The sequence below is a fragment of the Cervus canadensis genome, chromosome 9 (assembly GCF_019320065.1).
Source record: "Cervus canadensis isolate Bull #8, Minnesota chromosome 9, ASM1932006v1, whole genome shotgun sequence".
Lineage (NCBI taxonomy): Eukaryota > Metazoa > Chordata > Mammalia > Artiodactyla > Cervidae > Cervus > Cervus canadensis.
The window spans coordinates 79147546-79291724 of record NC_057394.1 but is presented as its reverse complement, the minus strand read 5'-3'; the positions used below and the strand labels follow the sequence as shown (position 1 = coordinate 79291724).

Below are 144179 nucleotides of genomic sequence, written 5' to 3'. Positions count from 1 at the left end.
GGGCTCGTCTGGGATCTCCTTCTCTTCTTCCTCTTCAGAATGATCTTGGTTCCCCGTGGGTCGGTGGGGTCCTTCTGGGTGGTCCACTCGGCGTCCTCCAGGTCAGCGTGGTATGCTTCTTTGCTGTGGTGTGATGGATCAAGGGACAATACCTGCAACTTTAACTGCAGTAGGGGTAGTTAGAATAACATAAGGGCCCTTTCACCAAAGGGCTAGCAAATCATGTTTCTAATCTTTGACCCATACTTGGTCACCAAATGTAAACTCATGAATCTGTTCCCCAAGGGGGAACGGCACCCTTTCTTGTACAAACTTAGTTACCCGATTTATTACCTTACCCAGTTCCATCTGCTGTGAAATCCTATCCCCCCTTACCTGAGGCAAATTTGTTGACACCTGTTTTATTATGGGAGGAGGCCTCCCATACACAATTTCCTGCGGAGAATAGCCTTGGGACTGTGGGGTCATCCTGAGTCTGAGCAGAGCCATTGGAAGCAAGTCCACTCAGGAGCAGTCAGTCTCTCTGATCCACTTGGAGAGTCCCTTTAAGTGTCCAGTTGGTTCATTCCACCATCTCAGAACTCTGGGCCTATATGCAGTGTGCAGTTTAAAGTTTTGCTTACTTGTTATACTAAATCAGCTACAAAAGCCGGGCCATTGCCTGATTCAGTGCTGATAGGAAATCTAAATCTAGGAACCATTTCCCTAATCAGGCACCGGGATACTTCTGATTTTTTTTCAGTCCAGGTAGGAAAAGCTTTTACCCATCTCAAGAATGCACATACCATGACCAGCAGGTAACGGTAGTGTCGGTGAGGTTTCATTTCAGTGAAGTCCACTCCCAGGTGTTCAAGGGGCAGTGTGCCTTTCAGTTGAATACCCAGAGGTTTTTGTCTGAATATCCAAGAGGCAGCATTAACCTGTGAGCAGTCAGCATGGCCTAGGTGGGTCGCTTGGTGTGTCTGGCTTACCAGAGTGTGTGCCAGCTCCTCCGGTACCAATAATTTGCCACTTGGCAATTCCCACCCTCTCTTTTCAGTCTTGATGGCCCCTTCCACTTTGGAATACCCCAGAGCTGTTGTCCCTGTTTTATCAGACGAGTGCCATCAGTATATAGGACCCAATTAGAGTCTGGAACCTTGAGTCCTTCTTTAAAACAAACCCCAGATACCTTACCTCCTCTTTGTAGATCTGTGCCTTCTTTTTCGACACCCGGTAACCTGCTTTCATCAACAGCTGGAGCAGTGCATTTGTCCCTTTCCAGCAGTGCATTTGTCCCTTTTTCCTTGGTCTCAGGCAGCCAGCAGCAGGTCATCCCCCTATTGTAGGAGCTGACATCCATACTCTTCCGGATGGAATGAGTCCAGATCAGAAGCCAGGGCTTCCCCAAAGATGGCTGGGAAGCTTTTAAACCCTTGTGGGGGAGTCCAGATGAGCTGTTGTTTGGTGCTCCCCACTGGATCTTCCCATTTAAAGGCAAAGATGGGCTGTGACGCTGGGGCGAGGCGTATGCAGAAGGCATCCTTGAGATCTAGGCAAGTGTAAACTTTAGTCCTCGGTGGGAGGAGGCTAAGCAAGGTATAGGGGTTTGGAACAGTGGCGTGTAAAGTCACAGTAGCCTGGTTGACTAGCCTGAGATCTTGTACAGGCCTACAGTCCTGTCCTCCTTCCCTTTTGACTGGCAGGATTGGTGTATTCCAAGCTGACTGGCACTCTACTAGAATGCCTGCTTGTTTCAATCTATTGATGTAGGGCAATATGCCGGTTCAGGCCTCCATCCATAGCGGGTACTGGCACTCTCTAACCGGGATGGTGCCTGGTTTGAGTTCCATTATCACTGGGGCGTGATGTTTAGCCAGCCTTGGGGGAGGGGGTGTTGTCTTCCACCCAGACCTCAGGGAATAATTGAGTTAACTCCCTCATGCTCTTCTGGCCCACCCGGTTCTGCCTTCAGAGGCTCATGCAACCTCCACTCATCTTGGGTTGGCACTGAGAGAGAGGGCAAATAAGTCATAGAGTCCGTCCAGAAGGTGGGCCTCTCCTCAGGGGAGAAAGTCACTTGTGCTCCTAGTTTGGAGAGCAAGTCTCTTCCCAACAGGGGTACTGGGCACTCAGGAATGTAGAGGAATTCATGAATCACTTGGTGCCCTCCCCGCATCTGACATTTTCTGGGCTGGCAAAACGATTTAGTCATCTCTTCTCCGGATACCCCAGTTACAGCGGTAGTCTTTTTGGACAGTGGTGCCACAGGTTTTGTTACTACCGACAGTTCTGCTCCTGTATCCACCATGAAGTCAATGTTTTGGTCCCCCACTTTTACGGTTACCATGGGCTCTCAGAGACCTGATATCTCTGAGCCCTGGCAGCCCTAGTTAATTTCCAGGTCAGCAAGCCCCACAACTGCGGGAGCTTCCTCTTCCTTCTTTGCCTTAGGGCATTCATTCTTCTAGTGGCCAAAAGCTCGGCGCCAGGCACACTGGTTTGGCTGTAACGGGCCCAGGGCCTCCCTTGGGACCGGCTGAAGGACTGTCCTGTCCCTGGGGCAGATGAGGTTTTCTGGAGGGCCCGAGATAGACTTTCCCAGAGCAGCAGCTTGCACTATAAGTCTCTTGTCTGTTCTCTTTCGTTCCCTCCAGCTCTCTGGCAGAGCGCGGTCTCTGCTTAATTCTGACGTCTCCCTCCCCCTCTTGTCAGTACTCACCGGGAGAGGCGGGTATAGCTTGGGCGGTTCGGGTGGAGCCGGATCCTGGAAGTGTTGGCCAGAGGCTTCTGTCACCGGGATCGGAGCCTGCCCAAACGGCAGCTCTACGAACTCCGGGAAAGCTGGCGGAGGAGCAGCAGCTGTTGCAGAAACTTCACCTGGCCCTGGATCGGGCATTAAGGCGGCCTCCGGTCCTGGTGGAGCACTGGGAGGCAGGCGTGTCATTATCCAGCATGGGGGAGGGGTCAGGTCATCCCCGTCCAAATCCTGTAGAATTTCCTTTTTTATCATCAGTCAATTTTTGTGCCCTTAATATTTTTCCCTTTCCCTTCTGGATACAGAACCTTGTCCAAGTAGGAGGGTCTCAAGCTAACCCTAGCCATGAGTCAATAGATGGATATTGATCCAGGTGTCCTGGCTCTCCTGTGACTTTAAGTTCACGGTGTTCTCTGGTGGCCATCCTGCTCCCATAGGGGGCCATTCGACCTCACAGAGTATGTGGAGGCAGTTAGGCTTCATCTTCACCCCATAGTCTCCTCCTAATCCCTTCTTTAAATTTTTAATCATGCACTCCAATACAGTTGCCTTAGATTCACTTCCCCCCATCTTGCTTACCTTCTCAGACCTTTTTCTACTTTTTCTTTTCGTTCTGTCTACGAAGTTCTCAGTACCCTATGTACTTCTGATATTTCCACTCAGTGACACTTAAATTGCCATTTTGCCTCTTTCCTAATTGGGGTGAGAAGAGCCTTACCTGCCATATCCCAGAGGGAGAAGGGGGATCAGTGTGTCTTCACCTGCTGGTCAGCACAGCTGAACCAGAACATCACATGGTCCGAGACTGTTTTTCCCTTAAAGTCCATTCTGCCTTGGTGGGCTTGATCAGGTGTGGATGAAAACACAGATGGGTTAAATATCTCATGTCCCAGGCCATCTCCGGAAAAGCCAATTTATACTCACTTCTGTTTCCCCCTCCTTCTAGCCTAACAATTCCCGGGGGGCGGGGGGTGTGTGTGTCAAGAATTTCACAGCAGACAGGACACCTCCTGGGGGAGGGCAGAATACGAGCATACAAGGACCAATTTCCTATCTTAAAAATCTCCTGGCGATCGCTTGGTAATAATTTTCCCCAAGACGGCGTGGACACACCTCCTAAATGTCCTTCACAAATTTCCTTCCTAAACCCTAGCACGCTCGTCGACCTGTGTACCAAGCAATCGCCACCTGCCTATTCCAGGCTCCTGTGGGTCCCCGCTCCTTCTAGTCCCTCCCAGGGGGGTGATCAGGCCCCCTCTTCCACCCTACTGGGTGGGCTCCTCCTCACCTGAGCGCTCAGTTCCCTGCTGCCGTCCACTACTTGCCAAAACGAAGAAACCGGGCTTTGAAAGGCTGAATTCTTCCAGAGGGGCGAGGCGCCTTCCCCCCTCTAGGAGATTCAAGCCACAAAGCCTCGGGGTGGCCTCAAATGAGACCTGTCTCCTCAAAGCGAGGAGTTTCCCGGCCAATGCACCAAATGTTTTAGCCACGCTTTCCGGGAAACAGACTCACTCAGAAGGACAATGCAGATAGTGGAGTGCAGTTTATTACACCGGCGGGCCCAAGGCAGAGTCTCCTCTTAGCCAAGGACCCCGTCCAGCATTTGTGAAAATCTTTTATACCCCATGCCTACGTGTCTAAACCCACCACTTGCCCCATGTGTACGTGTCTTAAACAGTCAATAGTCAATAAGCCCGCAGTTACATTCCAACCAGTTAATAATCGATAAGCCTGTGATTACATCTTGACAGATACGAAAAAAGTTTATGACCTGTCCGGAGACAGGTGTGATTACGGTATGCTTCCTCTTAGGCAATGAGTAGCCTGGATGTGATCTTCAGGATTCCTCTGTCTGGAGGGGGTCTTATCCTTCCATTGTCGTCCTCACAGGCACTAAGCAGAGAGTTCAGAGTCCACTGGAGAGGCAGTCGAGCACAGCCAGCACGGACAGGCCTGAGATGGAGTTCAGGCCCTATGAATTCCTTCTTCAGAACAAGGCGGGTACCACCAGGAAGGACTCTTGAGTCAGAATGATTGGCTAAATACAACCCAGAAACTAATCCCATCACCATAAAACCTGAGACTTCGAGCCACATGGCAGAGCTGTTCTCCTGGGTTTCCTTACTCTACTGCTCTCCACCCGGGCACCCTTGCCCAATAAAATCTCTTGCTTTGTCAGCACATGTGTCTCCTCGGACAATTCATTTCTGAGTGTTAGACAAGAGCCCAGTTTTGGGCTCTGGAAGGGATTCCCCTTCCTGCAACAGGATCACTCTCCCTAAAATTTCAAAAAGCATAGAGCTTAGGCTCTTAAGGTTATAGCAGTGATAAAACTTTCATAGTCATTTCTAAAAAACAACACTTCATAGTTTTCTCTCTCTAGTGGTTCTCTAATATATTTGCAGAAGGAAGGCAATGGAAAACCAAGAATAAAAATAGCTGAGCTCTCCACAATTGGGCTTCCTGCCTACTTTCTCTGTTCAAAGAAAAGAGGAGACACCATCTTGCAATAGAGGCTTCATAGACAACAGGGCTTCTCCAGTGACTCCCATTACCCCACCACCAAACAGCCAGAAGAATGTCCACAAGCTGATCACACCCTGCTCTTTAAACCAGGACCGTAAAATTCTTCATTACCCCCTCTTCCTCTTGGGACAAAAAGTTTTGAAGGAATTAGCCCACCACTGCGGCCCCCTTTGCCTGGCGAAGCAATTAAGCTATTCTTTTCTACTTCACCCCAAACTCTGTCTCTGAGATTCAGTTAGGTACCTGGGTACAGAGGCTGAATTGCAGCTACAATAGGCAGGACAAAACTCCACTGGAGACAATTGGAGGGCATGGCAACCGAATTCAGTATTCCTGCCTGGAGAATGCCCTAAACAGAGGAGCTTGATGGGCTACAGTCCACAGGGTCGCAAAGAGTTGGACACGACTGAAGTGACTTAGCACGCTTGCCTGTAATGCGTAACAGACTTTATTTTCTTGGGCTCCAGAATGACTGCGAAAGGTGACTGAAGCCATGAATTAAAAGACGCTTGCTTCTTGGAAGGAAAGCTATGACAGACCTAGATAGCATATTCAAAAGCAGAGACATCACTTTGCTGACAAAGGTCCATATAGTCAAAGCTATGGCTTTTCCAGTCATCATATATGGATGTGAGAGCTGAACCATAAAGAAGGCTGAGCACCAAATAATTGATGCTTTTGAATCGAGTGCTGGAGGAGACTCAAGAGTCTCTTGGACTGCAAGGAGATCAAACCAGTCAATCCTAAAAGAAATCAACCCTAAATATTCATTAGAGGGACTGATGCTGAAGTTGAAGCTCCATCATTTTGGTCACCTGATGAAGAGTTGACTCACTGAAAAAGACCCTATGCTGGGAAAGATGGAGGGCAGGAGGAAAAAGTGGTGGCTGAGGATGAGATGGTTGGATGGCATCACTGACTCAGTGGACACAGGTTTGAGCAACCTGTAGGAGATAGAGAAGGACAGGGAAGTCTAGTGAGCTACAATCCATGGGGTCCCAGAGTCAGACAAGATTTAGCAACTAAATATCACACCAGCATGTAATCTTAGAAGACCTACTCTATCCTAACAAGTACAAAACCAAACACTCTGAAAAATCAAGCACTCTTCTTAAATCTGAAAGAGAAGTGAGAACTCAGGGAAACTGCCAACCTCCCCAAAGTGGAAAGATACACAAGCAGACACAGAGAATCACAACTCACAAGAGCAGAACCCCCTTGCCACCCTAGATTTCCTTGGGAACCAGTGCTGGGGTGGAAAAGCACAGAACATCCCAGCCATGACAAGACATGGGAGAAGAGGGAGTCAGGTAGAAGATGAAAATGGAAAATATCCCGAGGGCCATACTCCACTTGGTACCAGTCCAGCCGGGAGAAAATTACTGCTGAACTTGACCAGTGCCCCCAACCCTCCCTGACTCTGCACACCAGTCAGAGGAGTGAATAATGGTGTATCTTCAGAACCCTTTCTAAGTAGGCTGCTCCCATAGATAAAGGAAAAGACCACACGAAAGCATCTTCTCCATTCTGCCTCCCAGAGCAGCCACCCCTGGATGGAGTAACTGACCAGAGAGGTCAGGGCCATCGGTCCCCATCGCTTTGCCTGATCTTGTCTCCTCTGCAGCAACCTCAGTTGGAACTAAGAAACACAGCAGTGGCCTTGACCTCTGAAAACACCTGAAGCCTCTGTTTCTATTCTTCCCTCCTTAGCTGGGCTCCCTTCATGCTCAGACCTCAGCCATTGCACCCTAGCAGGTTAGACACTCTGCCTCAATATAGTTCATGACATGGGAACTTGATCTAGACCAACATGTGATCTCCAGCCAGTAGGGTTTTGGCCAGATCCCAAGAGAGAAAGAAACTCCTATTCTAAGCTAAGGCTAATTGTTCCCATATTATTTTGCACTTCCCTGTGACATCAGCTGAGTGCATGCTTGAGGCAGGATAAGACAGAGTTAGAGAGACTATTAAAACAAAGCAGGCATCTGCCATTTACAAGAAAGGTGAAAGCCAAGGTTCTGCAGAGCAGAAAGGTGGGGGATTGGTCATCAGGCTATTTTCTGGTTCTGAGAAGGGTGAACCCTAGTGATGCTGCTCCCTGAGAAATTTGTTGTTGTTCATTGGCTAAGTCAGCTCTTTGCGACCAGCATGCCAGGCTTCCTTGTCCTCCACTATCTCCCAAAGTTTGCTCAAACTCAAGTCCATTGAGTCGATGATGCCATCCAACCATCTCATCCTCTGTCACCCCCTTCTCCTCCTGCCTTCAATCTTTCCCAGCATCAGGGTCTTTTCTAGTGAACTGGCTCTTCACATCAGGTGGCTAAAGTATTGGAGCTTCAGCTTCAGTATCAGTCCTGTTAATGAATATTCAGGGTTGATTTCCTTTAGGATTTACAGGCTTGATCTCCCTGCTGTTCAAGATATTCTCAAGAGTCTTCAGCACCACAGTTTGAAACCATCAGTTCTTTGGCACTTAGCATTCTTTATGGTCCAACTCTCACATCTGTACATGAATACTGGAAAAACCATAGCTTTGACTATACGGACCTTGGTGGCAAAAGGAGAAATTAATGCTTTCTTTTCTTCATGCTCACAGTTGAGCTTTGTGAAAAGTCAACTGATGTCAACGCTTTTCTGTTAGAGGTAAATTTGCAAATTCCCAGGAAAAATATTTGAGGATGTTAAAATCTTTGGGAAATATACAAAAAGAGTGAAGGAAGGGTGAGCCAAAAATGCCACCCACTCCTAAGAGTTTTTAAACAAGATTCAGGAAGAGATTTCAATGTACAGTGTTTAAAACATATGGTTCTTATTTGAAACATAATTAGAAATGTATCTTAGTATATAAGGCATTTTAAAAGCCAAGAGGAAGGACATTTCTGGGTAACCAAATGTCTTGGATGATGTCAGAATCATGGCATGAAGAGGAATACCAAAGACACTTTGGCAATATTTTGAGAGATTTGCTTTTTCATGTTGTTTCACTTTTTTAAATGAAAAGTTGTTTACAAATGAAACGAGAAGGAAGAGAATGAGATCTTATCAAACGCAATTTGGAATCAAGGGATTCCTAAACCTAGGCAGTATAAAGAAAGAAGTTTGTTGATGAGGTAGGGTTTCCAAATGCTATTCTGTGTATGTTTACATGTAGGTTTCATCACACACATGAGAAGAGTTTCACTAACAAGAGTTCTCAGTAAGGAACTGAGAAGAGTTAAGAGGAGTTCTCAGACTGCTGGCTTGGGTACCAGCTTAGATCCTGTGTGCAACACCTCTTCCAGGAAGCTGACACTGGGTGAGCATGTACTACACACCAAACCCTGGTCTACTTGGTTTGTACATATTAAATAATTTCATTCTCACCACCCTGAAACAATAGGCACTGTTCTTAAATTCATTTTTCAGGTAAGGAAGTCATCATTTCAGGTGGAGCAATTTGCTCTGGGGTGAACTTAAGTGATGGAGTCTGACTTTTTGTGGCCGGCCAGGCTGCTCTGGTCAGGGGATTCTCCAGGCAAGAATAATAGAGTGAGTTGCCATTTCCATCTCTAGGGGACCTTACTAACCCAGGTATAAAACCCAGGTCTCCTGAATTGGCAGGCAGATTCTGTGCGGTCTCAGGCACACATGTGTTGGGGACACACTTATTTCTGTTCTTCACATTTCCCTGGAAGGGAGGGCCTTCCCCCTCCACCCTCCAGGGAGGCGATGAAGGAAGAGGCCGGTTTGACATTTCTCCATCCCCCTACCCATTTCTGGGAAGGAAGGGCTTGAGGTGGTTTTCCTGATTGTCAATGATTTGGAAGGAGAAACCTGGTTACCAAGCAGCGGTTTCCCAAGCCAGCCTCTCCTCCTAGAGAGGGCAAGGTCTGCATTGTTCCAAGGAACAATCTGACTCAGTCACTGCCCTCCTGCAAGCCCGAGTGGCCTCTGGGCTCCTGGGGATCCTGGGCCCATGCCTGGTCTCTGCCGCAGCTGGGCTAGTGGGCACTGGCAGCAACATCTGGGGGGGATGAAGGGTCTGTCTCCCTGGATGGTCATCAAGTAGAACTTAGTTTGTATTGAGGGATCTGCACTGAAACACAGGACCAGGCATCAGTGCCAACATCCTCACACCCGCAAAGGTTGCCAAAGGCCAGGAATTTTGCGTGTAGCATGGGAGTACCTGGAAAGGTAAACCAGGAGGCTGGGGAACCCGGAGAAGGGGTTCCCAACCTAGACTGGGGGAAGGGTGCATACCGAGCTGAATTCTGAAGGACCACAGGCATTTTAGACTTTGAACAGCGGGGTGGAGGTGGTAGGACAGGACAGAGAGGGATGAGAGCCAATGCAGAGGCAGGAGAGGATGGAAAACCATCCAGAATGACCAGAGCACAGATCATTCACAGCAGTGAGGTTGGGAGTGAGCCTGGAAGAGGAGGCAGGGACAGAGTGGTGCAAAGCCTGGAACAACTGGAAGCGCCTTGTGTATTTCACCCTGAAGGCAGTGAGGAGGCATACGGAGGGTTTTAAGAGGGAAGTGGAATGATCACCACGACATTTTGATAAGATTGCTCCAGCAAGAGTGTGGCTTGTGGCTCCCAGCAGAGGACCTCCTGGGAAGTTAGAACAATGCCCTGGTCAAAAAGGATGAGATCTGGAAAGGAGGGAGATGGCTGTGAGGATGCAGAAGGCAGAGATCAAAGAGGTGCCCGTGGGTCATCATGACTGATCCTCGATGGAGATCTGGGGGAAAGGAGACTTAGAGACTGAGGGTATGCAGGTACAATCCTCAAGACAGGGAATCCAAGAAGATCAGGAAGAGGATGGAAGTCAACTGTAACCAGGTGCGTTTTAGAAAGTGCAAGTGTTGGGTGCTCAGTCGTGTCAGACTCTTTGCAACCCCATGGGCTCTAGCCTGCCAGGCTCCACTGTCCCTGGGGTTGTGCAGGCAAGAATACTGGAGTGGTTTGCCATGTCCTTCTCCAGGGGACCTTACTGACCCAGAGATCAAAGCCAGGTCTCCTGCATTGGTGGGCGGATTCTTTACGGTCTGGGCCACAGGTGTGTTGGGGACACACTTATTTGTGTTCTTCACATTTTACCGGAAGGGAGGGCCTTCCCCCTCCACTTTCCAGGGAGGAGATTAAGGAAGAGGCGGGTGTGACGTTTCTCCATCCCCCTACCCATTCCTGGGAAGGAGTGGCTTGAGGGGGTTTACTGGATTGTCGGTGATTTGCAAGGAGAAACCTGGTTGCCAAGCAGCGGGTTTCCCAGGCCAGGCTCTCCCCCCAGAGAGGGCAAGGTCTGCATTGTTCCAAGAAGCAATCTGACTCAGTCACTACCCTCCTGCAAGCCCGAGTGGCCTCTGGGCTCCTGGGGATCCTGGGCCCATGCCTGATCTCTGCCGCAGCTGAGCTTGTGGGCACTGGCAGCAACACCTGGGGGCGATGAAGGGCCTGTCTCCCTGGATGGTCATCAAGTAGAACTTAGTTTGTATTGGGGGATCTGCACTGAAACACAGGACCAGGCATCAGTGCCAACATCCTCACACCTGCAAACGTTGCCAAAGGCCAGGAATTTTGCGTGTAGCATGGGAGTACCTGGAAAGGTAAACCAGGAGGCTGGGGAACCCGGAGAAGGGGTTCCCAACCTAGACTGGGGGAAGGGTGCATACCGAGCTGAATTCTGAAGGACCACAGGAATCTTAGACTTTGAATAGCGGGGTGGAGGTGGTAGGACAGGACAGAGAGGGATGAGAGCCAATCAGAGGCAGGAGAGGATGGAAAACCATCCAGAATGACCAGAGCACAGAGCATTCACAGCAGAGAGGCAGGGAGTGAGCCTGGAAGAGGAGGCAGGGACAGAGTGGTGCAAAGCCTGGAAGGGCTGGAAGTGCTTTGTTTATTTCACCCTGAAGGCAGTGAGGAGGTTTGCAGAGGGTTTTAAACAGGAAGTGAATGATCACTTTGACATTTTGACAAGATTGCTCCAGCTAGAGGGTGGTGAGCTGCTCCCAGCAGGTCCTAGAACAATGCCTGGGCCAAAAAGGATGAGGTCTGGAAAGGAGGGAGAAGGCTGTGAGGATGCAGAAGGCAGAGATCAAAGAGGTGCCCGTGGGTCATCATGACTGTTTGGCTATGGAGATCTGGGGGAAAGGACACTTAGAGACTAGGATATGCAGGTACAATCCTCAAGACGGGGAATCCAAGGAGATCAGGAAGAGGACGGCAGTCAACTGCAACCAGGTGCGTTCTGGAAAGTTCAAGTGTTGGGTGTTCAGTCCTGTCAGTTTCTTTGCAACCCCATGGGCTGTAGGATGCCAGGCTCCTCTGCCCATGGGGTTGTCCAGGCAAAAATAGTGCAGTGGGTTGCCATTTCTTTCTCCGGGCCTTACTGACCCAGGGATCAAAGCCAGGTCTCTTGCATTGGCGGGCACATTCTTTACCCTCTGGGCCACAGGTGTGTTGGGGACACACTTATGTCTGTTCTTCACATTTTCCCAGAAGGGAGGGCCTTCCCCCTCTACTTTCCAGGGAGGAGATGAAAGAAGAGGTCCGTTTGACGTCTCTCCATCCCCCTACCCATTCCTGGGAAGGAGTGGCTTGAGGGGGTTTACTGGATTGTCGGTGATTTGCAAGGAGAAACCTGGTTGCCAAGCAGCGGGTTTCCCAGGCCAGGCTCTCCCCCCAGAGAGGGCAAGGTCTGCATTGTTCCAAGAAGCAATCTGACTCAGTCACTGCCCTCCTGGAAGCTCGAGTGGCCTCTAGGCTCTTGGGGAGCCTGGGCCCATGCCTGGTCTCTGCCGCAGCTGAGCTTGTGGGCACTGGCAGCAACACCTGGGGGCGATGAAGGGCCTGTCTCCCTGGATGGTCATCAAGTAGAACTTAGTTTGTATTGAGGGATCTGCACTGAAACACAGGACCAGGCATCAGTGCCAACATCCTCACACCCACAAGTGTTGCCAAAGGCCAGGAATCTTGCGTGTAAAACCTGAGTCCTGGAAAGGTAAACCAGGAGGCTGGGGAACCCGGAGAAGGGGTTCCCAACCTAGACTGGGGGAAGGGTGCATACCGAGCTGAATTCTGAAGGACCACAGGAATCTTAGACTTTGAATAGCGGGGTGGAGGTGGTAGGACAGGACAGAGAGGGATGAGAGCCAATCAGAGGCAGGAGAGGATGGAAAACCATCCAGAATGACCAGAGCACAGAGCATTCACAGCAGAGAGGTAGGGAGTGAGCCTGGAAGAGGAGGCAGGGACAGAGTGGTGCAAAGCCTGGAAGGCCTGGAAGCGCCTTGTGTGTTTCACCCTGAAGGCAGTAAGGAACCTTGGGGAGGGTTTTAAGCAGGAAGTGGAATGTTCACTTTGACATTTTCACAAGATTGCTCCAGCTAGTTGTGTCGAGCTGCTCCCAGCAGAGGACCTCCTGGGAGGCTAGAACAATGCCCTGGCCAAAAAGGAGGAGGTCTGGAAAGGAGGGAGAAGGCTGTGAGGATGCAGAAGGCAGAGATCAAAGAGGTGCCCGTGGGTCATCATGACTGATCCGCGATGGAGATCTGGGGGAAAGGAGACTTAAAGACTGAGGGTATGATCCTCAAGATGGGAAATCCAAGAAGATAAGGAAGAGGATGGCAGTCAACTGCAACCAGGTGCGTTCTAGAAGGTGTGCAAGTGTTGGGTGCTCAGTCGTGTCAGACTCTTTGCAACCCCATGGGCTCTAGCCTGCCAGGCTCCACTGTCCCTGGGGTTGTGCAGGCAAGAACAATGGAGTGGGTTGCCATGTCCTTCTCCAGGGGACCTTACTGACCCAGGGATCAAAGCCAGGTCTCCTGCATTGGCGGGCACATTCTTTGCGGTCTGGGCCACAGATGTGTTGGGGACACACTTATGTCTGTTCTTCACATTTTCCCAGAAGGGAGGGCCTTCCCCCTCCACTTTCCAGGGAGGAGTGAAGGAAGAGGCCCGTTTGACGTCTCTCCATCCCCCAACTCCTTGCTGGGAAGGAGGGGCTTGAGGTGGTTTACCGGTTGTTGGATTGTCAGTGATTTGCAAGGAGAAACCTGGTTGCCAAGCAGCGGGTTTCCCAGGCCAGGCTCTCCCCCCAGAGAGGGCAAGGTCTGCATTGTTCCAAGAAGCAACCTGACTCAGTCACTGCCCTCCTGCAAGCCCGAGTGGCCTCTGGGCTCCTGGGGATCCTGGGCCCATGCCTGGTCTCTGCCGCAGCTGAGCTTGTGGGCACTGGCAGCAACACCTGGGGGCGATGAAGGGCCTGTCTCCCTGGATGGTCATCAAGTAGAACTTAGTTTGTATTGGGGGATCTGCACTGAAACACAGGACCAGGCATCAGTGCCAACATCCTTACATCCACAAGGGTTGCCAAAGGCCAGGAATTTTGCGTGTAGCATGGGAGTACCTGGAAAGGTAAACCAGGAGGCTGGGGAACCCGGAGAAGGGGTTCCCAACCTAGACTGGGGGAAGGGTGCATACCGAGCTGAATTCTGAAGGACCACAGGCATTTTAGACTTTGAACAGCGGGGTGGAGGTGGTAGGACAGGACAGAGAGGGATGAGAGCCAATCAGAGGCAGGAGAGGATGGAAAACCATCCAGAATGACCAGAGCACAGAGCATTCACAGCAGAGAGGCAGGGAGTGAGCATGGGAGGGACAGGGACAGGGACAGAGTGGTGCAAAGCCTGGAAGGCCTGGAAGCGCTTTGTATATTTCACCCTGAAGGCAGTGAGGACACTTGCGGAGGGTTTTAAGCAGGAAGTGGAATGATCACTTTGACATTTTGACAAGATTGCTCCAGCTAGAGGGTGGTGTGCTGCTCCCAGCAGAGGACCTGCTGGGAGTTTAGAACAATGCCTGGGCCAAAAAGGATGAGGTCTGGAAAGGAGGGAGATGGCTGTGATGATCCAGAAGGCAGAGATCAAAGAGGTGCCCGTGGGTCATCATGACTGTTTGGCTATGGAGATCTGGGGGAAAGGAGACTTAGAGACTGAGGGTATGCAGGTACAATCCTCAAGACGGGGAATCCAAGGAGATCAGGAAGAGGATGGCAGTCAACTACAGCCAGGTGCATTCTAGACAGTGCAAGTTTTGGGTGCTCAGTCGTGTTAGACTCTTTGCAACCCCATCGACTGTAGCCTGCCAGGTCCTCTGTCCATGGGTTTCTCTTGGCAAGAATACTGAGTGGGTTGCCATTCCCTACTCCACAGGATCTTCCTGACCCTGGGATCGAACCTGTGCCTTCTGCGTTGCTGGCAGATTCTTTACTATCTGATCCACTAGGGAAGCCCAGGTTGGTTCTAAACTAAGGTGCCCAGGATTGGAGCTGGGAGCCATGCTCTGTATTTTGCGTCTCCCGTGGGTCAGCGCACTGAACGCAATTCTGCCAGTGTGCCCCCATACTCTCCCACAACTGCCCTCGACACCTGTGAGACTGTGGGGGCTATCCTTTCTTCTGGCCTGGAACCCATCTTCTTCTGCTTACTCTGGGCATTGGTTAGTTCCTCCCTTCGGCTCCAGGTGTGGTTCTGGTCCCCAGGAGACACCAGAGGGCCCCCCCACCCCCAATGGCACTTAGAGTCCCTGGGCCTTAGGGAGCAGGCCTCCTTCCTGCCACCTCTGCAGTAACTGGTTCCACCGGTTTTCCAGAGCATTTTTCCTTCCTCTGTGCCAGTTGAAAGCTTTCTTGATCAAATCACTTGGCCTCAGGGCAAATACAAACTCGTCCTTTCTTTCCTCCTTCAAACCACCCCATCCTAGCCAAGAAGCCACCATCCTGCTATCTTAAACCATGCTCCCAGCTGATTGCTTTCTCCCTCTCTCTCTCTCCCTCTCCCCCCCCCTCCCTCTCCCTCTCTTCCTCTCCCCCTCTCTCCCTCTCCTCTCTCTCTCTCTCCTCTCCCTCTTCCTCCCTCCCGCGCTCTCCCGTCTCTCCCACTTCTTCTCCTCTCGTCTCTCTCCCCTCCTCCTCTCTCTCGCCTGCTCTCTCTCCTCTCCTCCTCTCCCAATTGTCTCTCCTCTCCCCTCTCCTCTCTCCCTCTCTCCCTCTCTCTCTCTCCCTCTCTCCTCTTCTCGTCTCTCCCTTCTCTCTCGCCTCTCTCTCTCCCTCTCTCTCTCCCTCTCTCTCTCTCCCTCTCTCTCTCTCTCTCTCTCTCTCTCTCTCTCTCTCTCTCTCTCTCTCTCTCGTGTGGACCTGTCTAGAGTCAACTCTGCCTGGGGCTGGCAGATTTCCATTAAACATCTTAGTGGATCTTCTCTAGTCAGAGGTCTGCTCTGATGGAAGGCACACATTCAAACAGGAATTTAAGGTGAGTAGGGCTGACCTGGGGCTTCCCTCGTGGCTCAGACAGTAAAGAATCTGCCTGCAAATGCAGGAGACCCAGGTTCAGTCCCCAGGTCAGGAAGATCCCCTGGAGAAGGGAATGGCTACCCACTCCAGTATTTTTGCCTGAAGAATCCAATGGACAGAGGAGCCTGGTGGGCTACAGTCCACAGGGTCACAAAGAGTCAGACACAACTTAGCAATTAAGCACACAGGACTAACGTGGGGTCAGCAGGAGGGCTTGGGCTTTCACCAACGTGGAGTTAGAGCAACACCAACAATCTCCCCAGCGCCTCGGCCCAGACCCAGCTTTGACCGAGGAAGAGTCGTCTGGTCTGTCCATTCCCCTCTCTACCTTCTGGGACTGGGTTGAGCTTGGGAGAAGATGGATGGATTCTGGGTTCATCTGAAGATCACAGAAGCAGCTAATTTTAGTAGACAATAGAGAAGTTAAGTTCAGGACTGAACTAAGTCTTGAATTTCCCTCTGAACCGTGCAGCTCAGGGGACCTGCCTTCCAAATGTGGTTGATTGACTTCAGCGGGGCCAGCCTGGAGGACGTCACAGCCTCAGGACTGTCTCCTGGGCGTCTGGCTACCCAGCTCAGTCTTCTCTAACCTCGTACGTTTCCATTCAGGAGGCTTCATTTTGGGGTCACAGAGGAGCCTGGCGGGCTACAGTCCATAGGGTCACAAAGAGTTGGACACAATGGAATCACTTAGCACACACACGCATGGCTCAGTTACAGACAGAGTTACACATCAAATGGAGTTGTTACACAAAAGCTGTCACACACAACCCAGGTGAAGGCAAGTGGTCCTACTGCCAAAATGCAAAAACATCACTCCATCCTCACTACTGCTCTGATGAGGCTGGCCAGCCAAGTCGTGGGAGCTGCCCCAGAGTAATAACTTTCAACTTCAATCCCTCTTTTCTTTCGCCCACTCTGGGTGTGTGACGTCATGGGAAAGTGAAAGTGAAAGTCACTCAGTCATGTCCGACTCTTTCTGACCCCATGGACTATATATAGCCCACCTCACTCCTCTGTCCGTGTCATGGAGGGGTTCCAGATTGGGAACCAGGACATTTCCTGGGTCCCTGTTTTGTTTTTTGTTTTTTTAATAATAATTTTAAGTACTCACAACTTGGTAGATATATCTGAGCTATCCTCTTTTCCAGATTTTGCCTTTTTTTTTTCCTGAACCAAACCAATCTAGTGAAAAAAAGTCCTTTTTGGTTGAATTATATCCCATGTTGAAAAAGCTGAAATAATAATACCCCCCCCCCCAAAAAAAAATTTAAAAAAATAAACTTTCCCAACCAGGTAAAATGTATTAGATTTCTCAAAATGCTTTAGATAACATGCATAAAAATGATGTGTGTGAAGGAATGCAATACATACAACTCATAGAAAACAATGGAACAAAAAAATGCAGATTTGAAGTAGATACTTTTTGCTTTGAGAGAGCCTTTTAAACTAAATGCTTATATCATATCACTTCTGTTTTCTGTTGCTCTGTGCCAAACCACACCTGGGTCCTTGTTCTTATTCTGTCCCTTACCATAGGGTCCCTCTGGCAGGCCGCTTAACTTGTTTGGGCTTCAGTTTCCTCATCTAAAAATATTAGCTTAAAAAAAGAGATCAAAGGAGATTAAATGAACAAACACACATGGAAACCCTAGCATTCAGTACAAAGCAGTCAAACTAGAATTTTCTGTAAAGTTTGCTTCAAAGTACTGGTCGTCTTTCATATACTAATTTAAATGTTTCCTCTTGATTAACGAGTTTGAGCAAACTCTGGGAGATGGTGAAGGCCAGGGAAGCCTGGTCTGCTGGGGTCACAAAGAGTCGGACCCAACTCAGCAACTGAACATCAACAACAACAACAGGCGTTCATCAACAGGCAGCTCTCAACATCATCGTGGTGTGAAGGGGGGGAGGTCATTTTGTTGAATGGATTTGTTTGCGCTTTTATCCCTCTGGTATTTTCTGTGACCCCCCATTCCGATCAGACAATAGTAAGAGGCTCTGTTCTCACTGTCCTTGGACTCAAGGGGTTAAAGCAGAAATATAGAGAGAAAAAAGAAAACCACACTCAGCTTTTGGATTTCAAAATAGATCTTGAGTCTCATAGCAGAGATAAAAGTTTTTTGAGTTTCAAAAGAGCAAGGTTTTGAAGGATTTAGGGCATATGGCATTTGTGCCATAAATGACACAGGTGAATGAATGATCAGATAAGAATGGGTTTTTGCACTCCACAGGAGTCATCCAGGCCAATCAGGGAGGGTAAGGGAGAAGTCATCATGGGGCGGAGAGGGGGCAGATGAAAGAATCGCTAGGAATGTCAGGGGACTGTAGACACAGATATGCTGCCATATCAAGGATATCAGGTTTAGGGCGAGGCTCGCTCATGTTTCCCTGCTCAGCTGGGAAAGAATCCGCCTGCAATGCAGGAGACCCTGGTTCAGTTCCTGGGTTGGGAAGATCCCCTGGAGAAGGGAAAGGCTACCCCCTCCAGAATTCTTGGGCTTTCCCTGCGACTCAGCTGGTGAAGAATCTGCCTGCAATGCAGGAGACCCTGGTTCGATCCCTGGGTTGGGAAGATCCCCTGGAGAAGGGAAAGGCTACCCACTCTAGTATTCTGGCCTGGAGAATTCCATGGACTGTATAGTCCATGGGTTTGTAAACAGTAGGACACAACTGAGCAACTTTCACTTCACTTCTTCTCTCATGCTGATGGCATGAGATACAATTCAGGTAAAAATAAATAAATAAACAAATAAAAAACAATTCAGGTAAAACTGGCAGCCTGGCCAACATGCCTGGAGAAGGCTTCAGATAGTCACACCAAGGGTCCTCCTCTGTCCCCAGTGTGTAGCATCCAAATATTTGCCATCTCTCCTTCCTGGAGGTGTGAGGAGATAACTGAAAGAGTCAGTAAACCTGCAGGTGAGGGCTAAGCATGACCCATATGGACCAACAGAGACCAGAAGAAATATGATCATCTCGGTGGAAGCCAGCCTTGGGGGATGACAGCAACCAGGGACCTGGAAGAGGAGGGAGCATCTTGGCAGATGCCAGGATGGGGAGATGAAGATCGCCAGGGTCTGATTCCATGAGGTTGTGGCGTTGGCACCCTAGCACTCAGACCTAATCCCAGGTCCATGGGCAGGTGGGGGGAAACTGAATCAGTCAAGGAAATCCTGATTCAGTTTACTCTGGAATGATGATGTTTTTGCCACCCACAAAATAGGGGTTCAAAAAACAAAAGTAAATTCAGTCTAAAAAACTTAAGTTATACATACAGATTTTGTATCTCTGAGTTTTGTGAATCAAAACTCCCATTCAATGATCAGGTAACGCTCTTGAGACTCCTCATGATCTTAAGAAAATTGAAGGTTAGATGAGCTTAAATGAGCCCTAAGGCTAGTGCTTATTTAACTTCTATGCAGAGCACATCATGAGAAATGCTGGGGAGGATGAAGCACAAGGTGGAATCAAGATAGCCGGGAGAAATATCAATAACCTCAGATACACAGATGACACCACCCTATGGCAGAAGCAGAAGAGGAAATAAAGAGCCTTTTAGTTCCTCTTTAGTGAAATAAGAGAGTGAAAAAGCTGGCTTAAAACTCAGCATTCAAAAAACAAAGATCATGGTATCTGGTCCCATCACTTCAAGGCAAATAAATGGAGAAACAGTGACAGACTTTACTTTCTTGAGCTCCAAAATCATTGCAAATGGTGACCGCAGCCATGAAATTAAAAGACGCTTGCTCCTTGGAAGAAAAGCTATGACCAACCTAGACAGGGTATTAAAAACCAGAGACATTACTTTGCTGACAAAGGTCCATATAATCAAAGCTATGGTTTTTCCAGTAGTCATGTATGAATGTGAGAGTTGGACCATAAAAAAGGCTGAGTGCTGAAGAATTGATGCTTTTGAGCTATGGTGTTGGAGAAGACTCTTGAGAGTCCCTTGGACTGAACGGTGATCAAACCAGTCAATCCTAAAGGAAATCAGTTCTGAATATTCATTGCAAGGAATGATAATGAAGCTGAAGCTCCAATACTTTGGCCACCTGGTGTGAAGAGCCAACTCATTTGAAAAGACCCTGATACTGGGAAAGATTGAAGGCAGGAGGAGAAGGGGACGACAGAGGATGAGATGGTTGGATGGCATCACCAATTCAATGGACATGAGTTCAAGCAAGCTCTGGGAGATGGTGAAGGACAGGGAAGCCTGGCATGCTGCAGTCCATGGGGTTGCAAAGAGTTAGACACAACTGAGCGACCAAACAGCAATGAGGCTAGTGTTGGAACAGCCACTGGGTTCCCCTGGCCAGGTCCCCAAGGCCAGAGTCAGGGTTCAGCTTTCCCGGTATCCGCTCCTCCCAGACTCCCTCTTACCCCACTCTCCACACACATACTCTCAGTCTCCTATTCTCATCTCACATTAAGGGTCTAAACAGAAAATTGAGAGAGAACCATATGAGATGGAAAAAAGCCCAGGACCTGAGAACAGGGAGGGGAGAGGGATGAAAATATAAAAAACGAAAAGAAAGAGCGATAACATTTAAACTCCACATGAACACCCCTTCAATGATTGTAAGGCAGTGATTACCTTTTCCCAAGAGGACTCATTCCCCTCCTGGTGAAAAGGTTGGAAATCTAAAATAATGAAATCTAAAATACTAATAATGATCAATACCTTGATTGAGTAATGACTGCTCTGCACTATGCACACACACATATGTATATGTTCAAGAGAAATGTGGATAAACATGTGGATTATAAAGTTCAACAATTACAAAGTAAAGATTCTTAATGTCTTAAGAGACAATGTCAACCAAAGAAAAATATTCTTGGGGGTAAAGAGGTATTTCCTCATGGGTGCGTGCACACACACACACACACAGAAAATATGTGTATATTTTGTAGTGTGTATTAAAGTAATTCACTTGCTTGGATAATCTGAAAGTAAATACACACATACTAATATGCATACATGTCATATTGTGTATTGGGCTTCCCAGGTGGCGCTAATGGTAAAGAATCTGCCTGCCAGTGCAAGAGACATAAGAGATGCAGGTTCAATCCCCAGTTAGGAAGATCCCCTGGAGGAGGGCACAGCTACCCACTCCAGTATTCTTGCCTGGAGATCCCATGGACAGAGGAGTCTGGTGGGCTATAGTCCATAGGGCCACAAAGAGTCTAAGTGACTGAAGTGACTTAGCACACACACATTGTATATTAAAGTCATTTACTTGTTTGGATAATTTGAAAGTAACCCCGTGACACTCCCTGAGATAAAATGCAAAATCCGAGCTGAGAACGAGTGGAAATCTGGAACCATTTCTTTTTGGGGTCTTCAGCACAGTAAATTCTACTGCTTTCTAAAGATAATGATGGTTTTCTAAAGATAGCCCCCTCCCCAGCAGACGCTAGAACCTCTGACTCTGTTCCTCCTGGTCAGTGCCCGCCGGTGTACCTGCGTCACGATGCCCCACGGGGTTGCCAGCTCCTCTTCTTTCTCTCTGTGTCCCTCCCTGACCCTGCACGGGGAGACCTTGGATGTTGGAAGGGCTCTATAAATGCTGCTTGGTTGGTCGACTGCCAGCTGGGCCCAGCCATTTCCTTCAAAACCAAGAGGATGACTTGTCTTGGCAGCTTATACCTTGAGGATAAAAGACAAGCCAGAGACTGATTTAAAATGTAGGTCCAACTGTCAGAGCCCATCGAGGTGGGGCAGAATGTGCTGGACTAGGCCCTAGGGTCCAACCTCGTGGTCAGACAGCCATGAGGGCCCCCCACCCCACTCCCCGCCTTGATTCCTTGATTTGTGAAGGCCTGGCCGTGTCCTCCTTTGAGAAGAGAACAGAGCCACTGCTGAGGGTGTGAAAGTCAGATGCGATTTTTCAATCTAATCAGTCACCAGTTTCCTGTGCTCCTCTCTCTGTCTCCTTCTTACTTTTTCTCTGTGTCTCTTTCTGTCTCTCTTTCTCTGTCTGTCTCTTGCAATCTACCTTGAGTTCATTTGGGGCAGGTAAAAAGGAAGAAAAGGTTTGGCACTTCCTATGAGAATACAGTTATTTTATTCCAAAGAGGAGCAGTGCTTGTTTTTATTTATTTATGGCTGCACTGGGTCTTAGTTGAGGCAAGCGGGATCATTTTTGCTACAAGCGGGATCTTCCCTTGTGGCACACAGGCTTTCTCTCTAGTGGAGACACACTGGCTTAGCTGCCCTGTGGCACGTGGAATCTTAGTTCCCCAACCAGGGTTGGAACTCGCGCTCCGTGCACTGGGAGCTCAGAGCCTTAACCACTGGAATGCCAGGGAAGTCCTTGGAATTCTTAAAAATGAGCTCATTCCAACCTAGACTGAAGATCGAGTCTATCATTAACACGGACATCCTTTACTCCCAGAAGGTCCTTGATATGGTGTAACACTTTAAGTGGCGTCTTTCTTAAGCATGTTTTCGCAGATTAAATGTTGCCTCGGGACATGCTTGAATGGTGACCACTGAGGGGTTCCTCTTTCCTGGCTCACCAGACAGGTGGGGAGCTCACCCTTTGAGAGTCAGGGGGGCTTTGTTCTGCCCCTGCACAGACAAAACCCTCAGGACCCCCACCCAAGACTGACTGTGTAGTTTGGGGGACCTGGTGCAAAATAAACACGACAGGCTCCTGTTTCCAAATTGCAAGGAGATGACAGTAGAGCATGGAACCCAGTGCAGGCCCTTGGAAGTGCAGGACTTGGGGTAAATGAATTTGCCTGCCTATGAAGCCAGCCGTGCCCCCACCCAGATAGAGACGCAGCTTGGAGAGGCACTGGCCACGCTCTCCTCCTCACCCCGCACCCTCAGCTCTGCAGTGCTTCTGTTCTTTCCTGGGCTCTGGCTCCATTCTCCTTGTCCTGTGTATCAGTGCATCTTCTCCTGTTTGAGCAACGTCCTTCTTTTAGCCCCTCTCTCTCAGGCTCCCTTTCTTTCTAACTCCAGCATTTTCATCCTTCTAGATGTGGCCTAGCCACTCTCTAGATGCAAATCCAAGGCAGTTCTAGCCTCAATTACATATGTGTCTTTCAAATCTCCCCCATTACCCAACAATCCTGCTCCTGGGCATATACCCTAAGCCATAATTCAAAAAGACACATGTATGCCAATGTTCACTGCAGTACTATTTACAAATACCCAGAACATGGAAGCAACCTAAAGGCTCCTCACCAGAGGAATGGAAAAGCAGATGTGCCACATACATACAGTGGAATATTACTCAGCCATAAAAAGGAATGAAATTGGGTCATTTGTAGAGACTGTTGTACAGAGTGACATTAAATCAGAAAGAAAAAAACACACATCATATATTAACACATGTTTTGGACTGTTGTACAGAGTGAAGTCAGAAAGATAAAAACATTGTATATTAACACATGTATTTGGAATCTAGAAAAATGGTACAGATGATCTCATTTGCAAAACAGAAATGCAGACACAGATGTAGAGGACAGATATATGGACACCAAAGGGTGGCGGGAAGGGGTAGTGGAAGGAATTGGGAGAGCTATTGATATGAGGTGTGATATAGATAACTGATGAGAACTTACTGTATAGCAAGGGAACTCTACTCAGGCTCTGCAGTGACCTAAATGGGAAGGAAATCTAAACAATATATGTAGAGCTGATTCACTTTGCTATTCAGCAGAAACTAAGACAACATTGTAAAGTAACTATATTCCAATAAAAATTAATTCTAAAAGACTTCTGTTATGACTAGGTCTTCCTCTCTTTGGTGCCAAACCAAATTTAATGACCAAGTCCCAGTGTGTCATGCACGTGTGGGGAGGTGGGAGGGGCAAATCTGGGCCTCGTTGCAGGGCCGAGAGAGAATCCAAGAATGAAAGGATGCTCCAATGTGATCCTGGACCCACACAATGAAGGGAACCACAGGGACGAAGGTGCCCTCATGGGCCCGGGAACAAGGGTTCCCCCACGGCATCGTGCACACCAGGGCCGTGAACTTCCTCTGACACATGTGCTAAAGGAAGAGGAAGTGTTGGGCGCATCTCCCGGATTGCCTTTGTGGAAATTGCTTTTTGGTGATTCTCGTCTGGCCACATGACTCACAAAAGCGTCTCTATTCATCGCCCGTTTCTTCAGAGCACTCCACGACGTGACTCACGCCTCTATTTACTAGGTTTGATTGGGAAGGTTGGGTGAAATCCTTTCCCCTGGGAACAGGAAGTTTTTGGTGTTTCTTCTACAGATTAAACCCCGCGGGGGACACGGCAGTACATGCCCCGTTGCCCGGCCTGCTTCCTACCAGGGATGCTGCGTCCTGTCCAGGCGGCACAGGCATGGATTTGGGGGAGGCAGAGTGGCTCTCAAAGCACAGGCAGCACGGGCATGCTCTCAACGATCCGAATGCATGGGAGATGAGGCCCGACAAAATATTTCCTGTTTGGAACATTTAGAAGACAGGCTGAGAGTAAGGAAGGGCGGCAGGGAGCCTAAGGACTTCCTAGGTGGCGCAGTGGAAAAGAACCCGCCTGCCAGGGCAGGAGATGCAGGGTCAACCCCAAGATGGGGAAGATGCCCTGGAGGAGGAAATGGGATTCTTGGTTAGAGATTCTTGCTTAGAGAATCCCATGGACAGAGGAGCCTGGCGGGCCACAGTCCATGAGGTCGCAAAGAGTCGGACACGACTGGGCATCTGAGCACAGCACAGCCTCTACCATATGGGCCTTAAGCAAGGGGTGAAAATAATCATGTTAACCGAGAATAAACGGGAAACATTCTGCCATCCCCAATAGTGCACCCTGAGGGGACTCAGGATAGAAAAGAACAGGATACTGACCTGAGAGAGAAAATGATCAAAGGAATGATTTCCATGAGCCTTTGCAGAAGGCTCTGTGACTGAGTTTTGGGAATTGAAATCCTTGATCTTGCCGACAGAAGATACTCAGGAGCCTGCAGTCGATGCAAACTCAGTGAGACTCGGGGAGGCTGAGGGAGTCGGAGGCACCACTAGGACCTCTGCCTGTGACAAAAGTGCAGGGCAGGAATTCACCAGCCACACACTTCAGACCCAGAAATCCTTTAATTTTCTTTATTTTCACACAGACCCAGAGTTCCTTCAATTTTACTTGCAGAATGGGCTTCACTGGAGCTCAGCTGGTAAAGAACCCGCCTGCAATGTGGGAGACCTGGGTTCAATCCCTGGGTTGGGAAGATCCCCTGGAGAAGGGAAAGGCTACCCACTCCAGTATTCTGGCCTGGAGAATCCCATAGACTGTATAGTCCATGGGGTCGCAAAGAGACGGACACGACTGAGCAACTTTCACTCACTCACAGAACACCAATTCAAAGACAAAGTTCTTGAGGACGTCCAGACAGTCACTGCGGAGCATTAAAACTCAACCCTCCGAGTACATAACTGTGCATCCGTCCTGAGCACACCGTCTGTGATTTCAGCTGTGCCTCTTCCTTCCCCTCCTTAAAATCCTTCGGGGGCTCCCATCATTTCTTTAGGGGAAAAAAAAGGAAAAACATCCAAGTGCTTTCACCTAGCTTTTACCCACAGGCCTTCAGACACACCATTCTCACTGAATAGAGCACATTCACCCCCTCCTCATGTCCCTTGGCTTAACTAGCCTCATCAGTGGGGTCTTGGTTACCCTTTCTGCCAAAAACTTTCCACGACTCACTTGGTTTTTTATTTGTTTTTTGTTCTTAATTATGTTTTTGGCTGTGTCATATGCCATGTGGGATGCTAGTTCCCCAACCAGGGATTGAACCCACGCCCCCTGTATTGGAAGCATGAAGTCTTAGTCCCTGGATGCCAGGGAAGTCCCTCATGAGGCTTAGTCTCTGGAAGCCAGGGAAGTCCCTCATGAGGCTCTTGTTTGAGCACCTTATTTATCTGACCCCATGACACCAAGATCAAACAGAGAAGGAATCTCACACAGAAAGGTCAGCCACACGACCCCACCCAGAATGAGGGCTGCAGTGAGCACACAGCCTGGGAGCTGGATCATCAGCCATCCCCCCTAATGGGTGGCCTGCACTTTGTGGGGCCCGGGTAACCTGTCCCTCTCCTGAGGCTGCACTGATCACAAGGGGTGTGACTGCCTATGGGCCCACATTTCTGCTACTCACTGCCTGTGTGCCCACTGTGGCGGCTGGGATTTACCCTCATCACCTAACACGATGCTTGCTACATGCTAAGTGCTCAGGAAATATTTACTGACAATATCAATGAATGAATGGGTTGACATCAATCAGTGAATGGACAGAGTTGCATGCTTTATTCGCAGCATTCTAAGACTGCAGAGCCTGCATCTTAATACCAGTGTTTCCCCTGATAATGCAACCAATCTCCAAAGGAGAGGATCTTAACTGGAGGTCTGCCGGAATTCCGAGATATCCATGGATTAGGTTGGGTGGAAGGACTACGAAGTCCCAAAATTGAATGCAAGATTGTATGGGTATGTGTAGTTTGGGGAGGGACATGATTAATAGTTTTCATCAGAAACTCAAGAGGCATCCCAAATCCCCAGGGTTAACAAATCTTTGCCCTGAAACAACAGTCTGTGAAGGGAAAGCATCTTCAGCATGATTTGGAAACTTTATTACAAATGCACATTCTCAGGTCCCTCCCCCCCCCCCCCCCCCCCCCCCCCCGGCCGGCCACAAAGCTGCTAAGTCGGAAACTCTGGGCAAGGAGCCCAGCGTGTATGTTGGGAAGGTTTCTTGGACATTCGGTGCACATTCAAGGTCAAGAACCACTCAATAACTAGACATAGTATGGTGTATTTCCATATCCATAGAGGCAAAAAATAAAAATCAGGGAGAGCCGAGATATAAACTCTCACATTTATAGTCAAATGATTTTGGACAAGGTGTCAAGACCATTTCACGGTGAAAGGACATCTTTTCAACAAATGGTGCTGGGAGAACTGGATGTCCATATACGAAAGAACGAAATTGAAGCCTTCTCTAACTCAATATATAAAGTTAACTCAAAGTGAAAAAACAATAACTCAAGATGAATTAAGGACCTAAAACTCTTAGAGGAAAACAGGTCAAAAGCTTCTTGGACTTTCCTGGTGGCAATCCCCCTGCCAACTCAGGGGACACAGGTTTGATCCCTAATCTGGGAAGACCCACATGCCTCAGGGCAACTAAGCCTGAGTGCCCCAACTACCAGCCTGCACTTGGGAGCCCGGGAGCCAAAATTACTGAAGACCATGTACCCTAAAGCCGGTGCTCCACAACAGGAGAAGCCACCATGATGAGAAGCCTGTGAACCACAACTAGAGAAAGCCTGGTCGCATCAACAAAGACAAAGATGCGGTGCAGCCAAAAATAATTAAAAAAAAAATCTACTAGACAATGGATTTTGGCAATGATTTCTTGGTGATGACACCAAAGACCCAGGTAACAAAAGTGTCAAAGTGACTGACCCCTAGTGAGAACCCAGGACACCAAGACTGCTGTGAGCTTCCCTGGTTAATGACAAACTGTTACACATACTGTGAGCAGGACTGGGACACCACAGGCTCGGCCCCTCTCCACGGAGCCTCGTGGTTGGGCGTGTGGGCCTGATTTTCATGTTACCCCCAGGTCAGCTTGTCAGCAACTACTATCCCATAAAATTAATTCCTTTTCAGTATATGACTACTCATCAAAGGCATCTGCTTTACTCTAAGAGGTTTTTATACGGTCTCAAATTAATAAGTCTTTTTTTTTTTTTTTGATGGCTTCACCCTCAAGATGCAAGAGAACGGGAGAAAGGTCAAGAGGCCACTCATTACAGAGAGCAAGATAAGAAGCAGGATGTGCAAACTGAGAGTCCCATGGAGCCCGGAAAATACAGGGACAGACCCTCTGTGATCAGACAGAGTCATCAGCTGGGGCTGGAAAAACGGACTCACAAGTTGACATCGCTTTGATAATGGGAAGAACGCATTTGACCTAAGAGCAGGGGAGAAACGTCCCCAGGGGACTTTGAAGTCCTGTCTCTTTCCGGGGCTGAAATGAGCTGGAATTTCTCCAGCAACTCAAAGGGATGGGCAGACAGCAAGCGGATGGGAGATTAAAATGCGGAGGATGGAGCTGTTTGAAGTCCAGACTTCACATTTGATGATGCTGGGTAATCGTTCAATTTCTCAGAGGCTAAATTTGCTTATCTTGAACAGGAGAATGACAGAATCACCTTCTCCAGTTGTTAGGATGAGGACGTGAGGAGACATAGGAAGAGACAGGGGGTAAAATAAGAATGCCTTAAAAACTATTAATACTTCTCTTTCACCCCAGCATTGACTCACATGGATTCCAACTCGTTTTGTATTTCCAGGTCTCTAGCAAGTGTGTCTGGTGCGACACTCACTGAATTTTGCTAGGAAAAAAAAGTACCTCTCCTTGGCCTGAAGTTGTCCTCTCCTTGGAATCCTCTGGATCTAAAACATCAGAAATGTTTATGTGTCCACTCCCCTCTCTGTACCATCCTGGGACGTCCTGGGTCTTGTTTTCTCTCCCACTTTCCCGTCAGCGGTTCAGATGTTCTCTCAATATTTGTGTTTGCAAAGCTTCATCCCTGGGCCTGAGCTCCCTCCAAAGGTTCCATGGCCCAGATCCAAACAGCCTGCAAGCGTGTCCCCTCACCTCACCCAACACTCCATGCTTGTTTTGCCAGCAAATATGCCCAGAATGCTGCTAAGTGCCAAAGCCTGTGCTGGGACTGGGGTTTTCAACTAAATTAGAAACAGTTCAACCCTTGAGGAGCTCCTGTGCTGGGGGGAGCCGTATTATAGAAGGATGGAGGTACATCCCAGTGTCCGGGAGATGCAGTTGGCCAGGCGCTGCCTGAGGACAGAGGAGGAGCCATCCAGACCCAAGGAAACACGCGTGGCCCAAGCTGCGAGAGCCTGGCCACATCAGAGGGCCTGCCTGAGCGGGGGCTCCATTGGGAATCCTTGTGGGGCACTGTCCACTCTGCAGACAGAAAGGGGAGCCCAAGTGGAAAGTACAGAGCCTTCGTCAGGGCCCTGCTGCCAAGGCTCCAGCCTCACCAATGCCCTGCACTCAGCTCAGTGGATGTGGGAAGCACAACGCGGACTCCTGGCACCGAAAGACCTCCCAGGCTCGCTTGGGAAAAGATAGGAAGCATGTTGTCTGGGCTGATTCTCTGCAAGGATTCTCAGTTAAGAGAACATCAGTGTGGACTTCTCAGTGGCTGAGATGGTAAAGAATCCACCTGCCAATGCAGGAGACTCATGTTTAATCCCTGGGTCAGGAAGATCCCCTGGAGGAGGGCAAGGCAGCCCATTCTAGTATTCTTGCCTGGAGAATCCCTGTGGACAGAGGAGCCTGGTGGGCTACAGCCCATGGGGTCACAAAGAGTGACTAACACTTTCACTTCACTTCGGCATGGACTCAGTGTGGATTCCTAACCCTAACCTAACTCAATATATAAAATTAACTCAAAGTGAAAAAACAATAACTCTAGATGAATTAAGGACCTAAAACTCTTAGAGGAAATCAGGTCAAAACCCTAACCCTGGGCTCAGATTGTCCACCAGGCAATCGGTAGGAATGGGACACTGAGACTCAGCAACATCGAAGAAACCAAGTCACGGGGGAGAATTCCTAAAAGGATGAACGGAGTGGACATGTGAATAAACAGCTGTAACACAGGGGCAGCGTCACTCAGAAACCGCCACGCACATGGCCACTTGGCAACGGGAGGTGGTGAGGAAGACACAACCTGGGGCAGACCTGGCGGGCTCAGTCCCAGCTCGCAGGTGTCGAAGCAGGGAGGCCGGGGCCTTGGCGTCCTGCTCCGTCACCTGGGGCTGCAGGATGATTTGTATAGACTTGATGCATGGAAGGTGAAGTGCCTGGTGCATATCAAAGATTCAATAAAGGGTCCCCTTGATGGTTTTTATTCCCGAGAGCGGAGCTCAGAGAGTCCTGCTGTCTCCCTGGTCTTCTCGTTCTGCATCGGGTTCCCAGACAAGTCCCGGGTCAGCCCTCCCATCTGTGCTCCTGTCCTGTCCGGTCGTCTCATGGGCATTCCTCCAGCTTCCCCTGCGAGGCCCAGCCTCCGTGGCACTGGGCCTCCTCTGCTCACCTCCTCACAGCCCACTGCTTGGGACCTGCCTCCACGTCCGCAGAGCTGGTCCTCCCCAGCCCAGCTGACGGGGCCTCTCCCTTTGCTGTCATTTAGATTCTGCTTGCCACCGCGGTGTCCCGGCCCCAACTCCGTCCTGACTCAGGCACAGGACTGAGGCTCCCAGTCAGTCGGCAACCAGCAGACAGCCTGGCCTCTGAAGGGCTCACTCTGTGCTAAATTTCACTATGAAACCCTGCTCATGTTAAATGTGTTCAGAAATGAATGGAAGTACTTTTTCCTTACACAGTTCCTTATACTAACCCACCAAGAGCAGGGTGAGTAAAGGTTTGTTGCTGTTGTTGTTCAGTTGGTAAGTTGCGTTCGACTCTTTGCGACCCCATGGACTACAGCACGCCAGGCTTCCCTGTCCATCACCAACTCCCAGAGTTTACTCAAACTCATGTCCATTGAGTCGGCAATGCCATCCAACCATCTCATCCTCTGTCGTCCCCTTCTCCTCCTGCCTTCAATCTTTCCTAGCATCAGGGTCTTTTCCAATGAGTCAGCTCTTTGCATTAAGTGAAGTGAAGTGAAGTCACTCAGTCGTGTCCGACTCTTTGCGACCCCATGGACTGTAGCCTACCATGCTCCTCCGTCCATGGGATTTTCCAGGCAAGAGTACTGGAGTGGGTTGCCATTTCCTTCTCCAAAGGATCTTCCCGACCCAGGGGTCGAACCCGGGTCTCCCGCGTTGTAGGCAGACGCTTTACCGTCTGAGCCATAAGGAATAGATCCTTTGCATTAGGAGGCCCAAGTATTGGAGTTTCAACTTGAGCATCAGTACTTCCAATGAATATTCAGGATAGATTTCCTTTAGGATTGACTGGTTTGATCTCCTTGCAGTCCAAGGGACTCTCAAGAGTCTTCTCTAGCACTCGGATTTGAAAGCATCAATTCTTTTGTGCTCAGCCTTCTTTATAATCCAATTCTCTCATCCATACATGACTACTGGAAAAACCATAGCCTGACTATACAGATATTTGTTGGGAAAGTGATGTCTTTGCTTTTGCTTTATAATAAAGGTTACCTGAGCCAGTTTCCCATGGACCGTATCCTCAAACAGCATGCGTTCAGCACCTGAGTGTCTGTGTCACCCTTGAAAGCAGGCCACCAAAACCACATCTTGTGGTCTCTCATTTTCTGGAATTTACAATATAAAACAGAACCTGATGCCACATTCCAGGACAATCACAAGTCAAATCCCAACACTGTAAACTCTGAGAGATCATAAAACACATCATAACAAAGATTACTTCTAATATGACAGTCTGGTTGGCTAGGGTTTCAAAATCTCTTGGTTTGTCAAGATAGGCACTCTTATAATTTCATTTTCCTTGTGGCATTAACAGCCAACCCTGTAAACACTGAGTACACTGTTGGCAGGGATGAGGGGTGGAATTGTTAGAAGTGCCATGGGGAGGAAAACATACTAGAGATTAAGGGAAAATGGACAGAGGAAATGAGGGCAGAATAGGCAAAATGGGGCATCAGATGGGGTTTTGAGCCCGAGTTTCTTCTTCCTCTTAGTATTTCTTTCCCCCAGTTTGGACAGACGCTAAAGATGAGAGAGTCTGCTGAGAAATACAGAAAGCAGGGCAGGCTGGCTGAGGAAACATTTGTGGACTATTCCTGAGGTGGTAGTGACTTAGTTGTTAAGTCATGTCTGACTCTTTGTGACCCCGTGAACTGTAGCCTACCATGCTCCTCCATCCATGGGATTTTCCAAGCAAGAGTACTGGAGTGGGTTGCCACTTCCTTCTCTAAGGGATCTTCCCAACCCAGGGATTGAACCTGAGTTTTTACCAACTGAGCCACCAGGGAAGCCCATATCAGGTCATTCTTATTCTAAAGAACCTGAAAAAGCTAGGACCTGCTTATTTAAAGGATGAATAAGGGGAAAGGGTTGTCTTTTCCTGCCAAATTTCTGCTAATCAAAATTTCAACTAATGATCGGCACACAGTAGTTTCTCAATAAAAGACTTTTGACTTCACTGATGTTCTGTGTGCTGGCTGGTGGCTTCAGTTTGATTCCTGCCATGGGACATGGTGTTTTGTACATTTGAGGGCAAGGTTAGTTTCACTTTCAAGATTGTTCTGAAATCTTCAGCTCCATGGGATCTGAACAACCTTGCTGTTTCTTCTAAAGAAAAAAAATTTTTTTTTAATATTTATTTTAAAAAAATTTATTTATTTGGCTGCGCTGGGTCTTAGTTGCAGCACAGGGGATCTTTCATCTTCACTGTGGCATGCAAGATCTTCAGTTGTGGCATACAAGATCAAGTTCCCTGACTAGAGATTGAACCCAGTCCCCTCTGCATTGGGAACACGGAGTCTTAGCCGCTGGACTGCTAGGGAAGTGAAGTCCCTGAAGAGCTTTGTGATGGAGGGACTCCATCAGGTCCCTGTGTCTCTCTTCCAGACGTCCAGCAATGTGTCTGCTAAAAGAGAAATTTGAGCAGACAAAGCATAGCTCATTTTACCTTAAAAAAAAAAAAAAAAGGCCACTATGCTCCAGGGCACAAGTGACAGATGATAAAACAGCAAATACCAATGAAGTGTTGGAATTGGGTTTTCGTTGGGCCATGGATGGAAACACATTTACACCTAATAAACAGGGGCTGATGGGCTGGATTCTATAGGAAATGACAAGTAAGAGGAGGGGACGGATGGTGGAGGGTGAGTACTATGTGTTTTTAAATGACTCTTGTGATTGAGGAAAGATCGTTTAATGACAAGTCTGGCGTTCTGGAGCTCTGGTCCTGCTCTGCAGACGCACCCGGGCAAATCTGACAACAAGCCTAAAATAGCTGGCTGCGGTAGGCGTGTTAACAGCATAGGAGGACAGGGAATTATGCAGGCATGCCGCCATGCTTGGCACGTATTAGACCTCAGCCTCATCACAGCACACGTTCTTAATAAAACATTCATGTCGAGCATTCGTGTCGCCTGCTTATGTAGCACTGACGACTCTTGCTCCACGTCTCCTGAAGGGAACCACGTTTAGCCTGAGATGCTGCCCCCAAGGTGTTCTCATGCAGCTGAAAAGGCCACAGTCCCTCAGCACACAGGGTCCCACCTTGCCGATGCCACCAGGTTTTTTGCCCTGGAAAGTTCCCCGCTGAGCGCCCAGGGGCTCCCTGAGACGCTGGTGAGAGCTCGGGGAGCTGGGGACATCAGAATCCTACCAGTAAGCTTCTCTCCTGGGCCGGGGCAGCCATTTCCTTGAGTTCCTCTGCCTGGCACCTTCTAACTCATCTCTTTCCCCTCTTCTGTGACACTCTAGACACAGAGCAGAACCAGAAAATACGAATACAAGGTTACAAAGGAAGCAAGTCAGGGAGAGGTTTGGGACTTTAGCGCTGGGCTGGGTGGGGGAGGTCAAGGTCATTTGGTCCAGAAGAGGGATGGCTCGGGGGGACTCAAAACGGGGCAGCGGGAGGACTGTCCACAGCGAGGGGATGAGAGAGAGGTTTATATCCTGGGAGGAGTTAGACTGGGCCAAGAAAAGGTTTACCTGTCTTGCCGGAGGTTTTGACGAAAGATGGGCAAAGGGTTTCAGCAATCATGCTACACAGGGAGGCTGTCTCACCCGGGTGAGGATGTTCATGTCTGTTGTATTTATTGGAGAAGCATTTTGCCAAAAATCAGCATTTGGAGACGGAAGGTGATGTCCTCTCCTATCCCGACACACACACACACACAACCGGAACATCCCTCACCAGGAACCTCTCTCCATAGATCTGGCCACTATTGCACACTGGCCTTATGAAGACCCAAAGGAAGATGGCTTTATGGAAAACAGTAGATAAAATAGTTAAGAAAAAATTTTGAAATAAAATTCTACTGCATGTTATTTCATTATTATCCCTTCATTCCTTGGGATCTTTAAGAGTTACTATCTTAAATTTTAAATATCTTGGGTCAGTGGCAGAGGGTAGTCCATAAGCCTGTCAGTAAGTAAACAGAGCCTGTTGTTTTAGAGATTGTCCTGGGAATCTTTTTAAAAGATATTAATTAATTTTTTCTGGTTGTGCTGGGTCTTTGTTGCTGCACCCGGGCTTTCTCTAGTTGCGGACAGTGGGGCTCCTCTTTGTTGCAGGATTCTCATCGCTGTGGCCTCTCTTGTGGAGCCCAGGCTCTGGGCCTGTGGGCTTCAGTACCTGCAGAGCAAGGGCTTAGTAGTTGTGGCTTAGTTGCCCTGTGGCATGTGGGGTCTTACTGGGGGAAGGATGGAACCTGTGTCTCCTGCATTTGCTGGAAGATTCTTAGCTACTTGGACCACCAGCAAAGCCCTGTTCCAGGAAACTTTAGTTATGAATTATTTTGACGCCTCAGATGCCCTGGCCCGGCCTGGTGTTGTCCAGGGAGCCAGGCCTCCTAGACTGGGACTTAAGTGTCACCAAGGTAAACATTCCCTTCTGGCTGGCTGAGTTTCTGGGACATAAGCCTAACTAGAGATTTATATGGCCTCAGGCCCAAAATGAAAATTAGAAGGCAAGCAATAGATGGAGGAAATTTTTGCAATTTGTGACAAAGGTTAATTGCCTTAACACATTTTTCACCGGAGAAGTATCAATGCGATTTTAGACAGTAATATAATTAACATCATCATGTGAAGTTGTTAGAGCTTAAAATTGATCAAGGATTCATTATGCAACTTATGATTGCTGCTATCATTCACATTTTGCTCCATTAGGCTTTTGTTCCAACCTTGTATACATTATAAATGCAAGTTTATTACCATAAAATTTTCAAAAATAATGCATCACAAAATTTTGAGTGAAGAAGAATTTTTCGGTTAATTTTATGCAGATAATTTCTCTGATTGTCCAAGTTTAAAAAAGAAAAAAATACACACACATACTAGTGTCTCAGAAAACATTAGTCCTTCAGAAGATACTTGATTCAGATGATGTAAATATTAGACCAACAAAAAAGACAAAAAACCTTAGTGATTGATTCTGATATAGAAAGAGAAAATGAAGCACAGTGCTGGAGAAGACTTCACAGATGTATCAGGAATACCTGTTGGATACAATAACCTGCAGAGTGTTAGTAAAATAACAGAATTTTTAGCTGGCCAAAATAAAAATCTCTGACCACAGGAGCTAGTTTCTGCAAAGATCTCCCAGGTCAAAAAAATAACTCTTGTAGATCAATAAAAGATGAACACCACAGTAGAAAATCAGTAAAAACAATGAACTCCGCCCTCCTAGCACACACACAGATGGGGCAACAATTCATCAGGGAAGAAATATAACATGATAAAAAGCAAAGGAAACCAGTTTAAACTCACCAGTAACTAAATAAATGCAAACTAAAGCAACAATGGGATACGTTTTCACTGATCAAATGAGCAAGCATTTTGTTTTATTTTATTAATGATAAATTTGGTATTGGAAACTGTTCAGAATAAATGGATCTCTTTTATACTATTTGTAGAAATGTAAATTGCACAGTCTTTCTGGAGGGAAATTTGAGATATTTATCAATGGTCCTTTAACCCAGAATTTCTCAATATGCGTACCACAGGGAATTGGTTAAATAAACTATCATATATCCACATGTCACCATGAAAAATGATGCTATAAAAGAAACATTTAAGTGTCATTGATTTTAAAAAAAGCAGATTACAAATTGACCTGCCCAGTACAAATATAATTTTTAATTAAAAAAACATATATAGGCCTGAAGAATCATATTTTTGGGATATAAAATTATTAAGTTTGAAATGTATTTTGCTTCCATGAATGAGACTACTGAAAAGTCTAACAATTTCCTCAACAATAATTAGTTCTACAAATATTTATTAAAATCTTCCTCTGAGCTAGGCATTACCCTAGATGAGAGATACAGAAGACAAAATTCTAGTCTTTATGTCCCTTTTGGCAGGGAACAGAAATGATAAGTAAAATATACTTATGAAATCATCATTCAATAAGAGAGTGATCATTTCAAAAAGAAGACAGAATAGTTGACTGTGACAGAGACTGTCAACAGATCAGGGGACAGCATTAGATATGATGAAATTGTATTTGAGTTGAGAGCAGACTCAAGAGAAGGCTTGAGCCGGGGGAGAAGCATTCCAGCCTGGAGGCAGAGCACATGCAAAGGCCCTGGGGTGGGAACAATTCTGGAATGACTGAGGAGCAGAAGTCGATTATCAGTTCAGTGGTGAGAGTCTGAGTATAAAAGTGAGCAAAAGGGTGCTAAGGAATGAGGCCAGAGACTCAGGTGGGGGCCAAATTCCATATACTCTTAGGTTAGGTAAGGAGTTAAATGTTATTCTCAGGCAATGGGAAGTCATTGGAGGACTTTGTTGATAATTTGATAAAATGTATTTTTTAATGATAAATATAAAATTTAAACTTTTGGTTATACATTGTGGATAAATTAACTTTACACATAAAATTTCATTTAATAAAATAATTCTATGGCATAGGATTGTTTACTTTCCTTATAGACAGTGAATGACTCATCCACAGCCAGGTGGCTAGTAGGTGGCATGAGAAGAATGAGAAACTGGGTAAATTGCTAGAAATGAAAATAAAAAACAGTCTTGTAAAATAGATAAGTCACAGAGATGTAACATGTAGCATAGGGAACGTAGTAATATTGTAATAACTCTGCAAGGTGACAATTTTGAAATGTATATAAATATTGAATCATGCCAGTCAATCCTAAAGGAAATCAATCCTGAATATTCACTGGAAGGACTGAAGCTGAAGCTCCAATACTGTGGCCACCTGATGTGAAGAGCCAACTCATTAGAAAGACCCTGATGCTGGGAAAGATTGAAGGCAGGAGGAAAAGAGGACAACAGGAGATGAGATGGTTAGATGGCATCAACGACTCAATGGACATGATTTTGAGCAAGTTCCAGGAGATAATGAAGGACAGGGAAGCCTGGCATGCTGCAGTCCACAGGGCCACAAAGAGTCGGACACGACTGAGTAACCGAACAACAATGATGTACCAAAAAAGAATACATTTGAATCAGTTCTAATGAGGTAGATGAAACTGGAGCCTATTATACAGAGTGAAGTAAGCCAGAAAGAAAAACACCAATACAGTATACTAACGCATATATATGGAATTTAGAAAGATGGTAACGATAACCCTGTATGCGAGACAGCAAAAGAGACACAGATGTATAGAACAGTCTTTTGGACTCTGTGGGAGAGGGCGAGGGCGGGATGATATGGAAGAATGGCATTGAAACATGTAAATTATACATCAAACGAATCGACAGTCCAGGCTCGATGCATGGAGACAGGGTGCTCAGGGCTGGTACACTGGGATGACCCAGAGGGATGGGATGGGGAGGGAGGTGGGAGGGGGGTTCAGGATGGGAAACACATGTACACCCATGGCGGATTCAAGTCAACGTATGGCAAAACCAATACAATATTGTAAAGTAAAATAAAGAAATAAAAAAAAAAAAAAAACAACCAATGATGTACCAAGATGATACTGTGTGGAAATGATCCTTCAATAAAAAGGGAAAAACCAGTCTGCAACACTGAATGTTAGTCATTTGGCATGGTGGTGAACATTCATATGTTAGTATTCCCATATGAGCACAATGAATGAACAAATGCACTCTCCTCTCACACCTCCCCCTACAACAGGCTCTTAAGGAAGGAACCAAGGGGCTCAGCCTGTGCCTCCCAGGGGATTGCACCAGGACTACAAAACCTGAGACTCTGGTTGCAGCAACTGGCTCCTGTTCTTCAGATCGTCAAGCCTTTGAAAGACTGGCCCAAGTGAGCTGTATGCAGCCTCTCTTCTGGAAGGGCCACCCAGCCCCGCCTTCCTGGGCACCAGTTGTAGGAGGACTGGGCACGTATTCCAAACCAGAGGGACTGCCTCAAGCCGGGCCATCAGGCCCCAGCAATGCATCCCGTTCTGAGTCAGGATGGGGAGACACTTTCATCTTGGACTTGGACCTGCTCTTTGATCGCTCGGCCTTTGTGAAGGGAGAGGTAGAGCCCTCTCGGTTGAGCCTTTTACAGCCTCTGCGGACGCCAGCCTGCATCTCTCTGCTCCCTAAGGGTGTCCAAGGAGCCACTGGCCTGTGCTTCTCTGCATGGGGCAATGGACTCTGACTCCTCTCCCAGTCCTTCCTTGGCTTTCCCTGTCTCACTGTTGCAGCAGCTGTAAGCGGAGAGCATCCTGTTTATCCAGTGGTCTCTGCTTTATCCCTGGATTCCCAAAATGCTGCTCTAGATTAGCTGGATGTCTCCTCTTCTAGGTCTTGCCAGCCTGTACTCACATGTCCTCCTTGCAGCCTAGCTGGTCTTCTGTAGGACCCTTCACACATATCTCTCTCTGGAATCTGAGTTCCGCCTTTTAAAAGAAGAAAATGTGATGTCTAGAGTAGTTGAATTCATAGAGACAGAAAGTTGAATGCTGGTTGCCAGGGGCTGGTGCAGAGGGAGGTGGAGGGCTGTTATTTAATGAGCATGAGGTTCAGTTTTGCAAGATGAAAACATTTTGGAGATTGGCTGCACACCAGTGTGAATGTACTTAACACTCCTAAACTGTACACTTTAAGATGGTTAGGATGGCAAGTTTTATTTTTTTTAAACCACAATTTTAAAAAGTGAGAGACAACTGGAGGAGGAGGAGGAGGGCTTCCCTGGTGGCTTAGACAATAAAGAATCTGCCCACAATGCGGGAGACCTGGACTCAGTCCCTGGGTTGGGAAGATCCCCTAGAGAAGGGAACACCTACCCACTCCAGTATTCTGACCTGGAGAATGCCATGGATAGAGGAGCCTGGAGGGCTACAGTCCATGGGGTTGCAAAGAGTCGGACATAACTGAGTGAGTGACTTTCACTCCACTCCTGAGGAGGAATATACCATTACCTATGAAATAGTCTTGCCAGAAAATCAAATCAATTTTAATCCAATCAATCCTCTGGATTTAACTCCCAGTTTACAGAAAACACAGGAATGGAGGAATATATTAAACAACGTCACATGGTGGCAATCAGCAAAATCCAGACTGTGGGAAACTCTACAGGAAAAACAACAGTTTCTTCAATAAATAAATTACAGAGAAAGAAAAAGTAGTAGGAGGAGGAAACCACAGATTAAAAGAGTCTTAAAAGACAAAAACCAACTGCAATGCATGGAGTTATTCAGATGTCAATTCACATAAACCATAAAAATGTATGAGACAATCAGGGAATGTTTGCAAATGTTCAAGAATTTAGTGGTTATTTTGAAGCCCTTATCTTCTGGAGATAAATACTAAAATGTTTTTGGGTGACAGAGTATAATAGCTGGGGCTTGCTTCAAGATAATTGGGGGGGGGTGTGGGAGGGTATAGAAGAAATAAGGTTGGCTACAAGTTTATAGCTCTTGAAGCTGGTTGACAGGAGATAGTACTCTGTTCTATTCTGTTCTACCTTTATATCTGACATTTTCCACACACACACACACACACACCCCTTTGGACTTCCCTTGCAGTCCAGTGGTTAAGATTCTCTGCTTCCATTGAGAGGGCAGAGGTTCAGTCTCTGGTTGGGGAACTAAGATTCCACATGCTTCATGGTATGGCCAAAAAAATAATAAATCAAAAAAAAATAGTAACCTTATAGTCTACTCAAAGTGTTCCTCCTCGCCCCTCAGCTGTACAGCGCAGGGGATGGCACATGGTCTGGAAACTCTCCCTTCTCTCTCCCTCTCCCCTGCACCTAGTTTGCTGGGTCCAGGCAGGGGTGGAGCATGCTGGGCGGGGCAGCCCCCTCCCTGTCCACACAGCCTGGCCATTTGTGTGGCAGGGGCCGCCCGCCAGGCCTCCTGAAACACGTCCGTGGGTTCTCCAGATGAGCCTTTAGCTGGTCCTTCCCTAGCAGGCAGGTCAGGTTCCAGCTTGAGCTTCCCTAGCAGGCAGGTCAGGTTCCAGCTTGAGCGTATCTTCTCCCCAGGCACAGTCTCCACCACAGCAACCCTGGGTGAGATCCCTGAAGAAAGCTTATGTTCAGACAGCTACTGAGCTGCCTACAAATGGAGTAAACACAGCTACCCAAGTGGCACACCTGCCCCTGGCTATCTCTCCTGTTCTTTTCTCTATATCCAGATGGCATCAGACAACATCTGGGAAACCTGTAGACAGAAGACAAAATGGCGGCTGGGATGAGGTTGGGCATATCCACTCTTTGGCATTGATTACCTTGACGTTCCTCTCCTTCGTTTTCTTGAACGAATGAACACGTGATAAAAAGCTCTGTGTAAGATATGGCCAAATTGAGTCTGTGATTAAGTTTCATCAGCCCAAGGATACCAAGTAGGGAGAGTCTAGATTTCATGTGATGTGTAAAACTGACAACTGGAATAAACTTGATTATTTTTTTAATGACTATATTCTATGAAAGAATCTCTAATTATTAAATATTTTAACGTGGGAGGCATATTTTACAGATATGAATGGCTGTAATAGCACCCAAGAGCATGAAGTTAGTATCAGATCATCAGTTCAGTTCAGTTCAGTCGCTCAGTCATGTCCGACTCTTTGCGACCCCATGAACCGCAGCACGCCAGGCTTCCCTGTCCATCACCAACTCCCAGAGTCCACCCAAACCCATGTCCATCAAGTCGGTGATGCCATCCAACCATCTCATCCTCTGTTGTCCCAATCTCCTCCTGCCCTCAATCTTTCCCAGAATCAGGGTCTTTTCAAATGAGTCAACTCTTCGCATGAGGTGGCCAAAGTTTTGGAGTTTCAGCTTCAGCATCAGTCCTTCCAGTGAACACCCAGGACTGATCTCCTTTAGGATGGACTGGTTGGATCTCCTTGCAGTCCAAGGGACTCTCAAGAGTCTTCTCCAACACCACAGTTCAAAAGCATCAATTTTTCGGCGCTCAGCTTTCTTCACAGTCCAACTCTCACATCCATACATGACCACTGGAAAAACCATAGCCTTGACTAGACGGACCTTTATTGACAAAGTAATATCTCTGCTTTTTAATATGCTGTCTTGGTTGGTCATAACTTTCCTTCTAAGGAGTAAGTGTCTTTTAATTTCATGACTGCAGTCACCATTTGCAGTGATTTTGGAGCCCCAAAAAATAAAGCCAGCCACTGTTTCCACTGTTTCCCCATCCATTTGCTATGAAGTGATGGGACTGGATGCCATGATCTTAGTTTTCTGAATGTTGAGTTTTAAGTCAGCTTTTTCACTCTCCTCTTTCACTTTCATCAAGGGGCTCTTTAAGTTCTTCACTTTCTGCCATAAGGGTGGTGTCATCTGCATATCTGAGGTTATTGATATTTCTCCCTGCAGTCTTGATTCCAGCTTGTGCTTCTTCCAGCCCAGCGTTTCTCATGATGTACTCTGCATATAAGTTAAATAAGCAAGGTGACAATATACAGCCTTGACATACTTCTTTGAAGCCAGTCTGTTGTTCCATATCCAGTACTAACTATTGCTTCTTGACCTGCATACAGGTTTCTCAAGAGGCAGGACAGGTGGTCTGGTATTCCCATCTCTTTAAGAATTTTGCACAGTTTATTGTGATCCACACAGTCAAAGGTTTTGGCATAGTCAATCATCAGAGCAATACTTAAATACATTTCTTACTATTAAAGCATCTTTCCTAGCACAAAACAAGTGCACATGGAAGAGTCAAAAAAACCTAAAAACCAGCAAAGAAGATAACAGCCAATACCACTGGTTAGCATAGGTACAAGGCTTCCCTGGTGGCTCAGAAGGTAAAGAATCTATCTGTAATGTAGGAGACCCAGGTTCAATCCCTGGGTTCGGAAGATCCCCTGGAGAAGGAAATGGCAACCCACTCCAGTATTCTTGCCTGGAGAATCCCCATGGACAGAGGAGCGCAGTGGGCTACAGTCCATGGGCTCTCAAAGAGTTGGACATGACTGAGTGACTGACACTTTCACTTTCAAAGGTAAGTACTTTGTAGATGTTATCATACGTAATCCCCACAACAGTCTCATAGGCTCTGCATCATTGTCTCCACAGAGAGGCAACCAGAGCCCAGAGAAGTTACCTTAGTAAATGAAGGAACCAGGATTCAACTCCAGCTCTATTTGACTCTAAAAGTTGAGTTCTTAATCTCCATTTGCAACTTATAATAAAACACTAAAAGTATTTGTCAGGTTAGGAGAATGTATATGCCTATGGTATATATATGCATGTATATATATGATAAAGATAGATATTAGCATAGATGTAGATTATATATATTAATATTCAAGCTAAAATTTATTGCCCTTCTAAGATACAGGATTGGTGAAAAGCTTAGTCTACAAGTTACTCTTAACATGCTTTTAAAAAAAGTTTTATAGGAATATAGTTGACCACTAAGTCCTTACATATTTAACACTGCTTCTGTTTTATCCAAGGAGCTGCTTTCCAAAAATACGTGAATCCCAGCTGAACTGAAGAGTATTTGGGAAACATCACAATGTTGTTTATATAAGTCTACTGGAGATCCCTGTGGGATATGCTTTTATGGAATTTGAAGCAAAAGAACAAGCAGCAAATTATTTAGGTAAGCCTAGATCCTAAAAAGAAAAAAAAAAACACACAAAAAATTAGCCAGTGTTATAAATAGTAACAAGTTTTTGGGAACCATGTTAGTTTCTTAACAAAACACCTGAGGAAGCAGGGAGAAGAGCTGGTAAATTCCCTTAGGCAGTGACAAGAAGCCCATTCCTGTCCTAAGAGCAGCTGGTGAGTTATTTACTTAATGTTTAAGTAGACGTTGTTGTTGTTTAGTCACTAAGTCATGTCTGATTGTTTGCAACCCCATGGACTGTAGCCTGTCAGGCTCCTCTGTCCATGGGATTTCTCAGGCAAGAATACTGGAGTGGGTTGCCATTTCTTTCTCCAGTGAAATGAGATGGATGGGAGCTCTGTTACAGAAGAAAAGAGGAAAAGAAAAGTTCTATGTCAGAGCCAAAGAATCCAATACGGAAGCAGCCAGAGCTTTGTAAAACAGGCCCCTGGGGCTCCGACCTGGAGATGGCTGAACCTCAGAAAGAATCTCCAAAAGAAAACGGGACAAAGCTGAAGTACCCAGGTTCTCTGAAGTCAGGACAGGGGAAGAGAAAGAGAAACAGCTCTGAAGATGCAAAATGTATCTTCAGGTCAAAAGCAAAGAAAAGGCTCAGGAAAAAAAAAACACCAAAAACCAAAATAAACTTAAAATGAAGCTTTAGAAGCTTCCAAAGAAAACACAGGTATGGCTACTTTAAAGTTGGGATTAGAAAAATAAGGCTATATTTCATCCATTACTGAGCAACAAAAATCTTAACTGGATTTTTAATTTCTCAAGATTTAGAAGTCTCTACAAAATAGGAAGAGGGATACTGGAGGTATGAAAGGCGGATTTCTCTCAAAAGTAAAAAAGAAGCGTAAGAAGAAAAAAAGAAAGAAGGACTTCCCTGATGGTTCAGGGGCTATGACTCCAGGCTCCCAGTGCAGGGGGCCTGGGTTCTATCCCTGGGCAGGGAACTAGATCCCACACAAGCTGTAGCTAAGAGTTTAAGTGCTACAACTAAACAATCCAGCATGTCACAACTAAGACCCAGCACAGCCAAACAAATTAATAAATAAGTATTTTTTAAAACAGAGGAAGATAAAAGAGGGGTAGAGGTTGTACCATTAAGATCACGATCAAAATACATCTACTGTACAAATTCTATTGTTGGCAATTGACATACCCTCCAAGGTGAGACCATGTTTTAATAACTATGACTGTACTTCAAGAGTTCAGATGACTTAGATGAAACTTGTTGCAGGTAAAGAAGATGAAACTATAGGAAGTTGAGACGTATTTGAAAGTCAAATTTTTAATATCTAGGTAATGTTATGATTCTGAAGACCATTTGCACATATGTATATGCATCTCCTGACACTGTAAAAGAATGTAGAGACAGGTGGAAGGAAAAGCAGTGCCACGCTGTGTTGCTCAATCCCCAGTGACTCAACACTATTTATTGAGAGCATAGCATGTACCAAGAAGTACAGTAGGATTTAGGGGAATTCCCAAGGGAATCTTCACAAGCCATATTTATATCCAGGATTTGCTTGAAGAAAATTTAGAAGTCCCTATGGACACATTGTTCAGCTAAGTGACTTAACTCCCTATAATTTCTAAAATATTTAAAAATAAATATCTGTTGCATAAAAACCAAACAAAAGATTTGTTACTTTCATTTGTTAGAGGGAACATACATTTCACGATGCTAGACATGTTTCACACAAGATGTAAAATTCGATTATTCATTCACTTTTCATTTCAAATATCTTTTATGTAAAAGGCAAATTATATTTCACCTTTTAGGAAAGAAAATAGACTTGGTATCTAAGACAAATACATTTAAATATTTTATATAATCAAAATATGATGGAGATTAATTCAGACCTTTTATCTCTTTTCTAGATAAAACTAGTGTTAGTCACTAAGTTGTGTCCAACTCTTTGAGACCCCATGGACTGCAGCCCGCCAGGCTCCTCTGTCCATAGGATTCTCCAGGCAAGAATACTGGAGTGGGTTGCCATGCCTTCCTCCAGGGGATCTTCCTGACCCAGGGATCAAACCCAAGTCTCTGGTATTGCAGGCAAATCCTTTACTGTCTAATAGGTAATTGTGTTATTACCTACCGCTGCATTGCAAATGATCCCAAGTTCAGTGACTTAAAACAGCAAAGAACATTTATTATCTCATACTTGTCGTCGGTCAGGAATTTGGGAAAGGCTTCACTGGTGATTCTTACTCAGGGTCTCCTATCTCTCAAATCTATTTGCTATTTTAAAGTGAAAATGAGCTGAAACATGCAAGTGATCATTAAATTTTACATGCAGCATAAATTTAGGCCTTTAAGAATTTGAAAATCCAAAGGTGAAACCATCAGGAGAGGTCAAAAGAGTTATTACTGCTCCCCCTCGATGTCCTCATGCCCGTCACCTCTCCACCTTCCCAAGAGATGCTTGAGAGGCAAGTGGAGGCAGGAGGAAGAGACATAATGGATGACAGAAATAGCCTCACCAGAAATAAAATACACTCCATCCTGACAGTGCTTTCAGTTGCTAAAACTCAGGAAGCAGAAGTCCTTGCATTGTGGCCTTAACAGAATCTTTCCTAAAACCCTTCCCACACACCTGGACTCTCCCTGGGTCCACTGCTATAGGCTGCAAAACAACATGTCAAGCCCAGTGGTGTGCAGAGATAGGACTCTTTAAAGGCTTCTTAGTCCATACATAGTACCCTGTGTCTTTCCCCAGAGCAATCCATTCTTGTGATCATATAGAAAAGAATTGAGCCCTAATTATGTTCTTATGATCCATATGACTTCTCTCCATGAAAATAGTTTGAACCATCATACAGAAAAAAAGTGCAATGTCTATATATGCTTCATTACACCTGCTATCTTTCTCTTACCTATATGAAACTATAACACTCATCATCAGAAGGGTGTATATTTGAAATTAATTTTCTAGATATAAGAGATGGATTTTCACTGCCACCCTCTCTCTCTCCCCTGTGATCAGCATACACATTTAAAGGGAGGTCTGAGGCTATGTATTCTAAGCAAGAAAGGCAAGTAATAACACCTGCTCTAGATGCTTAGGGCAGCCACAAGGACCAAGAAATTCAAACAGACATGAACCACCCACTGCAACAAGAGAGTAGCCCCTGCTTGCCACAACTAGAGAAAGCCCATGCGCAGTAACAAAGACACAGTGCAGCCAAAAATAAACTAATTTAAAAAAGAAAACAGACATGGGTTTGCATATTGATTCCAGAACTTATGGTTTGATTTTATTTTTTTAGTTTTTTAAACATTAATTAATTAATTTTAATTGGAGGCTAATTACTTTACAATATTGTAGTAGTTTTTGCCATACATTGACATGAATCCGCACTGGGTGTATGGTTTGATTTTAGATGTACGGTTTAGCCTCTCTGCATGCACATGTGCATGCTCAGTTGTGTCCAACTCTTTGCAACCCCATGGACTGTAGCCTGCCAGGCTCCTCTGTTCATGGGATTCTCCAGGCAAGAATATTGGAGAGTTGCTATTTCCTCCCCATTCCAGGGGATCTTCTGAACACAGGGATTGAACCTGTGTCTCTGGCGTCTCCTGCATTGGCAGGTAGATTCTTTACACTGTGCTTCCTGGGAAGCCCTTGGCTTCTCTGAGCCTCAACTAAAGAATGAGGACAATGATATATTTCCTATTGGGTTCAGGTGAAAATCCCTAAGATGCTATGTTTAAAGTACCAAACACAGGGCAGGGGACATAAAAATAAATGTAGGTTTCACTCAACTTTCCTTTTCCTTCCTTTAGTTAACTTGGGAGCTAAAGGCATCACTTGAGTTCTAATGTTTTGTGAATTTGACCCGAACCCAAACCAAGTATCTTTGATCTGAATCAAGTATTATTGACCTGAGAGCAGAACATGATTATTAACAGTTGTAAACAAGGATGAAAAGATCTCTAGTAAATCTTCCAATGTCAGACAGAACTCACTGGTTCAGACTAACAGCTACGACTGGGCCAACCAGCCCAAGACAATAACAAATGTGTTAATTAGTGAAATGGGATTAATAAGGAAATGGTGCAAGAGTTTTTGGTGTGATTGTGTGCATGACAAGTCCACACAAGATGGGTTTTGGAGGGGGTGGGGTGGCGTAGGAAGTCACCTCCTTGGTCCGGCTGATTGGGAAAGGCTTTGGGAGAGAAGTCTGATTTGGTGATTATTTGAATAGTGGTAGGTGGGGGGTTTCAAGCGAGACACAAAGGGGTGTTTCAGGTTAAGGGTGTGTCCTGAGAAAGAGTTCAAAGGACAGAGAGGATCTTGCTGTAGTGGGAAGGAGACACCCAACCACAGCCAACATTAGTCAAAATCAATCACTGACCCATAAAAAGAGATGGGTGGCATCCATGGGTGAGGCTCCTGGAGAGTTGGTAGCAGTGTCAGCCTTTACAGAGGCACAAAAATGTCTCCAAGAGCACTGGTTCAGTTTAGTGCCCCAACTTAGAGTGAATGGCAGGGAACCTGGAACCATTCCAAAGTCAAAGAGGTTGGGACTCATAATGTGGACAGCAGATGGCTTAGGAGAGACCTGAATTCTCTTCATTCTTTAAACAACTCCCTTCGGAGCAGTGTGACTGCCTCTTCTCCATTCCCATTAATGGAAAAGTCACAGAAAGGTTTTGAGTTTCAGCAGAAGAATACAATCGAGATAAGGGAAAAGCTGTGATTCACAGGATTAAGACAAAAGGACAGTTTGATCAGAGGGCTATAAAATTTAACTCCCAGGAGTTCTCTCTGAAGTGGCGAAATCTTCATGCTACATTTGTTCGCAATTCCTCAGTTTATGACATTCTATCAATGGACATTTTCGAGAGCCAAGTTCAAAAAGGCAGAATGTAATCTTAGCACGCCCAGTGCCCAAGGCTCTGCCTTCACATAAGCTTCAGACCTCCTCTAGCTCATGTTTTAGGAAATCAGCTTCCACTCTCCTCATTCGCAGGTCCCACTGCTGCTCCATCATTTTTGCTCCCTACTTCCGCTTACAGAGACCTTCGCCTTTCTTCAATCAGGCAACTTCCCTCCAGTGGGCTCACAGACTTGAGCATGAGCCTCCAGAGAGGAGAGGCATTCCTCTATCAAGGAATGTGGAAGAAGGAGGGTAGAAGTGAAGGGTTCTGAGCAGAAGTTAGAAGTAAACACACAGGCACACACAGTTCTTAAAACTGATGGTACGGCAGAGACTGCTGTGTGTGTGTTCACCAAAGTCTGTCTCCTTTTCCTCCCAGCAAACAATAAGTCTGATTTCTCAGTTTCCCTTGCAGCCCCTTGGGTGATGTGGCTGAGTTTTAGGGAATGACAAGTGGGCAGGAGTGATGTGTGCCACTTCCAGGCCTAGCCCTTTAAAAATTCCCATGAGCTCCTCCGACCTAGAAAAGGATTAAGAGGTCACAGGGGCACAGAGGCATAAGGTGGAAAGAGCCTGGGTCCTGAGTGACTATGTGGATGCCTCCTCCCCAACCAACTCATACTGGCTGTGATGAAAGAAAGAAGGAAACATTTATTGTGCTGGGCCACTGAGATGCAGGGGGATGCTGGTTACACTGTGTGGTCCACCCTGACTAACATACATGGAGATTAGAGAGTGGCTTCTCTTTAGGTTATAGATACACTAGTGTACATGTTACAGAAGATCACCTGTGGGAGGGCCTGGCCATGGTGCTGAGCTATGGGTCCAGAAAGGATTGAAAATAAACAGATGTTTAAAGGAATTGGGGTAACAATGAGTGAAAATGTAGGATGATACCTAAAAATCTATTCCATGCCAAGAGGGTTCAACACAGAAAGAATATTATTTTCAACAAATGGTGCTAGGACATTCGCATGCAAAAGAATGAAGATGGACCTGTCTGTTATATTGCACACAAAAATTGACTCCAAATGTATCAGAGATCTAAGTGTAAGAGCTAAAACTATAAAACTCTTAGAAGGGAACATAGGAGTAATACTTTATGGAGCTGAGTTAGGCAAAACTTCTTAGTAATAACATCAAAAGTGCAACAACAAAACAAAAAATAAATTGGACTTCATCAAAATTTTAAAACTTGTCACTCAAAAGGACATCAAGAAAGCAAAAATACAACACACATGATAGGAGAAAATACTTGCAAATCACATATCCCATGAATCCAGAAATCTTATAATTCAATAGTAAAAAGAACTTTATTTAAAATGGGCAAAAAGTATGATTGGAAATTTCTCCAAAGAAGATACACAAATGGCAGGTGAGCAACAAAAGATGCTCAAAATCATTAGTCATTAGGGAAATGCAAATCAAAACCACAATAAGATACCATTTCACATCCACTAGGATAGCTGAAATAAAAAAGACAGTGAATAATAGCAAACGAAGCAACAAAGGATTAATCTCAAAAATATACAAGCAACTCCTGCAGCTCAATTCCAGAAAAATAAATGACCCAATCAAAAAATGGGCCAAAGAACTAAACAGACATTTCTCCAAAGAAGACATACAGATGGCTAACAAACACATGAAAAGATGCTCAACATCACTCATTATCAGAGAAATGCAAATCAAAACTGCAATGAGGTACCATTACATGCCAGTCAGGATGGCTGCTATCCAAAAGTCTACAAGCAATAAATGCTGGAGAGGGTGTGGAGAAAAGGGAACCCTCTTACACTTTTGGTGGGAATGCAATCTAGTATAGCCACTATGGAGAACAATGTGGAGATTTCTTTAAAAACTGGAAACAGAACTGCCATATGACCCAGCAATCCCACTTCTGGGCATATACACCGAGGAAACCAGATCTGAAAGAGACAAGTGCACCCCAATGTTCATCACAGCACTGTTTATAATTGCTAGGACATGGAAGCAACCTAGATGTCCATCAGCAGACGAATGGATAAGGAAGCTGTGGTACATATACACCATGGAATATTACTCAGCCATTAAAAAGAATTCATTTGAATCAGTTCTAATGAGATGGATGAAACTGGAGCCCATTATACAGAGTGAAGTAAGCCAGAAAGATAAAGACCAATACAGTATACTAACGCATATATATGGAATTTAGAAAGACGGTAACGATAACCCTACATGCAAAACAGGAAAAGAGACACAGATGTACAGAACAGACTTTTGGACTCTGTGGGAGAAGGCGAGGATGGGATGTTTAGAGAGAACAGCATCGAAACATGTATATTATCAAGGATGAAACAGATCACCAGCCCAGGTTGGATGCATGAGACAAGTGCTCGGGGCTGGTGCACTGCGAAGACCCAGAGGGATCGGGTGGAGAGGGAGGCGGGAGGAGGGATCGGGATGGGGAATACATGTAAATCATGGCTGATTCATGTCAATGTATGGCAAAAACCACTACAATATTGTAAAGTGATTAGCCTCCAACTAAAAAAATAAATGGAAAAAAAAAACTTAAAAAAAAAAAAAAAAGACAGTGATGTGTTAGGGAGGATGTGGAGAAAGTGGAATGCTCATACACTGCTACTGAGAATGTAAAACAGTACAGCCTCTTTGGAAAACAGATTGACAGTTTCTCAAATTGTTATATGTACAGTTATCCAACAACTGAGCAATTCCAATTCTAGGCATGTGTACACCCAAGACAAAGGAACGCTTTTGTCCGCAAAACATTTTGTACATGAATGTTCATAGCAGCACTAAGAGCTAAAAAGTGGAAACAGCCCAAATACCATCAACTGAAGAAAGGATAAATGTATATCCACACAATGAAATATTACCCAGCAATAAAAAGGGCTGAAGTACTGATACATGGTACTACTTAGATAAACCTTGAAAACACTGTTATGGACAAAAAGCCAGTCTCAAAAGCCCACCTATTGTATAATGTCATTTATTTGAAATGCCCAGATAAATCTATAGAGGAAGAAAGGGAATTAATTGATGGCTTCTTTTAGCTAGGATGGGAAAGAGAAGACTAGGGGGAAGTGGGACTGGCTTTAATGGGCACAGAGGGTGATCAAGATGTTCAAAAATTGATTATGGTAATGGCTGCACAACTCTGATATGCTATTAAAAAAAAAAAACCATTGACCTGCACACTTGAAATGGGTGAATTGTATGGAATTTAACTTATATCTCCATAAAGTTGCTTGTTTTGTCTCTTGTTTGTCAAAACAAATAGAACCTTTTTTTTAAAGAAATTATAGTTGACTTACAATAATTAATTTCAGGTGTACAATATAATGATTCTGTATTTGTATAGCTTATACTCCATTAAAAGTTATTACAAAGTAATGGCTGTAATTCTCTGTGCTGTGCAGTAGATTCTGCTGTTTATCTAGTTTATCCACAGCAGTTTTTATCTCTTAATCCCATACCCCATCCTGCCCCTCCCACCTCCCTCTCCCCATTGGTAACCACTAGCTTGTTTTCTATATCTGTGAGTCTGTTTTTGTTTTGCTATATATATCATTTGCTTTATTTTTAGATTCCACAAAAACAGACACATAGATCAATGAAACAAACTAGAGAGACCAGAAATAAACTCACACAAATACAGTCAATAGTCAATTAATCTCCAACAAAGGAGGCAAGAATTCGCAATGGAGACAAGACAGTCTCTTCAATAAGTGGTGCTGGGAAAACTGGACAGCTATGTGTAAAAGAATGAGATTAGATCATTTCCTCACACCATATACAAAAATAAACTCAAAATGGATTAAAGACATAAATGTAAGGCTTGAAGCCATAAAACTCCTAGAAAAGGACATAAGCAGAACACTGTTTGACACAAATTGTAGTAATAGTTTTTTGGATCTGTCTCCTAAGGCAAAAGAAATAAAAGCAAAAATAAACAAATGGACTGAATTAAACTTAAAAGCTTTTACACAGCTAAGGAAACCATGAAAAAAAAACAAGAAAGATAGCCATGGGAATGGGAGAAAACATTTGCAAATGAAATGACCAATATGGGGTTAACATCTAAAATAAACAGCTCCTACAGAAACTCAACAATGAAAAACCAAACAACCCAATCAAAAAATGGGCAGAAGACCTGAACAGACATTTGTCCAAAGAAGACATACAGACGGCCAACGGGTGCATGAAAAGAGGCTCAGCATTGCTAATCATCAGAGAAATGAAAATCAAAATGACAGATATCACCTTACTCCTGTCAGCATGGCTATCGTCACAAATAACAAACATTGGTGAAGATGCGAAGAAAAAGGAACCCTTCTATACTGTTGGTGGGAATGTAAATTGGTGCCGTCACTATGGAAAACAGTATGGAGGTTCCTCAGGAAACTAAAAACAGAACTACCAGATGATCAAGCAATTCCACTACTGGGTTTATATCCAAGAAAATGAAAACACTAATTTGAAAAGATACATGCACCCCAATGTTCACAGCAGCATTATTTTATTTACAACAACCAAGATATGGAAGCAACTCAAGTGTCCATCAACATACAACTGATAAAGAATATTCAGTGTGTGTATATATACACACACACACATACACACAATGGAATATTACTCAGCCATTAAAAGAATGAAATTCTGCCATTTGGACCAATGTGGATGGACCTAGAGAATATTATGCTTTGTGAAAGAGTCAGAGAAAGACAACCAGTATATGATATTACTTATATATGGAATCTGAAAAATAATACAAACAAATGTGTATAACAAAACACAAACAAACTCATGGATAAATAAAAACAAATAGCACCTTTAAAGAGAGTGTGTGGCTGTTCACTGGCCTCCTAGGAAGGCAGGGGTGAGGGTTCCCTGTTCCCTTTTCCTGATGAGCTAGGATTTGTCCTGGACTCCTAAGCAGTACCTTCTCTGTGCTTCCACAGCTCTTGGTTTATTTTTCTATTACTGCACCCAATCAGCAAATATTTCTTGAGCACTCAGTATGTGCTAGGCAACTGGGGATATAATCATAAAATGAGCAACTCAGTCCCTGTCTTTAGGAACCTTCAAGTCCAGTGAGAGAACGCCTCACCTTATATTAGTACCTTACACACATCTGTGTCTGTTTCATGAAGAGCCCAAACAGCCCAGCCTTCCAGACCCTGTAGGTGCTCAATACAATTTGCTAAATGAATGATACAGGTCAGTAGAGACAGACCTGGGCCATGTCTCTGAAAGCTCCCAGTGAAAAATCTACCCTGAAGAAACCTGAAACTTCGATTTGTCAGAATTGGGACACAAGTTTCCCAACTGCCATCTTCCCCCAGGACTTACAAACGGATTGGGTTCTTAACCACACGCAAATGAGTGAATCGATACGTGAATCGGTAATTTCAGAATAACTTAAACTTCTGGGTCAGAGATACCCTGAAGAGAAAGCAAAATGATTGTTCAAAAGCTGTTTGAAGATTCCTGGTCGTGGCAGTTTTTAACTGCTGAGAAGCAGTCTATTTTTAACCAGCCATTGCATAAGAATTTAAGAAATGTCTTTTGAAAAATCAAATGAAGACAAAAGGGGGAATGAGGGACAGATGGGAATGTTCCAGCCCCTTCCAGCCATGCCTGTCTATCATCTGTCTGACTGCAAACATCCTGGACTCAAACACCCTCGAGGAGATGTGTAAACCTTCTGAGCACATACGTGTCTCACGCATGCAGGACCATCAGTGACCAGGGGGACAATCAGTGTCTTTTGGTTTTAACAAATGAGCTCTTGAAAAAGGTATTTTGCAAGCAAAACAGCCAACAGTGATTTCAAAGGCAAAATCAGTATAAACCGAATGGACTTTTGCTCACTCAGTGCACTCTCCTGATATATTTAAAACAATCACCATGATGCCTGATTTTACACAAATCAAATGGGGCCTCCTGACTTTGGAAGATAGTTTATCTGACGGGGTAAACAACTCTTTTCCTCTATAAGGAAATAACGTGGAAAAGTTAAAATGTTTATGTCCTTTTCCAAACAGTGTCACATCCAACAGGAAAAACAATGAGAAAACATATGTAAGACTCCCCCAGACAACTCACCCCACACTCAGCAAACCGCTCTCCACCACTGGATGGTCCACAGCGAGAGGAATCACTTCACCTGTAACGAAGCCTCTGTGGTCACCCAGAGAACAGGGCATAAGATTCTGCAGCCCGGTGTCCAGGGTAGGCGTCACAGAATGCGCTGGAAGGGAGGCCACAGACCTTGCTCGCTTCATAGGAGAGAAAATGGAGGCCTCAAAGCTGGCAGACCTAATGTGACGTCTGGCAACACCTTTACGTCCAACACGCTGTTTGTCTTCTCAGATCCACTCTCCACCCGTCTTCCTCTCGTTGTGGGAGGTCCCCTCGTGTGGACTCACCGGCAATGTGGTCCCTAGATGAGCATCCTTGGTTTCACCTGAGAACTTATTAAACAAGAAGAATCTCAGCTCCCACCTTAGACCTACTGGACCAGAAGCTTCGGGGTGGGGTCCAGCCATCTGTGTTTTGCCAAGCCTTCCAGGGGATGCGGACGTTCCATAAGGTTAGAGAGTCACCTCGGACGGGATCCTTAACCTCTGACTTCCAGCTGGGCTTGGCCTAGGGGAAACCCTGGCCTGAGGTCCCAGACAGGAGGAGTGAATTAAGGGTAATTTTTTCCCTCAGGTTCCCTTTTGGTGGGATTGTCTAGGGCTGGCTTCATCCGTGCACCAGAGGTCACTGTACCTCAAGGGGCAGCCTCAGAGTCATGCAACTCACTCCTTCTTGATCCAGTGACTACCCACTTCCCTGACCCTACAGGTCTAGAGATGATAACAATTCCTCCTGCTACTCTAGAACAGGGGTCCCCAACCTCTGGCAGCGAATGCCTGATGATCTGAGGTGCAGCTGGTGTAATAATAATAAAGTGCACAATAAATGTAATGCACTTGAATTATCCCGAAACCATCCCCTACCACCTCGGTCCGTGGAAAAATTGTCTTCCAAGAGACCGGTCCCTGGTGCCAAAAAAGGACTGGGGACCGCTGCTTTAGAATACTGTCACATCCTTTGTGATTGCCTGCCCACATCTTTGTAAAGGGTCCCTTTACTCAGCCCTCCTCTAATTATCCTAATTTACAAGTGCTTCTTGGGATGCCCACCTGATACAAATACAAAGATGATTGCCTGGGTGATAGGTAAGGGGCATAGCCTTTATGGGAACTTTCTAACTTGGAATCTTTTTGTTTCTCTCCAACTTCATAACAGGAATGACTTTGGGAGAGTTCCAACTACCATATTTTACAGCAAAAGAGCATAAAATTTACTTATGCTAAACACAGCCATGATGTTTATTGTGTAATTTTCAAGACATAGCCATTTGTCCCCATAGATCACTTATTTTGAATTTCTTCTTCCCATCCCCTCTCTTCTCCTTGTCACACAACGTGAAGCAGGACAGAGGATGAGATGGCTAGATGTTACCATTGACTCAATGGACATGAGTTTGAGCAAACTCCAGGAGACAGTGAAGGGCAGGGGAGTCTGGTGTGCTGCAGTCCATGGGGTTGCCCTCCCTATGTGCCTATTAAGTACCTTGCCCAGATGAAATTAACCTCCTCTGGTCCTGTTTTCACCACGATGCTTGTCCTGCTGTTTTAATCCTGATGTGTTTTCCTGGGCTCTCTTTCCTCTGAGGGACTGGTGCTCCTGCATCCCTCTTTCCTGATAAAGATGTCTGTGTTCTCATAGAAAACCCAGAACGTAACTTACAGGGCAGGAAGGATATCTAATCTGGTGTCAAAGTCTTTCATGACGCTGTAAGCGAACTGGCCCCAGAATCTTCCAGGCATCCGCTCATTTCCCTCCGACCTGGGGCATGAATTCCTCAATTCATTGTTTGGCCCTCATGTCAGCTCTTGAGAGTTTTAGCCACAGGAGTCTCCTGGAGATTATGATTTAAGCCCCTGATCAAGCAGTCAGTGTCCTGCTGACAAGACTGCCCTAAGCCCCAACAGCCTCTCAGATCTTACAGAAAGTATCTCATCTTATCACTTCAGAGAAGAGGGCTCCCTTTGGGGCACCGAGATCACAGGATAAGGGCCACTTCCTGCCTTCAGTCTCTTTGATTTCTTCTTTGGAGAATCTAAGACGAGAGGAGAGAGAGATGGAAAAGTCTATGGTGCTCCTTTTAAGGGTCTTCTTGGGGAACCTGCCACCCTTCACAGGGCTTGAGGGGTCATCATAACAAGTTCCATGGGCCCTTGGAAGAGGGTTGCAGTAGTGTGAGAGGCCACACACAGCAATCTCGTGAGTTTCCGTGGAGGTCCTGGATTGCGAGACCAGGCATCAACAGCCAAAATATCCCTAAGAGTCCTTCACGTTGCAAGTGGATGAATCACTACCTGTTGTTTTTTGAGGCCTCTCTTGATCCCTGTGGTGGGCGCTGCTGTCCTTCCTGCCACCAGAATTCCTGTCAGAGCTTGTCCCGGGGGAGTACCACGCATCCCATCTGTGTCTTGGAGAGATAGAGCATGACACAGTTTTTCCAGGGCTGTGCTGCCATTTTTCATGAAAAATTCCAGACGCTCCCTCATTAGACACGACTTCCTTTCATCCCCAGGCCCCCTCCAAGCGAGGTGCACCGCCCTCAGTCACTTTGGAGCCTCATGGGACATGAATTCCTTGTCAAAGACTTTCCTCCCACTCTAGTTGGTCCTTAAACACTCATTTCTGCATTGATCCCAAGCCAGAAGAAAAACAAGGGGCCATTGCTGTCATCTGATTTGAAAATACATGGACTTGGGGTCAGAGTTTCAGTCTGTGCCTACACTGAGCTGCGGCCATGACGGACCAGGAGGAGGGGCCTTTACAGTGTTAGGGGTGAAGACTTCAGAACCCTACCACCTAGGTTCATGGCTTGTCTCTGCCATTAGTTATGCAACCTTGAGCCAGCTACTTGACTGCACTGAACATCAGTTTGTACATCTGTGAAATGGAGAGAACATGTCATCCAATCTCCCTACCAATCGTGTCTGGTGAATCCACGCAAAATATTTAGTGCAGTGCCAGATTACTCATTAGTAAATTACTCATTAGTAAATAAGTAGAGGATACTGGATTTATTTGGTATGAAATTGACTTTAATAACATGATACATTTGTAAGTCACTTCCAGAGCTCTCTGCCATGGTAAGCCTTGATCCCTGGAGCATCCGGCACCAGGACCCTTGGGTTTATTCTCAGCCCCTCAACCCTGTGCTGTTCCTGTGTATTCACTCAGTTCCTCCATCACCCAGGCCTGCCCTTATCCAAAGGCTCAGTGGCTTCCTCGCTGTCTATCTCATTCAGGACCTGATGGTAAAACTAGACAAATGGGCAAGCTATTCCAAGATGTGAATTTGTTCAATACCTTCAGTGCATGTGCCAGTGCATGGGAGGGGCTTCGGGGTGCTTGGAACAAGTCATAAAGGGACAAGATGAGGCCAGAGGGACTAGCTCTCGGGGCAGGCTTTCTAGTCCCGGTGTCCACCTGCCATGTCACACTCTCTTGGTGGCTGAAGTAGGTAAATGATAATCAGGCAGTGACCCAAGTGGGCTTCCTAAGTGCTAGAATTAGAGGAGAAACCACAGGCCAAAAAAAAGTAAAAAGAAGTCACAGCCTAGGTTGAAGAAGTGAAATCGTTCAGTCACATCTGACTCTTAGTGACCCCCATGGACTGTAGTCTGCCAGGCTCCACTGTCTATGGGATTTTCCAAGCAAGGATACTGGAGTGGGTTGCTATTTCCTTCTCCAGAGGATCTTCCCAACCACGTATCGAACCCGGGTCTCCCAAATTGCAGGCAAATTCTTTACCGTCCGAGCCACCAGGGAAGCCCCTCGGTTGGCATGGAGTGAAACAGGTGAAAATAGAAAACAGAATAGTTAGTACTTTAATCTTTTGTTGCACTATGCTTATAAATTTCATGTATGCATTTATTCCTGAATATTCTGCAACTCATACTTTTAATTCAGCAAATAGTTATGAGCTACCTGCTCTGTACTAGGCACTGTCTGGGTACAGACCTGATCAACCCTCACAGAACTTACTGTCCAGTGGGGTGAACAAAAGAAAGACAAACCAAAAAACAAACAACAACAACAAAAAAAAAAACAAGGAAAGAAAATCACTGCAAGTTGTAATAAAATCTGAAGGAAATAAATTAGAATCCAGAGAGGACACCTGCCTGCAGAACGGCATGAACTCCGTGAGTGTCTGACGTACTCAATGATCACCAGATGTGTGGCAAGAGACGCCTGAAGGGTCTGTGGAGATGGTCGTGGTCATGCTTCTTGTGTTCCTTCCTGGCACCAGTGACAGTTACCTAGAAATGCTTCAGAGAGGATCTGACCAGAGAATTGTCACTGGTGAGTTATTTGGGCAGACATCCATCTTATTCTAAAATCTCTCCTCCTTTGCATTGAATCACTGGCCATTTCTCCTTCCAAGAAGTACCAAGAGCCTCGCCTTCCGTCCCTTTGGGGATGTCAAAAATGTCCCAGCCCACATTTTTTTTTCTTTTCCATTATGGTTTATTACAGGTATATTATTATTATTATATTATATATTATTATTATCCATTATGTTATTACAGGTATATTATTGAATATAGTTCCTTGTGCTGTTCAGTAGAACCCTGTTGTTTATCCATTCTATACATGTTAGTTTGCATCTGCTAACCCCAGACTCCCAATCCATCTCCCTTGGCAACTATGAGCCTGTTCTCTCATGTTTGAGTCTGCTTCTGCTTCGCAGATAAGTTCATTTGTATTGTATTTGAGTTTCCACATAGAAGTGATATCACATGATGCTTGTCTTTCTCTGACTTACTTCACTTAGTACGATCATCTCTAGGCCCATCCATGGTGCTGCAAATGCCAGCCTATCTTTCAATGTCATCTCTCGGCTCCTTTTGCCTTCAGTTCACTTAGGACAATGGGTATAAATGCACCCTCTTACAGACTGGGCAGGGCAAGGCCCCTCCACAAACAAATGCAGAGGGCTCCCCTCTCCTGGAGTTGAATCAAGGCAGTCAGGCAGCAAACACCTCCTGCAGGCCTACCACGGCTGACATTGTCCAAAACTTATCTTCCAGTCCCCATGGGCTCTACTTTATGATGAAGGGAGGGCAGGGGGAGCCTTCCTGGGGTTGTCAGGCTGGACCCCAATATAAACAGACTCCTCATGCACTGTGGGATCCCTCTGGTCGAGCCCCCTCTCAGGCTGCACCTGTCTCCTCCCCCACACTCCACAAAGGTCCTCCTGCCACATACACAACTTGGAAATCTCCCTTCTTTCCTGGGAATCTCTTCCCTCTTACCCCACCCTGTCTAAGTATGTCCCGCCCACAACCCATTCCCTTCAATACTTGCCTTGTGGCCCCACGTCCAGTGACTTGTCTGTTCTTTGTCCTTGGGTTCCTTGGAATACCTGTGGGCAGATTTATCAGTCAGCTTCCAAAGGTCAAGGCAGATCTGTGTACAATTTGGAACAACTGCTATGACAAAACAAAATGAGAAAACATAAAAACACACCCAACACAGCACCTGTCCCAGAGAAGGGACAATAGAAAGTAGTTATCAGTCAAAAAATAGATTATTTGTGTATGTATAAATGTTTCTCTTTGCTGAAATTAACACAACATTGTAAGTCAACTATACTTCAATTTGAAAAAAAAAGAATCATATTCCAGGAAAAAAAAGAGGAGATTGTTTAAACTCTGTATTTGCTCTTTTAGGGAAGAAATAAGTGAATATGGTCTGGAAGGGCACAGGGTGAATCCTCTCCCCTAGTTCCCCGCTGCTGCCAGCCACTGCCACTCACTGCCACAGAACCTTTCCCACAGGTTCTGTGAAGCTTCTTAATAAGCATGGTTTTCATTGTGAAGAACAAATTACAGAACGTGATTTCACAGTAGCACGTGGAAGCCATTGTCTTTCCCCTCCTCCTGGTTCCAGCCCATCCTTGTTATCACCTGCACATTTCCATGGCATTATTCCATTCTGGAAAAGGAGGTGAAATCAAAGTAGCAAAAAGGTTTGAGGGAATTGTAGACTCCCCACTGTGACCAATGTAAGACGGAATAGCATTTGCCCCTTCAGAGCTCAGAGCCCAAAGCCGAATTTCTCTATAATGCAATTATTCCCTAATTGGTCACTAATGAAAAAGAATTTTAACATCTGACAGGATAATCACATACTGTAAATCTATCTACAGAAAAACTAAGTGCTGCATTGCTAGCACACCAGGAGAGATTTATAGATAATATAAAGGTGGTGAGATTATTTGTGAATTGCCTGCCTGCTGGCTTTTTCCTACTTTCTAAATATTCTTTAAGGGACTTTCCTGGTAGTCCAGTGGTTAAGACGTCACGCCTCCAATGCACAGGTTCAAGCCCTGGTTTGGGATACATACTGCGAGGCATGGCCAAATAAATAACTAAAATAATATTTAAAAAATAAATATTCTTTAAAGTGGTCTTATAATAAAAATATCTATCCTTCATGATTTGGCCACCTGATGCCAAAGGCCGACTCATGGGAAAAGATCCTAATGCTGAGAAAGATTGAAGGCAAAAGAGAAGAGGGTAACAAAGGATGAGATGATTAGATAGCATCACCCACTCAATGGACATGAGTTTGAGCAAACTCTGGGAGATAGTGATGGACTGGGACGCCTGATGTGCTGCAGTCCATGGGGTTGCAGAGTCAGACACGACTGAGCGACTGAACAACAACAAATTTGATTTAATTTTATCTGGCATTCCCTCTGCATGTGTATTTAAATATTAATTACACTCCATTGAAAGAGAAAAGGTAATAAACTCTTTAACACAAACATATTGAGCAAATGAAACCTACTCTGCTCTGGCCTGTTTATTTTTCGACAGCATTTCGACAGCATTTTCGATGATTCTTTGCTCGGCTTGAGTGTTGAGGTCACCTGAGGATCTTTAGAAAAATGCAGAGGTTTAGGTCTTGCCCACAGAGATTCTGATGCTCTGTGGTGTGGCCTGATCTGAGGTTTTTCCAAGCTTCCCAAGTAATTCTAACATGAAAACCACTGACTTTAAAAAAAGGAAACAGGAATGAACCCCACTGAGAATTTATTAAAATAAAGCATCTTGGAGAGTATCTCTGTGAAGTACAGCCAATCTTGCTCAAATCAGGAGAAAAATAGTATTCTGGTAGTTCAAGAAAGAAAAATACCCTAGAAATTTAAAAGTCTATTAGAAATAACCATGATCCCCCTTCCTCAGCATTTGCCTGGCATTTTACGTATATCATCTCTAACCTTCATTAAGTGTTCTAAAAATTAAAATGTGTGGTACCCGTTTCATTTTTTTGGCTCCGCCATGCGGCTTGTGGGAATTTAGCTCCCTGACTGGGGAATCCCCGCTCACCCCCTTCAGGGGAGTCAGGCCCATCACTTTTTGCTTTACATACTTCAAATATTTCTGTTGTTCGGATGCTTCTGCGATGAGCATGGGTTCTATTTGTGATGTAAAATCTACAAAAGTTAATACTGAAGCAACCATCACCAGCAGTTGGGACTCAAGTCCAGTCGAGGGTTCCCTCAAACTTTGTCCTCTCCACTGTCAACTAGGGGTCCCAGTCCGGCCTAGGAAGCTTTTGGGGGGGATTCCCACAAAATGAATAGTGTGTGTACTATACCTACATTATATTACCTATAATCATTATAAAAATCTATGCATCGCTTTGCCATACAGCAGAAACTAACACAACATTGTAAATCAGTTAGACTCCAATAAAAAAAATTAATCGACAAAAAATAATCTCTGCAGTTCTTTGCACTGAAAATATCTTTAAATTTCTTCCTTGTTTAAAAACCTGGCAGCCCATACACAGAAACTCCCATTTTTTGTGGATGAGGAACCAAGGTCCGACTCATTATTCAACAGATGTCCACACAGCTTCTTCGAAGCTTCTGAATTTTGAATCTCCTGTCCTAGCACCAGCCCTCCTCCGACTCACACCCTGAGGAGGTTGGTGATTTCCCATCAAGTAACACCAGACAAAGATTAGATCATTTTAAAAGCTTGTTTTCTCCTTTAACCGTGAGGGGGAAGAAAAAAAAAATCAAAATTCGTTCAAACAAAACAGCAACCATCTGTGTCCAGAGATGTCCATGGAGAAAGTGGAGATAAACAAGCTGCTCTCCTCAGTCTCCTCGCAGCAGTTTGCCTCAGCTCACTCTTTAAAAGCTGCAGGGTGCCAGGCCCTGGGCTTTATCAGACCCCCACAGCTACCCCCGAGGTTCTACCAGGACTCACGGTGGGGGACCAAGAGCCGTGGTGTGGTTTCCAAATGTCAGGGCGGGTCTGGTCACCAATAGTTCCATGTTCTTGTTTTTAGCATAAGACAGAACAAATACACTCTGCAGACTGCTTCGTCCTCAATGGTATCGATGAGGGGGAAACAGCAGATCACAGAGACACACTTTAAACAAACAGGATGTTTGTGAGCCAGATGAAATTATATGAGCAGGACCAAGGGAGAAGAACCCGCTTTGGAGCACTTGTTGAAACCCTCCATTCAATTCTCAGATAAGAACTCCAAGATTTAACTGGTACCTCTGACATGGTGAAAAATACAGAGCACCCACTTCCTGGAGGAAGTTTGATTATAAGTTGAAGGGAAAGGAAAGATTGATCTTCTCTCCACAGGAAGCAGGGAGATTCTTGTGGTCTCAGCAGCCCTTTCATTTGGACACGTAGCCATGAGACCGGGGTTCAGGCCGAGTTAATGAGCAGCAGCTACTCGGGAGTAAGTTCCAAGCAGGATGCAGAGGTGGGAGGAGAGGCGGGCCAGAGCGCACGTAGGGGCCGACCCATCCTGCTGGGCCTCTGACGACAAATGGGATGTGGGGCGTGGGCTGGGAAAGTGGTACTGGTACAAGAAAGAACACACACGTGCTCTCTCTCTCTGTCACACACACACACTCACACGCAGGGTGGGAACACAAAACAAAACCCTGGGAAGTGTGATGAAAAAGAGCTAAGTTCTGACAGGAACCTGATTAGAGAATGCTGAGATGCTGGCAAGCCAGACACACACATATTTGGAGATCACCGAGGATGGCCCCAAAATGAAGGGCCCAGTCAGCCGTCTGGTAAAGAGAGAGAAATAACTGGTGAAGGCAAAGGGTGTGTAAAGACAGGAAAATGGCTCATTAGAGAAATGGCTCCAGGCCTCAGGGCCAGGGCCCAGTATTAGAGAGAATGAAGCCAGGGTTAGAATCAGGGGAAATGAGAGGGCGGCAGCTCCTATAGACCAGGCAGCACCCCACAGGCATCCTTCAGCTATACCATCTCAATTTTCTCCGTTGACTTGAGGTAGTTTCTAGAAAATTCTACCCTATGGAGAAGGAATTCCAAGGCTGAGAAAAATTAAGTACTGTAATAGGATGAGCCTACACAGCCAGGAAAGGATGCAGAGATGGGACCTCACCTCACTGTGACCTGAGGCCAAAGCCCCTTGCTCCATACCCTCCACCATGCCATCAGTCAAGGCGGGGACAGACCATGGAAACCTTAAAAAAAAAAAAAAGAAAACAGCCTGAGAAAGTTGAGAGCAATAGGAAGTCAATCTGACTGACTCTCTCGAGGTCCCTGACATCTTAAGATGCGTGTCCTACGTGACACAGTGCCTGAGTAGGATCGTTTAATATTTGGGCATATTGTCTTTCTGGGTGTGGTGCGCTATTGTTACAGGCTGCACACCCAGACAACATTGCTGCTTACCTGGAAACTCCGGGCACCAGCATTTTAACTGCAAGAGTCAGAAGGGGTCCACCCTGCGCAGGTATCTTCCTGTAATAATAGCTGGCAGCAGTCTGTGACCCACGACTTCACGAAGATAACAAAAGTACGGAGAAAGCTTGCAGCCACATTAGGAAATGAGACGGATCCAGGTACTTCCAACTAACTTACAATTTTAGGCAACAAACTGTATGGGATACAGAAAGGAGTTTTGGCATAAACACCCAAATTCTTCCCCTTAAAGGATAAGAAAACCCCTTAGCCAGGGGCAGCTCACAGAAAATTCTGGTCCTGTCTGAAGTCCTCTGCATCTTGGCTTTTTAAATTCTGGTGATTCTCCTAAGCATATTCCACATTGGCCTTAGGTCTCTGCATGGGATTTGCTCAAATTTCAATTATACAGTAAACATTCAGTCATAATATTCCTAAGGAGGTATGTTCTCTGCTGTGGGTGAGCCCAAATGCCTGCTACTCTTTTACTGATGCTTTGCAGACGGGTTCTCTACCAGAAAATCTGCAAACTCATTGTTCTGGCCAGTGGCATAGGAATTCTGCCCAGTTGGTGTCAGAAGAGATTATGTCCAGCTTGTTTTAACGGGAAGGGTGACCTCTTTACTCAGGACCCTCCTCTGATCAAGCACAGGGATGCTGGGGTACTTCGTGTGTAGTCGATCACAAATCTCTAGGTGCTGTGGTTCAGGAGGTTTCCTAATTAACTATTTTATCCTCAGTGCTGTGTGGGCTGCACTGCAATATGCTTCGAAAGGCAAACTGGTCTTAAAAGAAAACCACCCAGGCTTTGATAATAGGGGAACTAACTTACTTTGATTTCAATGTGGCCACTCGGGTTTGATCCCTGGGTCAAGAAGATCCCCTGGAGGAGGAAATGGCAACCCACTCCAGTATTCTTGCCTGGAAAATCCTATGGACAGAGGAACCTGACAGGCTACAGTCCATGGGGTCATAAAGCAGTAGGACAGGACTTAGTGACCAAAAAACAGCTTTTCATGTGTTAGGTACTATGTTAGGAGCTTCACATGCTTGCTTTCATTTAATCTTCAGACTATTTTTTCGAGGTGGGTGCTCTATGCCCATCTTACAGATGAGGAAACTGAGACTCTAAGAAATTTGCTGGTTTGTATGAAGTCAAGGTCACACAGCCATTGGGAGATTGATCTAGGATTTTTCTTTCTTTTCTTTTTGGTGGTCAAAACACATAACATAAAACTTACCACCTAAACTCTTTGTAAGGTAGTCTAGTAGCGTTAACTCTATTCACAGATTATGCAAAAAAAATCTCTGGAATTTTTTCATCTTGCAAAACTGAAACTCTAGATCAGTTTTGGCAACCCACTTCAGTATTCTTGCCCCATTTCCCTTCCTTGCAGCCCCTGGCAACCTTGCATTTACTGTCTATGAGTTTGCCTACTCTTCTTGTTGTTATTTAGTTGCTCAGTTGTCTCTGACTTTTTTGTGACCCCGTAGTTGCAAAGAGTAGCCCTCTTTCTGTTTTGTGAAGATACCACAAGAAGTTGGCAGTCTAAAACCTGGAAAAGGGTCCTCAACTATGCTAGCACCCTGATCTCAGACTTGAGAAATATACTTGTTTATAAGTCACTCAGTCTATGGTCATTCACTCAGTCATGTCCAACTTTTTGTGACCCCACAGACTGTAGCCCACCAGGCTCCACTAGTATCCTCTGTCCATGGGATTCTCCAGGCAAGAATACTGGAGTGTGTTGCCATCTTCCTAACCCAGGGATCGAGCCCACACCTCCTATGTTAGCAGCTGAGTTCTTTACCATTGAGTCAGCCAGGAAGCCCTTGACTACTCTGGATACCTCTTATAAGTGGAATCACCCCCAGTAGTTTTCTTTTCGTGACTGGATACTTTCACTAGAATAATGTCCTCAAGATCCATCCATGTTGTAGCATGTGTCAAAATTTCCTTCCTTCTTAAGGCTTCATGATATGCCATTGTGTGTAGAGACCACACTTTCTTTACAGAGCTAGGATTTTAATCTGAGTTTGGGAGACTCCAAATCCCATGCCTCTTTCTTGTGCGTAAGCCACGTTCTTTTGTCAGTGCTTTAAAGAGAATTATAACTTTCACATTATACATTAAATGCAAGAAAAGTGAGCTAGTGGTGTCCTGGCTCTGTTCTCAGCATTGCAAGCTCAGAGATGGAGTGGTAGAAGGACTGACAGACCCCTTGGAAGTGACTTATGTACTTCTTGGGGAAGCACCCCATCCTTCTCATCACGTAAGGCCCAGCCCCTACTCCTCCCATCACCCCGCACTGCCCACAACTGCCTCCCGCCACCCTCCAAACTCAGCACATGCCCTGGCCTCTGCTCTCCTGTAAGTCACGTACCAAGGTCTCCAGGACATCTTCAACGGAATATAAATAGCCTTGAGACCTCAGAGTCCCCACCCTTCCTCACGCAGCCTGCCCTGTTGCCCAACTTCTCCATCCTTGTCCTTGTGGGCTGTGCCAGTGTTCTGCTGCTTCTGCAAGCCTCTGGCTATGGTCATTTCTGCCGCCTCTCTGGTTTTCGTCACTTGCCAAGGACAGCAGCTTCCTCCTCTGCAGCCCGAACCTTTCCCTTCCCCAGAAGCCCATCCAGACCCCTCCTCCAGGCCCCGATGGCTCTGCACCTGCACCTTGGGTCTTTATATCCACCCCCAGCACACTCCTGCCCTCCCCTCTCCCGCCCCCCACCCGCCACCCTCAAGACTGGTCTTGAACCAACTATCACTGGTCTTCTCCACTATCATCTATTCAAGTCAAACTCAGTGTGGGCCTGCTCAGATCTTCCCCTCAGCTGCTCGTCCATCATCTTCACCTGACCCTCCCTGGTCAGCTTTGTTCGGTTCACGAGCATTTTCTGGCTCTGCCCCCACCCCTACCCCAATCCATTCACCTCACCTTCACCTCCAGCCTATGGACAGGCACCTAAGCCATCGTGGTCCTGGGCTGCCTCTCTTGTCCAAGCATCAACCCTGCCTTCTTCTCCCTCCCTCTCCTTAGGTTGCAATTTGTGACCCAGATTCACTCCACCCCATTATCTTATCATTTCTGACCTTTCTCAGGTTTTGATATAATTAACCTGCATCTTTATAAATATTTTAATAAACTATATATGGATTCCTCTTTCTTTTTACATAAGTTCCCTTGAGCTTGAACTAGGCCGGCTCTTCAGACCCCCAAGTGGTTCCGTCGCCCTCACAGCATGTATTATACCATAAATAAATTATACCATAAATAAATCAGGGCTGAGGAGAGGCAAGGTAACATCACATTGCTCTTCCAGTCAGGATGAGTCCAGTGGGGTCAGGGATGGGAAGGACGAGACCCAGAGGCACGGGAGCCAGGGTCCAGAGGCTGACGAGTGCCTGAGAAGGGGTTGGAATCTTTTAGCCAAACGAGCTCTGATGGTGATCCCTGAGAAGTTTAGGGGGTGTCTCTGTTCAGGTTTGGCGCCTAAACACGAGGGAGGGCTCCCCGGGCACTCAGCTAGAGCAGGATGCTGAGGGAGACTGCCCCCCACCCTCCACAGCTACCCCCCAGGCCGGATGCACAGAGATCCCAAGGAAAGGGAAGCCATAGGAAGGACGTCACAGTCTGGCGGGAGCCTCATGGCTGCCTGGGGCCAAGGGGGTGAGTCCCCACTCATCGGAGGCCAAAGACACCACGGAACAGACGCAACCTGCCCTTGCTCCCCACCCTGTCACAGACATAATAAAACCTTAAATAAGCCTCCCTTAACCCAGATTTAATCCTGAGAGAAGGAAAGGGAAAGAGAGAAATGGGAGAATCCTGAGTTGACTGAGGGGTTACCCCAAAGGAACAGAGTTTAAACCTGAAGTGACTGAATTACTCAAATTAGCTGCAGCCAGGCTTCACCGTCAGGAGGAAACAGGGTTGAACTGCTGAGCAGGCTTCACTGGCAGGCTGTGGAACCCTCTCTGTACAATGGTGTGCCCGCAAGCAGCCTGTGGAAGCAGGTGGCTTGTCCATTAGGCCCTCTGGGAGGGCAGGAGCTTCGGAGGTGACCTAGTGGGGGCTGTCACTTCAGTGACATTGACCCGGACCCAGGCAGGAGCAGGAATGTGGCCAGCAGGAGGGGGCCCAGCACCGGTACCCTCTCCCCTGTCCCCTCCCCTGCCAGGCTTTCTATCACCGGTCACTGGTGCCCAGCGCTGCTCTCCCCTGAAAGTAGGAGACGCCATACTGAGGTTTACAAGAACAGGCAAACTGAGTTAATATGACAGTGCTGGCTTAAACGACAGGACTCACTAATTCCCAACATCATGCCAACATCAGGATGTGCAGAGCCGGAAGAAACTTTTTAACATAAAAATCTAGGTGGGGCAGAGGAGCTGAGGGGGTAGGCAGATCCTTGCCAGACCCCAGGTTGGGGTGACTTGGGGCCATAGATCAGGCACCAGGAGCTCCCATCCTGCCAGGTGCACAAGTGGTAGGGCCCTGGCAAGGCATCCATGGAGCTAAAGGGTTAAACTTCAGGCAGTCCTCATTCCAACATTTGCTTTACCTTTCACAGGAAGGGTGTTTCCCTCCCCAAATCATACCCCTTCCCATAATCACCTAGCATTTCTTCACAGTTACGGAGAAGTGAACGCAACTTGTTCTTACCTTTTTGTGAGTACAGTCCTCTCCTCAGTCCCCCTCAGCTTCTGAGCTAAGAGTAGAAAATGCTGGTGTTGAACGATGGAATCACATATCATCATTCTGCAGTGACTGAAGATTCATCGTCCGCATGCAATGCTACATTTCCCCCACAGAATCAACGAAGTGTAGCACGGAAGCAGAGAAATGTACTCAAAAGCATAGTATTAATATGAGTAATCTCATAAGCTCTTTATGAGTACATTTATTCCAAGTGATAAGTGAAAGTGGATACCTCTTTATATGGTGTCTAGACAAGCATGCCTGATGTTTCAGAAGCACTTGTTGAACGAAAAGTGTCTCAGCAACTGTAGCTAAATGTCTCCTTCAATGTCATTGGCTCAAATAAGCTGAAAATTATTCTGTTAATCATACCTGTCATTTATAACCCAAGCTATTGCTGTTTTTACACTATAAGACAAACATTTTCAAGTCTGTGAACCTAGTTTAACCTGTCAAATTGTTTCTGGCTAGCTTTTAGCAGTGGGGGTGGGGGTTGCAGAGGAGACAGGCAGGTGATAGAAATGCCTGGGGGCTTTGGCTTTGGGGAGATCGTCTGCCTGTACTTTTGTCCAAGTTGTCATTCAGTCGCTCAGTCATATCTCAGTCCATGACTCTGCGACCCCATGGACTGCAGCCTGCCAGGCCTCCCTGTCCTTCACCATCTCCCAGAGTTTGCTCAGACTCATGTCCATCGAGTCAGTGACGCCATCCAAACATCTCATCCTCGGTCGCCCCCTTCTCCTCCTGCCCTCAATCTTTCCCAGCATCAAGGTCTTTCCCAATGAGTCAGCTCTTCGAGTGAGGTGGCCAAAGGATTGGAGCTTCAGCTTCAGCATCAGTCCTTCCAGTGAATATTCAGGATTAATGTAAGTAAGTCCAAGTAAAGAGCCATAAGTAAAATCTTGAGTTGTCCAGCCCAGGGAGCTAGGAAAGGGCCTGAGGTCAGTGGTGCTAAGGACTGAGGCAGGAAGCTGAGGATGGGCAGCCAAGTTAGAGGCCTGTAGTCCTTCCTGCTCACAAACCCCTAGGTCATGACCCTTACACAAGTGAGGGTAGCCAGCACCACTTCCTCGCATGGAATGCAAGGACAGCTAAGTTCTCTGATTTTGTTCACGGGAGAGTCAAAGGTGACAGTGCTAATAATGACCATGCGACTAAGGATCATAGGAGGAAGGCAGGATGGACCCTGACAGAGACTGACCACTTGTGACCCAACCCTCACCTTCATATGTTGAAACCTAATCCCCAAGGTGATGGTATGAGGAGGTGGGGCCTTTTGGAGGTGATTAGGTCTTGAGGGTATGGCAACCCACTCCAATTTTCTTGCCTGGAGAATCCCCATGGACAGAGAAGCCTCGTGGGCTATGGTCCATAGGGTTGCAAAAAGTAGGACACAACTGAAGCAACTTAGCATGCATGCACGTGGGTCATGAGGAGGGACCCCTCCTAAACAAGATTCATGCCCTTATAAAAGAGACCCTGGAGAGCCCCCTTGCCTCCCACCATGTGAGGACACAGCAAGAAGGTGCCAGCTATGAACTAGGAAGTGGACTCTCACCAGACACTGAATCAGATGGAGCCTTAATCTTGGACTTCTCGGCCTCCAGCACTGGGAGAAAGAAATGTCTATTGTTTATAAGCCATCCAGCCAATGGTGGTTGTGGTAGCAGCCTGAATGTGTAAGACAACCCCTTTCACAGGTAAAAAGGTCTTTGTGTGTGGTGGGTAAAGATGGAAGTGGCAGCTGAACCCTTCAGTACATACCCTTGCTCTGTTTTATTTATAATAACCGGATACTCACTGTGCACTGGGCACTCTTCTAAATGCTTGGCTCAGGCTAACATGTTTATTCATGATGACCCTGAACCTGGTCACTCGCCCGTGGAGGTGAAGCTGCGCTGGGGATGCTTCGCAGCTGGGCCAGCCTGTGCCCACCCACTGCACGGCACTGTGTTGCTTCTCTGAGGGTCAGCAGTGCCGGGTCACAGCGTGCTCCTCGCCCTCTGGCTCTAATCACCTCTGGAACCACCTGACTATCTGTTTACTCCTTCAGCACCATTTTCTCCAAGATGGCCAAGACTAGCTGTGTGACACTCCCCACCGTCTCCAGGACCCAACACGATACCTGGCACATTGTAGGCCTTGGAAAACAAATGGCTGGCTTCAAGGATCTGTTCTATTCATCTGTCACATATGTGGAACTGAGCTGAAAACGGGAACAGTCTTAGAATTCATCTTGTTCGGTTGAAATGAATACATTCCAAGTATATGAGACATTTCCAAAGTCTAAAATCATCTAAAAACTCTGGTTTTGCAAAATAGCAATATGAGATACCATCTATTAAAAATGTACTTTTTTTTTTTTAAATGTACTCTTTTCTAGGCAGTTACGTTAAGTATGTGGCATGTATTTTCTCATTTAATTCTTATCGCAACTCCATAAAGTAGATACTATTTTGTCTATTCCTTTTTCTTTTTGTTGCCATTTCAAATGTACTAGAATTGGGTTCATTGTAACTGGGTTAATTGGTTCAGGACACACTGTCGTTCCAGGCTTGGCCCTCTTCTGCTCATCTTTTATTCATTTATTCATATTTTAAATAACAAAATAAACTTGCCAGTAAACTTACCGCCCAACCCACGAACCAAAACATGAACAGTAACTTGTGTCCTTCTCTGTGCTCCTCCCAATCCATTCTCTTGCCTGCCCCACACACAACCCCACTATCCTGAATTTTGCATTTTCTTGTTTGTTTCCACTGTATGCCCAAATGCTTGACTGCTCAGCTTTCGTTAGATTTGGACTTGATGCAAAGGGTGGCAGGCTTTTGTTCACCAAGCATCACATTCCTTAGGTTCATCCATGCTTTCACAAGTGGCTGAGCTTCATTCATTTTCCTGGCTGTGTGATTTTTTTCCATACATACTTCCATTGACTGGCATTTCTGTTGCCTTTCCTTTCCTTGCTCTTATGAAGGGGTGTTTCTCCTGGGTGTGATATCGATTTTACAGAGGAAGAAATAGAGGCACAGAGAAGTTAAAGAACTCACCAAAGACCTCCCAGCCAGTAAGTGGCTGAGCCAGTATCTGAACCTAGATCTTTAGCTCTAAAGCATGTTCTACAGCTTCTATTGGCCTTCCCATGAGAAAGAGCTAACAGGAGGTAAAGGGCACATTTTCCTTCCTCATTTTACCCCACCCTCACTTTGTCTATAGGAGAAGAAAAACTAGTACGTTGACTTAATTAGCCTTTCAAATAAAATCACTTACCCTCCTGAATCCAGCAGTTATCCACTCCTCCCCATTTCAAAAAAAATTGTTGGGTACAATATTTATCTCAGAGATGACATGTCCAAATAGTTTGGCTTTACACCTTACAATCCCTTTAGCTCTTGGTTTGGGGCCTAAATTCCCTTTACGACAGAATCAACTGCACATGCCTGTGTGGTTTTTTTTTTTTTCCCCATCAGAAGTTTTAAAGAAGAAAATGGTGGGAAAATAAAATAAAATGTTCACCTCTACAGTCTGCTGTTATGTATCTAGAGGCACCTCTTCAGGTTAAAAATAGGTTTTACATGGAAGACAGCTCAGTAAAATAAAAGTTGATCATATAAACTACAGACCACAATTTTAAAACACAAATGATTTTGCTTACCGGTGAAGAAACTTTCCAAAGAGAATGCTTAGTTATTTGGAATTTAGAGAAAAAAAAAAAGGAATGCAATATGTTTGCATTTATCCAGTTTGCTCTTTGAAAAAAACAGACGCTGCTGTACTTTTGGGCACTAAACAAGGTAAACCTTGACTTCTTGGAGATGTTACCTGTGGACCAGACTGAGGTCTGGTTTCTACAAGGTCATGCTCTGGCTTCAGAAACCTCACTGGCCCCTGTGCTATCACTCCTGCATTCCTTACAATAGACCATGCTGTGGGCAACCCATTTCCTTAACAGCTATTTCTCATGTCTGTTTGCAACCTTTCTGGGCATGGGAATTTGAGGCACACAGATGTTCTTATATTGTTTAAAAATAAGAAACAAAAAATGTTTACACTCATATAACAACTGGACATAAAGTTTAGAAAACAGAAGGAAAAAAAATCTAACATACTCTCACCATCCTCAGTCAAACCTCTGCCATTGTTGTTTTTCCTTTTCCTCCTGGCCTGTGTGTGCACACATCATCTATAGGGACAAACAGGGATGTGTCTACAATTCCCTGTGCTGCAGATCTTGAGACAAAGTAGTCATGCAAAGGTAGTTTATTTGAGGCGTGCAGACAATACCACTGGGGGCATGGGGAATCCATACAGTGGAGGAGAGAAGACAATAAAGAGCACCCTTATCAAGCAATAGAAGCTTAATCCCCAAGGAAATTTGGGAACATAGTGCTAAACATGCAGCTCAAAGGGGTACTGGAGGAAGGGTACTTACACATTGACTGCCCATGGCCACTGCTTAAGGACTGGTGTGGGGTGGAAAAGAGGAGGTAATTTCTCAACTATGTGCATGTCCACAATCGGGGGTGCTTGGGGGAATAGCTCCCCAATTCAGGGATGTTCAGCCTGGTAGCTGGAAATTGGTTAGAACAACTGAAAACCCTTAGAGACATGGGTGGACCCAGAGTGTCTCCTCTATGGCTTTGTTCACTTGACATTCATTACGACACTTACCTAGACTTCCTTGTTGCTACAGTCTTTACCCTTAGATTAGTTTCCACATAACATTTCATAATGGAATCATAATCTACTCCTCTGATAGTGGATATTACATTGCTTCAAAATGGAACAGGTGAGGGACTTCCCTGGGGGTCTCTGGCAGTCCAGTAGTTAAGAGGCTGAGTTTCCAGTGTAGAGGGCACGAGTTCCATCCCTGGTCAGGGAACTAAGATCCCATGTGCAGTGCAGCTAAAAAATAAAAAAGGAAGAAAGAAAAGAAAAATGGAACAAGTGAGTTAGCAACAAATAGCTAACTTATCCAAGTTCTCAAAGCTGAAGCTGTGTACCAGGGGAAATATGTGTTCTTAAAGAAACTGGAAGTTCTCTGGTCAAACAAGCCAAGTAGAACACCTCAGATGAAGACAGCTGAGAGAATCACGACCAAGTAGCCCAGTGGCACATGCTCTAAATCAGATGTACTGTTATTTAGAGTGACTCTTTAATTGTTAGTGTTCTTGCGATAGCTGTACTTTTTCTTCAAGATGTCTAAGGTCTATAAATTTCATTTATTAACACATTGTACTGGGGCCGTGATAGTGGGAAACACAAGCTATTAAATCATTTTGGTACCGGCAAGTAACACTGAAACGAGACCTAGATTTGGCTGTGGTTGGCCCCCAAGTAGATGCGCCATCTTGGGGCAGGCATGCGTATCTCAGTGTCTCACCTGAAAGTCAAGGTGTGTGGCACCATATCATCTGAAGCTTCTCCTACAGTCATCACCACCCTCCCCTGCTTCTTTACTAGCACTACTCTGATTTTCTGTAGCTACCAGGTGGAGAGGCCCTGTTCTTGGGGTAAGCAGTCCCAACACAACCCCAGAGGAAAAGTCCTGATTGGCTGGAGCCACCTCTAGTAATTCCTTTCTCCTCAGCCACATACTCACTTCCCTAGCTTCCTCTGAAGCTAGGAAAGTGATGGTCATTCAGTCATATCCGACTATTTGCAACCCCATGGACTGTAGTCCGCCAGGATTCTCTGTCCATGGGACCTCCCAGGCAAGAATACTGGAGAGGGTTGCCATTCCCTTCTCCATGGGATCTTCCCAAACCAGGGATTGAACCCATGTCTCCCGCGTTGCAGGCAGATTCTCTACCTACCATCTGAGTCACAAGGGAAATTAGGAAAAGGTGAAGTTAAAAAAAAAAAATTAAATCTCACATGATGTAACATTTTCCATATGCCTCTCTTTAAGTACTTCATGTATATTTCAACATTTAATTCTCACAACCACCCTGGGGCTAAGCATACTATTACCATCCCATTTACCAAGGAAGAAACTGTGCCCCAGAGAAGCCAAGTGAATTTTCCAGAATAACATGACAGGTAAGTCTTGAAACGAAGACTTACCCCAGCTCATTTCCAATATCAATGCTCCTTTGTCATATGAGGAATATCTAGGTTTGTCTTTAGGTAACCAGGAGTCCATCCAAATATGTGCCTGCCTGAATTAGCAAAGGCTGTCCTGTGGAGACACTGGCTTCCTGCATCACCTTCCTCACCACTGAGAAGTCCCACAGGAGTCACCTCCCAGGTTTGAAGGATCAAAATTCATAGTTTCTCGTAGGGGCCTGATTATGAACATCAAAGTCATGTTACTGAAAGGGAGGAATGCTTAATCCCTTTTTCCCCACCCTGTTAAGGTTAGGTTGTATCGGTTAGACTGCTGGCAGAACTGCCTTCTCTCTAGTTCTTCCCTCTGTCTCACAGGAAAGTGCAAGTGCACGTGTACATGTGTGCACTCACGCACACACACACAGACACACACACACACACTCACCGGGTACCCATATCAGTGGTGCTTCAGTACACTCTTCTTCTCCATGCTCTTTCCTCAACTTCCTACTTGGAGAAACTTCCTCAAACCTCATCCCAACCTGCTCTCAGATCCTGAGGTCACTGACTTGTACTTTTTCTTCAGGTTTTGTTGACTCTCACTTGTTGGTCCATGGTGCACCACAATCCTTCATTCGAGAAGGATGGGCTCTTTTTCAAAGAGTCCTTATTTTCTGTCTTAGCAGCTGGCCGACACCACTCCCAAGTCCACAGGGTCTTTAGGTTCCAGCTACCTTGACCCCGACCTCTACAGGAGCAACTTTGGCTGGAGCATCAAAGACTCAGGCAGTAACTTTAATTGTTGGTTGTCAGCAACATGAGGCTCTCCAGTGAGCACCGCTCATTCATCATCCTAGGTCTGGCTCATCAAACCATGGTCCTGGAAGATATGACTTGAGGTTTTATTTGAAGAACCATCCTTGGTTCTCTTTGATAACAGTGACCAGTGGGTTATAGGAAAATATTGTCTCAGAGTTCAAATTGGAGAAGGCTGTATTACAGAAACTGTAACCCTTCAGCTTAATCTGCCCAGGAGACAGCCAGAAGCATTCAGAGAATAAGTTGAGGAAGAAACCCTAAGAGTCATCATGAATTCACGAAGAACAAATCAGGTCAGGCTGACCTTGCCTTCACTCTTGAGAGGACTGGTAAATGAGGAAAGCAAGTCTTTAGCCTCACTCCCAATACAATCAGTGGAAGGAGGATGGTAGAGGTATAAATTGACCCCCAGGGATTAGACATATACTCAGTCTATATTAACCTGTTCTCTGCCTCTTGAAATATAAAAGAGAAAACTTTAAACTGGGCAATTGTTACATCTGAATACTCAGAGGGCTGTTTGTGTAGAAAAGGATTAGATTTCCACGGGCAGAACCAGGAGCAGTGTGTGCAAACCACAGGGAGGCAGTCCTGTGCACCACATGGGGAAAAACGAGCGCATGCTTAGAGCAGAGCTTCTTAAACTGAGTTATGTATAGACCCTCATACAGAAAAGAACATTCTTCAAATCCCCAGGGTTTACAAATATTTTTTCTATAATGTCTCTCTTCTTTTTTATTGAAGTGTAGTTGATTTACAATGTTAGTTTCAGATGTACAACATAGTGATTTGATATTTTTATAGATTATACTCCATTTAGTTATTACAAAAGAAGGGGCTGTGCTTGTGGGTTAGACTGCTGGCAGAACTAAAATAATTCTCTGTGCTGTACAATGTATTCTTGTTTATCTACTTTATATGTAGTAGTTTGTATCTCTTAATCTCATACCCTTATCTTGCCCCTTCCTGCTCTTCTCTTTCCCCATTAGTAACCACTAGTTCACTCTGTATCTGTGAGTCTATTTCTGTTTGGGTATATACATTTACTTTTTAGTTTCCACATATAAGCAATAACAGAGTACTTGCCTTTCCTTGACTTATTTCACTAAACATTATACTCTCTATATCCATTCATGTTGTTGCAATGGCAGAATTTCATTCTCTTTTTAAATGGTTAAGTAACATTCCATTGTAGATACAAACATACCACATCTTCATTCATCTGTTGATGGAAATTTAGGTTGCCTTCATATCTTGGCTGCTATAAACAGTGCTGCTATGAACACTGGGGAGCATGTATCTTTTCAAATTAAGTGTTTTCATTTTCTTTAAGTATATACCCAGGGATGAAATTGCTGGATCATATAGTAGTTCTATTTTTATTTTTTTGAGGAACCCCCTTACTATCTTCCATAGTGACTACACCAATTTACATTCCCACCAACACTATACAAATGTTCCTGTTTCTCCACATCCTTGCCAATATTTGTTATTTTTGGTCTTTTTGATGACAGCTACTCTGACAGGTGTGAGGTGGTATCTCATTGTGGTTTTAATTTGCATTTCCCTGGTGACTAGCGATATTGAGCATTTTTTTATGTGGCTATTGGCCATCTGTATGTCTTCTTTGGAAAAACATTTATACAGGTCTTCTGCCTGCTTTTTAATTGGGTTGTTTTTTTGATACTAAGTTGGATGAGGTGTTCATATATTTTTTATATTAACCTCTTAACAGTCATAGTATTTGCAAGTATTTTCTCTATGAAAGTGAAAGTCACTCAGTCATGTCTGACTCTGTGACCCCATGGACTATACAGTCCATGGAATTCTCCAGGCCAGAACACTGGAGTGGGTAGCCTTTCCCTTCTCCAGGGGATCTTCCCAATCCAGGGATCGAACCCAGGTCTCCCACATTGCAGGCAGATTCTTTACCAGCTGAGCCACAGGGAAGTCCAAGAATATTGGAATGGGTAGCCTATTCTTTCTCCAGAGGATCTTCCCAACCCAGAAATTGAAGCAGCATCTCCTGCATTGCAGGTGGATGTTGAGCTACCAGGAAAGCTATTTTCTCTATAGCATTTCTTAATTATGGGCATATAACTAGGTTTAAGTCCTTATACTTACAGTTAAACAAATTCACAAATTAAATTAACGAACTACATTTACAAATGTAGTTAAATGCAAAAAAACTACAATGTGAGCAATACTGAAATAGCCTTATTTTAATGTGAGAGATGATGTTGTTTGCTGAAACAAAATCACCCTTCAGGACATGAATATGGTACCAATGATGGTTTTTATCTTGGAGGTGTAAGTCACTGCATAATTTGCGATGACTCAAACAAAACATATTTCTTTTTCTGAACCACAGACAAACCTCCATTAGTGAGGCATGCTGTCACTTTTCTTCACTAAAATTAACAACACTTGTTGCCTGTTCAGTCCAGGTCTGTTCTTTACTTATTAGTCCCAAAGAAAGTTGAACTAGTCTCATAACACATAAATGAAAGTACTACTGAAAATATCTCTGGTGGTCCTCCGGTAAAAAGTGATCCTTGCATTTGTCAAACACCCTAGGCTTCAGGGAGGGATGGATTGGGAGTCTGGGATTAGCAGATGCAAACTATTATATGTAGAATAGATAAACAACAAGGTCCTTCTGTATAGCACAGGGAACTGCAGTCAATATCTTATGATAAACCTAATGGAAAAGAATGTGAAAAAAATGTGCATACATGTATAACTGAATCATATCACTGTAGAGCAGAAATTAAATCAACTGTAAATCAATTATACCTCAATAAATTAAAAAATAAAACCTCTAGAATGTAAAACACAAAGAACAAACCCTAGTACAAAGTATGGACTTTAATTAATAATAATGCACTGATCTTGGCTCAACAAACGTGCTACACTAATGTAAGATATCAGTCATATGGAAACTGGAGGTGGAGGCGTCAGGGGGTATAAGGTACATCTATACTTTTCACTCAATTTCCCTATAAACCTAAAACTGATCATAAACAGAAAGTTTACTAAGTAGAAAAAAATGGTCACTATAGCACGTTTACATATTAATTCTTTCAGTTGTTGTCCAAATGAAAAGACAAAAATTTGCACATCTCACTTAGAACTCGTAGCCCTCCAAGAATATGTTTGTGTGTTCCAGGCTCCTCACCATGGTTCAAGTGCTAAAATCAGGGGTTCGGGAATGGAGTGGGGTATTCTGAAAAGCCATTAGAACTCTTTCTTCAAAGTGTCCCAGAAAATGTCTTGAAGGTCGTCTTTCAAAGATGTTCTTCTGGGGATATTTGTTTTCGGAGAGAGGTTAGAACACATGATCTCTAATTCCAAGATTATATAATTTTAGTTTTTATGAAGATTTAACCCTCAATTAATTTGCTTTTAGTTCTATTTTTCACAGACTGCAGTGGCCCAATGCCAGAACAATAATGTACTTGACTTCTAGCTTTCTAAGTCTTTCTCTTAATTCCCACAAGCCTGTCCAAATAGCAACAATTTCATCTAGGCCAACCAATTGTCAATTTTTGGTCCTGGGAAAGAATAACTAATAAACCCCACTTCATTCCAGCAAACCCAGATCACATTCCTTTCTGATGGCTTATCGCATTCCACTCCGAGCTGAGTTCCATAGTTCTAGCTGCACTTGACATCTTTGGGCAATGCTCTTCCTAACTTTTCTCTTAGAGAAACCCTAGAAAACCTTTATATTCGTTATTCCCTATGGAAAATATTTCCTTCCAGGAATCTGAGGCTAGGATAGATTTATAAAGGACTCATGTAATTCTAAACTTTTTAAACATGTTATTGAATTCACACGTGTACATCTTTGTTTAGTTTTAGCAAACAACAATGGCACGTTAGAAGCTGGAACATCGTGGGCATTGAGAAAGTAAAAAAACACCTTCTGCAAAGTGTTCACTGGATCTGAATATTGAATTTCTTCAACTGGGGTAGAATAGTTTTCCATTTGAAAGTAAGTAAGAGGGATCCTAGTCATAAGCATGGGTGTCTAAGGGAGGAGTAGACACCCACGATTTCTGGCTCCCCCCGTCTGTCTCTCTCCTGTCGCATTACATCAGACTGCTCACACTTCTGATGTGACTTCCAGCAAGGATGGCTGACTGAGGCACGGCTTTTCAACGCCACCTACCATCTGCCCTGAGAACTGCATTAGCATCTCAGACGTCCTGGTCTGCAATCCATAATGGATTCGACTCTCCCAATCGAAGGAAGAGATGTACTGGAATAAAAAGAAAGAATAAAATGGAAAAGGAAGTGAACAGTCAAAGATTCTGGGGAATAAGCCTGAAAAATTAGGTGGCAAGGAAAACCTGTCTCTATCTCAATTTTACTATTTCCAAAAGGGAACCTTTACTTATAAAAAGTTACAATCAAACTCAAATAGGGATGAGTGATGTTTCCAATGTAGTAAGATCTAGTAATTACTCTTAGATTGAATTAAAAGCAGTCATTTGATAATGTACCCATTGAAGGATGAAAACATCCTTCTTTTAATAGTGCTATCCCAGTGTGTTCCCTGTCTGAAAGCTATCACAAGGTATTTTTGAACACAGTAACAAGTTAAAAGAAAGACAAAACATGCCTCCCTAAAGTGTTGAGACTCTTCTTTTTTCACTTGAGTGGTAATTTTTTTTTCATACTTTCACCAGTTTCAGGAAAGGGTGGGTTAGAGTCAGGGGCTTCCTGAAACTTTTCAGAACAAAAATTCTAATTCAGTGTGTTCAGAGGGGCCCCGTGAGAATCGTGTTTTGGAACATACCGACCCCATGTGGTATTAGCTTTGCCAACTTTGCAGTTTCGTGTGAGATTTATTTTTAATCTTTAACAAAGCATGCCTGTGTTTATCTTAACTAATGAAAAAAGTGTAATCATTTAAAACAAAACTTTTAAAAATAATTAAATATACAATGAATGCTGAAACATAAAAGTCAGACAGAATGTTACCTTAACAAGAAAGAGCTTCCTAAAGATCAAAGGATTGCTGTTTGTTTTATTTGCTTAAGTAACCAGTACTTTCACTTTAAGGGATTCGGTGGCTATTTGAAGGAGGCTAGGAGGTATCCACTGCCCAACCCCCACCAAGATAAAGGCCTCCCACCCCTCACATTGAGAGCTGGGAACTTTACTTATTGACACTAAAAATATATTCTTCGTGTTTAGAATGGAATGCTGAGATTTGATTGAAGACAGTACATGAATCAAGGGAATGGCATTTGGGGGGGCATGTCTTTCAATCTTATTTAGAAGTTTTGGGGAAAGACCATCTTTTGAGCTTTCCTTTTGTGTGTGTGTGTGGCCATATGTCATCATTGCAGCACTGAGGAGGTACTGCATAGGCTTCTATGACCATCATGGAATGCAGTGCTTCCGAGGGCAATGCACCTCTTATATTGCCGATTTTAATGCTAGGTTCAATAAAAGAGGGAAGAAATGGGCTTTAGAGCATGAATGTCTTTTTTTCCTCTAAGTACCTTCAGATTTGGGTTTTAAGTCAGTGATACTAGCTAAGTCATTTGTGGACTGACAAGTGAGAACAGGATGAGATGGAAATACATTCAGTTCACTTGGTGGTGGCCTGTAAGAGGTGGGTTTGTGTAATGGTGGTCCCTCCTTCTATGAGGCCACTGTAATCAGCCAAAGCAACCTTAGATGGTGCAATATCTGGTTGTTCCCAGTCTGCTATTAGGTGAGCCCTACTAAATGCTGCATATATACCACTCGAAGAGAAATGATAGTTCTTTTCATTTGTCTCCTGTGTTCCCTCCAAACAGCTTTAAAATCTTTGCTACTTTTTATGAAAACTTTCAACCAATACTTATTTTGCATGTGGCTAGATTGTGATTTCTGGGGTTTTTTAAGGGCACTGTGGCTGAATTTTCTACCCAGGAAGTATAGCAAAATGCTGAGCTTGAGCTCTAGAACCTGATTCTGTCACTGACTTATGACAGTCAGTGCAGTGAAGGTTTCTAAGTCTTAATTTGCTCATTTGCAAAATGGCAATTATTAATAATGTTTAATTCGAAAGGTTTAAACACAGGTAGAGGTCTCAACACATGGTCTGGCATTATGTGGGAACTGTTTTAAGGAAGGATATGTATCCAAGATCCTAAATCAATTACCAGAAGCCAAATCAATTACCAGAAGGTTGAGGGAATCTCACATCATCTTTTTTTATTTTTGCTTTTTGGCCATGCCATTCAGTCAACCAGGGATCAAACCCACACCTGTTGCAGTGGAACAAGAGTCTTAACCACTGGATCGCCAGGGAAGTTCCCCACACCACCCCTCTCTTTTCACCTTGGTTCCTTTCTGCTACCATCTCACTGAATGATCTGGAAGTTCTCAGTAGGATGTTCCTCAGCAGGCAGTCCACAGGCACACGCTGTGAGGGTAGAAGGAAGAAGGTCCTGAAGCAAAGACAGTGAACCTGACAAATGCAGACAGGACAGAATATTCATGCTGAAGAAGGTTTTTTTGTTGGTGGTGGTTCAGTCATTCTTCAGAACCCTACACGGGACTGAACTTAACTGCAGTGTGCAATAACTATCCCAGGACTCCAGGAAATCTTACAGAAAACAAATCCTCTCACGGTTGGGAGAAGCATAATGCAAATATTCCAAACATCAGATACTCCCCCAATCATGGTTTAGGAATGCACTGAATCAGCAAATTACTTTGTTTTGCTTAGTTTACTTTAATGGGCGGCAGTATGGCAGAATGGTGAAGTGAGGAAGCGCGGTTGTTACAGTTTTTTAAAAATTATTTCATGGTATTGTTACCAATAATTGCTTGATTGCTGGTTGACACCTAATAACTACAAACGCATCAGAACTGGAAAGGTAGATCGTATGTATGAGAGATAATAAAAGCAAGTTTTAAAAGTACTGAAGACAGGGCAGGGGGCTAGTACTTTTAAAAGGGAGGAAATAAGACTCATTATTTGGGGTAGGCTAATTGTTATGTCAGGTTTCCAAGAGTTATTTTGGTTTGCAGAAAGACTTGAGCTTGGATCCTATCAAATAAAGGCTTCTCTTAAAGTTTGCAAATGACTGAATAAGTGATTTTCTAAACCCTTCATTTTATCCACAGCATGACGAACATGAATATCTGGACTGAGTCCACAGTGCTTTTCCTAATGCTGATCCCGCAGCTCCTTTTCAATTCTGGATTCAGAGAAGTTCTAGCCTAAGTGTGGCTGACTCAATGAAGTTAGATGGCTCTGTGGGCCCTGCTGTATCTCTACTGGAATGTTTTTTTTTTTTTGGAATGTTTTTTATAGTCACATCCTCAGCTGCAAAATTACTGATGAGTAGACACTTGTAGCCCCAATCCCGTAACTCTACCACAAAAATAGAATTTCAGACTCTTTCAATACGAACATTATCTAGAGAAAACTATATCTAGGTCTTCCCTGATAAGTTACATGATTCAGTGCTTTGTTTCTATAAACTAAAGTTAGAAACTCAAGAGTGACTCACTTTTCTTTTTTGCATGCATCTAAGTGAACAAGGAAGTCACACTGCTTCTGGTGTTGCTTTCTTTACAAGGAAAAAAAAAAAAAAAAAAACTTGCTCCTTCTCGAGCATCCTTTTTAGGTCAGCAATTTTGAAGTGCAGGACTTATTGGTGTCCAAGCGGAAAGGGCTGATGCTCTGATTTATCACGACTCCCTCCGAGTGGAGTTCTTCCATGGCTGGAGAAAGGAAAACATTTGTTGTACTAATACTGAATGTGCTTCCTGTGTAAAATAACCTTTAACTCTGTGGAGATCCCCCATTTTAATGATTGGGATATAGTAGAAATAGAAGGAAATTCAAATGCCCCAGTAGCATCCACTCTCCTCCCCGGTAGGTCAGGCTGCAACCATCTGAGGGACAGAAATGGTTGCTTGGGAAGCATTCAAGGCTTCTCTTTCTCCTATTTTAAGATATGACCATTTTGATTGTTTAAAAATGTGTGTGACATTCTGACCCATTAAGGAGACTGGGCTATGTCAATCAGGGGAATGAGGTGGGTAGACTGGGGAATTCTGGCATTCACACATTTGTCGTGGGGATGGGAGGGACTCTTGTCAACTGGAGAACCAGCTCTCAAACCCAAGCCAGACTGCAGCTGCCTGCATCTCCCTATCTTCATGATACAAATATGACTGAGTCTACTCAGTCTACCTCAGTACTGGCTCAGGGTGACTGCCCTGAGCACTGAAACGATTCTTCCTACACAGAACCTGAAATGGGATTCCCTACACTGAATGAGGTGAAAACCTGGGATCAATCAACTAAAGAAACAAGCTTTTCAAGCATATTTGAGTTTTTGCAGTGAAGTTGTTATTTAGTCGCTAAGTTGTGTCTGACTCTTTGCAACCCCATGGACTATAGCTCACCAGGCTCCTCTGTCCATGGAAATTCCCAGGCAAGAATACTGGAGTGGATTGTCATTTCATTCTCCAGAGGATCTCCCCAGACCAGAGATGGAACCTGCATCTCCTGCACTGGCAGGGAGATTCTTTACCACTGAGCCACCAGGGAAGCCCTTTGTAGTACAGTAGCCCAGCTCTTTAGGAGCTGTGAGAAATGTCTATGTGATAGGGAAGAGAGGTTAAGAACACACTTTCAGAGCTTCCCCAGATTGTAGGCTCTGTGTGTCCTCGTGCAGCACAAGATCACGTCCCGTCCCAGAAAGCCACACCTGAATAATGCAGTTGGCATTCTTAGAATGCATCTAGCAGTGGATTAACAGGAGCGCTTTCCACAGGTCAATCAATGGCATCTCTGCTTCTGGCTGGCTTGCAGATTGCTCCTTCTTAAGACATGTCTTCTTTTTAAAAGACAGCTGAGCTTGTTGGAAGACAGAAGAGTAAAGAGAATGAGCTGTTTTGATCTATCATTCCCTATCTCACTCTCTCCTTCCTCTTCTTTCCCACTTACACTTGCAACTCCTTCAGGCCAGACTTTCTGATTACCTTGATTTTCATTTCTTTTGCCTCCTCCTTCCTAAGAATGAACGATATATCTCAAACATAATGACTCAAGCAGCATGTATGTCTCATGTGTTTGACTGCATTTCTGGTTCCTAAGAATTAGGAACCAGAGTTCAGTTCAGTTCAGTTGCTCAGTTGTGTCTGACTCTTTGCAACCTTATGGACAGCAGCACACTAGGCTTCCCTTGTGGTACTTGTCCAGCTAAGTCTGACAACCTATGGTGTAGTAGAAGAAACACTGTCTGGTACTTTTAGTAGGTATTTGATATTAGTTTGTCTTTTTAAAAATTGATCTGCAGGTCAGCTACAGGTTTTGATTAAAAAGAAAATACTTAAATCAAATTTATCAATATTTTCAAAGACAAACAGATTTCTTCACATACATGATTCAATATGACCAGTAGTTGTTTGAAATATTACTGAGCACTAACTCTGTTACAGTGCTTGTTGCACTTTACAGAGAAATAAAGGATCATGTTTCGATTAAGGTTAATTTTGGATGCAATTGAGTACCTGACTAAAGAATAAGCATTGCTATACATTGCTATACATTAAGCAAAAAGGCAATTATTTTCTTCCTATACAAGAAGCCTGGTGGTGGTGGTGATTTAGTGACCAACTCGTGTCTGACTCTTGCAACCCCATGGACTGTAGCCTGCCAGGCTCTTCTGTCCAGGGTATTTCCCAGGCAAGAATACTGTAGTGGGTTGACACTTCCTTCTCCAAGCATGAAGCCTAGAAGTAGGCAATTCAGTGCTCAGTGAGGTTATTAAGGGCTTAGATTCTTTCTCTTCTACTTTTCCATTCTTCTGTTTGTAATCTCATGATTTCAAGATGATTCTCACAGGTCCAGATCTCATAACTGTGTTCAAATGAGGTGGTAGCTGAGGGAGGAAGGACAGGTCAGGGTAAATGTGACTTTTTTAAAAGAGTGTCATCCCTGTTTGAGCAAACTCCAGGAGACAGTGAAGGACAGGGAAGCCCGGCATGCTGCAGTCCATGAGGCTACAAAGAGTTGGACATGACTTAGTGACTGAACAATGACAACAACAACCCCCGTTTTATCACAGAAATATGCCCAACAAATTCAAGGCATGATAAATAAAAAGGCACATTCATATCAAGGTACTCTGTGGTCAAAAGACAAAGAAAAAATCTTAAAAGCAGAGGGAGAAATAGATTATTTACAGAAGAAAAACAGACTTTGGGCACACTTATCAAAAGCAACATGGATTTCAGAAAGCACTGGAATAGTACCTTCAAAATGCAGAGAGAAAGTAATTGACAACCGAATTTTCTATAACCAACAATCTTTCAAGAATGATGGTGGAATAAAAACATTTTCAGACAGACTACAAAATGAGTGTTAACTATCACTCAGAGAAACTTCTACAGGATATACTTTAGGATGAAGAAAACTCATAGCAGAAAGAAGGTGAGAGATCCCAAACAATGAAGAAAATGATGAATACATGGATAAACCTATAAAATTACTGTGTTAAATAACAATGACGCCTTAATTATAGGGTTTGGAAATAATACAGAATCAAAATGCTAGTAGAAAAAAAATGGCATATAAGTAGGAAGGAGGCAATAGGAATAAGGCATTCAAAGGTCTGTACTTTGTTCAAGAGGGTAAAACACTAACTGAAGACATTAAATTACACATTTGATTAGTTACACACCTTACTAAATTACACATACACACTATGTACATTAAAATTCTAGGACATCCCACAAAATATTAAAAAAAGGTAATAAGTGCTGAACTAATAAAGTGAAAAAACAGAGTCAAGAGAAAAAATTTAAAAATGAAGCTTAATGTGTTCCTAAAGTAAGATGAAAGCTCCCAAAAGACGGTGAATGAGATTTACAGGCGAAAAAGCTGAAAAAGATAAGAGGCACATGTGCAAACAAGTGCAACAATGTGCTACAGCTGCAGTGAAACAAGCATGCGTATGTTATGGGGCACAAAGGATCCCTTCTGCCTGAAGCAGGGAGAATGGGGCGGTGGAGCAAGTCAGGCAAGACCTCACAGAGGAGGTGACACTGACCTGAGATGGTGCAACAAAGCATGTCGGAAAGAGGGGAAAGCAAGGATAAAAGTGCAGGGGCATGAAAGCAATGACATTTTCAGAGAATTCCAAGTAATTTAAAATGACTGAAGTAAAGGATTTAAGAATGAGGTTAGCAGTCAGATCACAGAAGGCCTGTTTGCCATTGGACAGAGTCTGGAATTAATCCTGGAGGCCAGGAATGAGGAGCAAGTGAAGTGCTTTGAGGAGCGAAGTCACAGATTTGAATTTTAGGACACAAAACGTCTTTGACAGCAGCAGAGAAGATGGTCTGGAATAAGCCAAGTTCTTCTTGTGGCTCAGGCAACGGGTAATTATTTGTTAACTACGATACCCTATTTCTCATGAGATTTCACTGTGGTATTTGAGAAATAATACTTTCCTTTCTCACTGACATAAAGACATCTTAAGTAGAATGATAAACAAACAAGGTCTTTTTTCCCCTCTAAACTCTATTGTGTAAACGTAGTTGTACACTCTAATAAATGGAGTGAGGTTGAATAGCCTTTGGCATCAATCCCAGAGACTAAAACAGTGAGAAAACAACAAAACATGGAACATAATATCTATCCATAAATCCAATTGTATGGTTAGGTCTATGGCTCATTTTAAGAGTTATGATTTCCCTGGCAAAGTACCAAAAAAACGTACCTTCAAAAATTACTCAGAACAGCCAACTTGGCATCCAACCACACTGACAGAATGAAAAATATTGAGTAAAGAGCCTACGTGTAATTCCCCATTCTTGAAGAAGTAAAGGAAGGGTGTTTTCTAAGGCTTCAGAATGACATATTTTATTAAATAATAACATGGTCATGAAAAAAGCCAAGAGGAAACTTCCCAGCTCACGTAGAAAATGGAGTCACTCTATTTTCTTTAAAACGATAAACATATTCTGTCTTATAAGAGAATGTCTCAGAGCCAATGTGTTCACAGCGGTTAACTCTGTTCTTCATTCCCTTGTTTTCGCTTTTTTTTTTTTCCGCTTTATATTGTTTTCTAATTTTCTACAATGAGCATGCACTGCTTCTAGAAGGAAAGAGAATCAAACCAATCATACAATCAGAGTGACTTAGGCTGTCTTTTTCAGCTTTTAGATTCCAAATAAGATTAATATAAACTGCTTCTGAGATAATCTACTAGTGTGCTTTGAATATATGCAAATTTTCTCTCAAATTTTTGTCCTCAGGGGATAAATTTTCCAATTTTCAAAAATATTAAAACTTCCCCTCTCAGTTATTCATAACAGTGCAGGGGAACACTGACACCACTACCCAAAAATAGCATCTAAACAGAAAACATTAGGCATAAGGGCATAATATATCAGGTTTTGTACAGCACTGCACAATGTTTGTTGGCAGATGTATCTTCTGAATTAGAATTTTTAGTTACTATTAAAATGATTCTATGCTCCTACATGTAGACTGGCAAATGAAGGGTAAAAGAAACGGGTCTAAAATTTAGAATTCTTTGCATATAACCTATCAGCTGTACGCTCCACAGGCAAATGAATAGACTCTCCATGCTGAAAATAGAAACCATTTCCTAAAAATACAGACCCAGGGCTTCCCAGATGGCTCAGAGGTAAAGAATCTGCCTGCAATGCAGGAGACACGGGTTCAATTCCTGACTCAGAAGATCCGCTGGAGGAGGGCATGGCAACCCACTCCAGCATTCTTGCCTGGCAAACTGCATGGACAGAGGAGGCTGGTGGGCTACAGTCCATGAGGTCACAGAGTCAGACGTGACTGAGTAACTGAGCACACATACACCCAAGGTAAAAATTCAAAAAGTAAAGGGGAACTTCCTTGGTGGTCCAGTGGTTGGGACTTGTGTCTCTGATGCAGAGGGCACAGGTTTGATCCCTGGTTAGGGAGCTAAGATCCCACATGCCTCACAACACAGCCCCCCAAAAAACAAACCACACATACCTGAGACAGGGCTGTAAAAGCAAGGAAAGTAGAATGCTAACCTCAGTTGTGCCTGATGCAGTGCAGACATAAAAGAAAACACCTGGATTCCAAAGAGTCCACTCTAGTATTATCAAAACCCCACTTTTCATAAGCAGAGGACACTCTTTAAAAGTAGCCTTGGACAGCAAGGAGATCCAACCAGTCCATCCTAAAGCAGATCAGTCCTGGGTGTTCACTGGTAGGACTGATGCTGAAGCTGAAACTCCAATATTTTGGCCACATGATGTGAAGAGCTGACTCATTTGAAAAGACTCTGATGCTGGGAAAGATTGAGGGCAGGAGGAGAAGGGGATGACAGAGAATGAGATGGTTGGATGGCATCACCGACTCAATGGACATCGGTTTGGGTGGACTCTGGGAGTTGGTGATGGACAGCGAGGCCTGGCATGCTGCGGTTCATGGGGTCGCAAAGAGTCAGACACGACTGAGTGACTGAACTGAACTGAAAACACAGCAAAATATTTCAGAAGAAATAAGAAACACCCATCTCTGAGGGTTAAAGAGAAGGGTCCGTCAAATAAACTTGATGTAACATATTCCTTCATCTCTTAACACTTATGAACGGACTTGCAAAGAAAGATGTGTAAATAAGATTTATCTTAAATTAAGCACACTGAACCTTTCCCAACACTCAGAATTCAGTTTAAAGAGGAGCTGGAGGTACTCTTTATATCTGGAGGTTATTTTCTGGTCCTCTGAAACACAGTAACTTTCTTCTTTAGTTGAAATTTGTAGCACCCTTGCCAATTGCAGGGGAGCAATTTCTGAAATTTATACTTAATACAACAGCTCTAAGTTTACCTTAGATGTTTACCAAGGGAAACATCTAATGTTTACCAAGGGATCATTTCATGCAAAGATGGACACAATAAAGGACAGAAATGGTATGGACCTAACAGAAGCAGAAGATATGAAGAGGTGGCAAGAATACACAGAAGAACTATATAAAAAAGATCTTCACAACCCAGATAATCATGATGGTGTGATCACTCACCTAGAGCCAGCCATCCTGGAATTCGAAGTCAAGTGGGCCTTAGGAAGCATCACCATGTACAAAGCTAGTGGAGGTGATGAATTCCAGTTGAGCTATTTCAAATCCTGAAAGATGATGCTGTCAAAGTGCTGCACTCAATATGCCAGCAAATTTGGAAAACACAGCAGTGGCCACAGGACTGGAAAAGGGCAGTTTTCATTCCAATCCCAAAGAAAGGCATGCCAGAGAATGCTCAAACTTCCGCACAATTGCACTCATCTCACACGCTAGCAAAGGAATGCTCAAAATTCTCCAAGCCAGGCTTCAACAGTACATGAACTGTGAACTTCCAGATGTTCAAGCTGGATTTAGAAAAGGCAGAGGAAACAGCGATCAAACTGCCAACATCCATTGGATCATCGAAAGAGCAAGAGAGTTCCAGAAAAACAACTACTTCTGCTTCATTGACTATGCCAAAGCCTTTGACTGTATGGACCACAATGAACTCTGGAAAATTCTTAAAGAGATGGGAATATGGCAATACCAGACCACCTGACCTGCCTCCTGAGAAATGTGCATGCATGTCAGGAAGCAACAGTTAGAAATGGACATGAAACAACAGACTCGTTCCAAATCGGGAAAGGAGTACGTCAAGGCTGTATACTGTCACTCTGCCTATTTAACTTATATGTAGAGTACATCATAAGAAACACTGGGCTGGATGAAGCAAAGCTGGAATCAAGATTGCCGGGAGAAATATCAATAACCTCAGATACGCAGATGACACCACCCTTATGACAGAAAGCAAAGAAGAACTAGAGTCTCTTGATGAAAGTTAAAGAGGAGAGTGAAAAAGCTGGCTTAAAACTCAACATTCAGAAAACTAAGATCATAGCATCTGGTCCCATCACTTTGTAGCAAATAGGTGGGGAAACAATGGAAACAGTGACAGACTATTTTTGGGGGCTCCAAAATCACTGCAGATGGTGACTGCAGCCATGAAATTTAAAGAGGCTTGCTCCTTGGAAGCAAAGTTATGACCAACCTAGACAGCATATTAAAAAGCAGACACATTACTTTGCCAATAAAGGTCCATCTAGTCAAAGCTATGGTTTTTTCAGTAGTCATGTACGGATGTGAGAGCTGGACAATAAAGAAAGCTGAGTGCCAAAGAACTGATGCTTTTGAACTGTGGTGTTGGAGAAGACCCTTAAGAATCCCTTGGACTGCAGGGAGATCCAACCAGTCCATCCTATTCATCAGGACTGATGCTGAAGCTGAAACTCCCAATACTTTGGCCACCTGATGCGAAGAGCTGACTCATCTGAAAAGACCCTGATGCTGGGAAAGATTGAGGGCAGGAGGGGAAGGGGATGACAGAGGATGAGATGGTTGGATGGCATCATCGACTCAATGGACATGAGTTTGAGTAAACTTCGGGAGATGGTGGACAGGGAGGCCTGGTGTGCTGCGGTCCATGGGGTCCCAAAGAGTCGGACACAACTGAGCAACTGAGCTGAAATTTTACCTACCTTGAAGAGAATATGTTTTATTAACTTTTTCCATGAATTGCTTTCTCTCTCAGACAATGAAGAGCTCACTCTTCTACCTTAAATGCTAAAGGAAAACATCACCACGCCACCAAGCCTTGCACCAGCCCCTCTCCAAATCCCCCCATTCTGATTTCAAAGCTCAAAAGAAGTGTTTAGAGAGGCTGGGGGTGGGGGTGGGGGTGGGGGGGTAGAGAAAGGCTAAGCAGGCCCGGCCAGAATGTGCAGCTGGCAGCGATGAGAAGGTTGGGCACAACACACACATACACACACACACTGTGGCTCCTGATGTCAGCTGATGTCAGAATTGTAGAGACTGTGGTAGGATGGCAGTTTTTGTTGAGTCCAGTCCGGAGGGAAGGGGCATACTTGGAACCAGAAAAGGATTTAGGGTCTTGGCTTATAGTGCTGAGCTTTCAGGTTGGGCTCCAGGTATAGAAGGGTGCTTCTGGAAACTTCTCCAAACCTACTTCCAGCCTACTTCCCAGCCATATTAGTCAGTCTTACCTCTTAGGCACAAGTATCCATTTATCCATTCCTCCCCTCCACTTTTCATTTAATAAACATTAGTGGGTGCTTTCTACAATTTCTACAAATTATTCTATTTCAGATAGAATAATTTGTAAGACATGGCCCCTGATTGTAGGAGTCTGTGGGAAACAGTCTGAGTGCTAGAGATTATGGTAAAATGTGTATAGGCTGCATGAGGGCAGAAAGGAGAGAAACTGACATCTCTACTCAGGTACTCCTCTGCTGCTGTGGCCCTGAGAACATGCAACCAAACTTCCCTGGTCCGCTGCAACCAAGACTTCCTGGTACCTTCTACTCTGTTGCAAGTTGTCTGCACATCTTAGCGCTGCCTGAAACCTAGCTTTATCACAAATGATGCCACTGTCCTCAAAAGCTGGTCCAGTGGTGTCTGCTCTTTCTTCCACTTTCCCTGACTCACACAGAGCAAGAAAACACCACTGCTTCTTAGTATGGACAGCTACCGCTCCATCATTAACTATCAACTTGACTCCTCTTCTCTGAAATGCACGCATCTACTTGACTCTACCCTTCCTCTTCTTTTGGACGGATGAGGATTTGGCCAAAGCCATGGGGATTTTTCAACTCGATGTGCTTCACATCTCCTAATAACCAACCTCTGCTCTTGCCTGGCTGTGCTCATTCACCTGCTTTTCATCCAGGTTTTATTACTGGCCTACAGTCCAAATCGGAGTTTCTTTCTATGTTCAATAACATACATTCAACAAATATTTCTGCCAGAGAGGCTAAAAGTTAAGGAAGACATCAAAAAATAAAGTAAAAGAAAATACTTTTTCTCATACACAGCATATAACAAGACTGACTTCTTATATAAAAAGTGGATATAGTACGATCTACTTCATAGAGTAATTGAGGATGAACTGAAGGGGCATGTCAAGAACCAAGAATAGGGCCTGACACATAACAGATGTTAACTATTATTACTGTAGCCTCCAAACTCTATAATGTATACAAAGCTTAAGCAACCATATCAAACCATTCTAGAATCAAATCTAATGTATCTGTTTAACTTACTTTAGCATAACCAACACTGTCTTGTATTAGTTGATGCTGTAATAAACTTTTTAAAAAGGATATAAATATGGGTATGTTCACTGCTCAAAATAAGGTGATTTTCTCCTTGACTGCCTTCACATTGGTCATCAAAGGCCTATTTTCAAGACTTCATGACTTTTTAAAGCCATTTGAAAACCACATTCTAACCTCTATTTTGAACCACTTTCAACCTCTCAGCACTTTCTTCCCCTTCAGATTCTAAGATAGCAATTTGATTTTTCTTCTGTCTCTCTGACCATTTCTTTTTCATCTCCATGGCAGGCTCCCACTCCTCTGGCTGTCTGTAAAGTCTACTGTTTCTTGAGTTCATCATCTTTCACTGCTGCTTCTCAAAGTCTTTCTAATATGCTGTGCCACCTTCACTGATATCTTTATCATCCCTGTCTTGGACTACTGCAACGCTCTAAATGGTATTCTGGTTCCTCCTGAATCCATATATCCCTTATGTTGCCACCAGAATAATTCTTTTTTAAATGTCAAGTGTTTATGACAAGACCGGCATTATCTCCTCTTTCCTACAAGACATCCCAGACCTCAGCACTTTGTACAGGGGCTCTTCCTTTCAGTTCCAGTCAGTCCCTCCAGTCTCATCTCATCTTGCTCCACCTACTCACCCAGGACTCCAGCCACATGGACACAGTCTTCGAATGTGACTGCTTGCAAATCCCTGTCTTTCCACGTTTCCTCCTCAAGTCCCCTCTCTCCTTGTTCCCAACCATTCCCTGATCAAGCTCCTTTCTCTATTAAGCATTTACACATTTCATTTTAATATGTTTACATGTCTATGGCCCTGAGAAAACAAAAGTAGCTCAAGTACAGAGAAATGGCTTTTTCTCCTATTCAGCCCCAGAATCTAGAACCAAGCTAATGCTCAACGAATATTTCATGACTGAATCATGAGCAATCAACAAACATTAAAAAAAAATAATTTTTTAAGATTCAGTTTTAGAATGGGTATAAGTACAACTGAACCACTTTACTGTACACTTGAAACAAAACAGTGTAAACCAACTATGACCAATACAAAATAAAAATTAAATTAAAAAAATAGAGATGTAGTTTTCAATTTTATCCTTAGAACTGAGAGAAAGGAAAAAGATGCAAATGAAACACTCAAGCTCCAATCTCTGGATAAAGACGGACATTCTGAAGAGCCAGAAGAAACACATAACAACAGCAATGCACAATTCTCGAAATGTGGATTATCACAGCCATTCAAGTTGTGGGATCACAACAGTGGATATGCATAACACATACAACCTTATCACCTCCCTCCTTAAAATCCTTCCATGCCTTTTTAAAGATAAAGCTTCATTTTTAATCTGGCACACCAGGGCCTCCATAATAAATCTGCCTCCATTTAAGACTCATCTCACACATGTCCAGTCAGCTAAGTCATGTCTGACTCTTTGCAATCCCATGGACTGTAGCCCACCAGGCTCCTCTGTCCGTGGGGTTCTCCAAGCAAGAATACTGGAGTGGGTTTCCACTTCCTCCTTCAGGGGATCTTCCAGACCCAGGGATCAAACCCAAGTCTCCTGTGTTGCAGGTGGATTCTTCACCACTGAGCCATTTGGGAAGCCCCTCATCTCACACTACTCACTACCTTACTTTGAACTAGCCACACAGGCTTTCTCTCCCACTTGAGTTTTTGCACCAAATCTGCCAGCAATTCTCCCCTACCTAATTCACTCTCACATCTTGGCTGTCAGCCCAAGGATTCCTTAAGTTATTTCCACTACATGGTGACAAAACCCAAGGCTGTTTTTCCCGCATCATATTCGGAAGGCAACACACTATAGTGTGTGACTCTAACCATAATGGATTAGGTGTCTTTCGGTATATCTATTTAAACTCTTTTATCTTGTTTTCAGCACCTGTACAACTGAGGTAATCGCGGTACCCACTTCACCTACACTTTCAGCACTTTGAATTGTCACTATATAATAAGAGTCCTCGTGAAGTGAAAGCAGCTCAGTCCTGTCCCATTCTTTGTGACCACATGGACTGTAGCCCGCTAGGCTCCTCTGTTCATGGAATTCTCCAGGCCAGAATACTTGAGTGAGTTACCATGCCTCCCGCAGGGGATCTTCCCAACCCAGGATCCAACCCAGGTGTCCTGCACTGCAGGCGGATTCTTTACCAGCTGAGCCACAAGGGAAGCCCAAGAACGCTGGAGTGGGTAGCCTATCTCTTCTCCAGCGGATCTTCCCGACCCAGAAATCGAACCCGGGTCTCCTGCATTGCAGGCGAATTTTTAAAAGCTGCGCTACCAGGGAAGCCCCAATAAGAGCCCTCAATTATACTTAACTTAGCTGTCACCCTGGCCACCGCCAAGAGCTCCTCTACTGCTATAGCGCAGGACCCACAGGAGCCGGTTCATTTCTCTATTTTTAGCCTCGGCCCAAAGTTCTAAACACAGGACGCCGTCGATACGTCATTTAAATATAAAAAAAAGCAAAAGAAACTGGGAAAACCCTTGGGTTCCACGTTTGCTGCAGGCTAGCCACTCACCCCACCTGGGCCTTGCTTATCGTTATGAAAAAAAAATGTCACCTTTACCTCAGAAATTTTATACTGACGGGGCGACGCACCTGGCAAAGCACATTGCCCCTCCCCCGGCGGTCGGGGTTGCTGACGAAGAGAGCAAAGGCCCGAGGCCCCCCTTCCCGCCCTCCGCCAGCCCACATCCCTCACAGCGCCCTTGGCCCCAGGTCCCTCGGGACCTCAAGCGTGGGAGCCCCGGCCCCGCGCGGCTCCCTCTCAGCGCCCCGCGCCCTCCTTCCTTCCTTCGCCCGGACGGACGCACTTCCGGCGGATGTTGGGGGGGGGCAAGCCCGGAAACGGAAGTGAGCGGCGGGGCCGGCTGACCGTCAAGGGGAGAGCTTCTGTACGCTGAGCGAGTCGAAAATGGTGAGTGAGACACCCCCCCACCCCCACCGCGGGCGACCCGAGTGGCCGGCGGGCTCGGGTCTGTGGCCGCAGGAGCAGCCCGCCGCCTCCCTGCCCGTCGCGCCGGCGGCGGCGGGAGGAGAAGGCCGGCCTCTCCCGCCATGATCTGTCGAGTCACGGGGTTCAGGGGTACTCGTGGCCGTCTGGGCCGGGCTCCGGCGCTGGTGCCGGGAGCCTAGCCTCGGCTTCCTCCTCTCTTCACCTCCTCTTCTCTCTTCCCACCCCCCAGGTCCCTCAGCCGACCCCGACCTCGGTCCCTTCCTGTAGTCGGCGACGAGCTGGCAAGGGCAAATCCGAAAGTTGCGGCGGTCTTGGGGTGGGGGCACCGCCCGTTAGCCCTCCTCCGAGGGGCAAACCCTTGGGAGTCGTGTCCCCCAAACTCCTCACCCGCCCCCCGACCCTCGGAACCGCCTGGATAAACAAACCCACAACTATGGGTCGGCTTTCCATCACTCTGCTTTTACTTTGCCAACATTTTGGGGAGTTTGTAGCATGCCAGGCGTTGGAGGGGGTAAAATACTTGTTACTCCCCATGTGTTAACGTTGTTAGTGGAGTCCTCCTCCTCCCCCGCCCCTTCTCTTTTTTTCCTCTTCTTAACTTAAAAAGGTTTGATATTTGGGGGAGATGTCCTGAATCGTCATTGTCCCGTGACTCTTAATACCAGTCCAGATCTAGAAAGCTTCTGTTGGTGAATGGGCTTCTCTTGTAGCTCAGTAGGTAGAGAATCTGCCTGCAGTGCAGGAGACCTGGGTTCGATCCCTGGGTCGGGAAGATCCCTTGGAGAAGGGAATGGCAACCCACTCCAGTATCCTTGCCTAGAAAATCAAATGGACACAGGAGCCTGGTGGACTGCAAGTCCATGGGGTTTCGAAGAAGAGTTGGGCGTGGCTGAGCGACTAACAGTTCTGTTGGCGAATACTGCTGAACATAGAAAAGAGGTTTTCTAAACCCTCAGAGGGACTTCCCTGGTGGGCCAGTGGCTAAGACTCTTGGTGTTACCCATGTTGGGGGGCGGGGGTTCTTCCATCCCTGGTTAGAGAACTAGATCCCATATGCTGCAACTAAGAGTTTGCAGGGTGCAACTAAAGATCCCACATGCTGCAACTAAGAGCTGGCACAGCTAAATAAAAATTTAAAAGACACACTGAAATAACTAGTGTTAACTTTTCATAGATTTGCTCCCCTCTGCTACTCTTTTAGAAGCATCATGTACTGATCCTGATATTTTACAGAAGGGAATTGGCAAAGTGATAACGGGTAGAACTCAGAGATCACAACCCCCCTTTTGTTTGTGCCTAGAAGAGACTTTTCTTGTGTCACTCTACAATAAAGCAGTCTGGGAGGAAGAGAACTGTGCATGTAGGAAATAACGTTTGGGAAGGTACAGTCATACAACTCTAGTCCTGTAAGGAGATCAGATACCTGGAAGGATGAGTAGGCAGGGCCGGAGAGGTTCTGTGCCTTCATCACAGGCACCTGTTAGGTTAGTGACAGACACTAGATTTCAACTTCTTTTCCTAATTAACCGTGACTTCTGTTCAGGGGAGTTGAAACCTGTTGTGCAGGTTCTGGAGTTCCAGGCTTTGGGCCTTGGACAGTGTTTTTCAGACAAGGCATTGACCAAGCAGTGAAAGATTTTTTTGTTTGTTTTTTGGTTTCTCCCAGCTTTGTTGGAGGAGATTGCATGTCAAGCAGACTTTGCTGTGTAGAACTGGAAAATTTGGAAGAGTCTACAGGCAGCAAGACCCAGTAGAGTGCTCTTAAAGTTATCCAGGTGTGAGAGCCTGGACTTGGGTAGTAGATTGGAGAAACCCTGGACAGACTACAGCACCTGACCCTAGTGAAATGCACGAATTGAAGTAAAACAGCAATTTAAAAAGCTAATTTTCCAGAGTAGTTTCTCCTAGAAGAGTATAGACTAAATACCAAACTGCTTGTAGCTTTTTTACATTTTTCTTCAGGATTGCAAGGATGTTGCATTTAGCACCAGATGGTTTAAACTCAGCATCTTGTGTTTTACCTGTTGTAATGTTTGTTACATTTTTATTATGCATATTTATTCTCTCTTCATTATACTAAGCCCTAGATGCCAGATATGTATCTTCAGCATCTAGTAGAGTACCTGCCACATAGTAGATATAAATATTTGGTAATTAAATTACAGTGTAAATGAGTAGGGTGACAATACACAAGTACCAAATATACTGTGAATCTTAGCTTTTTGTTTCTTTTTATTTAGGCCAACCTGATTAAGTGTGTTTATTTTTCACAGGTAGCACCCTCTTAAAGGAACCAAACACTTTCTGAGATTCCCTTTTTTCTTCAGCTTCTGTGACCACTCTCTTCTAGCTCTTCTGTCCATTCTTAATTCCATTTTCCTTGTTCTTTGTCCTTAAGGAATGGTATCCCCCAGGATTCTGTCCTCAACTTTTTTCATTCTGTGCTCATCATTCCGACGTAAAGGAGGGATGTTCCCAGTAAAAGTAAATCTGATCATGATCAGGTGCTCAATTTCAGAACAAAATCTGAATTTTTTTGCATATTTAAGCCTTTTCATTTTTTCTTTTTGCCAGCCTTTCTTTCTGCCGTACTCAGACATATAGTTAGCTGATCATCTCAAACTACTTGTGGCTTGTTCATTTATATTTTTATACCTTTACCCATGTTCTTTTTTTCCTGGAATGCCTTTCAGTCTGAGAGCACTCAGCTATCAGGAATCCTTCCTGCCCCAAATTCCAGATTATTCACTGAACCTTGTGCAACCCTCTACGTGATGCTGAGGCTCATAGTAATGGCCTAGACTGTAGTCTCTTAGAGGGCAGAGACCTTATCTTTTCTCTGATGCTTAAACAGTATTTTTACATAGAGGTTCAGTGTGAGTTAACATTTTTTTAATATATAATAGTGTTTTTTATTTGTGTTGTAGAATGCCAGAGGACTTGGATCTCAGCTAAAGGACAGTATTCCAGTTACTGAGCTGTCAGCAAGTGGACCTTTTGAAAGTCATGATCTTCTTCGAAAAGGGTATGTAGGGGAGTTGTGACTTTGTTATAATATGTGAATTATTTTTCACAATATTCTTTAGATCTTTGACAAGCCATAAATATGTATTTAATTGATAAGATAGCAATAGTATACTTTAGACTAGAGGGAGGGAGGAGAGGAAGCTTGGATGTTTCTGTAGTGGAAGAAGCATCTTACCAGAGTACCAGGTTCTCAAGAAAGTATGTACTCCTAGGAGAGATTACCTGGCAGCACAATTTGGTGGGATTCTTCTTTTTGCTCCTGATAACTTAGAGAGCCCTTTGTTCTTCATCTTATTAACTAAGATAAATTGGGAGTAATTCACTTTTCTTTGGGAGATACTAAAGAGCAGTAAAGAGCATGGGCTCTGGGTTTTGGTTATGACTCTGCTATTTACTAGATGTGTGCCCCTGGGCAGATTACCTAACTGTTCTGTGTCTCAGTGTCCTCATCTGTGAAACAAGGCTAGTAATGGCATCTGTCTTACTTTGAAGAATAAATGAGCTAATCCCTGGAAAATACTTAGACCAATATGTGACATTAGTAAGCATTAAGTAAGTCTTAGCTGCTCTTGTTTTACATTTCTAGTTATAGCACAGTTATACCCCTTCCCTTGATTTCCTTTATGTTTTTATATGTTTAGGTCTCATTTTCTAGTACTGGTCCTTTTTCTTGGCAGTTGGTTTTTTCTGTTTAGTCAAATATCCTCCCCACTGTGTACATACTGTGCTTTGAATTTTATGTTTACTTAGAAGGTATTTAGTCATAGAATGTCATTCTAATATTGGTCTCTGGAAGCAGACATAATGCCTCATTGTCTTTCCATTTTGTAGTAAAAGATGCAGTATATTGCCTTCGGAATTGGAGATATAATTTGATTTATAGTATAATCAAATTCATAAGCTAACCAGTAACCGAGTCCTGATGATTTGGTTTTGGGTTTTGGTCCGTTCCCCCCACCCCTGCTACACATACACGAAATGCTCCTTTTTCTTCTCAGATTGTAAGATTACCATGAGCAGGACCATTTTCAAATTCCACTTAAGGGTAATGCTTTGTACAAAGACAGTATTGATAAATACTGATGTTACAGGATTTCTGAGGTTTCTTTCAGCTCTTAAATCCTGGCTTGGAAAATAAGATGGTGATGTTTATATAGAGAGAGGGATAGAGACCCGTGGCCTGGTTCTAGCTATGTATCACCTAATACAGTACTTGTATATAGTAGGTAGTTGGTAAATCTCAAACATGTTTTTCAGTGTGTGTTTATCAAAAATATATTAACTATTGAATATGCATTAGCTGTAAACAGGAGAGATGTAGATATTTTATGTAATAAAAGAATCACATCATCACAGTAATAGTAGTACACACACTATTGAGTTTCTTCCAGATATAGAGCATCACTTAGCACCATTTTTTGGAGGGTTCTCTCCAGTTTATTGAATTCTTGACCTCCAGGATCTATAATAGATATATTTACAACAATATATAGAATACTTGATTTTTTCCCTCTTAGTGTAGTTCTGTGAATTATATATGTTTTAATTCCCACAATTACCACCACAGTCAGCATACAGAATAGTTTGTTCATCCCCTTCAAGCTCCCTGTGCCATTTCATTGTATGACAGCACTGATAGATAATTTTGAGCTCTAGGTATTGAGTGATCTGTAACCTCCCTCTTAAATGTTTATTTTCAGTTTTTCTTGTGTGAAAAATGAACTTCTGCCCAGTCATCCTCTTGAATTATCAGAAAAAAATGTAAGTATGTTACCTGTGGTTTTATTTTTACCCTCTAGTAGAAAAATGCTGTTAGTAATACATGATTAAGACAATTATGAAGAACATGAAACCTTGTTTTCAGTATCCTTATGGAATAGGCTTTGGTTCACTAAAGCTTCCTTTCTACACCTTTTTATCTTTTTTATGGACATTTCTAGAGGTTGGTCCACCTCTCCATTCCTGTCATAACATTTCCTCACTTGGTGATCTTTTTTTTTCTTTTATATTTTCTCCCTGCCATTTTTGCTGTTGATCTCCAAGCCCATCCCTCCCGCCTTGGATCTTTTTTTCAAGCCCTTCATCTCCAAGTTACTGCTAGGCACAGGATGTACACAGATGGGTATGACATCATCCCCATCCTTTAGGGGCTGAAAATTTAATGGGACGATAAGCAGTGGATTGGGACTGGCTGAAGCACTATAGAGGACCGCGGATGGAGCAGCCAACCTATGGAAGGCTTTCTAGAAGAGGGGACACTTGAACAGTTTTAGACCTGTATTAATCAGATAGATAGGTGGAGAAAGTCACTCCCAGAGGGGGTAGGACATGTACAGATGTCCTGAAGACCACCTAGAGGGTTCTGTGTATGTATGTGTCACATGGACGTCAGTGCTCACTGTTTTGAAAACAGAATGTCACATTTAAAATTATGTGTTTAAAAAAAAAAAAAAATATGTGTTGTCTTCGTAGTACCAGCTCAACCAAGATAAGATGAACTTCTCCACACTGAGAAACATCCAGGGTCTTTTTGCACCACTAAAACTGCAGATGGAATTCAAGGCAGTGCAGCAGGTGGGTTTCTGGCTGTCAGTTTGCATGCCTCCCATCTGTGTGCTGAACTGATTGGGAGGAGTCTTCTCTCTGGTAAAAGCTGTACAAACCTCACCTTCTCTTCTTCCCTGCAGCCTCTCCTACTTTCCCCCTGTTAGGATATGACCTCCATTCCTACTTCATAGAGAAAAACAGCTTTGAAATGGGAAACACCTTCGATTAGAGGCTCAGTGTCTGGATATTTACAGGCATCCACTTTTATATTTCTCTCCTTTTGGAGAGTTACTTTGAATTTATGGTGCCTCTAGGAATATCCAAGTGGAGGTGTCTAGTGGGCAGGTTGTATATCGCTGAGTACACATGTTGCTCAGAAAGAAAATGTCCTTCCAGGTGTTTAAGAACTGTCCCCCATCTATGCTCTAGATTCTCTCATATCACACTGCATTGATTCCAGTGACTGCTGGATAGCTAACAAAGAAGAGAAAAATGGAAAATTTGGTTTGGCTGCATTAAAGTTTGTTGAGTATGTGCCAGTGACTGCCATTCTTTATAGCACACTGCTGCAGGTGTGAGGGAAAGGTGCTACTGGCCTATGTCACAGGTACTGAACCAGGGTGAGACAGGTCAGGTAACTAGGCAAGGCCGTAGGATTGGTGAGTACTGAAAGCAGTGTTTGAACCCAGAGGTTGAACCTCTGACTTCTAGCCCATGCTTTCTGCATTGTACTTAGGTACTGGTCTGCAGTATAAGTGAAAGTCGCTCAGTCGTGTCTGACTCTTTGTGACCCCATGGACTATACAGACCATGGAATTCTCCAGGCCAGAATATTGGAGTGGGTAGCCTTTCCCTTCTCCAGGGGATCTTCCCAACCCAGGGATCAAACCCAGGTCTCCTGCATTACAGGCGGATTCTTTACCAGCTGAGCCACAAGGGAACCCCAGTCTGCAGTATATGTAATTAATAATTGGAAAATGTAGATAGCACTAGTTCAGAATGGCATTGTAGGTTTTAAAAGCCCACAGATGACTTTGATCTTCATCTCGAGTTATCACTACTGTTTAAAAGGGTCATGACTTGTATTTGTGCTATGAGCACAGAACAACATACAAAATAAATGATCAGTTTATTAAGTGAAGAAATGCTCTCAGTGCATTTCTTCAGAATTTCTTCAGGAATTTGATTGTCGCATGTTTTTTAGAAACAAAACATGATGTTAGACTCGATGATTTTGTGTTTCATCACATGGTATGCCTTGGACAGATGCAAAGCCCCCAAATAATGTGTGGACCTGATGGGATTATTAGGTATTAGTAAAAGCTTTCAATTTCAGTGTCTATATTTTGAATAAGGTTATGAAGAATTAAAAATTTGGGTCTAAAATATGGACTTACCATTCCTCCCCTCCCCCCCCCCCGTTAAAGTGATATTTTATTTAGTTTGAATTTTGCAAATTATGAAGACACTGAAATGTGATCATGTATGTTTTTTTCTCTTTACTATTTCTAAGTTTGCTCTTTTATACTTTTCCTAAAGGTTCAGCGTCTTCCATTTCTTCCAAGCTCAAACCTTTCACTGGATATTTTGAGGGGTAATGATGAGACTATTGGATTTGAAGATATTCTTAATGGTAAGTGTCATTCCACACCTTTTTCTGGAGCCCCAGAAATATACAAGGCAACAACAGCAAACGAAACCTACAGTGTCTTTGTCATCATGTAGCTTGTAGTTGATTAAATTCACTTGTGTTTATTCACTGAAATAAGATAAAATTTAATGATGATAACTGTTCTTTAACTGGTTTTAAAAGTGAAAGATGTCTATGGAGTTCTGAGATTATAGTCATTTCAGTCAACCATTGACAGTCATTGATTTCATGTCCTGAGGATAGTCTGATGTGTGACTACAGTGTGATATTCTTAGGGCAGCTTAAACAAGGATTGTTGTTGCAGTATTCAGAACATTTGTGGGATATGACTAGCTTTAAAAACATCTAGAAAAAAATAAAAGTTTTCTTCAAAAATACCCTCCTTGTCCTCCTAGATATGTTTCTATAGATGGCGAATACTAATGAAGAAAAAAATTTTAACAAGTTTCTCTGGATGATTGTATGATGTTTGAGGTCAATGACTTTTAATTGAGATCATGTAGCATCCTGTTTTTTTCTGGTTCTGAGGAAAGAGAGCAAATACAGTTCTGTCCAGTATGGCCTGTGCTCATTCTCCAGCAGTTAAGGAGAAACAGAAAAACGAAGCAGGATTAAATAATACTAGTTTTGCTTGGCTGCCGATGTTTGGTAAGGAAGTGCTCTGGACATAGCAGAAGTCTCATGAGCCTCTTCTGTGAGGGCACTTTTTGAGTGCAGGAAACCTCGGATGTCTAAGCTTTTACATTTAGACCTCATTTAAAACAAGTAAGGTGAACAGCTAGGCCTTGCCTTAGCTGTTTCTTCTGCTTAGAATACTTTCCCCTCACTTCTCAAGTCCCAGTTTAAATGCCACCCCTTTACAGAGGCCTTCCTTGACTACTCAGTCTAACGTGCCCCCAGTCACCCTGTCACCTTACTTTAATTCTTTGCATATCACTCTTCTGGTGTTTTCTTGTTTCTTATTTGTTTTCCCAACTTAAATACAGGCCCCAGGAGAGCCAGGGACTTTGTCTTATTCACTCTTGTGTCCCCAGGACCTCCTAAGGTGCCTGGTTCGTGCTGAGTGAGGAAAGCTCTGGCTCACCACATTCTCCTCATCACCTTTGATACAGAAGGAATTTTAAAGTCTACAGTGAGGAAGTACTGTGTTAATCTAAGTGCAACATGAAGACTATTAAGCTGGGATGAAAATCCGTACATTTTTTTGAAGTTTGGAGGTGATGAAGGTTTTGCTTACTTGCTCATCAGGGAAGTGCTTGGCCCACGAGAATCTGCATGCTATATTATAAGGAAGGGAAGAGATTATGAGATTTTTTCCTAATGCTGAATGTGGCCTTCCGTTTACTCCCTTCCTGTCACTTGAAGATGAGGAAACGGAGACTGATCAAGGTGTCTCTTCCCGCCTGGGAGGGCCCTCCGTGGGCTGGGGCCTTGCTCATCAGCATAGGGTGTGCAGTCTTCTCGGGCAAGTGTTTTATTAAATCAAAAGGCTTAGAGAAGCAGAGTTTCAAGGAAAGTTGGCATTATGTAAATGAGGATATTCTTTGTTTAAAAATTGAGAACGTTATAGCCAAGACTCACGTCTGCCATGATTAATTACCCCCAACCCATCTCCCTCCTTCCCTCCCTATTTGGCTGCTGCTTTTAGTTAGTGGGTGTCCTTCCAGACTTTTCACATAAAATCAGAAGATATTTGGCATTGCTTAGTATTTATCTTTTAACACAGTTGGTTTCGTACTGTGTGTATCTTACAGGAGGTATGCTGCATCAGTACCTGTGTTGAGAGATGCATACTTTTCTCTCATTAACATGAAGCACTGCTATAGCGGACACCTTTGTTCTTTGTATTCCTGTATAGACATACTTATTGGGTTTTGGATGCCCGTTGTATACATAGTCCTCTACTCTGTTGATAATTGTAGCAAACTCTTGTATATGTAACCATTTATTAATAATTATAACAGTTATCAGCTGTTGTTGAGGCTACTATGTTGTGTGACAAGTGGCCAGAGTCAGGATTCCTAAACTGATAATGACACAGTCATCTCCAGTCTCAGGAGGTCCAGTGAGGAAATATCCAAATTGATTTGTTATTCTTGATAATCATTATTTTAATGATTATTTATTTTAATAAGCTGATTTTACAGTTTAATTCATTGGGTATCCTCTTTGGAGGAGTAAAAAAGAAAACGCTTTGTTTATAGGAAACTTACTGTTGGTATTCATTTTTAGAATTCTTAGGTGCATTATCACAGTTAAAGTAAGACTTTTGTCTGACTCATCAATACAGACAAGAGAGAAGATTTCTAGGGTTTTTTTAGTCTAGGATTCTGGTTTGTGTATATATGTGTTTGCAACATAGCACAGAATGATAGAGATGAAATTGTAAATTACATTAAGGATTGCTTAATCTCTTAGCGATTGTTCCTAGACTCAACTTGGAAGCCACTGGAAAATTTAAGAAGTTTGAAACATGAGAACTTTTTCAATCTGTATTTTCTTTTAAAATCAACTGAATTGAGATATAGTTGACATACAGTGGAATGCATCCATTTTACAGTGTCCAGTCTGAATTCTAGTAAACATGTGCAGCTGTGAAACTGTCTCCTCAATCAAGATATAAAATGTTTTCATCATCCCCCAAAAGTTTCCTTGGTCCATTTGCAGTCAGCTCCCCCACCCTTGGCCCCAGGCAGCCAGCGGTATATTTTCTGTCACTTTATATTTGCTTTGCCTAATTTAAATTTTCATGTGAGTAGAATCAGAGAATTTATCTTTTTTTGAGAACCTTTTACATGTTTATATTTGTTTCTTTTCAGACCCATCGCAAAGTGAACTAATGGGAGAACCGCATTTGATGGTTGAACATAAACTTGGCTTGCTGTAATGCCCTGTGCTGTTCATGGAAGTAGAGGGACTGCGTCTTGTTTATAGTTGTCTTTTTCCTATAATTTGATGTGCGCAACATTAAAAGTACTAACACGTGAGAATTGTTGCCTAAATATCTGATCATTTGAAATTATTTGGGTCATTGTTCTATGTGATAATTGAAAACACTCAAGGGAGTTGGTTTTAAAACTTATTTATATGAAAGCACCAGCTTTCTAGAGAAGGTCTTTAAAAAAAAGTTACTAATTAATACTATAAAACTATGCACAGGTTCCAAATCAGCCTATTTTCTAGTTATTCCATAAATTTAATTTTGAGTAGTTTTGAGCCTGCAACCTTTATAGTAGCATCTTTCATAATAAACATCTATAATCGATTTCAGTGGCAACATTTCAAAGTAAGGACAGAACAAGACTTAGATTTTACTTTGTTTCAATATAGTCCATTAATGCTCATAAGAATAACACTTGCTTTGTTGATGCTACTTTAGAATTACAGCTATATTCTTTGATTCTTTCAGGTTTTTGATTTTGGTCTTATCTTTAAAGTGAAAACTTAAACAACCAGGAGATGTCAGTTTTAAACTCTAGTACTGCATAGATTTATGTATTACAAGATGCTTAAATTTAAAAACATAGAACGTTCATGTACATACACATGCTATCCATGAACAAATTCCATAATAGTTTGTTTAAAAATAAACCTTCTCTATAGTGGTTTGTTCTTAATAAGGTATTTTTTATGAACCTAGTTTACAGAAATTAAAGATTATCTGTTTCTCAGGAACATTTTTATTGTGTGAGTCACTGATTTATGACTAAAGGCAGTGTTCCCCTCCACTCTGGGAGGTGGGGGCGGGTCATTGAACAACATCTGTGGAAGGTTTGGGTTGTACCACTTGGGGGAAGGGTTTCCAGCTGGCATCTGGTGCTTGGAGGCCAGGGATACTACTGAATATTGTAGAGTAAAAAACTGCTCCTGACTGTCGAGATCAAGTGTAAGACTATTTGCCAGCACAGTCTTTGCCATCCCACTTTACACTTAAATTATGAGAAAATATAGAAATAATGAAGGTTCACTTGTTTCTAAATGTGTTCTCTCTCAGCTAATTGTTAACAAAAGTTGGAGATTTTTGTACTTTAGTTGAAGAATCCTAGATACCTTTCCTGACCAGTAGAGGGTACTATGAAATTAACGAACACAGTCTAAATTGTGAAGCTGATGTTTTAAACACAGAAATGGACGTGATTAGTGCCTATTGTCTGAAGGTCTTTTTGCTTCCTCCCCCCTGCCCCCCACCCCTTCCCTCTTTAACCTTCTTTGTGTTTATGCCAATGATCCTCATCCCTGGGTGTGTGTAAAATCACGTGGAAGTTTTAGGGGAAAGTGTTTGTATCAGTCTGAATCTCAGTCCCAATAGGACAAGTCTGAGGTGGATCCCAGGAAGTCTGCTTACTTTTGAAAAGCTCTCTGATTTATATGCTTGCTTTCCTTTCTTTGCTTGTTTTTGCCTTTATATTAATGACATTTGTCAGCACTAGTTAATTCTTCTGCTGTACCTCAGTGCTGAAGTAATTGCTACTATTTCTTAGTCTCTGCAGTCCATAGTTTTTACCTGGAGTTGGGATAATTTGGGTTCCTTCATAAGAGCAAAGTGCAGGTTCCTCTGAGTTAACTTTGTTTAGGTGTCAGGCTCTTCAGTTAGGCTTTTTTTTTTTTTCCAGATGCTGTGATTTTTCTTAAAGAATCAGTATTTGAGGAGTCAGTTACTTCACAGGTTGCTGCCTGATTAAAATTAATTTTATTAACACTAAAAAGATAAAACTCATAATAAAAGATATAAACATACTTAATGAGACTAGAATGTAGTTCTGTGTTATGTTTTAAAATATATGTGAATAAAGGAACTTGGGGGTTTTACTGTCTCAAAGTGTTGGGTGGATTGGCAAACAGTTGAGCTGTGTTTGGCACATTTGCAGGGTGGCTCTTCCAGTGAACACACCTCTTCACACCTATCCTTGTACAAAATATGTATGACAGGCCGATCACTTTTTATCAGTGTTTCTTTTTGCACTGGGTATAATCCATCTTTCACGAGTAGACATAAATATAACCAGTGCTTTCATGCATTTTGTCATTACTTGGAATGTAGACATTGCAAGAATGTAGAAGACAGCCTGAACAAGTAGATTACTTTCGAAACAGACAATATAGTGTATAATCTTTTACTGGAATCGGCAATTGGGTGAATCTAAGTTTAACAAAGCTATGACTTGTTCTAATAAAGCAAAACCAAAACTGTGATACTTCATTGAACTTATTTAGCTCATGATTTCAGAATGAAATTCAGGTTCCTTCATGTACCATAAATCCTTAATTAAGAACCTGTACTTTGGTTTGGGAGGTAACCAAGATGGCAGAGTACAGAGACCCTGAATACTTCCCATGGACATGCCAGAATTACAACTGTTTACAGAGCAAGTATCTATGAAAACAACCTGAAGAATAACAGAAAAGATTTCCCACAAGTAAAAACATGAGGCATGAGTCAGGTAGGAGGGACAGATACAGTAGAGTCAGGACCCACACCCAGAGGTTGGTGAGGAAATGGGAGGAACATCACAGTTATAGAGATCCTCCCCATGGAGTGAGGAGTATGCACCCACCAGACCTTCCAGCATGTGGCACCCACACCAGGAAAACAAGCCCCCAGAACATCTGGCTTTGAAAACCAGTGGGGCTTATGTTCAGAAGAGCCAGAGGGCTATAGGAAACAGACTTTTCTCTTACAGGGTATGTACAACCCAGTGTAGATGTCAATTTGAAAGGACTCTGGTCAGGCCTGCTTGCTGATCTTGGATCCAGGGAGGCAGGAGGCAGCTGGGACTCCCCCTGGGCATGGAGATGCTGTCACTTTGGAGAACTTGCTCTGTCATGATAACACCAGCATTGGCAGCCACCATTTGGAATTCTCACAGCCTGTTAGTGCCAGGGGCCTGACCCCACCTACCAGTGGGCCAGCAGCAACCCTGCGCCCACCTGGGTCAAACATCCAACCACGTGGTAGGCCTACCCTGCCTTTCAGCGGGTACAACTCACTGAACAAGGCACAGCCTCGAAACCAAATGGGCCAGGGGCCAGCCCCACTTGCCAGCACACCTAGAGTAGTTAGTCTTGCCACAAGAGAAGGGTGCACACAGCCCACATAGGGACAACCTGGAGCACAGAGCTCTGTGGCCAGAAGGGAGTGTGCTGGGCCCACAGGACATCGGCAACATAGGTTCACCTCCAAGATTAGGAAAGGAGCTGACTGATCCAACAGAAATAAACACAGAATTGGGCAAAATGAGACAGAGCAATGTGTTCCAAATGAAGGAATGAGACATAACTTCAGAAAAAGAACGAAATGAAGTGGGTGTACGCAATCTCCCTGATACAGAGTTCAGGGTAATGACCTTAAAGATACAGACTGGGGAGAAGAACTGATAAGCATAGTGAGATTTTCAGCGAAGCATTAGAAAATATAAAGAAGTACGAGATAGAGCTGAAGAAAACAGTAACAAAAAATACTCTAGAAGGAATCATCAGTAGATTAGATGATACAAAGGAATAGTTCAGAGATCTGGAAGGCAGAGCAGTGGAAATAACCAAAAACTGAACAGAAAGAGTTTTTAAAAAATCGATGACAGTTTAACGAGACCTCAGGCAATATCAAACATGCTAACATTTGCATTACAGTGGTACCAGGAGAAAAGAGAGAACTTATTTGCCGGGAGCCAGCACATGAGATCCCACCTATGACAAGATCATGAAGAGAAGACCTGACAAGCAAGGCAGATCAGGACTTCAGGGATTTCGAAAAGCTACCTCGGCGCTCCCCTTAAAGATGATATCTGTCTTTCTGATGCTTGCTGTGTTTTTGCTCTTAATGTGCTGAGGTTGTGCAAGGGAAACTATTGTTAATATAGTTAAAGATTTAGAAAAATAAGAGTTTAGCCCTAGTGTGGAAACAATAAGAAAACTGTTAACTTTAACCAGGAGTGCTAAACAGGGGCTGCCTTGCCAGAGCCGCAGAGGCTTTGTCTGGTAAACCATTTAGATAAATTTAACTGACAACTTCTGCAAAAGGACTGACCTTTGTGTTAACAGGACTGAATTTCTACTATATTGCAACCTGCTGTGCCATGAGACTGCAACTTCTCTGTTTTCTGTTAAAGGCAAAATGGAACATTGAAGAATAGATTACGGAAAACAGCTTTGCATTCACCTAGGTCATAAGATGTCAATAGGCTCCAAGGCCAGACGATAATGTACAAGACTCTCAAAAACAAAGAAGTATGCAGAAAACACTCTGGTTTCATGAAGGACAAGCTGATATAATGTTAAACTATTTTCCCCTTAAAAATATACTAACTTAAAATATAAAAGCTACGGTAAAAAATAAAGCACTGCCAGACCCTGCTGCACACCCCCAGTCTGGTCTCTCTCTCTCTCTCTCACTCTCACTCTCTCTCTCGCGGACGCCGTTCATCCTGAGGGTACCCCTGGATCCTGTTGAGGCTGGACCCCCGTACTTATTTGAAGAAAAAAAAAGATAAAAACTTTCCTAACCTGGGAAAGAAACAGACATCCAGGTCTAAGAAGCACAGAGTCAGTTGTAATAAACAAGATGAACCCCAAGAGGTTCACAGCAAGACATATTATAACTGAAGTGGCAAAAAAAAAAAAAAAATTAAAAAGCAGCAAGAGAAAAGCAGCTAATTACATGCAAGGAAATTTCTGTAAGACTGTCAGCTGACTTTGTAGCAGAAACTTTACAGGCCAGAAAGAAGAATATGTTCAAAGTGAAGAAAGGAAAAAACTTATAACCAAGAATATTCTACCTGACAAGGTTATCATTCCACCATACAATCCAGGGGGCTTCCCAGGTGGCTCAGCAGTAAAGAAATGCCTGCCAATGCAGGAGATGTGCGTTCGATCCTTCGGTCAGGATATCCCCTGGAAAAGGAAATGGCAACCCCCTCCAGTATTCTTGCCTAGAGAATCCCATGGACAGAGCAGCCTGGTGGGCAAGTGAACATGGGGTCACAAAGAGTCAGACATGACTTAGCAACTAAACAACAACAACAAATACAATCCAGCAACCTAATTCTGGGTATTTTTCTGAAGAAAACAAAAATGCTAATTTGAAAAAATATATGAACTCCTATGTTCAGTGCAGCATTATTTAGAGTAGCCAAGACGTGGATACAACTGAAATGTCCATCAACAGAGGAATGCACAAAGATAATGTGGTATACATTTATATATATATACAATGGAATGCTACTCCTTCACATAAGGAAGGAAATCTTGCCATTTGTGACAATGTGGATTGACCCAGAAGGTATTATGGTAAGTGAAGTCAGAGAAAGACATAAGGTTTCAGTTATTGTGAAATATAAAAAACAAAGGAACAAACACAACAAAGCAGAAACAGACTCATAGGTACAGAAAGCAAACTGGTGGTAACCAAAGGGGAGGAGTTTGGAGGGTTGGGCAAGAGAGGTGAAGGGGATTAAGAGGTAGAAACCTCTAGTTATAAAATAAATAAGCCACAGGGGTACAATATACAGCATAAGGAATATGTCAATAGCACTGTGATAACTTTTACAGATGGACAGATTGGTACTAAGACTTACCATGATAATCATTTCATGACGTATGAAAATAAATCATTATGTAGTACACCTGAAAATGTGAAGTGAATTTGTTCAGTCGTGTCTGAATCTTCATGACCCCATGGACTGTAGCCTACCAGGCTCCTCCATCCATGGAATTTTCCAGGCAAGAGTATTGGAGTGGGTTGCCATTTCCTTCTCTAGGGGATCTTCCTGATCCAGGGATCAAACCCAGGTCTCCCGCATTACGGGCAGACGCTTTAGCGTCTGAGCCACCAGGGAAGCCCACACCTGAAAATAACATAATGTAGTAGTCAACAATATTTCTATTTTTAAAAAACCTATACTTCTAGTTTGTTGTAGTATATGCCCTTCAGTTTCAGTTTAGTTGCTCAGTATGTCCGACTCTTTGTGACCCCATGAATCGCAACACGCCAGGCCTCCCTGTCCATCACCAACTCCCGGGGTTTACTCAAACTCAAGTTCATCTAGTCGGTGATGCCATCCAGCCATCTCATCCTCTGTCGTCCCCTTCTCCTCCTGCCCCCAGTCTCTCCCAGCATCAGGGTCTTTTCCAGTGAGTCAACTCTTAGCATGAGGTGGCCAAAATATTGGAGTTTCAGCTTCAGCATCAGTCCTTCCAATGAATACCTAGGACTGATCTCTTTTAGGATGGACTGGTTGGATCTCCTTGCAGTCCAAGGGACTCTCAAGAATCTTCTCCAACACCACAGTTCAAAAGCATCAATTTTTCGGCGCTCAGCTTTCTTCACAGTTCAACTCTCACATCCATACATAACCACTGGAAAAACCATAGCCTTGACTAGATGGACCTTTGTTGGCAAAGTAATGTCTCTGCTTTTTAATATGCTGTCTAGCGTTTGGTCATAACTTTCCTTCCAAGGAGTAAGCATCTTCTAATTTCATGGCTGCAATCACCATCTGCAGTGATTTTGGAGCCCCCAAAAGTAAAGTGACACTGTTTCCACTGTTTCCCCATCTATTTCCCATGAAGTGATGGGACCAGATGCTATGATCTTAGTTTTCTAAATGTTGAGCTCTAAGCCAACTTTTTCACTCTTCCCTTTCACTTTCATCAAGAGGTGTTTTAGTTCCTCTTCATTTTTTGCCATAAGGGTGGTGTCATCTGCATATCTGAGGTTATTGATGTTTCTCCCGGCAATCTTGATTCCAGCTTGTGCTTCTTCCAGCCCAGTGTTTCTCATGATGTACTCTGCATGTAAGTTAAATAAGCAGGGTGACAACATACAGCCTTGACATACTCCTTTTCCTATTTGGAACAAGTCTGTTGGTCCATGTCCAGTTCTAATTGTTGCTTCCTGACCTGCATATAGGTTTCTCAAGAGGTGGGTCAGGTGGTTTGGTATTCTCATCTCTTTCAGAATTTTCCAGAGTTCATTGTGGTTCATACAGTCAAAGGCTTTGGCATAGTCATGCCCTTAAATATTATTAAAATATTAGAACTTACTGCTAGGTTTGTTAACAGAGTTTCAGGAGGGTTTGTTTTTTTTTTTTTTCATAATGAAAAATCGAATTTTGAAAAGTTAGTTTGCTCCCAGATCTTGAATTTATTTCTGGAGCCAGTAGACATGCTTCATCTTTTGTGCTTTGTCTTTTTGCTTCTTTTTGGTTTCTTGACCTGGTAGAGACAGGAAAAATCTATATTGCTCATCTCTGTGACGAAACAGAGGTCATATAGAGGGTATGGCTTTGGATCAGTGAGGGACCAGAAGGAATTCTGTTTTCACTTTGGCTAGGCTTATTTACTTTAGGAGAGATGGATTGATTTTAAGTCAAGACTTCGACCAGTGTTTTTTTGTTTTGCTTTGTGTTCTGTGTTGTATATAAACCTTGCAAAACAGAAACCATATTATTTTTTTCTCCAACTTTTAATTTTGAAACTTAAAGAGAAAAGTATGAATAGAGGGGAATTCCCTAGTGGTCAAGTGGTCAGGACTAGGGGTTTTCTCTGCTGCAGTCCCAGATTGAATCCCTGGTGGAGGAAATAAGAATTCGTAAGCCTCATGTTGTGGCCAAAAGAAAAAAAAAAGTAGCACACCCAGCATAACCTTCATGAAATTCACCAGTTGTCAGCATACGGCCTTTATTTCCTCATGAATAGATTCAGGATAAATGTTTTGGGCAAGGTCTGCAAAGGTGATGTATGGACTTATGTGTCATACCAGGAGCCATATGAGGTGATTGTCCCACTTATTGGTGTTACTGTGATTGATTCATTGATAAGTGGTGGTCGCCAGAGCTCTCCATTGTAATAGTATAGTTTTCCTTTTGTAATTAATCATAATTCATAATAGGTGAAGTAATAGTTTGAGACCCCATGTATGTCCTGTTCCTCAAGAACCTTTCACCCAGAGGTTTTAACATCCACGAAAAAATCTTTGTCTCAATCATTTATAACATGGTTACTGGGGACAGGAAAGGACTGAAAGATTGTGATGTCTTACTATTCCTTCTGCATTTATTGGTTGACAAATTTTGTAAAGCCAGGTTTCCCACCCCACCCCCACCCCAATTTCTCTTCCTCTTTGAGGTATCCTTATGGACTCATGGATTCTTACTTAATGTTTTATAATCCATTTCTCTAATTCCTTTTCTTACTGCCCTAAATCAAATCATTTTAATGAATACATAGACTTTCCATTTGAACAGAAAATTACATTGGTGTTAAAGTGCTCTATTTAATTTTTAGCATTACTAATGAATGCTATTTCACAAAATATTGAATATACTTGAGACACATTAGTGATCATAATCATAGTTCTCATAGAAGTTATGACCAAAGGATCCTTGTTAACCACAGGGAAACACTGCTGCCCCTAATCCCACCTGCGTTTCACCCGATCCTGATCACACGACAAGGTCACAAGATTGGAACAAGAAGCGGAGCCAGAGACTTCCTCCCCTCGGCACTGTGGCTTTAAAGAGTCACTACAGGGACTTCCCTGATGGTCCAGTGGTTAAGAATCTGCTTTGCAATGCAGGGGATGCAGGTTCGATCCCTGACTGGGGAACTAAGGTCCCACATGCTGCTGGTTAACTGAGCTCATGCGTCACAACCACAGAGTCGGAGCGCCACAACCAGAAATCCCACAGGAGCCTGTGAAAATCCCGAGAGTCATAACTAAGTGAAACCTGATGCAGCCAAAGAAACAAAAAAAATTTTTTTTAAGTAGGCATTATATTAAAAAGCAGAGACATTACTTTGCCGACAAAGATCTGTCTAGTCAAAGCTATGGTTTTTCCAGTGGTCATGTATGGATGTTAGAGATGGACCATAAAGAAAGCTGAGCACCAGAGAATTGATGCTTTTGAACTGTGGTGTTGGAGAAGACTCTTGAGAGTCCCTTGGACTGCAAGGAGATCAAACCAGTCCATCCTAAAGGAAATCAGTCCTGAATATTCATTGGAAGGACTGATGCTGAAGCTGAAGCTCCAATACTTTGGCCACCTGATGTGAAGAACTGACTCCTTGGAAAAGACCCTGATGCTGGGCAAGATTGAAGGCGGGAGGAGAAGGGGACGACAGAGGATGAGATGGTTGGATGGCATCACCAATTCACTGGATATGAATCTGAGACATGAATCCCAGAATCTCTGGGAATTGGTGATGGACAGGGAAGCCTGGCATGCTGCAGTCCATGGGGTCGCAAAAAGTTGGACACAACTGAGAAATTGAACTGAACTGAGGCATTATATTATGAAAATTTAATAGAAGACACTGGAAACTAACAAGACCCAAGAAGCTTTGCATCATTCTTCTTTTTACATTTTTTATTACGGAAAATTTCAAACACCTGAAAGTAGATGGAAGAATATGGCATAATCTCATGTTTCCCTCATCTAACTTCCAGAATTTATCTTTGGCCAATTTTATTTCATCTGTATTTTTTACCCACTTTCCCCTCAAGATTATTTTGAAAGAAATTCCAGATATAATTTATAGGTGTGAATATTTCAGTTTATAAAGCTAACATAACTACAATGCTATTATTATCATATCTACGTTAACAATAATTCCTTACAGTTAAATATCAGTCAGTATTCAGATTTCCAAAAAGTTGTCATAATTTTAAGCTGTTTTGTTTGAATCAGATCCAAGTAACTTACACACATGTGATTGGCTCTCGTGTCAACTGTTTCATGATTTATGGTTCTACCTCCTGTTTCTTTCTCTTTTTCTTGCTGTTTCTTGAAGAAACCAAGTTGTTTGTTCTCTAGTTTCCCACAGTCTAGTTTTTACTGTTTGCATCTTTGTGGTGTAGATTAACACATTCTTCTCAACCCTGTACTTCCTGTAAATTGCTAGTTGAGTCTGTGAACTTGATCAGATTCAGGTTCCTTATTTTGGGGAAGATCCCCGTATCAGTGCTATGTTCTTCCATAAAAAGACATTAATGCCTGGACTTCCCTAGTGGTCCATGAAGCCTCCACCCTCCCATACCGAGGGGCCTGGGTTTGAATCCTGGTCTGGGAACTAAATCTTGCATGCTGCAACTAAGAGCCCACATGCCACAGCTAAGACCTGGCACAGCCAAAAACTGACCTTCATACCTAACAGGCTCTCATTCTGTGATGTTGGTGGCCATTGATACAATGCATAGATCCACTTCTTTGTGAGGATCTGCAAAATGGTAATTCTAAATCTGTCATTCCTTCATTTTTTTTCCATCAGGATACTTCCTTTGAAGGAAGCTTACTGTGACCTTCCATTTGGTTACCCAAGGACAGAGTTGATACAGGAAAGACAGAGAAAATGTGCTTTCTTCTTAATTTTATTTTTGTCCATTTTCAAAATAACAAGTTCTTGTTTCTGTAATACCCTGTCCAGTGACCAATTCATTTTTGTTGTTGTTGCCCTGTATCATAATGAAAGTGCATATTGTTTAATCAGTGTTTGGTTTGCTTTAGTTTGCTGGCTTGATCACAGAGCACATTACCATTTTAGGGACTAAGCCTGGCTTTCGAAGCCTCTCTCTTCCCTCAATAAAACAAAAACTGAACACCTCCAGGGTTTGGCTTCAGAAAGGTAGGCAAGGTCAGCACCCAGATGCCCTTTCTCTCGATTTCCCCATGCACTGTGTAGGACCTGTCTGTCTTATTCTGTGTGTCTGGCACCCACTGTCATTTCCTGAGAGACTCTGATTTCTCTGTGTTGTGTTGTCTGGGGGAGGTGGTGCCTGTTGTCTCTCTAGAATGCTAGGAGGGTCCACCTTTCTGCTTCTGGTGCCTCCTGGCGGCAGGCATGTGATCCCGGTCAGCTGATCAAACCTCAGTCCTGGACTTGGACTGCAGAGCGGGCCAGGAGGAGGACTGTGAGGCCACTCATCACTGGTGGAGGCCGTGCCCTTCGCCCTTCATGCCACATGATGGTAGCTGAGTTGCTGTCACTTCATCTCTGGAGCCCCCATGGTTCTTGGTTGTTTTCTGAGCCTTGTTTGGGCTTTTTGTTGGAGCTGTGAGTTCCTGCTATCATTTCAGTAGATCCCTGTGTGCTTAAATAAGCAGTGCAAGTTGGCAAGTTGTTGCCTGCAGTTGGGATCTCTGGATGATTCAGTAATTGGCGTTAGACAGTTGGTCTTATAGGAATCACGTCTCCAGAGAACTGTGGGATTGGGGATGAGTTATCTGACTGAGTGGGATTAGGCACAGAGTCCAAGTAGGAAATGCAGTTGTCTCTGGCAGGCAGTTGTGAAATAGCTACCCCATCCAGTCATGTGAACTCACGTTGCACAATTTATAGCAAGGTTCTGGGGACCAGAATATGAACTAGTCAGGATGGTGGGGTGGCTGCTCCTGCCTGCAGCGGAAAGTTTAAAGCAAGTAAACAACACATTCAAGTCTCCAAACCAACCTGCTGAACCTAAAGAACGTCATTTCTTATAGGTAGTGTGTATGTGTGTGTGCGCGCGCGAGCAAACTTGCTCATTCAGTCATGTCTGACTCGTCCAACTCTTTGCGAGCCCCCCATGGACTGTAGCCCACCAGGCTCCTCTGTCCATGGGATTCTCCAGGCAAGAATGCTGGAGTGGGTTGCCATTTCCTTCTCTAGGGAATCTTCCCGACCCAGGGATTGAACCCGGGTCTCCTGCATTGCAGGCTGATTCTTTACTGTCTGAGCCACGATGAACATTATTGAACATTACTGAGGTATAATTTACTTTGCAGGGTTATTAAGAGGATAAAATAAGTTGATATAGAAAGCGCTTCGTAAACTGTAAAGTACTGTTTCTTTTTTTGTTTGTTTGTTTGGGAAGAGCACTGAACAGGAAGTAAAACAAAAATCAGTCAGTCAATCTGAGAATAGCCCAGAAGACATTAGCTAAACCTAAAAGGAATAGTCTTGGAAATGAGAATTTCTAGTATTTTAAAATATGAGTGTTATCTGCTGGTCAAGCATTCATCGATTATCCTACAGGGAAAAACTGTAAGCAGTGCTGTAAACAAGACTATCTGCTTTGAAGAGCCTACGAAGGAGTTAATCATCTAGGTGTACTTCAGGACATTTGTGTTATTACAGATGGAAACTTAGAAAATGGGAGATATTGAAGGACCCATGAAAGTACCATAAACCAATTTAAAATGCATATGGGTTAGCGCATTTTTCAATTTCTTTGCAAGGATGGCTTCATGACTATGGCACATCATTGGTTAATCTCATACTGCATTAAATACATAGCTTAAAATGATTTTTTACAAGTGAAAACAAAATTCTGTGGTCACTGAATTCAACTTTTATTGAGGATATAATGAGGAATCAAACTGTCCCTGTCCTTAAGGGACTCATCTGCAAGTAGGGGAACAAATTTTACAAGACAAGGGAAGATGCTGGGAGAGCAGTGCCCGCAGAGAGCTGGGGGAGCCCTGCAAGGACCAGGGGGATGGCGGTGGGGGAGGGAGTAGAAATGTTTGGAAGCCACATGGAGAAAGTGGAAGCTTTGCCTTGGCTGAGACTTGAAAGTTTCAGTGCAGGGAGGTAGGGAGGAAGGCCCAGTGGAACATTGCGTGCAGACAGGAGGCAGGAAAGGATGTGTTGTTTCAGGGACCACGGAGGTCCCGGGATACGAGTGTAAGGCAGTAGGAAATGGATTACTTTTCACAGAAATAAGGAATGAATATTGGCTCTATAAGCACTAATTAATTTACATCATGATTGGCGGTCTACTCGGTGTTTACATTTCTTTAGGAACTATTTGTATTCTTTTTTTTCCAGTGTCATGGAAATATTATAATTGATGAAACATATTAGGAAAAATGTAAACATATTCATTAAAGTGCTTCTCTCTTAAGGATTTTGCAGCTACTGAAAGCTTTGACTACCACTAACAGTTTAACACCACTAACACCACTAACACCTTGATGAAACAAAGCATTACCCGAGTAGAGGAGAATTATAAAGGTTTGAAACGTCTATAGTTTTCCGATCAGTGACTGACTCATCATAATTTTCAACAGTTATGCCTTCAAAATCTTTGAGAAAGGTCAGAAATCCATTGTGCAGATGAAGAAACTGAAGCAAACAGGATTCTTCTTGGTCTCAATGTGAGAGACCAGAGTACATCAGGGAGATTATTGCTTTTGATTGTACCAAGTTTCTCAGACCGATAAGTTTCTATTTGTTTTGTAAATCCCAAAGTGGAAGGTGTTTTGAGATTTCTTCTTCCGTCTACTGGAAATACGTCACTTGATCTTCATAAAGTGCTCAGAGTGCTTAGTACTCTAAGAAGCTGGAGCAGGGACTCGTTCTCTGAGAGTTTAGAAGAAAGGACAGGCAGCATTGATTATTCATGAAGTCCTGATCATGGAGCTAGTTTAGATCCTTCAGAAGTCAGAGCGTATGATATGTGCATTCGGATTTTTTTTTTTAATCACAATTAATCATCTGTCCGAAGTGTCTTCGCTGGATTCTTCTTGTATAAGAAGGACATAGCTTTCTGCATTCCTGCTGACGTACCTGACAACACTGCCAAGCAAATGAGACATTTAAAAACCTGTGATTAAGGCACTACATAAATAATCTGTGTTCTATCTTTTCTCTTGTTACATGATTTTTTAATAAATTATGCAAAGAAGGAGGGTACTGGTTATTTTGAATCTAGCAGACTTTTATGCATAGATTTCTGAAAATATTAATAAAAAAACTACATGAGTTCTACCTCTTTCAGATTCCTAAGATGTCCATCTCCCACTATCTACTCTATGTAGTCCCTGTAAAATAGTATAAGCTATTAGTGAAGTTCATGTTTCATGCCTATAACTGAAACTTGGACAGAAGACATCTGGATATAATTAAAATAGCAGGCAATTTTAATTTTAAAAATATTGAACAGATTTAAAAAATAAAACTCAGAAGACCATCTGCATTTACATTAGAAGCATTATTAAAAGGATAACAACCTTTTATCTCTCTACACTAGTTTTTCCAATTATAAAAGTAATATGTGTACACAACAGAATATTTCTAAATATAATGAAGAATAAAATTTAAATGAGCCATTATTCTGCTTCCCATATAATACAGTTCTTATAAAAGTCATTTTTCACCATATGGATGCACTGTCATTTATTTAACCAATTCCTATCGTCAGCCATTCTGGTCATTAAAATATTTTGCCATAATGAACTTTTTATATATAAATTTTTGACATTGCTAATCATTTCCTTAGGGTAAGATTCTAAATGGAATCACTGGTTCAAATGCCATGAACTTTTTTGGGGAAACTTTTGATACATGTTCACAAATTGCTTTCCAAAAATGATAATGCCAGATAACACTACTCCCAGCAAAGAACAAGGTTGCTGGTCTCATTAAGTGCTCACTGGCTCAGCATGGAGTTTCAGTATTGCCAATTCAACAGGTGAATAGCCTCCTTCTAAAAAGGTACCTGGTAAGAATAGCTTTTCATCACAGTTACAGAGGACTGGTAAATACTACTCTCATCCAGCCTCTCCAGATCTAAGTATTAGTGTTCCACTGAGAGAGACGTGCTGAGGTCCTACTCAGAATAAGGTGCCTGCCCACCCTTGAAGGAGTTAAGAGCCTGTGCGGACAAGCTCTGTTCTCCCTCCCTCACGGCCACAGCCCACGGTGCTCAGGGGGGCAAAGATCCCAGGCCCTGTGCCCCACCTTACACCCCCCTTTCCTGTTCTCAGCCGCGTGAGACGGGCAGGCCCAGCAGAGGCCGGTTGAAGGGTTCTTGGCTCAAGGCTTGGGCCCCACAGAACATGTCAATATACTTGCTCTTGCGTTTTCACAACCACTTACCTAGATGGCTTACACTTTTTGTTCATTGAAAGGCAGGGAAGGAAACACATTATTTCTCACAAGTCTGTGCTTCTGGTCATTTTATTCTATGTACTGTTCATAAATAGAATTCTGTACTTTGCATTTATTTGGATATTTACATTTAAAAAGGAAATCATTAAATAAGCCAACTCTCGGGAAAGGAATGAATTCTTAATATCCAGTGCATTTTGCTCTTATCATTTACCCAAGAATCTGTATTAAAGTATATCTTCTCAGAGCAATCTTTGACCTTCAGGGGATAATATACTATAGGAAATCATAGTTTGAATACATATATGTATATGTGAATATATATATTCTTAGAATATATATGTGAATATATATAGTATATGTATGTATATTGAATATACATATTGATATATATTCTTAGACAATAATTTCCTCAGTTGTTCATTTATAGGTAAGGGGTAGCTTCTCAGAGTCTCTGTCTAATCCAGTCTTTCTTCCTCCTAGTCCTGGAAGGCCATGCCACTATCTCTTTCTTCCTAAGTCTCCAAAATTGACAGATGTCATCGTGTCTAAAAGTTCTTGAGAAAAATACATTCTGAGGCAAAACTTCAACAGATCTGTGTTATTGTATTGGTGAAGTCAGGGAATTCACTCAATCCATCTAGCCTTTGATAAAAGGATAAAAAAAGAATAATTACATACCATAGACTGATGGCTGGAATTAGTAATAAAACAGCGGAGAGCAGAAAGACGAAGCCTTTGTACCAAGCAACAGTGGCTGAATAAATTCCGTTGAAAGTAGAAACTGCAGTGATTCCGCCAAGTGTTTCTAAGAAAGCAAGACAAGCAAACATGGTGCCTGTTTGGGGTCAGGGTGTGGAGGGAAAGAGAGAAAAGGCTGAGTTATAAAACAACAAACAAAATAACATGGAAAACTGCAAACATGGGGGCGCTGCCTGGTGAAGGAGGCAGTCACCCATTTTGTGGGTGAAGAAATTGAGGTCAAGAGTTCTCCTTGGACCTAACGAGAGAGGAGCTTGAATCAGTACTTCCAGGATCCACGGGGCAAAGCTAAAAAGTACTGGCCGCATAGGCGTGTGGAATCAGCTGTGTGTCTGCCCCGACCACAGCCTTAGACACAGAACCACCTGCCCCTGAGGTTCCAGGCTCCCCCTGCCACTCTTGGTCCCTGGGCTAATCTGTGACACAGCTGTGGGGCAGGATGGCTCTCCGTGGGCAACATCCAGGTCAGGTCAGATCTGGCAAGAGTGACAGGCAAGGCACAGAGATATAATCTTATCTTATATGCCTGCGTGCTAAGTCGCTTCAGTCATGTCCGACTCTTTGTGACCCTATGGACCGTGGCTCTCCAGGCTCCTCTGTCCATGGGATTCTCCATGCAAGAATACTGGAGTGGGTTGCCATGCCCTCCTCCAGGGGATCTTCCCAACCCAGGGATCTTAACGTCTCCTGCATTGGCAAGCGGGTTCTTTACCACTAGTGCCACCTGGGAAGCCCTTGGGAATCTTATACATTCTGCAATTTGAATTTGATCCCTTCCTCTAGAGTAACAAAAAAATCAGTTACTTCAGTTTCCTGTTTGACTGGTCCAGTAACTACTTCACTGCCCTATGCTCTAGTAAAGGTTATGCCACAGGCTGATATTAAGTGATTCTCTAAAACATACTTTTCTGTCTTAACCTGCTTACAACTGTCCCCTCGGAGGGGACTCTGCTGTCCTTCCTTCTTGCTACACCCCAGGCATGGGAAAGGGCAGGCGTCGGAGCATTGCTCAAGAAGCCTGAAAATGACTTTGGGGTCAGCTTAAGCTCACAGTCAGAGAAATGGTCCTTATTCCACAAGTTTTGAGTCCTGTCTGGAATCCAAGACCATGTTGACTGAAGAGTTAAACTGAAGAGTTAACCCCCCAAAAGACAGTTGAGCATCTTGACGCACTTTTCTTCCTCTTGGTCAAATTTTGCATCACTAAGAACGCCATGGCTGTTCTCAGCCCCCGGCTTCAGTGGTATAAGCTCCTACAGTTTCTGCAGATCCTTCTTTCTTCTTTAAGCTGCTGTGTTTGTTCCCTACTTTGCCGAGTTTCCTTTTCCATGATAAACTGTAATGCACTTTCCTTATAGACAGCGCTAATTATGTGAATGATTGTGCTTAATTGGACTGATAAGGAAGGAAAAAGCAAGCTTGAGGATCACCTTTAACAGCTGGATTACAGTTTATGTGTCTAGCCTCTTGCTTTCCCCACGTTCTTGCTCTTTTAGACTGTGTATTGATTTTTGTCTCTTTAAATCTTCACTCTATTGTACACATTCTGGTTGGTGTGTGTGTGTGAAGTCGCTTCAGGAGTGTCCTACTCTTTGCAGACCTATGGATTGTAGCCCGTCAGGCTTCTCTCCATGGGATTTTCCAGGCAAGAGTACTAGAGTGGGTTGCCATTTCTTTCCTTCTCCAACATATTCTCGTATATTGCTTCAGAGTCTTCATTGAACAACAGGACATATGTTCATAAAACAAACCTCTCGCTGCAGAACGCTAGGTTATCAGAGACGTGTCTTCTTTTGACCACAGTGAAAGTTCTGCCCATATCAAGTGCACATTTGCTTTGTTCACTGCTGTGTCCCCAGGGTCTAGCCGTGCTGGCAGACGGTAGACATTTAATACATACTTGTCAAGTGATTGACTAAAAGCTTCATTCAAGGGCACTGCTATCCATCATCATGTAGCAAGCATATGGGCTTGGTGCCTCCATGATAATACAGGATTACACAGAATATTATGATATTAATGATAATACAGGAAGTCAGTTCAATTGGAAACAAGGTCTCCTAGTTATCTAACTACGGCATTGTTTCATTTTATTTCTGATTCCCTGCTAAAGCCAGGGACGGTGCCATGGTGCTAATCCTATTTACACGGTGGCTTGAGTCTTTTCTTGTCGGAAACTCGGTCAGGCTGTGCAAACAACAACCCTCTCATGAAATAGCTCTAACTTCTTGCTCCATCTCCCTGAGTAGTACAACTTGTTTAATAGTTACCAAAGAAAAATTGATTAAATAAAAGCGCAATGGAGTTTATTTTCTAAACTTTAAAAAAATCCAATAGATGTCAAAACTCAAGTCTGTCTGTTTTTACTGGGTCCCATGTATTAAAGTGGCTCATCTGGTTAAGAATCCGCCTGCAACGTGGGAGACCTGGGTTCGATCCCTGGGTTGGGAAGATCCCCTGGAGAAGGGTAAGGCTACCCATTCCAGTATTCTGGCCTGGAGAGTTCCATGGACTGTATAGTCCATGGGGTCACAAAAAGTTGGACACGACTGAGTGCCTTTCACTTTCACTTTCATGTATTAATAGAATTTTAAGGAGTACACAGACGACAAACTAAGAAGGAGTCCAGGGTGCTCTAGCGATGAATTTTATAGCCGTATGGAGCACAGAGATTTCAAAATAATTAGCAAAAGTCAGTTTCCTCCTCCTTTTTACATAAGGTATTATAATAGAGATAGGGAGAAGCACCTGAAAAACTCTGTAACACTTCCCTTCTCAGATTATTTTAAGGTGCCTAATGTTTTCACAAAAACATCCATTTTTAGAAGTAATGAAGGATGGAGGTACATTCACTTTTATACATTTCAGTACCACCAGAAGGATTTCTTCATTTGCAGTTAAGAACAAAATGACTCTACTATCCTGGAGCAATGCAATCACAATGGAATTGACAAAGTTATTTCAACTCAGAATAAAACATGCCAAAATGCAAACTACACATTTTGAAATGTCACTGTATTTAATAATATGAAACCACTTCTTAAAAGAGTTGATAAATAAACCAAGCTAAACTAAAGCAAAGTAAATAATACATTCTGACAAGTCTATTGTAGTTCTAAGTCAAAGCAGGATGATATTTCTTTTTGTTTCCTGAACAGCTTTATTGAGATATAATTCACATAATATAAAACTCACCCTTTTAAATTGTACAGTTCAGTGGTTCTTCCTATGTTCACAGAAACTGGGCGACCATCACCACCGTCTAATTTTATGACATTTTCATCTCCCCACAAGACTCTTTGTGCCCATTAGCGGTCACTCCCTTTTCTCTAGTCCCTGGGGAAGCACTGGTTGAATTTCTGTCTCCATGAATTTGCCTATTCTGGAAATTTTGTGTAAAATGGAATCATATTTATATAATAAATAATATGTGACCTTTTGTGACCAGCTTCTTTCATTTAGCATAATCATTTCAAGATTCATTCCTGTTGTAGTGTGTATCATGACTTCATTTCTTTCTATTGTGAAATCATATTCTGTGGAACAGACACACCTTATTCTGCTTACGTATTCACCAGTTCATGGGCATTTGCATTGTTTGTGCTTCTTGGCTATTATAAATAATCCTGCTATGAACATTTGTGTGCAAGATTTTGTGTGGACATGTGTTTTCATTTCTCTTCAGTGTATACCTGGGAATGGAATTGCTGAGTCATATGGTAACTCTATTTAACTTTATCAGGAACTATCAAACTGTTCTGTTAAATGGCCGCATCATTTTAGATGATTTTCTCACCAGCAGTGCATGAGGGTTCCAGCTTCTCCACATCCTCATCAACACTTCTTATGGTCTGTCTTTTTCATTTCACCCATCCCAATGGGTCTCAGTGTGGTTCCGATTTGCATTTCCCGGATGGCTAATGATGTTGATCATTTTCCATGTGTTTGTTAGCCATTTGTACATCTTCTCTGTAGATGTTAGTTCAAATCCTTTGCCCATTTCTTAATTGGATCGTCTTTTTATTGCTGAGTTTTCGTATATTTTGGACACAAGCTCCTTATCAGACATATGATTTGCAAGTATCAATATATCTTCCCATTCAGTGAGCTGTCCTTTCGCCTTCCCCCCCTTTTTTTCCCCTCTCTCTCTCTTTCCTTTTTATTTTTTAAAGTATGGAAGTATGGTAAAACATTTACAGGAGACTTGGACAATACAGAACAAAGTTACATATTTTTTTCACTTTCTTGATGGTGTCCTTTGAAGCATGAAAGTTTTTAATCTGGATAAACTCTAATTTATCTGTTTTGTTGTTGTTGTACTTTTGGTGTTGTATCTAAGAAACCGTTACATAATTCAAGGAAGCAGCTAGGTTTTTACATACTGTAGTTCTTATATTCCTAAGTGATTTTCCAATTACTCTGCATCACAAAATCAACAAACATCTGTGTGAATATACAGCTACATCTTACGCATGGAAAAGAATTGAGAAATATATTTTTAAATTTGTTGAATTATTCAATCTTCTGCAGTGGGGCAGGGCATGTCTAGAGCAAGCCCTCCACAGCACAAGGCCCTGGGCAGGGACTCCCTTGCCTGAATATCAGCTCTTCCTAACACAGACCTTATCACCCGATTCAAAAGGAGTTCTGTGCAGAAAAAGGGTTGAGAATATTCTGAAGAATCAAATACTGATTGTACACAGCTATGAGGTGGTACAGATTATAAAGTCATTCTGTTCCTTAAGCAAGTTAGACTCACCTTGCTCAGTAGAACGCACCACTTTTGACATCATGGATCGTAGAACAGAGAGCGGCATGACAGTGAAGAGGAACGGCAGCCTGACTGTGAGAGGAAGAGATAACAATTAACTGGCTCGATCTGAAAACTCAGGGTCAGTTTTAAGCCTGAAACACTTTCCCTCTAAATAGTTCATTTTCTCTAAGCATCCTGATTCATTGCTTCTAATGACTGAATTAATTAATGGAAGAATTCTGTTTAATAAAGGAAGATAGACGATGGACAGGTCAGTTTAAGATGAGTTTACTTTCTGCAGATGTAGAAAACTTAGGGTTCCTGGGGGTAAGGGAAGAGAGGAAGGATGAATTGGGCGATTGGGACTGACACATACGCAGTACTAGATATAAACTAGATAACTAATAAGGACCTACTGTAGGGCACAGGGAACTCTACTCAACACTCTGTAATGGCCTATATGGGAAAAGAATCTAAAAAAGAGTGGGTATATGTATGTATTTGTGTCACAGATTCACTTTGCTGCACCCCTGAAACTAACACAACACTGTAAATCAATTATACCCCAATACAATTTTTACAAAATTATATAAAAAATTAATTTGCTCTCAAATCCTTACTCTAGTGCAGAGAACAAGAGTTTATGGAAGTCATTGGTCCAGGTCTGTATAATCTGCTGCTGGAAATTGATATGTTTCCCTGGTTATTACAGTAACTTCATGTTTAGCAGGTTGTGACTGTTAATAAGTTTTTTGTTTGTTTTCTGTTTCTGCTCTTTCAGACCTGGCGGTTTTAGTGCTAGCATTCTTTCATTGTATGATCTACTCTTTGGCAAACTGGTTCCTTATCTTTTCAGTTGTTCATCTTTGTGGCTGAAAAATTTCAGGAACACAAATTGCCTCTGTTCTTAAATTCTGACCCTTAAGAGTCAGTGGCATTTTTCATTATAAGATAAAACAGTAAGATATTACATTTGCAGATCACTGTAAAGTTCTCACATATATTAACTGACTTTGGCCTTGGCAATTCCAAGGGAGATGGGGAGAGGGACCTGTCCTTTTCTGAACTCTTGGCATTGTGCTAAGTGATTTACAGTCATCTCTTCTAATATTTGTGACAATCCTCTGAATCAAGCACCACGATGCCCATTTTAGAGATAAAAAAAAATAAGGGCTCAGAGCAGTTCAGTAACTAGCCTAAGATCACCTGGCTCTGCAGATGGAAATTAAACCCAGTTCTGCTTCGTCATCCTGGCTCCTTGCAGGGTAGCAAGAGGTTAATACTGCCTTTGTCGAAAAAGACTAAATGGACCTTTCCTGAGGTCTCACTTTACAGACCCTTTAACCTTTGCAAGTGCAGTATTTTTCACTCAAGCCTTACAAAAACCACTGATGGGGTGCAGGTAGTTAAGGAAACAGTCCAGCTTGCCAGAAAGTGATTCATCAAAAGTCAATTCATGAAATGACCAATTTGCTGAAATTTCAATTTGCAAAGTCTCCTTGAATACATCCAGACGAGATCGGGCACGTTCAGGGTGGTATGGTCATAGGCTTGAATATATTCAATGAATATTTTTCTTATAAAACTTTTGAGCATCCTTTACATAATAGTTTTATTTTTTTTAATCTAAAGTAGCCTTCTTAGTAGAAGAAATAGTTAAGTTGGTGAATGTTATATTGAAGAACTGATTCACAAGAAGTTTCCTCAAGACAATTATTGGGCAAATATGCAAATTTAGAAAATTGTGGTTATTAAAAAAGTTTTTTTTTAAGTCAGTTGTTTTTCAGCTTCTGGAAAATTTGCTTTTAACAAATTACCTTTGATTAAACTAGAATACATTAAATAGATAATTTTATATTAAAGTTTCTCAACCATCAGACTGCATTCATTTTATATAAATATCAAATACGAAATTCTAGGATACACTTCTAACTTACCTAAAAACATCATCAATGTTGTTCTGGCAAAAGCAGTCATAGCCATGCCCACCATGGTGGTAAAAGTTCCTATGAAGGCCATGTGAATGTCTTCCATACAATAAGAAAAAAGCCATATTCCTAGGAAACTGGTGAAAAAAGTGACACTACCCAAAGCTGATCCATAACCTATTAAAACTTCATCCCAGCAGAGCGGCGAATCCAATTCATAAAGGACAAAAATGGGGGAAACACCAATGGTCACGAAAAAGTAAGTGATCATCGTGAAAAGCAACAAACCGCACAAAGACCGTTGCGCACCAGAAGCATTTTTAAAAAGCATGTACGTTCGGTTAAATAGGTTTTTAAAGACTTCAGTCCATGATACAGAAATATTCTGAGATGAAGACTCTTTCATTGAATCCTCAAGAAAAAATAAAATATAAATCAAGTTCACAGAAAGAGCCACGGTAACAATTAAAAAGGACCACACAAAACCTAACCCTCTAATAAAATAGCCAGAAGACAATCCTGTTAATCCACTAACAACTCCAAACAGGAAGTCAATTATGGCGATTCGAATCGTTCTTTGTTTCTTTTCTTTACATTGATCAACTATGTAGGCAAAAGAGGCTCCCAGAAGTGTGGTGTAATTGCCAAAAAGTGCAACAATGAAGGTAGATGCAATCAGAAGTTGGATTGGAAGGGCAAAATAGGAGAGCAGACAGAGCCAAGCACTGTTTGCAAGAGCGCCAACAGAAGACAAAATCAGAGGGAATTTCCTTCCTCCGTGGTCACTGTGCGACAGAAACACGAACGTAGACACGAGACCGGGAATTAACCCACTTATGTCCATTTGCAGGTTAAAAAGAGACACTTTTTTCTGGACCTCCTGCAAAGAAAAAGAAGACAAAGTGTTTACAGAGGTTTTTACAATGTGCCTGAAAATATTTTGGTATAGACTTTTCTTGAAAAATCAAGCAAGAGCTGGTAAGTCAGAGATGGGGAATTTATAGTGCATGAGTTTTTTGTTTTTGTTTTTTAAAAATATTTATTTGTTTGGTTGCCCTGGGTCTTAGTTGTGGCAAGCTGAATCTTTGATCTTTGTTGCACCATGTGAATTCTTAGTTGCAGGTCCCCCAGCATTGGGCAAGAAGTCTCAGCCACTGGACCACCAGGGAAGCTCTCAACTTAAATCTTTATCCAGCTCACAATGCAAAGATCAAGAGCTGATATAATCATCAGTGCTCAAGCATAATGTTCAAGCACCACAGTGGAGACATTGACCCATAAAAATAAAATGTGTGTATTGGTGTATGTCTGACTCACATCAAGGATCCACAGAGCCCAAGGCCTCATGGACTGGCCGTGTAATGACTTCTCTTTCTTCTGTGGACTTCCCTGATAGCTCAGTTGGTAAAGAATCTGCCTGCAATGCAGGAGACCCCAGTTCAATTCCTTGGTTGGGAAGATCCACTGGAGAAGGGATGGGCTACCCACTCCAGCATTCTCGGGCTTCCCTTGTGGCTCAGCTGGCAAAGAATCCGCCTGCAATACGGGACGCCTGGGTGCAATCCCTGGGTTGGGGAGATCCCTTGGAGAAGAGAAAGGCTACCGACTCCAATATTTTGGCCTGGAGAATTCCATGGACTGTACAGTCCATGGGGTCATGAAGAGTTGGACACAACTGAGCAAATTTCATTTTCTTTCACTTTCTTCTGTGGACAGTTCGCACTAAGGGATCGCGTTCTAAAGGAAAAAGGATACCTTTTCCCATGATACATCTTTCTGTCTACTCTAAGGGAATGAATATCACATGTACGTGTCATATTTGACAGACTTTTATTTAGGTAGAGCTCAGTTGTCCTTTTTACATGTGTCTCCACATGTATTCCTTTATTTACTAAAAATTACAATAAAACCCAAAGAAGAGTTCTGTATTGACTAAAGATGGTAGTGTGCCATAAACTAAGGAGTGAGATAAACTCTGCCTTCCTGAAGCCTGACACATCTATGAGCACACAGATTGGTGGACAACAACCATCATTGCACTAGTTATTTAATGTAAAGAACTTGGGGTGATTTAAAAGCATTGTCTTCTTGCCTCTTCTCTGTATTTTCCAAACTTTATATTAAGGCTGGGTGCCATTTTTATAATGGTGATGACTAAACTCAGTTTAAAGGCTTTCCACATGGCACTAGTGGTAAAGAACCCGCTTGTCATTATGTCTCATTGGCAAGGCATAGTCAGAAACAGGTTCAGTCCCTGGGTCAGGAAGATCCCCTGGAGGAAGGCATGGCAACCCACTCCAGTATTCTTGTGTGGAGAATCCCATGGACAGAGGAGCCTGGCGGGCTACAGTCCATGGGGTTGCAAAGAGTTGGACACAACTGAAGTGTTTTAGCATACATGCAAACTCATTTAAAAAAATTTATTCATGTCATATTTAGAAGGCATCCTAAAAACCTGATGAACCACAAAAATATCAAATACTGAATTAATTTTTAAATAGTGAGCCTATTTTTATTTTTATATATTTATACAATTCAAGCCATTCTTTATTGCCAAAACTTGAGTCATCTTTGCTTCTAACCTTTCCCTTTGTCCATGTCCCCCAGCGTAGTCTATCCTGCCCGCCCCTCCTCCCTGCATGTCTTTCTCATGCCTTTATCTTCTTGATGGTCCCATAGTTGCCATGTGAACAACTCCCATTGGTTTTCCTCTCCACTACTCTGGCATCTCACGGTCTCTTTACTCAGTTCACGTGTAACACCAGTCTTATCACTTTGCAGATTACAGACCTGGACCCTGGGCACATCTCCCAGAGCACACTGTCGGTGTGTCTCTCACCTCTCAAAGCTGCAGTGTCTCCCCAGCCTGCCTGAGAAAGTCCACGCTCCTTAGCCTGGTACCTGAGGTCCCTGAGATGTGGCCTGGCCTCACTCCTCTGCATCATGCCCACTCATTCCCAGTACAGTCTATGTTCCAGGCACTGTCCACAGTCAGTCCTGCTTGGAGTTCCCTGAAATTCCCAAACCCATGTCATCACTCCTCCTTCCGAAGTTTCTCACATGACAGTTATCATCCCCTAGCTGTACTTTCTGTGTAATGTTTAAGAGCTTGAGCTCTGGAGTCAGAGGAACCTGGATTCCATGCAGTCAGTTCTGTACACAGCAGTTTGGGGTGATCTTTATGGCTGATTTGAGTTGTAGTATACAACATTGTAAAAAACAAAAACTAAAAAATTTTTTAATTAAACAGAAGGACAGAAGACAGTCCTGTTAATCCACTGACAATCCCAAACAGGAAGTCAATTATGGCAATTCAAATTGTTCTTTGTTACTTTTCTTAATATTGATCAACTATGTAGGCAAAAGGGACTCCTGGAAGTGTGGTGTAATTGCTAAAAAATGCACCAATGAAGGTAGACGCACATCAGCTCACGTCACTCCTCTCATCATGAGCAGTTCATGTCATAGTCCCTCAACGACTTTCCTTCCACTGGAGTAAATGCAAACTCCTTTCCGGTGGTGGTGGGGGGTGGGGGACGGCCCCCCAGCACAGATTCTGCAAACCTCCAGGCTCTGCAAACCTCTCTCTGCTCGGCCGACCAGCACACAGCTTACTTCCTTAATTCAGAACCACCTCCTCAGAGAGGCCTTCCCTGACCATCACTCCAACTAAAGCAATCCCACTGACCCCACCCAAGGCTCCAGCCCCTCATCCTGCTGTTTTTCTCCCTAGAGACTCACCACTCCTTGACAGGACATGATATGTTACTCTATGCGTGCATTACATGACCTCCCTACTGCAACTTAAGCCCCCAGGGCAGATGCGGAACCTTGTTCTTTCACCACAGTATCACCAGCTCCAAGAACAGTGCTTCCAGGTGCTCAATAGACAGATGGATGACATGAATGAACCAGCAAGTAAAACAGGCGTCTGTAACTTGCTGTGTGTGAACCTGACCAAATGACTTAACTCCAGAGTTTCTTCATCTGAAGAGAGGGAATGTCAGCAGTCCCGATCTCACAGGCTGCCAGGAAACTTAAAATTAAATATAAGGTGCTCCACACAGTCAGTGCTAAATCACTCTTGCCTGTTTTATGTCTATATTAGAATAAATTTATTGAGCACATCTTGGTACCTCCTACAGACATTGGAGCCATCAAGTATTTATTGAATAAACACACAAATGAAACAGTTATCTTTTAATCAACTCCTCAACAAGATGTTCCAGTTTGGGGTTCTCCTCCCTTTTCCACGCCTCCTCCTATGTCCTGTTCTCCTCTCCTTTCTATCCACTGTCATTCCAGCCCAGTCTTTTACACAGGCTGCTCTCATCTGCAACCCATGTTTTGAAATGCAGATTTTAACAAAGCAAACTCAAAGCATCTGTCAACCATAAATGTTGAGACAGAAGAAATCTTTGTGTGTCTTAAACTCTGGATAATTATAATTATATGTCATATAAGGGTGGATGATAGAAATCAGAGTGAAAAAAATGCTATTTGCTATACAAGATGGAACAGAATAACAATGTACTGAGACAGGAGACTAAGGAAAGTACTGTCAGTTTTAAGGAAGTCACAATTTCATAGGCTAAAATGCATATATTAATTTCAATTGAGTAGAAAATATTTCTTATCTGCTGGTAACAAGAGACTGTGTTAATAAAAGGTTTATAAACAAATTCCTGAACAAGAATGACTTCAGGATCTGCTGGGTAACCTGAAGTTGTCCCCTCCCAGTTTAGAGGTTGGTCTCTTATTTTTAGGGGTACAAGAGCAGTCCACAAGCCTCTCAACTTGCATGTGGCCAGAACACACCCAGGGAGCTGGGCATTGAGACAGCCACTCAGGAAACGGGCAACATGTGTTCTTGGATTTAAAGAGGGGAGAATATTCTCTGAAAAGCTGAACAGGGCCAGGGCGGGGGCCAGAAGGAAGTGCTCTACGGTCCTAAGGAGCAGGTGGTGAGGAGGTTGCCACACCCCGTCCCAGTTGTGGGCGGGCTGGTATCCAGTTCCTCAATTTGAGAAAAAGCACCTGAAGCTCCTGTGCGCTGCCTGTAAACTAAGGCATCCAGGGCAGTGGGCTCTCCTGACTATTAATTCAACGAAACCACAGTCAGTCAGTGAAAAAGTTTGGCAAAAATCTTCAAAATGAGACCCCTGCTCTGGGCAGCGAGGGGCTTTCAGCAGCTGGCCCAGGTGGGAAGTGGGGCCAGTACTAATGACCACACAGTCACAGAGGTCACTGCGGCAGCCAGACCGAGGCCCCTCTCCCCTCAGCTGGAGGGCGAGGGCAGCAGGCTTTTCAGACACTCTTCCTCCATCCCCCACTCTGCTCCCAGGGCTCCAGTGAAGGAACACACAGAATCAAATGCAGAGATTGATGAGCCTCTGGAAACTTCTCACTCCCTGGCAACGACATTCATGTAACAGGAAACATTCTTTTTTGTTTGTTTGTTGGCCTTGGAATGTGGAACTTCCCTGACCAGGGATCGAAGCCGTGAGCCCCACAGTGAAAAACACAGAATCTTAACCAAAGTCCAAAGAAACATTCTTGAAGGGAGACAAAAACCAAGAGACAGACCCTTGGCCCTTCTGTTTTTATGACCTCCTTCTAGGCCAGAAATTTGATATCTACATGGCTGTCTGGAAATAATCTGTCCTTTTCTCCGAGGGTGCAGGTGACCCAGAGTCCCTTGATGTTTTTTTCCTCTTTTGATCGGGGAGGCAACACCACTCTTTTGCCTCTCTTTCCAAGCAGATGAGTTCAAAGCTCCTAAGTGTGGTTGTTTCTCAGGCATTGTTGCTGGAGGGGCGGGGAATTTCCCAATCTGACTGCTCTCTCCTTTGCATTTGGACATTGGCAGACTCTGTAAAGAACTGCCTAAGGGAGAAGGACATTGGCAGTGTCCCTCCTGGGGGTGGAGGGTGGACGGGGAGGATAGGCTCTGTGCTATCTGGCGGGACATTTTCATTGCCCTCAGAGCACAAGTGGGTGCTGTCCACCCCCCCACCCCAATACACAGGCTCCTTAGCGTTTGGGGGGGTCAAAGCTGATTTGATAACACCAAATGGTGGATGGCACATGCCACCCATACCCCATGAAGGACACTGGCCCAGGCCCCACAGTCTTCAGGGATGGGCTACGTTCTGGGGTCACTGAAAACTGGGTCAGGTGGGCAGTGGAAAGAGGCGGGGGAGGGGTCAAGGGAAAGGTAGGACCCATGTTTCACTCCGCCTGTGTCCACTGAGCGCTCATCCCAGCCTGCCCTGCCCGACTTTCAGGCTTTCTGTGGGGAAGGAGGAAAGAGACAGCCACAGAGGAGAGGAGACTGCCCTGAAATCTTCTGAGAGAAAGGAGAAGAGCCAGCATCACAGGAGAAGAAAGGGCTTTTAAGGAGAAGAGGCAGATGAAAGGTGTCAGGGAGCTTCAGACAGAAAGAGAACTGAATAGAGGCTCGTGGTTTGGGACTTTGGGGTTTTAGGGTGACCCTTCAGAGATCAATGTATGATGCGAGCAGTATCCTCCTTCCTTTAAAACCCCACTGCACATTCCTCTTTTAATACACTTGAGGGCTCTTTTCATGTCTTACCTCCTGGAATGCAAAAATCGGGCTGCTTTTGTTCATCGCACACTCAGAAGTATTGCTCTCAAGTGCAATGCTGTAGTTGCCTGTTTCCTCCCATATCCTCCTGTACACATACTGTGTCGTCAGTGGGCTGTTCAGAGTCAGAGCGAATACACTAAGGCACATGACAGGTTCTACAAATGGAATCTTCATCTTGCTTGGATAGAGAGCTGGAGTTCTGTTAAAGAGAAAAGGAGAGAATCAGTTGCACTTTTATCGGAGAGGCTAGGTTTTCAACGATGGGGAAGTTAGGGGCATTTTGTGGAGTAAACAAGCATACTAGGGAACAGAAAGCAGTAAGCACTTCCGAAGAAAATAACTTTTCCTGGTACGCAGTAAACCTGAGAGTGTCATACTTCTCATTTTTAAGAGTTGGACCTTTAAGGACTGCTGCTGCTGCTGCTCAGTCGATTCAGTCATGTGTGATCCTGTGCGACCCCATAGACGGCAGCCCACCAGGCTCCCCGTCCCTGGGATTCTCCAGGCAAGAACACTGGAGTGGGTTGCCATTTCCTTCTCCCTTTAAGGACTCAAGATCATTAACTTGCACCTTTAAGAGCTCAAGGGACCTTTAAGGACCATTAACTATGTTAGTCACTCAGTGGTGTCCGACTCTTTGGGACCCCATGGACTGTAGCCCTCCAGGTTCCTCTGTCCCTGGGATTTCCCAGGCAAGAGTACTGGAGTGGGTTGCCATTCCCTGCTCCAGGGGATCTTCTTGACCTAGGGATCGAACCTGGGTCTCCCGTATCTACAGGAAGATTCTTTGCCATCTGAGCCACCAGGAAAACCCAAGGACTCTAAGAAGATTCTTTAAAATAGTCCTAATAAGTTGTCTCCCACTTGGGCGATCCAGTGATCACACTGTAACTCCCACGTTGTATCCTGCCAGCTGGTTTTCATAAAGGAAACAGTGAGGTTGCTTTTGGGACACGACAGTTACGCAATTGTTTATTATTGCTTTGGCTGCTGGTGAACAGCGGGCAGGAAGGGGGCCTTCAACGAAGCAGCTCGCAGTCGTAATTAGGGGTTGTTTCTTTTGTTTAACTCACCCCACGGTCACGGTCTTCCTGCCAGGCTGCTGGGCGCGGGTCTGACCATTGTCGGGGCCCGGAGTCTTGGGGGGCTGTCTCCTTTTGCGGGGGCCTGCCTGCAGCCCCTCCTGGGCAGCAGGTGCGCACGGAGGCTGGGCCTGCGCCGCCGCGCTGGGTGGGAAGGGGAATGAAAGTCCGTTGAATTCGACCAAACGCACCTGTTCGGGAAACCTCAAGCCCTTATTTTAAAGCAAACCACGAAAGCGCCCTTCCGCGTCCAGAGCGACAAGCGCGACAGTCCACCGCTCAGCCCTCGCTCGGCTCCGGCGCGGCCCTGCCTGCGATCTCGGCCCGGCGGGTCCCGGGGCCCGCGCGGGGCAGTCGTTTCTGCGCCCCCGGCCGGCTGTCCCTGGGTCCCCAGCCCGGCCTGCGCGCGCGGTGACTCAGCGGCGCCGCCCGCCCCGGGGACGCACCTCTGGGGTGCTGGTCCCCTCCTCACCCTCGCCGCCGGGGCGGGCACTGTCCTGCTTTCCTGCGATTGGGCTCCCTGGCCAGCGCCCCCGCGGCGATTGGTCCGCTCCGACGCCACTCTCGAGCGCCCGCCCCCAGAGGCCCGCCCACCCCCGAGGATCCCTCTCCACCCCGCGCAGACAAGTTCAAGGACTGTGGATAGAGAGCATTTCTGGGACCGAATAGCGCTTATCACGGGAGCACACAGGAGATCTGTTGCAGAAGTGATATTCTGGGGTGCACCCGCCCCCCAGCAGCCCCGTGGGCTGAGCAAGTGCCCTGGGAAACGCGGAAGAGGGGCACCGGGCGTCCGTGGAGGGTGCAGGAGAGAGAGTTCTCCTAGCAGAGTTAGCTTAGTCGAGAGTGTGGTCGCTGACTCTTCCTGGTGGTAGGACCTTGAGCTAATTATTTCATCTCTATGAGCTTCCATTTATCTGCCAAGCGGACAGAACAGTCTCACAGAATCATATTGCTGAAACCCTAGAGGTGAACAGAGAGCATAACCCTGGAGCAAAGCGGAGATTGCACTTTCCCTCCAGCGAACCGCCAGGAACACCCCTGAAGATGAAGGAGCTGGATTTACTACTTGTAAGGGGGACGGATGCATACGCAGGGGACCAGGGGGGATCAAAAGCTGTATTTTCCATGACAGAGGTCTCCAGGAAAGAAGTGTTCTGGAATGGAGGGAGAACCAGGGTAAACCGTTTGGGCGAACCGGATCAACCTATATTTAAAACCAGACTCACGCCAAAGAACTAAACAGACATTTCTCCAAAGAAGACATACAGATGGCTAACAAACACATGAAAAGATGCTCAACATCACTCATTATCAGAGAAATGCAAATCAAAACCACAAGGAGGTACCATTACACGCCAGTCAGGATGGCTGCTATCCAAAAGTCTACAAGCAATAAATGCTGGAGAGGGTGTGGAGAAAAGGGAACCCTCTTACACTGTTGGTGGGAATGCAAACTAGTACAGCCGCTATGGAAAACACTGTGGAGATTCCTTAAAAAACTGGAAATAGAACTGCCATATGACCCAGCAATCCCACTTCTGGGCATACACACTGAGGAAACCAGATCTGAAAGAGACACGTGCACCCCAATGTTCATCGCAGCACTGTTTATAATAGCCAGGACATGGAAGCAACCTAGATGCCCATCAGCAGATGAAATGGATAAGGAAGCTGTGGTACATATACACCATGGAATATTACTCAGCCATTAAAAAGAATTCATTTGAATCAGTTCTAATGAGATGGATGAAACTGGAGCCCATTATACAGAGTGAAGTAAGCCAGAAAGATAAAGACCAATACAGTATACTAACGCATATATATGGAATTTAAGAAAGATGGTAACGATAACCCTATATGCAAAACAGAAAAAGAGACACAGATGTACAGAACAGACCTTTTGGACTCTGTGGGAGAAGGTGAGGGTGGGATGTTTTGAAAGAACAGCATGTATATTATCTATGGTGAAACAGATCACCAGCCCAGGTGGGATGCATGAGACAAGTGCTCGGGCCTGGTGCACTGGGAAGTCCCAGAGGAATCGGGTGGAGAGGGAGGTGGGAGGGGGGATCGGGATGGGGAATACGTGTAACTCTATGGCTAATTCATATCAATGTATGACAAAACCCACTGAAAAAATAAATAAAGAAAGAAAGAAAAAAAATAAAAAAGAAAAAAAAAAAAAAAGAAAACCAGACTCACAAAATAGCTTGACTCATAGACCATAGAAACCTTCTACTCTAGGCTCCTGACTTTACCCCTAAGAAAACTGAAACTAGAGTAACTGTGTTATTTGTCAACGACAAATTGGCACTTGCCGTCTACCTCTACAAGGATTGAATCATCCGTTACTGCAGCTTCTGACCTTCAACACCTCCTGAAGGAGTTCAAGGTGGAGAGAAATGAGGCAGTCTGTGCTGGGGGTGGGAGTGGCTACTGGCAAGACAGGTCTTCAGATAGTTAGATATTTTCAGGAGAAGACTTTATGAGCCCAATTCTTATATCTCCTCATATCTAGAAAAGGACTAAAATCCATGATGACTGTGCCTCATGACTAGCAGAAATGTTCTGGGGAAATATGTGCTCAGTTGCCTGTGCATGCATGCACGCTCAGTCGCTTCAGTCAAGTCTGACTCTTTGTGACCCCACGGACTGTAGCCTGACAAGCTCCTCTGTCCGTGGGATTCTCCAGGCAAAAATACTGGAGTGGGTTGCCTTTCCCTTCTCCAGGGGAATCTTTCCCACCCAGGGATGGAACCTCAAATTACACATACACTGTCCTTCCTCCCTACCTCTTTGAAGCATTTTCTCAGAGATATCTGAGGTGCTGCCTCCTAGGCTGCAGTCCTCATTTTGCCCCCAATAAAACTTAACTTGAAACTCTCACATTGTGCTTTTTTTTTTTTTAAGTCGACATATTCTTCCTGGAACATATTAGTTGCCGTCTTCTAGTCATCTGCTCAGAGAGATAAGAAAAGGACTCTAGTTGGAGTCCAGGCCCTACTACTGCTCATCTTTCTTCCTTCATTTTCCTGATAGAAAATGAGTAGAGTTTTTAAGGGCGGGGGAGTGGTTAAGAAGGCAATTTGGAAGTTAAAGAAGGAGATCTTAGTTTCTTTTTAAAATTTTATTTATTTATTTTATTTTTGATTGCCCTGGGTCTTCGGTGCTGCACAAGGGCTTTCTCTAGTAGTGGCAAATGAGGGTTACTCTTGCTTGCGGTACGTGGTCTTCTCATTGCGGTGGCTTCTCCTGTGGAGCACAGGCTCTAGGTTGCATGGGCTCAGTATTTGTGACGCACAGATTTTAGTTGCTCTGCCACATATGGGATCATCCAGATTGGGGATCCCCAGACTGGGGATCAAACCTGTGTCCCCTGCATTGGCGGGCAGATTCCTACCCATTGCACCACCAGGGAGAAGTCCAAGAAGAAGACTTTATAAAGGGGAAGCTCTGATGTACGTGTGTGCCCCAGGAAGGTGAAATGTATCCTCTTATTTTTCTCCTTGGCAGCTGCTCCCACTATTGCTCAGTATTTACTGCCCTTCTCCAAGCCACTGCACTCTCCAAGGCTATAAAAACAGGGTGGTCACACCACCTTCTCTGTGACACTGATGGGGAGTGAGCCCTTAGGTATTTTTAAATGAAAGGAACTATAACTTGTGCTGTCAGCATTCACACCAGCCCCGCCCAACCGATGGGCTATTTTTTATTTTATATCTCGTGTAACTCTGACCATAGATTTCTAATCTGCAGAAAACCTTCAAGCTGAGGGGAAAAAGTAGGGCAAGAGAATAACCCTGATAGTGACAAGAGAAAGGGGAAGGGGGAATAGGAGAAAAAAAGAAAACTTTTAAGAGCAGAACATTTTTGTTTTGTTTTGCTTTTAATTGGAGTATAGTTGATTTATAGTGTTGTGTTAGTTTCAGACATATGGCAACATTTCTCAGTTATACGTATATATATATATCTCCCCTCGTTTTTAGAGTCTTTTCCTATGCAGACCTTCACAGAGTATTGGAGAGTCCCTCCCTGGGCTAGACCTTTTTTTTTTTTTTAAATAAATTTATTTATTTGTTTGGCTGCACCAACTGGGTCTTAGTTGCAGCATGTAACATCTCTTAGTTGGGGTATGTGAGATCTAGTTCCCCAACCTGGGATCAAACCCGGGCCCCCTATATTGGGAGCACAGAGTCTTAGCCCTTGGTCCACCAGGGAAGTCCCAAGGGGAAAGTCTTATATCATCACCTTTCTTGGCTTCTGTCTCTCCCCACAGTCCCTTGAGTATATAAAAGGGTAAATCCAGTTGTTACCTCCTGACCAGTGCCTTCTGTGATGGGCAGGATAGCACCTGTGTTAGAGAGGCCAGGTCCTCGTCGATGGCACCTGAAGACACATTACCTTGCATGGCTGCAGGGACCTTTCAGGTATGTGATGTTTCTGGATGGCCACAGTGTGATCACAAGGGTCCTAACAATGGAAAGAGGGATATCAGAGAGTAACAACCAGAGAAAGAAGAAGCTAAATTTCTTGCTTTGGACTTTCCAAGTGGCACTAGTGGAAAAGAACCTGCCTACCAATGCAGGAGACTTGGGAGATTTGGGTTTGATCCCTGGGTCCAGAGGATCCCTGGAGGAGGGCATGATAACCCACTCCAGTATTCTTGCCTGGAGAATCCCATGGACAGAGGAACCTGGTGGACTGCAGTCAACAGGGTTGCGAAGAGTCGGACATGACTGAAGTGACTGAGCACACACACCTCCTGCTTTGAATAGAGGAAGTATCCATAAATGAAGGAACACAGTTGGTATCTAAAAGCCGGAAAAGTTCAGGAAATTGGATTATTCCCTTAGAGGCTCCAGAGGGAGTGGAGCCCTGCTGGCACTTTGGTTTGAGCCCAGGAGACCCATTTCTGACCTCTAGACCTTAAGTGAATAGATTTGTATTGTTTAAAAAAAGAAAGAAAAAAAGGGGGGGGGGTGGAGAAAACCTTCAGGTAATCAGAACAGGTAATCTGCAAGTATTTAGGACAAAACTAATCAGAACTCCTTATTAGTGAGCTTTTTTATTTGTTAGCCTTTCATTTTCCTTCCCTAAATTATCTGCTCCCCACTGTATTGGGCTTCCCTGGTGGCTCAGATGTTAGAGAATTCACCTGCAATGCTGGAGACCTGGGTTCGATCCCTGGATTGGGAAGATCCCCCGGAGAAGGGAATGGCTACCCACTCCAGTATTCTGGCCTGGAGAATTTCATGGACAGAGGAGCCTGGCGGACTGGGGCTACAGTCCGTGGGGTCGAAAACACGACTGAGTGACTTTCACTTTCACTTTCTTTTCCACTGTATTCCCTCCCCCACTGTGTTCCATGCTCACTCCAGCCAGACCCTGGTTTCATCCTGGACTCCCCGCTCCAGGGTATTCTTCCACAGATGCTCACTCGGACTTGATGATTGTGCTGTATTCGGTCAACAGCTTGAGGGACTGGTTTCAGCTCCAGTGTGTAAAGAACTTGGAAATCGTCACTCTTGTCCTTAGAGCGAAAAGAGCTGAAGGAGCTGGAAATCAGTGCTTTTTATCTTGTGCTCTCCAGAGCCCCAGGGCACAGGGCATGGCAACATCACATGATCTGGAGAGTCAGGAAAGCCCAGGTCATAGTCAAGGTCTCCTTAGCCAGACAGAAGGTGCTGGAGTTACATGCTGGCAGGAGCACGTGATGGCAATTTTAATGAATTGCTGGAGGCTGAGTGTGGACTAGCCTGAGAGTAAGAAGCTCTTGGGGTCTGTCACCTAAGTGGGGCTCCATGCTTTTTTGTTTGTCTACAGGAACTCCACTGGTTTCTCTCAATGAAGAATCCAGAATGATTTCCTTATGTCTCTGGCAGAGGGGTGGGGAGGACTTTGAAATATGCCTAGAGCATCCTCAAAGGCCTACCTCTTAGGGAAAGCACCTGTAACCACCTGGGGAAGGGCCTTTCCCTGATTCCAGCCCCCTCTAGCCTTCCTGTCTCACCTGAGGGAGGAAGAGCGAAGTTAATAAATGCTTGTGAAGGTCACAGCCCAGGGACATGGGTCCAGTGAAAGACTGCTATTGAATCATAAGATTATATAAGCAAGATTTTCCTCCCTAACACCTGGCCACCAGCAGCAGAGCTCCAGTAAGAGACAGTGGATTACAGTGGAAAGAGCCGACTCTGTTTACTCTCAAGCCTCCTCAAGCTGCAGCTACAAGAAAGATTAAACACAGCCTAAAACCCTAGCCGGGTTTCCCAGGTGACTAAGCGGTAAAGAATCCGCCTGCCAATGCAGGAGACACACGTTCAGTGCATGGGTTGGAGAGGTCTCCTGGAGGAGGAAATGGCAATCCATTCCAGTATTCATGCCTGGAGAACACCATGGACAGAGGAGCCTGGCGGGCCACCGTCCATGGGGTCGCAAAGTCAGACACGACTGAGGGATTGAGCATGCGCGTCACGCAAAAACCCCAGCCAGACTAATATAAAAGCTCAGACTAGAGGCCTAGATAGCTGTTTTTTTCCTTGACAAGTCATGTCCTACTTTCAACAAAAAATTGCAAGGCATTTTAAAAGGCAAGCAAAACCACAATCTGAAAAGCACTAGAAGCAGACTGCAGATAAGGCTGAGATTTGGGCATTACTGGACAGACCATTTACAACAGCTATGATTAATATTTTAAGAATTTTTTTGGACAAAGCAGGCAACTTGTAAGAACAGATGGGTAATATGAGTAGCAAGATGGAAATGTTAAAACGCATCAAAAAGAAATGCAAGAAGTCAGAAACAAAGATCCTGAAAGCTTTGTGGTATGGCGAAGAAAAAAGAAAGCAAGCAAGCAAAAAGCCACTATAACAGAAATGAAGACTGCCTTTCATGGACTCAACGGTAGATTGGATAAGGCCAAGAAGGACAGAACCAGTGTGGGCGATTCTTCGACTTGCTGCTAAAAAAAAAAAAAATCAATCTTGAATATAAAACTGGCTGCTTTCTCTCTGTTTCAGTGGTTATACGTATGTATGCTCAGTTGCTCAGTCCTGTCTGACTCTTGGCGACTCTATGGGCTGTAGCCTGCCAGGCTCCTCTGTCTATAGGATTTCCCAGGCAAGAATACTGGAGTGGGTTGCCATTTCCTCCTCCAGGGGATCTTCCTGACCCAGGGATAGAACCTTCGTCTCCTGCATTGGCAGGCGGATTCTTTACCACTGAGCCACCAGTTACATATTGCTATTACATAAAGTTCAGATTCCTAAGTGAGACCTATAGCAATGACTTCTACCTGCTTCTATGGCTTCAACCTTTACCACTCCCCACCTAGAATTTTTTTTTTTTTCCCACCTAGAATATTATGTATAGACACACAGAACTCTGGTTCAGTAACTTGATGTGCTGACCAGCTTAATTGCCTCCTCTTCATGCAGTGTCCCTCCTCTTCCCTGTCCTGTCATGCCATCCAGTTTATCCCCGAAGACACAATTCAGGGAACAGTGGCCACAGGATGCCTCCCTGCCCCCCACCCCCCAACATGTAAGTCAGATGCTTTTTCTCATAATCCTAGTAACTACCATCCTGTAGCATAATCGTTGTTTTTTTTTTTTTGACTCCTCTGCCCTGGACTAGGCTGTAGGTCTTTTAAGGGAAGGGGCCATGTCTTAATAGGCTATGTATTCCAAGCATCTAGTACTGTGTCTGACATACAAGGCAACCAGTAAATGTTCCATGGGTGAGTGAACGAATGGATGAATGAATGCAGAAGGCTCTCAGGAGGAAAGAGATGGGTAAATACAAGAAACCAAACTAAACAGATATTTGAGTCAAAAGCCAATTTCCAGGCTGTATTAGTCAGAGTTCTTAGGTACAAACAACAGAGATTGACCCTGATTCACTTAAGCAGAGAAGGAATTTTCTGGAAGGGCATTACGTTGCTCACAGAATCGACAGGAAGTCAGGAGAGTCAGAGAAAAGACAAAATGAAGAAGCTGCCACAGGACTGGCCCCGGGATACTGGCCATGGTGCTTCAGCCTCTGCAGGGATCTCAGATTGATGACTCAGTCCCTCTTAAAGGTTCAGAGGCTAAGAGTGAGACCGATTGCCACACTTAGGTGAGGCGTCTGTGGAACAAACCCACCAGGTGCAGTTCCAACAATCGTTTCTGCTGTTTGGGGCCAGTTGGAGCGCGTCGTACAGGAGCGCTGAAGCCTCCTGGGCTTCCTCCCCACCCCAGGACACAGTCATAGCTTGTGAATATCGCTGCCAGGTTTGCGGACAGCGCAGTTTACATTTGTCTTTGTTTTCAAGTCTGAGGCTGGGACCTTTAATTAAAAACTTTATTTAGAGCTGGAGAGGGTGTGGAGAGAGGGGAACCCTCCTACCCTGTTGGTGGGAGTGTAAATTGGTTCAGCCGCTAGGGAGAACATAGAGCTACCACATGGCCCTGCTATCCCACTCCTGGGCATGTATCCGGAGAAAAACGTGATCTGAAAGGATACATGCACCCCAATGTTCATTGCAGCACTGTTTACAAAAGCCAGTACATGGAAGCAACCTAGATGTTTATCGACAGAGGAATGAATAAAGAAGATGTGACACATATATACTATGGAATATTACACAGCTATTAAAAAGAACGAAATCATGTCATTTGCAACAACATGGATGGGCCTAGAGACTGTCATACTGAGTGAAGTAAGTCACATAGAGAAGGAGAAATATCGTATGGCATCCCTTATAAGTGGAGCCTAAAAAAAAACATGATACAATTTGAACTTACTTACAAAACAGAAAGAGACTCACAGACTTCGAGAATGAGCTTATGGCTGCCAGGGGGGATTGTTAAGGAGTTTGGGATGGACATGTACACACTTCTATGTTTAAAATGCATAACCAACAAGGACCTATTGTACAGCACATGGATCTCTGCTCAATTTTGTGTGGCAGCCTGGATGGGAGGGGAGTTTGGGGGAGAATGGAACCTGTATATGTATGGCTGAGTCCCTTTGCTGTCAGTCTGAAACTATCACAACATTGTTTGTTAATCTACTATATGCCAATAAAAAATTATAAGTTTTTTTTTAAAACACTGTATTTAGAGCCACTATAGTTGTGGGGACTACTGATCAGTTCTAGTTGGACCAGGTATCTCAGAGGGAGCCCTGGGAAGCCTGGGTCCAGCTGCGTTTCCAGTGGCCTCCCTATC

The 144179-nt window shown here is 44.0% G+C and overlaps 2 protein-coding genes and 1 long non-coding RNA gene across 11 annotated transcripts; 1 reads left to right on the top strand and 2 right to left on the bottom strand.

Moving 5' to 3' along the window:
* Window positions 1–70294: 70294 nt before the first annotated feature.
* On the bottom strand, window positions 70295–94523 carry LOC122447338. Of its 8 annotated transcripts, none has more exons than XR_006271187.1 (7): window positions 94353–94470; window positions 83323–83471; window positions 82114–82327; window positions 80933–81062; window positions 78765–78854; window positions 74217–74651; window positions 70295–72625 (listed from the first exon to the last, which is right to left on the bottom strand). It is a non-coding gene; the product is annotated as an uncharacterized LOC122447338 (long non-coding RNA). The 8 variants fall into 8 exon arrangements; XR_006271189.1 differs by lacking the exon at window positions 70295–72625 and adding an exon at window positions 73793–74007; XR_006271188.1 differs by lacking the exon at window positions 78765–78854 and having other exon boundaries at window positions 71842–72625.
* On the top strand, window positions 94524–104957 carry LOC122447337 (proteasome maturation protein). Its single transcript, XM_043477904.1, has 6 exons — window positions 94524–94703; window positions 97670–97767; window positions 99470–99530; window positions 100242–100343; window positions 101856–101949; window positions 104787–104957. Exons 1-6 carry the CDS (start codon window positions 94701–94703, stop codon window positions 104852–104854), a joined length of 426 nt encoding a protein of 141 aa, XP_043333839.1. The 5' UTR covers window positions 94524–94700; the 3' UTR covers window positions 104855–104957.
* Window positions 104958–117268: 12311 nt separating this feature from the next.
* Window positions 117269–135409, bottom strand: SLC46A3 (solute carrier family 46 member 3). 2 transcript variants are annotated; one of them, XM_043478076.1, is made up of 6 exons: window positions 134959–135409; window positions 133871–134084; window positions 127285–128155; window positions 125354–125437; window positions 120514–120670; window positions 117269–118518 (listed from the first exon to the last, which is right to left on the bottom strand). In XM_043478076.1, exons 2-6 carry the CDS (start codon window positions 134057–134059, stop codon window positions 118434–118436), a joined length of 1386 nt encoding a protein of 461 aa, XP_043334011.1. In that variant the 5' UTR covers window positions 134060–134084; window positions 134959–135409; the 3' UTR covers window positions 117269–118433. The 2 variants fall into 2 exon arrangements, with proteins under 2 accessions (XP_043334011.1, XP_043334012.1); XM_043478077.1 differs by having other exon boundaries at window positions 135159–135409.
* Between the last annotated feature and the right edge of the window lie 8770 nt (window positions 135410–144179).

Coding starts and splice junctions, on each gene's coding strand:
- LOC122447337 (XM_043477904.1), top strand. Junction 99,531..100,241: donor TTGAATTATCAGAAAAAAAT/GTAAGTATGTTA, acceptor TTGTCTTCGTAG/TACCAGCTCAACCAAGATAA. Junction 101,950..104,786: donor ATTTGAAGATATTCTTAATG/GTAAGTGTCATT, acceptor GTTTCTTTTCAG/ACCCATCGCAAAGTGAACTA.
- SLC46A3 (XM_043478076.1), bottom strand. CDS start 134,059: ATGAAGATTCCATTTGTAGAACCTGTCATGTGCCTTAGTGTATTCGCT. Junction 128,156..133,870: donor CGATTTTTGCATTCCAGGAG/GTAAGACATGAA, acceptor TTTTCTTTGCAG/GAGGTCCAGAAAAAAGTGTC. Junction 125,438..127,284: donor AACATTGATGATGTTTTTAG/GTAAGTTAGAAG, acceptor TTCCTCTCACAG/TCAGGCTGCCGTTCCTCTTC.